General features: G+C 51.8%; 38 protein-coding genes and 1 non-coding gene across 39 annotated transcripts in view; 22 read left to right on the top strand and 17 right to left on the bottom strand.

Moving 5' to 3' along the window:
- Positions 1-804, bottom strand: part of BBK36DRAFT_1134231 (hypothetical protein) — a gene marked incomplete at both ends in the record, with an annotated part of 1,796 nt that extends 992 nt beyond the window's left edge. Inside the window, one exon of the mRNA XM_024892236.1 lies at positions 1-804. This exon is cut by the window's left edge and continues 992 nt beyond it. Within this exon, the coding sequence (XP_024752816.1) occupies positions 1-804 (804 nt within the window).
- Positions 805-1,502: 698 nt separating this feature from the next.
- Positions 1,503-2,330, top strand: BBK36DRAFT_150247 (hypothetical protein; the record flags this gene model as incomplete). Its single annotated transcript, XM_024897578.1, has 2 exons — positions 1,503-1,560; positions 1,628-2,330. Exons 1-2 carry the CDS (start codon positions 1,514-1,516, stop codon positions 2,328-2,330), a joined length of 750 nt encoding a protein of 249 aa, XP_024752815.1. The 5' UTR covers positions 1,503-1,513.
- Positions 2,331-2,895: 565 nt separating this feature from the next.
- BBK36DRAFT_1110074 (GLE1-domain-containing protein) lies at positions 2,896-4,558 on the bottom strand (the record flags this gene model as incomplete). Its single annotated transcript, XM_024889541.1, has 3 exons — positions 2,896-3,672; positions 3,728-4,018; positions 4,097-4,558. 3 exons carry the CDS (start codon positions 4,556-4,558, stop codon positions 2,896-2,898), a joined length of 1,530 nt encoding a protein of 509 aa, XP_024752814.1.
- A 4,086-nt stretch (positions 4,559-8,644) lies between these two features.
- Positions 8,645-12,021, top strand: BBK36DRAFT_1110401 (RNB-domain-containing protein; the record flags this gene model as incomplete). The annotated part of the gene is made up of 2 exons (XM_024889585.1): positions 8,645-11,895; positions 11,982-12,021. 2 exons carry the CDS (start codon positions 8,645-8,647, stop codon positions 12,019-12,021), a joined length of 3,291 nt encoding a protein of 1,096 aa, XP_024752813.1.
- A 2,064-nt stretch (positions 12,022-14,085) lies between these two features.
- BBK36DRAFT_1110235 (hypothetical protein) lies at positions 14,086-15,096 on the top strand (the record flags this gene model as incomplete). The annotated part of the gene is made up of 2 exons (XM_024889557.1): positions 14,086-14,252; positions 14,313-15,096. 2 exons carry the CDS (start codon positions 14,086-14,088, stop codon positions 15,094-15,096), a joined length of 951 nt encoding a protein of 316 aa, XP_024752812.1.
- A 5,201-nt stretch (positions 15,097-20,297) lies between these two features.
- On the top strand, positions 20,298-21,714 carry BBK36DRAFT_1134229 (Clavaminate synthase-like protein; the record flags this gene model as incomplete). Its single annotated transcript, XM_024892235.1, has 5 exons — positions 20,298-20,458; positions 20,542-20,655; positions 20,733-20,749; positions 20,820-20,970; positions 21,055-21,714. Coding segments are annotated over 5 exons (1,040 nt in total), but the record flags the coding sequence as incomplete, so codon positions are not given.
- A 21-nt stretch (positions 21,715-21,735) lies between these two features.
- Positions 21,736-25,122, bottom strand: BBK36DRAFT_1110405 (hypothetical protein; the record flags this gene model as incomplete). The annotated part of the gene is made up of 5 exons (XM_024889586.1): positions 21,736-22,281; positions 22,450-23,697; positions 23,959-24,052; positions 24,109-24,725; positions 24,787-25,122. The coding sequence occupies 5 exons, from the start codon at positions 25,120-25,122 to the stop codon at positions 21,736-21,738; spliced, it is 2,841 nt and encodes a 946-aa protein (XP_024752810.1).
- Positions 25,123-25,154: 32 nt separating this feature from the next.
- On the top strand, positions 25,155-26,003 carry BBK36DRAFT_1137917 (hypothetical protein; the record flags this gene model as incomplete). The annotated part of the gene is made up of 2 exons (XM_024893205.1): positions 25,155-25,280; positions 25,392-26,003. 2 exons carry the CDS (start codon positions 25,155-25,157, stop codon positions 26,001-26,003), a joined length of 738 nt encoding a protein of 245 aa, XP_024752809.1.
- An 887-nt stretch (positions 26,004-26,890) lies between these two features.
- On the top strand, positions 26,891-29,283 carry BBK36DRAFT_1134228 (hypothetical protein). Its single transcript, XM_024892234.1, has 3 exons — positions 26,891-28,677; positions 28,751-28,952; positions 29,100-29,283. The coding sequence occupies exons 1-2, from the start codon at positions 27,320-27,322 to the stop codon at positions 28,923-28,925; spliced, it is 1,533 nt and encodes a 510-aa protein (XP_024752808.1). The 5' UTR covers positions 26,891-27,319; the 3' UTR covers positions 28,926-28,952; positions 29,100-29,283.
- A 359-nt stretch (positions 29,284-29,642) lies between these two features.
- Positions 29,643-30,566, bottom strand: BBK36DRAFT_1165746 (UPF0029-domain-containing protein; the record flags this gene model as incomplete). Its single annotated transcript, XM_024894815.1, has 1 exon — positions 29,643-30,566. One exon carries the CDS (start codon positions 30,564-30,566, stop codon positions 29,643-29,645), a length of 924 nt encoding a protein of 307 aa, XP_024752807.1.
- Positions 30,567-31,025: 459 nt separating this feature from the next.
- BBK36DRAFT_1187274 (vacuolar ATP synthase catalytic subunit A (V-ATPase 67 kDa subunit)) lies at positions 31,026-33,191 on the bottom strand (the record flags this gene model as incomplete). The annotated part of the gene is made up of 6 exons (XM_024896530.1): positions 31,026-31,082; positions 31,150-32,714; positions 32,809-32,893; positions 32,954-33,002; positions 33,062-33,083; positions 33,143-33,191. The coding sequence occupies 6 exons, from the start codon at positions 33,189-33,191 to the stop codon at positions 31,026-31,028; spliced, it is 1,827 nt and encodes a 608-aa protein (XP_024752806.1).
- Positions 33,192-34,709: 1,518 nt separating this feature from the next.
- BBK36DRAFT_16879 (sphingomyelin phosphodiesterase) lies at positions 34,710-36,918 on the bottom strand (the record flags this gene model as incomplete). The annotated part of the gene is made up of 5 exons (XM_024897810.1): positions 34,710-35,866; positions 35,947-36,155; positions 36,229-36,533; positions 36,589-36,675; positions 36,733-36,918. 5 exons carry the CDS (start codon positions 36,916-36,918, stop codon positions 34,710-34,712), a joined length of 1,944 nt encoding a protein of 647 aa, XP_024752805.1.
- A 1,395-nt stretch (positions 36,919-38,313) lies between these two features.
- On the bottom strand, positions 38,314-40,707 carry BBK36DRAFT_1187268 (Pet127-domain-containing protein; the record flags this gene model as incomplete). The annotated part of the gene is made up of 2 exons (XM_024896529.1): positions 38,314-38,697; positions 39,256-40,707. 2 exons carry the CDS (start codon positions 40,705-40,707, stop codon positions 38,314-38,316), a joined length of 1,836 nt encoding a protein of 611 aa, XP_024752804.1.
- Positions 40,708-41,573: 866 nt separating this feature from the next.
- BBK36DRAFT_1165742 (hypothetical protein) lies at positions 41,574-44,366 on the top strand (the record flags this gene model as incomplete). Its single annotated transcript, XM_024894814.1, has 3 exons — positions 41,574-41,669; positions 41,771-42,481; positions 42,543-44,366. The coding sequence occupies 3 exons, from the start codon at positions 41,574-41,576 to the stop codon at positions 44,364-44,366; spliced, it is 2,631 nt and encodes an 876-aa protein (XP_024752803.1).
- Positions 44,367-45,773: 1,407 nt separating this feature from the next.
- Positions 45,774-47,336, top strand: BBK36DRAFT_1111252 (alpha/beta-hydrolase; the record flags this gene model as incomplete). The annotated part of the gene is made up of 3 exons (XM_024889688.1): positions 45,774-45,845; positions 45,947-46,077; positions 46,148-47,336. The coding sequence occupies 3 exons, from the start codon at positions 45,774-45,776 to the stop codon at positions 47,334-47,336; spliced, it is 1,392 nt and encodes a 463-aa protein (XP_024752802.1).
- A 651-nt stretch (positions 47,337-47,987) lies between these two features.
- Positions 47,988-51,764, top strand: BBK36DRAFT_1134225 (exocyst complex component). The gene is made up of 3 exons (XM_024892233.1): positions 47,988-50,568; positions 50,639-51,352; positions 51,680-51,764. The coding sequence occupies exons 1-2, from the start codon at positions 48,041-48,043 to the stop codon at positions 51,291-51,293; spliced, it is 3,183 nt and encodes a 1,060-aa protein (XP_024752801.1). The 5' UTR covers positions 47,988-48,040; the 3' UTR covers positions 51,294-51,352; positions 51,680-51,764.
- Positions 51,681-52,172, bottom strand: BBK36DRAFT_1144 (hypothetical protein; the record flags this gene model as incomplete). Its single annotated transcript, XM_024893641.1, has 4 exons — positions 51,681-51,764; positions 51,845-51,975; positions 52,048-52,060; positions 52,134-52,172. 4 exons carry the CDS (start codon positions 52,170-52,172, stop codon positions 51,681-51,683), a joined length of 267 nt encoding a protein of 88 aa, XP_024752800.1.
- A 313-nt stretch (positions 52,173-52,485) lies between these two features.
- On the top strand, positions 52,486-53,271 carry BBK36DRAFT_1131735 (ribosomal protein L38). Its single transcript, XM_024892011.1, has 4 exons — positions 52,486-52,638; positions 52,714-52,747; positions 52,922-53,050; positions 53,201-53,271. The coding sequence occupies exons 1-4, from the start codon at positions 52,609-52,611 to the stop codon at positions 53,233-53,235; spliced, it is 228 nt and encodes a 75-aa protein (XP_024752799.1). The 5' UTR covers positions 52,486-52,608; the 3' UTR covers positions 53,236-53,271.
- A 376-nt stretch (positions 53,272-53,647) lies between these two features.
- On the bottom strand, positions 53,648-54,289 carry BBK36DRAFT_1137909 (hypothetical protein; the record flags this gene model as incomplete). Its single annotated transcript, XM_024893204.1, has 1 exon — positions 53,648-54,289. The coding sequence occupies one exon, from the start codon at positions 54,287-54,289 to the stop codon at positions 53,648-53,650; it is 642 nt and encodes a 213-aa protein (XP_024752798.1).
- A 2,778-nt stretch (positions 54,290-57,067) lies between these two features.
- BBK36DRAFT_1109912 (mevalonate kinase) lies at positions 57,068-58,633 on the top strand (the record flags this gene model as incomplete). The annotated part of the gene is made up of 2 exons (XM_024889527.1): positions 57,068-57,265; positions 57,338-58,633. The coding sequence occupies 2 exons, from the start codon at positions 57,068-57,070 to the stop codon at positions 58,631-58,633; spliced, it is 1,494 nt and encodes a 497-aa protein (XP_024752797.1).
- A 360-nt stretch (positions 58,634-58,993) lies between these two features.
- On the bottom strand, positions 58,994-60,798 carry BBK36DRAFT_1134223 (alpha subunit of hypothetical CAAX farnesyltransferase). The gene is made up of 3 exons (XM_024892232.1): positions 60,725-60,798; positions 59,973-60,593; positions 58,994-59,884 (listed from the first exon to the last, which is right to left on the bottom strand). Exons 1-3 carry the CDS (start codon positions 60,774-60,776, stop codon positions 59,010-59,012), a joined length of 1,548 nt encoding a protein of 515 aa, XP_024752796.1. The 5' UTR covers positions 60,777-60,798; the 3' UTR covers positions 58,994-59,009.
- Positions 60,799-61,440: 642 nt separating this feature from the next.
- On the bottom strand, positions 61,441-62,022 carry BBK36DRAFT_63581 (hypothetical protein; the record flags this gene model as incomplete). The annotated part of the gene is made up of 2 exons (XM_024898405.1): positions 61,441-61,904; positions 61,977-62,022. The coding sequence occupies 2 exons, from the start codon at positions 62,020-62,022 to the stop codon at positions 61,441-61,443; spliced, it is 510 nt and encodes a 169-aa protein (XP_024752795.1).
- Positions 62,023-62,317: 295 nt separating this feature from the next.
- On the top strand, positions 62,318-64,438 carry BBK36DRAFT_1187238 (hypothetical protein; the record flags this gene model as incomplete). The annotated part of the gene is made up of 3 exons (XM_024896528.1): positions 62,318-62,513; positions 62,575-63,881; positions 63,956-64,438. 3 exons carry the CDS (start codon positions 62,318-62,320, stop codon positions 64,436-64,438), a joined length of 1,986 nt encoding a protein of 661 aa, XP_024752794.1.
- Positions 64,439-64,840: 402 nt separating this feature from the next.
- On the top strand, positions 64,841-65,781 carry BBK36DRAFT_1156046 (hypothetical protein; the record flags this gene model as incomplete). Its single annotated transcript, XM_024893890.1, has 3 exons — positions 64,841-64,862; positions 64,928-65,007; positions 65,107-65,781. 3 exons carry the CDS (start codon positions 64,841-64,843, stop codon positions 65,779-65,781), a joined length of 777 nt encoding a protein of 258 aa, XP_024752793.1.
- A 501-nt stretch (positions 65,782-66,282) lies between these two features.
- Positions 66,283-66,787, top strand: BBK36DRAFT_150161 (hypothetical protein). Its single transcript, XM_024897576.1, has 2 exons — positions 66,283-66,357; positions 66,445-66,787. The coding sequence occupies exons 1-2, from the start codon at positions 66,293-66,295 to the stop codon at positions 66,779-66,781; spliced, it is 402 nt and encodes a 133-aa protein (XP_024752792.1). The 5' UTR covers positions 66,283-66,292; the 3' UTR covers positions 66,782-66,787.
- A 290-nt stretch (positions 66,788-67,077) lies between these two features.
- BBK36DRAFT_1111544 (glycoside hydrolase family 3 protein) lies at positions 67,078-69,897 on the bottom strand (the record flags this gene model as incomplete). The annotated part of the gene is made up of 4 exons (XM_024889713.1): positions 67,078-68,949; positions 69,027-69,115; positions 69,190-69,617; positions 69,842-69,897. The coding sequence occupies 4 exons, from the start codon at positions 69,895-69,897 to the stop codon at positions 67,078-67,080; spliced, it is 2,445 nt and encodes an 814-aa protein (XP_024752791.1).
- A 4,794-nt stretch (positions 69,898-74,691) lies between these two features.
- Positions 74,692-75,831, top strand: BBK36DRAFT_1156043 (alpha/beta-hydrolase; the record flags this gene model as incomplete). Its single annotated transcript, XM_024893889.1, has 3 exons — positions 74,692-74,764; positions 74,826-74,994; positions 75,066-75,831. The coding sequence occupies 3 exons, from the start codon at positions 74,692-74,694 to the stop codon at positions 75,829-75,831; spliced, it is 1,008 nt and encodes a 335-aa protein (XP_024752790.1).
- A 429-nt stretch (positions 75,832-76,260) lies between these two features.
- Positions 76,261-78,155, bottom strand: BBK36DRAFT_1134218 (hypothetical protein; the record flags this gene model as incomplete). Its single annotated transcript, XM_024892231.1, has 8 exons — positions 76,261-76,272; positions 76,303-76,435; positions 76,466-76,485; positions 76,528-76,740; positions 76,783-76,865; positions 76,896-77,007; positions 77,050-77,921; positions 78,125-78,155. 8 exons carry the CDS (start codon positions 78,153-78,155, stop codon positions 76,261-76,263), a joined length of 1,476 nt encoding a protein of 491 aa, XP_024752789.1.
- A 974-nt stretch (positions 78,156-79,129) lies between these two features.
- On the top strand, positions 79,130-82,365 carry BBK36DRAFT_150150 (hypothetical protein; the record flags this gene model as incomplete). Its single annotated transcript, XM_024897575.1, has 4 exons — positions 79,130-79,184; positions 79,419-80,251; positions 80,360-82,077; positions 82,137-82,365. 4 exons carry the CDS (start codon positions 79,130-79,132, stop codon positions 82,363-82,365), a joined length of 2,835 nt encoding a protein of 944 aa, XP_024752788.1.
- A 627-nt stretch (positions 82,366-82,992) lies between these two features.
- Positions 82,993-84,878, bottom strand: BBK36DRAFT_1134216 (ornithine decarboxylase-like protein). Its single transcript, XM_024892230.1, has 2 exons — positions 84,514-84,878; positions 82,993-84,460 (listed from the first exon to the last, which is right to left on the bottom strand). Exon 2 carries the CDS (start codon positions 84,418-84,420, stop codon positions 83,080-83,082), a length of 1,341 nt encoding a protein of 446 aa, XP_024752787.1. The 5' UTR covers positions 84,421-84,460; positions 84,514-84,878; the 3' UTR covers positions 82,993-83,079.
- A 4,742-nt stretch (positions 84,879-89,620) lies between these two features.
- BBK36DRAFT_1156039 (hypothetical protein) lies at positions 89,621-100,783 on the bottom strand (the record flags this gene model as incomplete). The annotated part of the gene is made up of 3 exons (XM_024893888.1): positions 89,621-89,630; positions 97,715-100,441; positions 100,497-100,783. The coding sequence occupies 3 exons, from the start codon at positions 100,781-100,783 to the stop codon at positions 89,621-89,623; spliced, it is 3,024 nt and encodes a 1,007-aa protein (XP_024752786.1).
- Positions 100,784-101,229: 446 nt separating this feature from the next.
- Positions 101,230-103,706, top strand: BBK36DRAFT_1134214 (hypothetical protein). The gene is made up of 5 exons (XM_024892229.1): positions 101,230-101,850; positions 101,948-102,219; positions 102,285-102,433; positions 102,509-102,752; positions 102,817-103,706. Exons 1-5 carry the CDS (start codon positions 101,661-101,663, stop codon positions 103,309-103,311), a joined length of 1,350 nt encoding a protein of 449 aa, XP_024752785.1. The 5' UTR covers positions 101,230-101,660; the 3' UTR covers positions 103,312-103,706.
- Positions 103,707-104,467: 761 nt separating this feature from the next.
- BBK36DRAFT_1132878 (metallopeptidase) lies at positions 104,468-106,180 on the top strand (the record flags this gene model as incomplete). The annotated part of the gene is made up of 3 exons (XM_024892046.1): positions 104,468-104,575; positions 104,743-105,672; positions 105,749-106,180. The coding sequence occupies exons 1-3, from the start codon at positions 104,561-104,563 to the stop codon at positions 106,178-106,180; spliced, it is 1,377 nt and encodes a 458-aa protein (XP_024752784.1). The 5' UTR covers positions 104,468-104,560.
- A 226-nt stretch (positions 106,181-106,406) lies between these two features.
- Positions 106,407-109,656, bottom strand: BBK36DRAFT_1111356 (hypothetical protein; the record flags this gene model as incomplete). Its single annotated transcript, XM_024889698.1, has 2 exons — positions 106,407-106,607; positions 106,681-109,656. 2 exons carry the CDS (start codon positions 109,654-109,656, stop codon positions 106,407-106,409), a joined length of 3,177 nt encoding a protein of 1,058 aa, XP_024752783.1.
- Positions 109,657-111,151: 1,495 nt separating this feature from the next.
- BBK36DRAFT_1187199 (hypothetical protein) lies at positions 111,152-114,025 on the top strand (the record flags this gene model as incomplete). Its single annotated transcript, XM_024896527.1, has 5 exons — positions 111,152-111,310; positions 111,379-111,697; positions 111,752-111,931; positions 112,028-113,219; positions 113,285-114,025. The coding sequence occupies 5 exons, from the start codon at positions 111,152-111,154 to the stop codon at positions 114,009-114,011; spliced, it is 2,577 nt and encodes an 858-aa protein (XP_024752782.1). The 3' UTR covers positions 114,012-114,025.
- Positions 114,026-114,209: 184 nt separating this feature from the next.
- Positions 114,210-114,295, top strand: BBK36DRAFT_t38. Its single transcript has one exon. It is a non-coding gene; the product is annotated as a tRNA-Ala (tRNA).
- A 4,979-nt stretch (positions 114,296-119,274) lies between these two features.
- Positions 119,275-119,965, top strand: BBK36DRAFT_16858 (hypothetical protein; the record flags this gene model as incomplete). Its single annotated transcript, XM_024897806.1, has 3 exons — positions 119,275-119,642; positions 119,743-119,872; positions 119,924-119,965. 3 exons carry the CDS (start codon positions 119,275-119,277, stop codon positions 119,963-119,965), a joined length of 540 nt encoding a protein of 179 aa, XP_024752781.1.
- A 1,187-nt stretch (positions 119,966-121,152) lies between these two features.
- Positions 121,153-122,087, bottom strand: BBK36DRAFT_16857 (hypothetical protein; the record flags this gene model as incomplete). Its single annotated transcript, XM_024897804.1, has 2 exons — positions 121,153-121,385; positions 121,520-122,087. The coding sequence occupies 2 exons, from the start codon at positions 122,085-122,087 to the stop codon at positions 121,153-121,155; spliced, it is 801 nt and encodes a 266-aa protein (XP_024752780.1).
- Positions 122,088-125,950: 3,863 nt separating this feature from the next.
- On the top strand, positions 125,951-126,685 carry BBK36DRAFT_150122 (hypothetical protein; the record flags this gene model as incomplete). Its single annotated transcript, XM_024897574.1, has 2 exons — positions 125,951-126,118; positions 126,323-126,685. 2 exons carry the CDS (start codon positions 125,951-125,953, stop codon positions 126,683-126,685), a joined length of 531 nt encoding a protein of 176 aa, XP_024752779.1.
- Between the last annotated feature and the right edge of the window lie 6,174 nt (positions 126,686-132,859).

Below are 132,859 nucleotides of genomic sequence, written 5' to 3'. Positions count from 1 at the left end.
CAACGTATTCGGCGTCCTGTATGTTCATTGGCTGGAACTCAAAGTCTTCCGTCCCCTCGACCTGCTTGATAGCTGCCTGTATGGCGTCCTTGTCCTTTTGCATCTCTGGGCTGAGCGTCTCCAAGGCCTTGTTCCACATCTTCTTGTTCCTCTTCATCTTGGGCCGGATCGCCAGCTTCGACGTCAGGTCGTACACCTTGGCGGCCGTGACATTGTGATCCCTGCCCTCCACGGCCACAACGTGCCGGTTATATGGCTCGCTGGCGAGGGCCCTGCCGAGATAATTCTGGCCGCTGCCAAAGTCCACAAAGTGAGATATCTCGCTTCCCGTCCGCCGATATATGTCCTCGGAGAGAGCGTCGACGTAGTCTGCAAAATTGACAACCTCGTGGATTTTCTTGGGCTTCATCCCTACAGAGACGGTTCTTGGTAAAACCGGCAGTTTCTGCTGCCGTGGTGTGAAATCTCTCCTTAGAGAGAACCTCCTCAGAGCTTTGGCGTACTCAATCAGGCTCTCCGGCGGCGGCTCTTGGCCCTCTTCGAAGCTCAGGGCATCCAGGTCATCTCTCAGGAAGAGGTCGAGCGTCTTCATGATGTCGTACGACAATAGGAACCCTTTCCATTCGTCTGGCAGTGCTGAGTGGAATATGCCCGGATCAGAGGTGAAGAAGTCGAGGATGTGGACGCCTCCGCAAAGGATCTGGAATATGTCCGTGTTCCGCGCGAATTCCAAGAGGGCCTCGATGTACTGCTCCGGCGTGGAAAACTCTTCGCTGCATGGCAGCGGACGAGAGGGTGTCATGACTGGTCCTTCAAATAGATGCCGGGCTCTTACCCTGCATATGACTAGATGAGATCCTGAATAAATGAGAGAAATAGTATGATGAAACCTCGAGTGCCCTTTCTCCTTTTTTGAGGTTTGTATCTTGTATCTGACGTGCCTAAAGCGCTTGAAGTGTCGACTTTGAGATAATCTGCGTAAGAGAAAAAGAGAATCGTTTAGAGAAGGAAGAAAAAAAAAAAAAAAATATTGACTCCAGAGGGGGGAGTTTTGAAGCACAGCTGGTCTATGCTGCAATATCTCAAAGCATAAGCAATCTTATTTTTCAAAGACTTTCGAGATCGACCATATAAAGCATCATATGCTGCTCGACATGAGTTCTTACTGGGCCGCTGATAATCGAAGTTGATTTTTAAGACCTGGACGGGTTGATGCAATTGGCGAAGTGACAACTCTCGGTAGCTCACCGAGGGTACGTACCGCCACTAGCTTAGCTCACCTTAGCCACACCTTGTTTGGCTGTCGCAACATTGGCAATGCAACGTCATCCTTCAATTCCGCGACTCCAAGCAGTCAAGCGAACTTGGTGAAAGCGAACCAAGCCTGCGATTCTTTCTTTTCAAGAATCTTGTCTTTTTCTATCACTCAGTTCTGTTCTGCACTTCTCGCGCGATTCGATCCCCCGTCTGGCGCACCGAGTCTCGAGCTCATGCGTCCTGAACCGGCTTCAGGATGATGTCCTCAACCAACGAGGAGGACCCCTTCCTCCAGGTCCAACAGTACGCCCGCCTTCCCCAAATCCACATAGAATCTACCTTTGCTAACCCACCCCTTACTCCCATGTAGAGATGTCCTCAGCCAAATCTCCTCCATACGGCCCCTCTTCGCGTCCTACCTCCGCATCCGCTCCCTCGCCTCGTCCTCCACCTCGCCCGAACTCACATCCGCCCGCACCGAGCTCGAGAGCGCGCTCTCCTCCCTAGCCGAGGACCTGGCCGACCTCGTCGCCTCCGTCCAGGCCATCGAGTCCAACCCTTCCCAGTTCGGCATCTCCGACCATGAGGCCTCCCGCCGGAAGCGCCTCGTCCAGGAAGTCGGCGCCGAGATCCAGGACATGCGCGAGGAGCTCAACAAGAACATCAGCAAGGCGGCGGGCGGCGGCGGCGGGGGGAATGGCGACCTGCCGGACCCGAGCTCGTTTGCGATCGGGGAGGGCGGCGGCGGCGACGGGGGGGATGCGTATACGGAGTTTGAGCAGCAGCAGCAGGTGGAGATGATGCAGGAGCAGGATAGACACCTCGATGGGGTGTTCCATACGGTGGGCAACTTGCGCCGCCAGGCGGACGACATGGGCAGGGAGCTGGAAGAACAGAACGAGATGCTGGAGGTGGTGGACGATTTGGCGGACCGGGTAGGGAATCGCCTGCAGACCGGCATGGCGAAGCTGCAGTACGTGATGCGCAAGAACGAGGACCGGCTGAGCAGCTGCTGTATCGCGGTTCTGATCTTCGTTTTGATTCTATTGCTGGTCCTTTTGTTGATCCTGTAATGCAGAGGGGGTGGGCGCCTGTTCTTGCGAGTTTATTGTGCTTTTTTCTTCTAATGTTTGATGCCTGGGCAATAGTCTCTACGGAGAGTTGAAAAAAGGAAGAGGTCTAATGGGCGAAAGAATTGGGATCAGGAGTTTTTGGCGAGATGGGTTATGCCGATACATCGGTTGATGCGGTTACTACATGCCTTTATAGCAATGATTCAGATATCTACGGCGCAGAATAATGCCAGATAGAACAAGAGTAACCGGGCTTGTCCTTTTCATCTATGATGCCCACAGCTTAGAAACACACATTTCCATCGTCCTATAGCGCCTTCAATGCAGCATAACCAAAGGACCCCAAGGGTCCATCATATATCTCTGTATATATATCAGATGAATCGACGTTGCCAATTATTCCCCCCCCTCCCAAACGCCATTGCTTCAATGTATAAGACGAATACATTGTATCCTTCATGTCTTTATCCCTCACTCGAAAAGCTATATGGAAGTGGCAAACAGAGCAAAAAAAAAAAAAAAAAAAAGGAAAGAAAGAGGAAAAAAAGATATAAAAAGAAACCTTTCAGGTCAAAACAAGTCCTTCATTGCGTAGCAGCTCTACCATGGCCACCAATGAATGTGCTGCGGCTGCATTCGCCGGTGCTTTCTTGGGAAACTCGAGCAAGGCGAGGCGCAGTGCGGCAATGGCTGCGTTTCCGTAAAAGTTCAGGAACCGCTGCTCGTGACCTTCAATCATGGCTCTCAGCACTACATATTGCGTGTTTGAAGTCTCGTTGGGGGATGAGTTGACGATGCCGGCCAACGCCTTCCAGTAGTTGGTTGGCGGATATGGATTCGCCTTGGATGTCTTGCTGAAGTCGCGAAGAGAAATCGATGCGAAACCGGCGCCGAGACCCGTCATCCGGTCGTTGTGAGTCTGCTCAGTGACGTATCCGGGGCCATCCTTTTTCCATCCTATGGCTAGTCTGCCCCTTTCCGTTCTGTCACTTCCTCTCAGCCCAAACAAGACCGGGCAGACGACTCGAAATTTGGCCATGAGGATGTCAATCAGCGATTCACCGCGCCACAGGAAATCCTTCTGGGAGAATATATGGGCGGTGAAGACGCCGATTGGATCCGCGGCTTTGGGATTCGCACTGCACTCGTTGATGAACTGGTTGATGATGCCCTTGGCACAGATGTTCAAAAGGTAGATGAAGAGAGAAGGCAGCGTGGCGTCGTTATGTGCTGCGCCTTCAGCCGGCTGCCTTTGCCCCACGACAAACCGGCTCACTTCGATGGGAGCACTGGGAACTTTGCCGTCGAGTGCCTCTTTCAACGCCATCGTGATTTTGGCAATCTGCAATGTGTGTCAGTATAACAGTCATGTTCATCAAGTTTCGTCATGTCCTTACGGGCTGTGCGTTGGCGCCTTTCCCAGCTGTAAGCTGTCCGATAGACACCCGGATTTCTCTTCGATAGGTTCCCATCTTGCCCTTCAAGGGCGACCCAGGGACTTTTGCTTCAGCCTGCAGCACCTGTCGCAGCTTCTTCAACTCCTTATGGATTTCAAGATATCGATCCGCGAGGGCGTTCTTCTGGGCCGATGCAGTAGGAGGCGCTGGGCTTCGGGCGATGGCCGTCTGAATGGCTGGAGCAGCCTGCGCTGTCGGCGCGCGGTTCTCGAGTTTTGGCGCGCTGTCTGCCTGAGCGGTAGGTGCAAAGAGACCGCCCGCGGCTGGTTTAGTCTGCCCTCCTAGGAAGCCATTTGTCTGAGGGGCAACTGCATTCGATGTCGGCTGTTGCTTTGTTTCGAAAGGGTTCTGCGGTTTGGGTTCTGGAGCCTTTGCAGGCTCTGCTTGTTTTGCAGGCTCGGGTTGTTGAACTGGAGCTGGCTCGACCTTCTTGGGCGGTTCTGGCACTGGCTCGGGAGGGAGTTTTGGCACCGTCTTGGCCTTGAGCTCTCGAAGCCTTCTCTCTTCTTCGACCAAGGCAGCCTCTGCTCGCAGTCTTTCCTGCTCCTTGCGTTCCAAATCGATGATTCGCTGGTGCTCTTCTCGAAGCTCGTGGAGTTCATATACCCGGATGGCCGCTTCTCTAACGCGCTTGTGCTCTGCCTGAGCGGCGGCGAGAGCACTCTGGTGGCTCAGCTCATTGTTCCGGCTTTCGACGAGAAACCGGGAAAGGAGGCCGTTCTCGGGACTCGAAAGCAGTTGGTTCCTCGTCGGAGGGGAGGAATTGGTCATGTTCTCGAGGAGGGTGGTGATATAAGCAGTCGCTATGGCGATGGCATCTGCGACTGTGGACTCGTGGGGATGTCGACCTCGCAGAAGGAATAATAACAAGGAAGGAGCGTGATGAATGAAGAGTAAAGAGCTTCAATCGCTCGTCGCGCGAGACTCTTGACAAATAAGAAAAAGAATATTGCCTGGCCAATGCCAGTCGGTCGATAAATGATTGCCAAATCACTGTTTTGATCTCTCCAAGATTTAAGCCTTGTAGTCTATTATCTTTGGGTCTGCCCGTGAAAGAAATGCCAAGGTACGTACCGGCCGTGGTTGGTCAGGCAAGTCGATTGATGACGCGCCGGTCACGGTGAAATGTATTCCCGGTGAATACCGTACCGGCAGTGTACCAGTTCCGGTACCTGCACCTTAGTACCTTGTATTTCGAGCTTGCCGATTCTCGAGCTAAAGAAGCCTTTGGGCCAGGGTGGTAATGAAGGGCTGGGATCTACGATTGACGCTTCGTCTCATCTCGTCTACTACTATTGTAAGTACTGGGATGCATTTGCGAGGCATGGATGCTTCGGTTAGCTGTTGACTCCAGACGGTCAAACGGTTTGGCGATAGGGTGATATCATAGCTCATACAGAGCACCGAGGAAGAGCACTGCAAGTTGCAGTTGGCATACGAGATCTTCCTCGTCCCCAACACCAAGACCTCGTCACTCACATCAAGTCACTGGTGACGTGGCTCTGTCCTATTCGACTCCCTTTTCGTAATGTATGTCTCTTGGAAGATGAGATGACAAAGCGTCAATGGCACCTAGGTTACAGCTGTTATTATGGGGTGGGAGCTTGTCTTAGTTTCCGGTGGGAATCATGGCTTCGTTCTGCCCCAGCAACAAGATCAAGGGCGCACTAAACGCTTTAGCCTTGCGGTGCTTCGTACATGCTTAGAATGGCAGATAAAGGAGTCCGAATTCAAACACGTTGCTTCTGTGAATGCCTGATGGAATAAGTCCGACGGTTCTGTACATGTATGGTCGTACTGCCTTAGCCGTGCTAGGCACATGCAGTGAGTGTGTCTGTTGCAGAGCCGGTACATCAATGTAAAGAGGACCAGGTCGCAGCCTGTTGTAAAATGGGCATGTAAGCCACTCGATTTGGTCATGCAATTGACCCCCCGGCATTGGCGGTGCCAGGGGACTTGAGCTCTTGATCCATGTTACCCCATACTCTTGTCTCTGCTGGGATGATGTCGTTGATCGCCTTGAAGACATTGTGGCACAGCAAACGGCTTGGCTGTCAGCACGAGGGAAGGGTGAAGCGACTGTTGGGGAAATACATACGGGCCCTTTCAGGAATTTATACATAGCTCACGATGCTGGCGAAGGGGGTCGATCCAATGGTTGATGCTGCACGAGTTGGTACAATCAGGTACAGACAGACTACCGCAGCGAAACGGGCCTGACTGGTGGACACGATATCATTAGCATCTGGGGCTCGTATTGATGAGGGTTGGGCGATAGCGGTTTAGTGGAAGCGTCAGGGGCAAGTAGCAGCAGCAGAGCTCGTTGCTCCAATGCTTGGGACGTCCACTGACTGGCCCTTGTGCCGAGCCGGACAAGCAAGCTTCCTCAGCAGCTGCACAGAAGCGAAAAGGGCGACTGCTAATGCCGAGTGGTCCAGCCTAGAGCATGCGATACATGTGCAGGCGAGCTGTCTGGCGCTGCAAAGAATCCGAGACTACCGTGGATCATGATATCGCAGGTTTCCGCGGCGTCGTGTGACGACGTGATGGGTTAGAAGAGCGGGACAGGAGCGCTACGGCTGCGGCGCCAGCAGCCCCAAGCAGGGGGGGCCAACAAGGCTCGAATGTTGAGTTGTGATGAGCGCAGGTTTGATATTGGCCCAGTGCTATGTGTGCCTGTAGTATGCGCTTGTCCCTGTCAATGTCCGCCCAGGCGGCCTGGAGAGGGCTTGTTGACGCGATGGCAGTCAGTGGCGGCCTCGTATCCGTGCGAGGGACTGACTCTGACCCTGGGTGCCATGCCTGTCGTGCCCTGGGCCTGTCCTGTGCCTGCGATATCCAGCGAGGTCGTCAACCTCGACTTGGACGAGACGAGGCCATGAGCAAAGAACCGGACATGTCTGGGAACACCATCTAGTGATGCCGTCGGAAAGCCAGTTGGATCTCTTCGTGCTGATGGTCAAAAGGATCTCGACGAGCGAAATTGGCCAATTGGCAGCGTGAATCACGCTCTGTCGCCAGCAATGGCTGCCTTGCAGCTCCATTGATTGAATCGGCGTCCAAGTACCTGAGCCTTGGTACCTGAGAGATGACATGTCCCGCCCGGTGCAGCCCGGTGTCCAATCCAGCCGGTGCCCTGAATTGAGGTCGGCAACCATTCAATGCTTCGAGCTAGGCGCTGCAGCGGACGCCGTGGATGAATCAAGGGCCCGCGAACAGGTGCGGCGACTGAATTGAGGCATCAACAGCCGCGACTGGCCTCAAGGGGGCCCGGGCTGAAGCTGGTTCGCCGCAGCGGTCGCAGCCGCGCCGAGGTGGCCAGTGGCGTGCGCCAGCGAGCTGCTAGCGAGTGGAGGATCGAGAGCGTCACTGCACCCCCCCCCATATTTTCGCCCCCGGGCGGTAGCTCTACCTGTACGTCCCCAGCCCAGAGCGTGGCCGGTCTCTATCCTCCCTCCATCCTCACTCCCGCACAGCGCCGTTACCAGGAGCTGGACTTCCCATCCGCATCCATCCTCACCTTCTCTTCTCCTCTGATTGTTTCCCCTCCGCTTCTGCTCTGCATTGCACCGTCAGCCCGACTCCTTCCTTTCCAACGCTCCTTGGCTCTGTCGAGCTCGCTTGAATCCACTGCATCGACCCTCCTTTGGCAAAATCTGTCCTGTCCACGGGGGCCTGCCTGTCTCTTAGAGCCGAATCTTGACGACGACCACAGAACCACGACCACAACAACGTCCCAACATCCCACAGCCTTCTCCCACGGCCATTCCATCGCCAAACACCTCCTCCAGCATCGCTCACCACCAGCCCGCACCCGACGTGCACCTTTCCGCTGCCCTTTGCTTCCGCCATGGACCAGCAACAGCAGCCGCCGCAAGCTGGCCAGCATCCCGCTGGCGGCGTTCATGGGCCAACTGGACGCAGGCTGCACATTGCGCATCGCAGGAGCCCGTCCGAACTCACGCCGCTCATGAGCATGTTTGCCAATCCAGGAAGTAAGTCGTCTTTTCTTTCATCTTCTTCATCTCTTCTATTTGGCCCTGCGAGCAGGCTTTTTTTCTCGCTTCTTCTTGCTTTGTGGCGGCTGCCCTTGTCGCCGCAAGCTCTAGGCGCGGGGCAACCGCGTTGCCAAATCCACAGCCCTTCCCCCCCTGCATCCACCACATCAAGACCGCAAACCATCCAGATCAAGAGAATTGCCGAGTCTGGGACAATGACGACTAATCGAGTCTGTGTGCCGCAGTGGAACAACTTGCTATCCAGCAGCAGATCGAGCTCCTGCAACAGCAGCAGCAGCAGATCCAGGCCACCCAGCAGCAATATGTTAACATGGGCATGATGCCTCCGGGCCAAGCCATCGGACCCGGCGGTCCATTCAATCCTTTGCAGCCCATGGGCAATGCTTTCCAGTTCCCTAACCAGATCCCACAACAAAACATTTCGCTGGGTCCCCCGACTCAGCCCCTCTCACATCGCCGTAATCAGTCGGCTCTGCCCAACATGGGCATGGGTCCGCCACCCGCGCCATCCTCAGGAGCTTCCGGATCTACCTTTGGGAACTTCGAGGCCCCGGCGAGCCACGGGCGCGAGAACGCTGGTTCCAGAGGCGGCCGTGGAGGTGGTGCCGGTGGCGGCCACCAACGACGACACTCCTTGGCCCTGGCCGATGCCAAGAAGGCTGCTGAGCTCGCTCAGCAGAAGCGAACGACTTCCGGATTCCAATTCCCCGCTGCTGGCTCTCCGGCATCTGACAAGCCAGAGGAGGAGAACCAGCCTGCCTCGCAGCCGAGCCTCGAAGTCCCCGCATCGCAAGGATCTGCCCGTGGCGGACGCGGTGGACATGGCCGCAGCCAGAGCATGGCTGCCAACGGACGCGGCGGCCTGCGCAGCAGCGCCTTCAACACCGCTCCTGAGAGTGGTAACGACTTCCAGCGCCGCGGTCCCGGCCACGCTCGTACGGGATCTAGGAACTACGAGGGCAACTGGCGCACCCAAGGCCAAACTCAGGACCAACCCAGCAACGTTGGCCAGAACCAGGGCTTCCAGCCCGGCCACCGTCCCCGCGGCTCCGTCAACCAGTCCATGTCCGCTATCGGTGGCTTTCAGTATAACCCCAGCCAGGCTCCGGTCCTTCCACTTGCTGGCCAGATGATGATGCCCCAGATGTACAATCAGCAGCTCAACCATATGCAGATCAGCCAGCTTCAGGCTTTGCAAGCTGCCCAGATGAACTCTCAACAGTTCCAGGGCCTTCAGGGCTCCCAACACGCTGGACAGCTGGGTGGCCAGCAACAGCAGCAGCAGCGAAAGACGCTCTTCACCCCCTATCTCCCGCAGGCTACTCTTCCCGCCTTGCTTGGGGATGGCCAGCTTGTGTCGGGTATCCTCCGAGTCAACAAGAAGAATCGCAGTGATGCTTATGTCACGACTCTCGATGGCCTCTTGGATGCCGACATCTTCATTTGCGGTAGCAAAGACCGTAACCGCGCCCTTGAGGGTGATTTGGTCGCCGTTGAGCTCCTGGATGTCGACGAAGTATGGGGCCAGAAGCGCGAGAAGGAAGAGAAGAAGAAGCGAAAGGACATCACCGACACTCGCTCCGGCTCCATCAACCAAGGCAGCCAGGCCCCTGGCCAAGCCGATGAGAACAACCCTCCCGATGGAGCCATTCGCCGCCGTGGCAGTCTCCGCCAGCGTCCCACGCAGAAGAAGAACGACGACGTCGAAGTCGAGGGCCAGAGCCTGCTCCTTGTCGAGGAAGAAGAGATCAACGATGAACAGAAGCCTCTGTATGCCGGCCACGTTGTTGCCGTTATTGAGCGTGTGGCAGGCCAGATGTTTTCAGGTACTCTGGGCTTGCTTCGACCCAGTAGCCAGGCTACCAAGGAGAAGCAGGAAGCCGAAAGAGCTGCCCGAGAAGGTGGCAATTCCCGTGGGAATGACAGTCGCCAGCAGGACAAGCCCAAGATTGTTTGGTTCAAGCCTACTGACAAGCGCGTCCCCCTGATTGCCATCCCCACGGAGCAAGCTCCCCGAGACTTTGTTGAGAAGCACCAGGACTATGCCGATCGCATCTTTGTTGCATGCATCAAGAGATGGCCCATCACGTCGCTTCATCCCTTTGGTACGCTTGTAGAGCAGTTGGGTCGTATGGGTGACCTTAAGGTGGAGACCGATGCGCTGCTTCGCGACAACAACTTCGGTTCCGACGAGTTCTCCGACGCTGTTTTGCGCAGTGTCGGCCTCCAGGATTGGTCGCTCGCCCAAGAGGACGAGGCGGCCATTGCCTCGCGCCGCGACTACCGCGATGAAAAGGTCTTCACCATCGACTTCAACGGCAGTGCCGAACTCGGAAATGCGGTTCACGTCACTTCCCGACCCGATGGCAAGATTGATATTGGTATCCACGTTCCGGATGTCACGCATTTTGTCAAGCCCAACTCTCTCGTGGACCGAGAGGCCAAGAAGCGTGGTACCGCCGTCCACCTCATCAACCGATTCTGCCCTCTGCTGCCTCCCAAGCTGTCTGGGGAGGTTTGCTCTCTCGTGCCAGGCGAGGAGCGTCTGACCGTCAGTGTCGTTTTCACCGTGAACCCTGTCAACGGCGCCGTTGCCGAAGGCGATGCCTGGGTGGGCAAGAGCATCATCAAATCCACCGGCAAGGTGTCGCTGGCCGATATTGACAAGGCCCTGACTGACGCTTCCACCTATGACAATGCGGCCGTTCCGGTCAACACCATCCAGATCCTGCAGGCTGTCGCCCAGAAATTCCGGGAAGCTCGCCTGGGTGCCGGCAGCGAGCCCATCGCCCCTCTCCGCTTATTGAAGCAGCTGGATGACGAGAACCACCAAGTGCAGCACAACATCTTTGATTCTACGGAGGCCCTGGAGCTTGTCGAAGAGCTCATGCACAAGGCAAACAGCTATGTGGCCCAGCGTCTGGCAGAAGGCTTACCTGACAAGGCTCTGCTGCGTCGCCAGGCCGCTCCCAACCCACGACGCCTGCAGACGTTTGTCGAGCGCATGACAGCCCTTGGATACGACATCGATGCCTCTGGAAGCGGGGCACTCCAGAACAGCCTTTTCAAGGTCGAAGATGCCGATCTGCGCAAGGGCATGGAGACGGTTCTTCTCAAGTCTATGCAGCGAGCCAAGTACTTCATTGCCGGCAAGACTCCCAAGGTCGTGTGGCCTCACTACACGCTCAACCTGCCGCTGTACACACACTTTACGTACCCTACCCGCCGATATGCTGATATCATTGTCCATCGACAGCTGGAAGCTGTTCTTTCCGAGGGCAAGATTGAATTTGCCGACGATATGGAGAACCTCGTTAAGACTGTCGAGCTCTGCAACACCAAGAAGGACTCGGCGCAGAACGCGCAAGAGCAGAGCATCCACATTGAATCCTGCCGCACCATGGACAAGAAGCGACAGGAGGTCAATGGTGATCTCATTGCTGAGGGCATTGTCCTCTGCGTGTACGAGTCGGCTTTCGACGTACTGATTCCCGAGTGGGGCTTCGAGAAGAGGGTCCATTGCGATCAGCTACCGCTGAAGAAGGCAGAGTTCAGAAAGGAGAAGCGTGTTCTGGAGCTTTACTGGGAGAAGGGCGTTCCCAGCTCCGCGTATGTGCCTGAGGATGAGAGGCCCAAGGCTGCGGCCTCCATGAGAATGTCCAATGCGCTGGCCGCTGCTCGACAGGCAGAAGAGGCCGAGCGGGTGAAGAAGGAGAGGGAGGAGGCCGCTCGCAAGCAGACCGTCACCGGTACCATCTCCACGGACGATGTCGACGCCCTGTTTGATGATGACGAGGACGATACTTCGGACGTGACCGAAGCCATGGCGGGAGCATCGCTGGCTGAGCGACCCACGCAGAGTGTGCCGGGATCGCCAGCACGCTCAGCTTCCAATGCCGGAACACTGCACCGGACCCGATCCGATTCCAAGGTCCCCATCGCAGAGGCCGTGGAGACACGATTGACGAACAAGGAGAAGTACCTCAAGCTGTTCACTCTACGCGAGGAGGGTGGAGACTACATCCAAGACGTGACTGAGATGACCCGGGTTCCCATCATTCTCAAGACGGACCTTACCAAGAGCCCACCGTAAGTAGTCTCCTGGTGACTTTTGAAGCCCCCTCCCATATCGTATTTTGAAAGACCAGTTTTGCTAACGTGAAGACATCAAATAGTTGCCTTACCATTCGGTCTCTCAACCCCTATGCGTTGTAGAGTGGATGGACTTGACGGTGGAAATGCGAGCGAAGAAGATGCAGATGGCAGATTGATATACCCAGGGGATGGGTTCACGCTATCGAGTAGGTTTGTCTACTATAGCAGCGATGCGATGTATATATATCTCTATATATATTATCGGGCACAAAGGAAGGCTTAAGGCAGCATGGAAGTAATGGTTCCGAAGGCGATGCATCTGATGTTGCGGAAGCCAAAGAAGGACAGGAAAAGCACACTGATGTAATTGAGACAAGAGAGCGAATCGAGCAGGAGGTGGAGCAGAATGAGATATGATTGATATATGCCGTTAGTGGAAAGAGAGAGGTGAAGCAATGAGCATTCCATTTACATAAGGTACCCCTGCCCCCGTACTCTGACATACCCGAGCGGATCTTGCACCTCAAAGATGTGACGGATGAGCGCGTCGACTGTGATGTGATGCCGAGTGAAGGTCCGGTTGGGGCCAGTTCCGAGACAGTTGAAACATTTGACGGGAAACTGGCCTTGCCGGCCGTGGTTGGAAACAGTTGAAGCTGGTGCTACAGGTCTAACTAGGTAGGCAGGCATGGGGGGCAGCCGGTGAAGATGCTTTGTCACTCTGTGAGACAGGAGCAGGGGCTGGGCAGCAGGGTGGCCTTGTCATTTGGTGAAGAAGATGGGCTATGAGCAGGTATTGCTGAAGTTGAAGTCAGCCTCTATCTGATACCACACCGTCCTTTGTCTTATCACTTGATCTGGATCTCTACGAAGCAATAGGCCCTTCATACCTTCCCAACGGAACGGAGCGTGGAACCCCCGAGAAAGGTGACTTATATGAGTAAGGCAGTCTAGGCATGAGGAACACAGAGATGCTCCGGTTTCCGTACCTTCCTTTGATACTGACCAATGTATTACGGAGTATTGCTGCCACAAGAGCAGCTCCTGATTAATAAGGCGTCAACTTGGTGCTTCTCACCATCGCATAAAGCACAGATCCAGGAAGCATCCTCCAACAGACTCACTACCTACAAACAGCCATCGGAAGTGCAAGTGTTCACCTGCAGTCAAAGGTTGCCTCAACACTACGAGAGGCCGCCTCCTCCCTCCTCGACCAGCTTCACTCACGATAGCAAAGAGAAAAACGCGCGCACGGCCTGAGTCGCGGAACGCTCTGCAACCCGCCGCCAGCCATCGTGCGACATGAGCATCCCTCCCACGGCCAAGACGCACGCGCTAACGAGGGCCCAGATGTGATCCGTCTCCTCCAGCTCACAGAGCAGAAAAGAAGATAGAAATTAAAGTTAAAACGAACCTGGCTTGCAGCCGCCCCTCTGCCAGGCGGAAGAGATTGGCTCCGGGGACGCTGCTTTTGCGCGTTGTGTCAGATTCGTTTCGGACTCTGGACGGGGGGTTGAGCTAGTTCAGCTAGACCCTGTCGGGGGAGCAGATCTGGGGGCAATAGCTTGGGATGAGCTTCGCTTCTTGCAGCTTCCGGGCCCTTGATCTGTCTCCTCTTCTGCCCTGTTGCTTGTTGTCTAACTAGGGGAAAGGTGTGAGGCGCTTGAGGCCCGGATCCGTCCATCTGGGGGTCTTTTTCTCGACGTACTGAAGCGAAGAAACGGATCCTCATGGAGCCGCCATGGCCGTTTTGTCCCACGTTGCGGTGGCCCCTGGGGGCTTATTATCTTTCACTTATACCGACTTGGGCAATCCTCCATTGGCCGGACCATACATTCAACCTCACTGACACCCAGCTGGCTCTGGGATATAAGATCGTGGAAACGCGCTGTTTGGAAACTGGCCTTCCCTTCTCCTCTGGATCTCCATCGTTGCGCTCCGATCCGTCTCTCCTTCACTTTCTTTCATCTCCTGGGTTGTCAAAAAGCCGCTGGCCTGCTTTTGCTGGTATACCCTTCGTTTGTTCCATTCTATTCGCTTGACTCGATCCTTGACTATACCACTTTCCATTCGTTTCAATCCTTTTCGTGTTATTCTTCCGCACGGCTGGACCACTTGGTTTGACACCTGACGAGACCGAATTCAAAGGAGACAACCGAAAGAGACGAAGAAACAATAGTCAAGATGCCTTCCTTCAAAGCTGCTGTTGTTTCCCTGCTGGCTGCTACTGCTGCTGCTCTTCCCTCAGTGCCCAAGTTCACTGAACGACAGCTGGAGTACCATGCCGTTGCCAAGAGGCAGAATGCTGCTGCGGCGGCGCTGGGTCTCGGTGACTTTGATATCCTTCAATTGTAAGCTCTCCCTACAGTTTCAACTCCAAAGGCCAACAAGTAAACTTACACCGTTCGCAGCGCCCTGACCCTGGAGAACCTCGAAGAGTCCTTCTACCGCGAGGGCTTCGCCAAGTTTCCCGCTTCCGAGTTCACTGCTCTTGGCCTGAGCGACAAGCAGATCCAGGATCTCCAGAACATTGGCTTCACCGAGGGCGAGCACGTCATCCTTCTCCAGTCCTCGCTCGCGCAGAACGGCGTCAAGCCCGTCCAGCGTTGCACTTACGACTTTGGCTTCACCACTGCCGCGGCCATGGTCCAGACTGCCGCCATTCTCGAGAACGTCGGCATCTCAGCCTACCTGGGCGCCGCCCCTCTGCTGGCCTCCCCGGCCATCCTCGGCGTTGCCGGCTCGATCCTTACCATCGAGGCTCGCCACCAGAGCTCCATCCGCGTCTTCAGCGGCGAAAAGGCCGTGCCCCAGGCCTTTGACGCTCCCCTCGGCCCCAAGGCCGTCTTCTCCCTCGCCGCGCCCTTTATCAAGTCCTGCCCCAGCGGCTCCGACCTCAAGCTCACCGCTTTCCCCGCCCTCAGTTTAGCCAACCCCAGCGATCCCACCACCGTCAACTCCGTCGTGAAGCTGCAGTCTGACGCCGCCGCCGGCGCCAAGTTCTGCGCCTTCACCTCTGGCGGCGTCACTCCGGGAGGCACCATGTTCACGCCCTTCACCGCGGCCGACGGCTGCACCATCCCCGAGGGTGTCGCTGGCATTACGTATCTGTCTCTTTCCAGCGCCGCCCCCCTGACGGGTGCTCTGACTGATGACATTACCCTTGCCGGTCCTATCGCCATCACTGTGTCATAGAAAGAAATATGAATATCGTTGGGGTCGGGACAAGTAGATGTCGGGCAGTTGTGTTTTTTATTCGGGAGTACCATGAATCGGAAAGATGAGGAAAGTTTCGAGTCAACTCTTTATTTAATATATCCCAATTTTCATCTTCTTCACAAACATTGTTTGCCCATGACACTTCGTTTAACTGGAAGAACAGAACGAAAAACATGTCCACAGTACCGACCGCTATGCGTGCCCATGAGATGAACTCTCCGGGTGGAAAGCTCCATTCCAGCAATGTATGATGTTTTAAGATGAATCTACGAATATCTACCCTGGTCATTTTACACACAGAGTGCATTCACGCAATACATAACCTCTCGTCTACCTCTAAACTATCCAGGCTAGTCCCGAGACCGAACCTAGATCTCATCTCATCCAAGGTGGGGGGCCCCCTCGGAAGCCCAGAGATGAAACATCCGTGGCACTGACTTTCTTCTCTCCAAATCCATTCTTGAGCTACTTGAACTCCCTAGCCACTGCAGGAATTGAGATTTTCTTCTTCTTATTTTCCTCTTTTTCTTGCTATATATACGTACGGTGTGCCGAGGAACATTGATAAGCTGAGGTCCGAGAAAGCCTTGGGACTGACGAAAAGCCCCCGAAAGGCCATCAATGACCTTCCGTTCCAACAAACAACCTCATGACCGTCTCCAGGGTTGCGTCAGATACCACAAAGAGCCACCTGACACGTAAACTCCTTGGAAACTTGCCATGCAAGCTGGTTTGTTTGCACACACACTCTCTCATCCTTTAAACCTTCGCCCTTCGGAGACTTCCAACCCCAACCTCCCACCCCAACAGCTGCGTCTCCCATCTGCTGCCCTCCAGTCCACAAGGGACATACCCATCAGCCATGAGTAAAATAACTTTTGAATACCTGCCCTCCCTCCTCCCTCCCAGAGACTTTTCTTTACACAACCCGCCCTCAAATCGAGACATGAACGAACTGCGAGCGTCGTTCAGAAAGTATTAGTAGTTTCCTTGTCCCATCGAATCCCCCAAGAATACCTTCAACTCTATGGTGTAAACCGTTTGTGGATGATTGTGGATATGTAACGCGGTGTAGGGTGGTATCTAAAGAAGCTATCCATAATATTGTAAACTCCTTTTTCAGATTCTGTTTTTCTTGTTAAATTTGTTCGTTGCTTCCGCCGGGTTGTGAAGCTCATGACATGGCGTCTTAAAATGGTCGGGCATTGATGTAGTCTTGGGCTTTTGTCCAGGCAGCCTTCTCCTTTGCCGGTAGTGAGTTCCCATTCAGCGTCTGCACGCCCTGGTTGAGGGCGCTGACAAAGTCGATGGCTATGCGCAAGTCTTCTGGGAGTGCCTCTGACAAGGGGACAAAGGTGCTTGGGAATGTCTGCAGTCGAGCGGCTCGCGCTTCTTTGGTATCTTCGGGGTCGTCTTCATCAAAAAATGTCAAGGCGGCAATGCCCAGTCCAATGTGCGGCTCCTGCGAGAAAGGTAGCCTGGACACAGTCAGCCATCACATACCGTTGAGAGTCAAGAAGAGGGAGTCATACTTTTGGCTGATTTCCAGCTGGTCGTTCCTTTCGCGCTCACACTGTCCGTACATGAACATGGATGCAACAATTGCCTCAATCAAATCTCGATCAGCCTCGCGCACCGTGGTAGACAGTGCGCGGAAGCCCAGGAGGCTCTTGTTCAGAGGACCGGTGTATCCAAACACCTGGTGCCTCAGCCTGAGCAACGAGGCACATTGGCTAATGAGGATGACGCTGGCCTTGTCCTCGTCGGTTCCCTTGCGGGGCATACCGGGTGCACCCTCACGATACTTGCCGCTCAAAAGTCCGAATCGCAGCAACTCAAACGCCAACAGAGCAGCCTCGTCGATACCCGGTACTGTTTCGTCCATGGCGTCCCTGATGGCAATGAGAGTCGTTGCCAAGGCATTGCCCCAGTTGGTCAGCTTGTGAGAATCGTCGACATAGCCCCTGAGGTGGAGGAACCGCCAGATGGCGACTGATACCACCATGTCAGTGCTGTCGATGCCGCGGATCGGCTTTCCTCTGCAGATAGTCTTCTCCACGAAGTCCTGTTTTGCCAGCGCAAGAACCTCTAGGTATATGGGACCGGCAAAGTCGGCAGGGAAGAATCGGCGCAGATCCTGTTCTTTGACATCCCAGGTTCCCACTATTTGCGAGGGCGGCGGTTGGGCAGAGCGGTGATTCAGGGTGTACGAGTACTTGGGATCGAACCAGACCTTCATGGTGATGTCCTTGTGGCCTATTCCTCGGTGCACCCTCGGAATAACAAGACCAAATGTCTGCTCTTTGATCGGAAGAATTTGACTCGTCACCAGCTTCTTGTACTCATCCGAGGCGTTACCATCCAGAGTCGGGAAAACGATGATCTGACCGTGCGTTATACTGTTCAGGATACGAGCCCCGATAAGCCCCGTGTTGAGGTAGTGAAACAGTTCTGCGGGCATCTGGAGGCCAAGGTACTCGTGGTTGTCCTTCGTGAGACGGTCAAAGTCGTTAACCTTGACTTCGCCACTTTCGCTGATGTAGATGAAATGATGGGCTGCCATTCTGGCCTTGCGATACTTGTCCAGCCAGTTGGGGTCCTGCGCCTGCAAGATGTCGTTGAAGGATGCGCAGGCGTTAACCACGGCTTTCTCCGACGTCCGAAGGATGTTTACGGCATCCATAATGGTAAACGGATTCGGATACATCGCTGTGTCCTGTAGCGGCGGGAATGGAGGGAGAAACGAGGTGCCCGTCATGAGCATGGCGTCGACAAACATGGGCTCGCTAACCCCGAGCACGCGCATGACCTTCTTCTTGGAGACAGCAGTCACTGTTCCGGCGTTGAAGTCGATGTTTCGAATGACGGAGTCTTGGATGGGGTACAGAAGCAGCTCCTGGGGACCCATGACACCAGCGCACTGGTCCGAGTTGATCATCTCGAAGTAGGCAAGCTTTTCAATTGTTAGATATCATTGTACACTTTACAAGGGAATTTGTGTAAGCGAACCTGAGCGCAAGCGTTGTACGGGGGCACCAAGAAGTGCAAACCCCTTTCTTTCAAGATGCTCTGGAGAAGCGGATACAAATTCTGGATCAGATAGGCACCTATTGACAGCTTGATTAGTGAATCTGTCCCTGGCGCGCCAAACGCAAGGCGAAGACCCAGAAATGGGGGACATACCAGGATTGGCTCCAAAGGCAGCGACGGCCTGTTCAGCCTCCGTCTGCGAATAGAGTCCCCATGCCTCATCCGTCTTCTGGTTCGCGGCTCTACCGCGCCTGAGAGTGATATCGTCCTGTCCCACGATAGACTGGCCGTTGAAGATGAAAAAGGGGGTGATTCGAAACTTGTCCCAGAGGTCAAGATTCTGGCGAATATGGACCTGAATGCCTGTCAGGCCGCCAAGTGCGGGAAGCAGGGGCTCGTGAGCAGGCTCGGTATCCAGAAGGAGGCTCAAGTAGTACGAGGCATCGACGGCGATGGAGCAATCTTCGAGCTCGGCAATTTCATGTGTGCTAATCGGCAGGCAATCAGTAACGTTCGCTAATTGACGGAAGAATGCTCACGTACTTTGCCTGGCTATTGATCCAGGAATCCTCCACAAGGACTGTGACAAGAGTTAGCTTGGGGTGCTACGAAAACTCTCTATCAGCAGTAAACTTGGCACGAGCATGGGCATGTGACTCTGGCCGCAGCAACCTCCCGAGGGAAGCATTGAACGATGCCAAAGGTTAGCCCAAGCTGCCAATTGGGCCGGCGAGCAGCCTCAAAGAGGAAAACGGCCATGGAGCCTCGGCTGTAGTCCCCCAGCGAGGCCTATATTGGCGCTCCAAAGAGTGGCAGGCCAGATCGAGACCCATGGCATGTGGCGCAACAGCAGTCACGCGCAGGCGGCGAGAGTGTTTTGCTGGGCTTGAGAGTGGCTCTGCAGAGGTTAAGAGGGACTCACAAGGCATCTTGAACAAGCCTCCTCGCAGCAAACGGGTGTATGGCTATCGGTTGTGGTATGCGACTCGGAGCGGCGGGGGAGGATGTGCTGTTTTGAAACGAGGCTGAAAACCCGCGGCTGTCAAACGGACAGAAACTAGGGTAACGAAGCAACCTCTGGAAACGTGCGGTGGAATTGCGAGGAATGATCGGGTGTCGTCGACAGGCTCTCGAGTATGGCCAGAGGACGAATTCGAGAACGGAGCGGTTTTGTCGTTTACCAGTGCGCAACCGGAGTTGGAAGAGGAAGAAACGAGGAAACCCAAACAAGGATCGTTGGCGAAAAAGCAAGCAGGACACCGACGACGAAAGGCTACGGTAACGCTTGGCCACAGCAGGCTTTCCCCTTTTCCCGCGTCGAGGCAAACAGAGACAGGCGGACAGAGAGGCAGTGAGACGGACAGACGACAAAACGTCCCCAGCAGCCGCGCCCGAGAAGGAGTCGATGGAAGAGTTGGAGATTCAGCCCTGCGTGAGGGAAAGCAGAGCTGGTTCCAGGAGGAATCGGAAGCGAGTCAATCAGGTCAGGTACGGCAACGAGTACAGTGTCGGAGTGGCTGTTGCACGGTGGCGCTGCACAGGTAAGCGCCCACTGTTTCGGTCTGGCTGGGACTGTTTTGGGGGCGCTTTCCCCCCTGATCCACAGTGCCTGTGGCGCCTCATATGGGGTCTGCGCTGTGGCTGGGTAACACCTCGGCGGTGGCTTCATAATACTGAATGGAAAGCAAATGGCAGAGGAGCGGAGAGACTACTGAGGGACAAGGTGGGTTTGAAAAGGATCTGAAGGAGAAAAGGGAGCTATATTCTCCAATTCGACGTCTCCATCATGTCCGTCCATCTTTGGATCCTCTACGTCCTCAGAATGAAGAACAAGACCACAGCATGCCGCCCTCCAGGCCCAGCAGCCACAAAGCCTGAAGCTACAGGGGAGCTCTCCAGCTAGCGGGAAGCCCCGAAGCTCAGGGCTGTCGACCCCGCTACAGCACGGCCGTCATTCCACGCTGATGGCGGGGTCCGACTTTATCGCAGCGATCCATCCATGTACCTCTGATTGTGTGAGATTATAGCATCAACCTCATCTCAACCCTACGACACCATCTATCTATTCAAGTCCTTGTCCGTTCCAATTCTCAATCCAGTAACATTTCCAGGTGGCCTCGTAAAAAAAAAAAAGAAGAAAATAGAAGCCATGGCCGTTACGGCAGACATCCCCCTCATCGACATAGCAGGAGACCAGGACGCCGTGGCCCAGCAGCTCGTCGACGCCGCTCACGAGCACGGCTTCATCTACATCAGAAACCTCGGAGCCGACATTTCTGCCGACAGCATCGATGGAGCCTTTGCACTGGTACGGCTTCTTACGCCTCTGAGTCGGGTATATACATGTAGATACTCTCACTAACCATTCTCTCTTAATCACTGATAATGTAGTCCAAGAAGCTGTTCGATGCTCCCCTCGCTGAAAAGCAGGCGTGCACCATTCAGACGAACAACCGCGGTTGGTCTGGCATGCACTCGGAGACTCTAGATCCTAAACATCAAAAGGTAATCTTTACCAACCCTAGGTGTTCACATCCGTGGAGAGAGTGGTTGGCTGACGGTATCATGCTTCATCTCACCAGGTCGGAGACTTCAAAGAGTGAGCTCAACCTTATTCCTGTCCCTGAGCGGATGTAAATCCAAAAAGGCTGATACTCATAATGGTAAAGAGCTTTTAACTTTGGCGAGTTCATCGACGGAAAGGCCCAACAGCCTCTCCCTCCCACCATTGCCGGCGACGAGCCTCAAATCAGCGCCTTCGCGGACTCTTGTCATAAACTCTGCAAGAAGCTGCTACACCTCCTTGGAATAGGCCTCGGTGTGAGTCACTCCAGTCACCTTCACTAGGAGTCTTCATTCCGCTCTTCTTCAGACTATACTTGACTCAAGACTGATAAGCCTTAGGTCGGTGACTTCTTCTCCTCGGCACACAGCACAAACGGCGAATCCAGCTCCATCCTACGCTTCCTCCGCTACCCACCCCCCGAGCAAACCTCCCGCTCCAGCGAAGACGTCCGCGCCGGCGCCCACTCCGACTACGGCTCCATCACCTTACTCTTCCGCCTCAAAGGCCAAGCAGGCCTAGAACTGCAAAAGAAGGACGGCTCCTGGGCTCCCGTCCCAGTCTGCCCGCCAGGCTCGGAGAACGATCCCAGCCCCCCCATCCTGATCAACATTGGCGACTTGCTGTCGTATTGGACAAACGGGCTTTTCAGGAGCACCGTCCATCGGGTGGTCTTCCCTTCGGAGGATGGAAGGAGCAAGGTTGAGGGCGAGACGAGCGCGGGGCCGCGGTACTCGATTGCTTTCTTTTGTCATCCTCGGGGGTCGGTGCCCTTGGAGCCGGTGCCGAGTGACAGGGTGAGGAATTATGTTCCGGATGAGAGCGCGCCGAATGAGAATCCTTATGCGGAGAGGAAGGTTATGACGGCGAATGAGCATCTGTTTATGAGATTGAAGGCGAGCTACGGAACCTTGTATGATGAGAAGAAGGATGCGTAAGCGCCAAATGTAGTAATTGTTATTTAGAAGTTGGATATCTATAATAAACGCCAAATGTATGATTGCTGTAGTCGAGATATGGCCTCATATCAACCCAGAATACCAACGCCGCCAGGGATCATGAAACCCATCGTAATATTTCTTCGTAGTCTCTGCGTCCTCAAAGATGGCGAGGTGGTTCAGAACTCGCCAATCAAAAACACTTATCCATTCCCGTCTCTCTTCCGGGATGCTTTCGCGAACGTCTTCCAGTCTCGAAAGCAAAGCCTTTGTCTCTGACACTTTCTCTACCGTATCGACAAACAGAATCTTGTTACGACCTGTCTGGCTGTCTGGCAATGGAGGATTATCGGTTGCCTCGTTTCTAATCCAAGCTTCGGCGTCTCTAATAATATTCGACAGCCCATGGGCCCGGAATAGGGGCTCGACATCCTTGAGATCCGAAAAGTAATTTGGAAGTAAAACAAGGCGATCGGCTAGCTGGCATTCGATGCCAGCATACCGACATTGAGCTTTCGGTTCTTGGGATGTCTGATTTGAATGCTTGTCTTGGGCATCGCTTTTGCGCTGCCCACGATTAGTACAGGGTGAAGGTGGGATATCATTGTCGCTGTCCGTCTCGTCTTCACTCTCGCTATCAGGTATGATAATAGCACTATCCTGTAGTGGCGGAAGAGAAGATGATGACCCCAGCGGTTGATCAGCAGGAAGCTCGTGCCTTGCAGGATCCACCTTTTGCTTCGGATTACTCGCAGGCTCAGGGGAGATACCCGAATTTTCGTCATCGGGAACACAGACGGCGACAGCTGGCGATGATGCTTGGAGCTGCTGCGTAGAATTACCGTCAATTTCCCGCAGGGGACGCCGTTTGGGCGACTCGGACTCGAGCTCGCCACTCAGTAACGATGGTTTTAACTCATTATCACCGGTAGCCTTGCGGGATTTCTTCGACGGAGGGAACAGAGCCGCTGAAAAAGCAGTCCGTTTTTGCTTATGATTATCAGGCAGACCGGTTTTCGAGATTTTTGTGGTAGGAGATGGCTGTGAAGCAGCCAATTTATGAGGCGGTGGTGCCATGGCATCTGCTGAGTCGACCGAGCGTTCCAGAGGGCCGTCATCAAGGTGTCTAATCAGGGGCTGGGAGCCTGAAGAGTTGTAAGAGGCCCGTCTCGGGGACGGCGTTGGCATGGTCGTTGCTGTCAACTGCGTAGCAGCGTCAACGCCCAGTCCCCTCGGGTCAGCCTGCTCCAGCCTGGCAATCCACGCCAGGTTCTCCTGGCTGTCTTCTACGTCGGGGGCGGATGTAGCGCCATCTGCAATCTTCTGTAGCTCGTCAAAAGACAGCACATCAGAGAAATCCCGGTCGAAGTGAATCTTGGCAACGGACGGAAACCGCAAGGTCCACCAGTTGGTGCTCCACGCCCTTTCAAAGCTGAAGCATCGCATATCGAAAACGGGTGGACTCGTGAACGCCATGGTCATTGGTATTGGCTGGGCTCCGGCGGCGTGCTTCACCTTGGTTTCGACGTTTTCCTCCACCGGCACCGAGTTTGGATTCGCATAGAGCATGAATGATTTGAGCATGGTCTCGTTGAGCTCAACGACGTTGACGGCAGTAAACTCCGGGATGGCGTTCCATCGCTTTACCTCCTCCCTGTTGTCAATGCAGCCAACATAGAAGTGCGTCCACTTGAGGTTGTCGATGCTGTACGACCTCGCCTTGGCCGCATTGAATCCAGCGCCGACTACGGCGAAATCGCCGACCTCGCCAAAGCGGCCAATGTAGTCCTTCTTGAGCTTGATGCAGCGATTTGTAAACGGCTCCGCGGGATTATCAAAGTTGAAATAGGGCTGGTCTGCCTTTAGAACCAACCCTTCGCCCCTTTCCCTAATAACTTTGGCGAATGCATTTCGCAACGCCGAAGCTGCCATGGGATGATTGGTGCTAATGAGTTGTCGCTGTACGAGTTCAGCCTGACCCTTGTCGCAGTGAACGATCTTTTCCAGAAGTTTGAGTCTTTCAGAGTGCCGAGCATTCAATAGTGACTGGCCGTCGAGAAGTAGAATATCGTAGTATACGATCATTAAGTGTTCGTAGGACCTCGGACTTATCATGTTAGGACGCTCTTCCACTGGACATCGCAGCTGCAAGCAGGGACTTACGGCGAATCCTGCTCTGTATTCATGAATCGACCACGGCGGGCGACGTGTTTTCGAATATGATGGAAAGGCAGGATTTTCTTTTCCTGCAAGCACCATGTTAGCTATCTGAAATTCGCATTCACATCGTTTGCTCCCATAGCTCACCAATTCGCTGTATACCGCCAGTTCACCTTCCAGTATGCACTCTGTCTTGACATGAGATCCGGGCGTCCCTATTGCCAATGACTTGATGATGGCCCTGTCTCAATAATCAGTCTCCTTGTGCTTGAAGGCAGTGTCTTCTAGGGGATTTACCCGATCAACCTGTCTCTGTCTTCGGTGCTGTCTTTACCGCTCTTGGAGAAGATTTGAATACCGCGTCTGCCCTTGCTAACATCAACATGAATCTGGCAGTATTCTCCATCCACCTTTGCTTCAACGCTCATCAGGCCCTTGCACATCTGGAGGCAATGCTTTATGCTGCGAGCCTTGTGCCACTGCTGTCGCCCTACCTTTACTGACAACTTCGGCTTGACAGCGGAAAGAGATTTTCGGTCAGCATATGGCATGCCAGGTCGTAGAGAGGGCGTTTCTTTCTTGAGCCGCTGCAGAGTGTCGATAGCGGTGGTGAAATCTTCGCGAACTTTCAGAATCAAAGGCAACATGGGATCAAACGAACGGTAAAGCCCAAATTCATCGAAGACGAGAGGCTGGAAGTCCTTGAGAACTAGCCGTGTGAGCCACTTGGCTTCTTTCGCAGTAAGGCGCCTATATAATGCTTCTAAGCCATCACGGCCAGGCGATTCGGCAGGGCTGGAGTCTGCAATTCGTTTTGATGGCGAGCTCCATTTTATCTTCGCCGCAACGGAATGCAGGATCTCGTCGATTACTTCAACAGTGACCCGAAGTCTTTCTGGAAGAGCTGGATTCGGCTAGAGATGGATCAGATGCCAGTCCCCTTTGTCAAGCCTACTGAGATATGAGGAAGCTTACAGTGACAGTCAAGATACGCTCTACGCAATCGGCAAGATCCAGATCCAGGCCGGGTTGTTTATAAAGGGCGAGTTCCCTGAGTCGAGAAGCGCCAAGCATCAAGCCGCGTCCGATGATCTTCTCCAGACTGTTTGCCTGTATGCAGTACACCCTGTCCGTCCTCTTTTCGGGCAGCAGTGTGGACAGTAACGCCGCAAGGTCGGTGTCTGGCGCATTTATACGGCTGCGATGCTGAGAGCACCAGGCAGTGACAGCTTTGGCACTGGGCTTGCGAGCTATTGCTAGGGCGTAAGATGCGTCTAACAAGTCGCAGGCCAGAGAGAACGGCAGCGGCATATCGTCGTGATGTCGACGAGTGACATGTCACAATGTCCTCTGATGACTCGCGCACAACCGGCGAAGCAACCGATAGGACGATCGGGGAATTCGGTAGGAGAGCCAGCTGCTGCTACAACCTCAGCTCCCCTGTCGGGCGAGGCTGGATCGGCAAGGCTGTAAGACAAGTTCATCGGCTCATAAACATAGGAGATGCCCCTGTTCAACGAGAGAAGATGCTCGTGATCATGCCTGCATCTGGAAAAGCAGGGCTTGTGGCAGCGCGATAGGACACCAGCTGCCGAGCGAGCGAGAGGGTGTGCGAGATCCCCACCAACGTGGAGGAGACAGGCCAGAGGCGTGACAAGGATCTCGAGGCACGCGACGCGAGACTCACGGGAAGTCACATGAACGGCCTGCACGTGAGACGGGCTGCAGCCCTCCGAAGCTCTGGGGAGAGCAGGCTGTGGAGAAGGCGAAAGCTTGTTCGAGGCGCGGGACCAGCGAAAAGATACAAGTCACAAAGCCAAGAGAAAGACGGGCATGATCGTGATAATCTCGAAGTTTATTGCAGGAGAGGCAGGGAAATGCATGCGAAACACGGCAGCGCCGCCTGTCCAGGTTGGCGAGAGACTGCGCGGAGATTGGAGGCTGTTTCCATGGCAGGCGCAGTACAAATTGCCTGTTATGCGGCCATCGAGCGGCGAGCAGGCGTCTCGTACCTGTACCGAGCATGGAGCTTGCACGAGCAGCACCCGCCAGCGAACGGGAGCGTCATCGCGGGTACTGCTACTCCGAGGTGCTACCGGCGATATGGCCACCCATCAGGTGTTTTGGTTCCAAGGTTGTCAACAGCCGGCGAGGGCCAGAGCACGAGTACTACAGGCCAGCCCAACCACTAAACGTCGAAGCTTAGCGGGCATGATGGTGAGCTTACCCGCTAACGCCCAGTGGCACAAGCGCTACATGTACAAGCACCACGGCTGCGCCCCCACTCGCCAGCCCCTGAGAGCAACAACTTGAAGTCGATCCACTGCAGATGCAGCACTTTGGGCGGGTTTGGCGGCTTCGGGTTCCAGCGTGCAAGTCAGTTGACGCCTCCGCAAGGGAGCCCAAATGTCTGACCTTGGGCGAGTACAAGTACGACTATGTATGCATCCGAGCGGCTATATGGAACTTTGAGGAAGAGATCCAGTATTAACAAGGACGACTTGAGCATCATCTGCAGCCTCTTTTCCTGTGAACTACATACCACGATCTGTGTCACCGTGATACCCAATAGATCCAACGTGCACCTCAGCCACGGTCTCACAGACGCATCTCCGACAAGGCTCAACTCCCACCAGGGTTGCGACGCTCTGCGGTTCCGCTTCTCGCCAACGAATCTCGCCTGATCTTTTGTTGAGACGCAGCTCTGGTCCCTCCTCTTGAGCGAGGAGAGGAGAAGCGGATCTCTGGGAGCAGCGTCATCAGCAAGGGAACAGGAAACCCCCTCACCTCTCTCGGGCCTCCAGAACGCCGCCAGCCCGCCAGCGAATCCATCACCTGTTCGCCCTTTTGTCGACCTGCATACGAGGACCTGTGTTTACATACACACGATTCCTCTGTTTACTTCATATATCGCCCACCGCCTCATCTGCTGGGACCCGACTAGAGCCACCAGCACACGCCAGCCTAGCTCCAGAAAGCTCCAGCACCGCCGTCTGTTGACGAAAAAGGCTCCCGTCCACGAAAACCCCCTGTCGCGTCCCCGGGCTTCTTCTGGGTAAGGCGACCCCGGCTGCTCTCTGGCCGTCCAATAGACGGGCCTGTGCTGAAACGAAACGGCACCCACAAAGCCCAGTCCTCGCATCTGCCCCCAAGGACTGGACAAGGCCTGGCCAGGGCTCCGCAGCCGGTGCTATTATGAGAGCGGGAGCGTCCGATTTTCCTTCTCCTTATCAGCATCGGCTTGCCCATGAGCGGCCTGCATCTTGGAATCTGCATCGTCGACCGCAGCGCCCGCCCTCTCCTCGATGAATATCAGCTGCTAAGCCAGGACCACCACAGAGCGCTCCTTGTCCGAGTAGCGGTCGTCTTCGTTCACTATCGGTGCCTCAGTGCCCCAGCCACTCATTTCGACACCCGCCGTCCCGTTGATGGCAGCCATTCCCTCCCTCTGCTCCAAGTAGTCGCCCTATCCTTACGAGCCCGCATCCACCTGCCGACGTATCTTGTTATGGCCTCGCAGCAGCAGCACGAGATCCGCCTTCGCTCGTCTGCGGCCGGCAGCCCTGTGCCCGAGGCCAGGTCCTCCGCACGCGCCAGGACGGCCACCTTCGCTTCCTCCTCCTCCTCCCCTGGCATCTCACGATCGCACAGTGCGTCCAGCACCTCGTCCGCCTTTGACGACTCGGCACGCGCAATGCCTCCACCGCCTCTCCCCCGGAGCGACTCTTTCACGCGAGGCCGCTCCCGCGCTTCCCCTTCCGTCTCCCGCCACAAGAACCGCCTCTCGCTTACGCTGCCGGTCGCCCTGCCGCTGGGTGACGGCCCAAGGCTGGCCGACTCGCCGGCCATCATGACGGCGTCCGCCATCACCGCATCGTCGGTCCCTCAGACGCCATTGGAGACTCCTGCCAGCATGGCAACCTCTCCTTCGAATGCAAACGAATTCATCATAGCAATTGCGGCTCAGGAGCGGCGAGTCTTGGAACTGAAGGAAGAGCTCGCACAGGCCGAGACGGAATTGGCACGGCTGAAGAAGCAATGGGCATCCGAGGAGGTCTACCGCAAGCGGAGCGACAGCTACCGAAGCGATCCCTTTGGCAGCTCGCAGGCCGGCATCGACGATGATGCATTGGTAGCGTCACGACGCAGCGTCGAATTGGACCGCCGGAAGCACATTCTCCAGGGCCAGACCACTCCGGCACAGGCCCGCCGCAAGGTTATCCGTGGCGGACATGCCCGCACGCTCTCCCTGCTCTCTCCCGTACGGACGGAGAGCGTCTTCTCCCTTAACGAAGCCACACAAGCAGATCCGATCACGCTCCCATCCGCGGAACAGAGAATGGCCCAGCTCACCGACCCAACCCTATCGAAGCGTTCCTCCTGGCAGCCGCGGTCACAGCAGAGCGTCGCATCCGTTGTTGGCGTCCCTTCCATCGTCGAAGACTTTAAGCTAGGATTCCGCGCCTTCGTGGAGGACATTCGCCAGATCACCGTTGGAGACGAACCGGTTACTGGCCAGCCGCAGAGGACCATGTCGACTGCCATCGCCAATGCTCGTGAGCAGGATACGAGTAAGCCGAACCATGCCACCATCCACACTAGGACCAGCAGTAATGAAGGTTCCAGTACGGCCGCGTCGACCACATCCCAAGCTAACAGAACCCCCGAGCTGAAGCCAAAGACTGGGACTGGGAGAGGGAAAAACTACTCTTGGACACCGCTTGGTTTCGACTCTGTTGACGACTCTGACTGGCTCAACTGGGATTCGCCCGTCTCCACCAAGTCTGCCCGCTGGAGTGGTTCTACCGTTAATAGCAGTGGCATTGATGACATTCCCGAGAAGGAGGACGAGGAGGATGCCAAACCGTAAGGATGCCGAGCTTCACCTCGAAATTTTGCGGGAATGGATTGGCTAATGATTAGTTTTGCTATCGTCTAGGGCGAGGAAAGCCGATGCATCTATTCTTTCTCCGGCGCTTGAAGATTTACTTCCTAGCGTGGTTCATCATCTATCCCCACGGAACCTCAAGAAGACGGCCACCAACCTGATGGACGAGTGGGAAAAGTCGCTGGTGGCTCCCGAGTCCCGGAACAACAAGGAGACGACCGCCTAGAGCAGGCTCATTACGCGGCTCCGTTTTCGTTCCTATTATTTTACCATATAAGTGCTTGCACCAAGCTCACCAAGCATGTGCAAACGTCCCAGCAAGGGGGCACGCGATATACAACAATGAAGATGTTTCTTCATGAACGATTGGCACGAGCGATGAGCGGCCACAAAGATTCGGTACATCTTACGACCATAGTTTGCGACGAGTTGGATGAGAAAAGAAACAAAGACATCAAAGAGATGGTACCGCAAGTTGTTATAGAGATTGTCTAGGAAGCATGCCTGTTTTGACCTTTGATGGATTTTTACTTGCCTTTCGCTTTTACTTTTCTTCTCCGCAAAAAGCTGGCATATCTGGTCTTGTTCTAGATGAGGATTGTCGGGATCACGATGGCAATGAAACATGACGATTATGAGAGAGAGAGAATACTCGCAGATATGTAGAATGAAAGAATTCAACATACACCCTCTCTTACCCTCCATGGTGATATCTTCTGTGGACAATGAACTTCTAGATGAGGGACAAGCAGATGTGATGTAGGATCATACGTCCGGTTTCCATTGCCAAAGGGAGAAGTAATAAAGCCAACTCCTCATCTATCCAATGCCGCCATACAAAATGAAATATCACAACTTGAAGCTGATCCCACCACCTACAACACGATATATACCCACAGCCCCCTATTCACTCTTCTTCATCCTCATCACCATCTCCCATCCCTCACTTCCCCTTCTTCCCCCCCTTATCATCCTTCTTGTCCCTCCCCTCCCCCAACCCAGCCCTCACAAGCCCATCCCTCGCAACGCCATTAATCAACGCAAACCTCCTCGGCCCCAGCTTCACTCCGCCGTACCACCGACTCACCACAACCATGACATCCCACGCCTCCATCAGCTGCAGCAGATGCAACAGCCTCGACCCGGCCGCGTCCTCCCCGTCGTCGTCGCAATCAGAGTAGCTCGTCGCCCCGGCGCCGCGGATCCTCCACGCGCTGATGTTGTGCGTCGCCGCCCGGACCCGACGGTCCGACCAGAGCAGGTGCTGCAGGAAGAGCTTCGCCTGCGTCGGCGAAGAGACGCGCGCCACGTGCGCCACAAAGGTCGACTTGTTCTCCACGACCACGTCCGACACGGTCCACGGGGGAGGCTCCATGGAGGCGAAATCGATCTGCTCGGCGGCGGCGGCGCTGGTGAGCGTCCTCCTCTCGCCTCGAGTCGCATTCACCCCTTCTTCACCACCACCACCACCATCCTCTTCATGTTGTTCTTCCTGTTGCTGCTGAAGTACTAAATTCTCCCGCTCCTTCTCCTCCTCAATCCTCCTCACAAACTCCTCCACCGCATCAAACAAGCACACGGCGCCCGGCTGGAACACCGTCCCCAGGGCCTCCCGGAACAAGCCCAGGTCCCGCGCTCCGGCGCCCTTCTTGCCCCCCGAGCTGTGCTGCGTGCCCAGCACCGTCGGCGGCTCCGCCGGGTACGAGTTGGGGAACTGCAGCCTCAGTGACGAGGCTTCTTCGCCGGGCAGCTGGAGGATGTACGTCGTCGATGAGGAGGATGCGTCTTGGTCCTCGGAGGGGCAGAGGCAGCCCTCGCCGTAGATGGAGTTGAGAGCTTCAACCTCATCGCGGAGGTCTTCGGACATTGTCTCAGTTAGATTAAGAGGCGTTGAACTGAGTGCTCTTCCATTTGTTCTTGAAGCCGGCCGCACTCACCAATCATGAGCTGGGCTGACATCCGTCTAACAAGCCAGTGGTTGGTTCTATGGATGATTTTCACACAGTACAGTCAGTCATCATCTCCGCCAGCCGCACGGTATGCCTGTATGCTCAAAGATTACATTCATCACATACGATCAAGGCACATTCGGATACGTCCATGGAGTGAATCGGTAATAGATTGTTTAAAGGATAAAAGAGAAGCACAAACTTTGGCATCAGGCCAGTACAAGATTAGGCGGCGCCTCACAGTCTCCCCGCCGTCTTCTACCCTCCTGCATTTCCGACTTGTATAGCATTACTCCAGGCCCAAACTGCACCAAACATTTATACGCGCAACATCTACAAAACAATGGGGAGGGGGGAAAACACACTGAGACGTCCTTTTACTCGTCTGCGACTGATGCAAACTTGTCCAGCATCTCATGTTGAATAGCCTCGTACTGCAGTGACAATGTTAGCCATCAACGGAAAACGTCTCTGAGGTTTGGAGCAAGTATCAGCACATACCTTCTTGACAATCACGTCCTCGCCATCGGTGGGCACCTCAAACTTCAGCTGACGCAACTTGGTCTGCAGGTCGCTTGTTGACTCGCGGACCTTTGCCCAGCTCTGGCCCTGAGCAATGGCCTTCTGCGCCTCGTCGTAGAAGCCAATCATGAGCTTCATCATCCACTCCGTCTTCCAGAGGGGGCAGAACTGGTCGTAGTCGGAGTAACCGTTCTGCTGCAGGAAATCTTCCTTGACGAGGGCGGCAATATCGAGCGTGATCTTGTCGTTGTCCGACAGGGCGCTCTTGCCGACGAGCTGCACGACCTGGTCCAGCTCCTCCGAGTCGGAAATCAACTGCTTGATGCGCTCGCGTAGCCTGGGGAAATCGGGGTTGTTCTGCTCGTACCACTTGTCGAGGGCATTGTTGTACTTGCTGTACGAGACGCTAGTGTTGATTGAAGGGAAGTGCTTTCGCTGAGCGAGCTTCTTGTCCAGACCCCAGAAGACCTGGACAATGTTGAGGGTGGAGGTGGTGACAGGGTCGGAAAAGTCACCACCGGGAGGGCTGACGGCACCGACGATGCTGACACTGCCGCTTCGCTCGGGCGATCCCAGAGTCTGGGCTCGGCCGGCTCGCTCGTAGAAGGAAGCGAGCTTGGCACCCAGGTAGGCGGGGAAACCCTGATCAGCAGGCATTTCTCCCAGACGACCAGAGATTTCACGCAGGGCCTCGGCCCATCGAGAGGATGAATCAGCCATCATGGCGACATTGAGACCCTGGTCGCGGAAGTATTCGGCCACCGTAATGCCCGTGTAGATGGAGGCCTCACGAGCAGCGACGGGCATGTTGGAGGTGTTGGCGATGAGGCAGGTTCGCTTCATGATGGGTTCCTTGCGGCCGTCGACGTCAATGGTGAGCTCGGGGAAGTCCTTCAAGACTTCGGCCATTTCGTTACCGCGCTCGCCGCAGCCAACGTAGACGATGATGTCGCTGTTGGAGAACTTGGACACGGACTGACTGATGACAGTCTTGCCGCAGCCGAAAGCACCGGGGATGGCAACGGTACCACCCTGGACACTGGGGAAGAGAGCATCCAGAACTCGCTGGCCGACAACAAAGGGCTGGTCGGCGGTCAAACGCTCGGAGGTGGGACGGGGAACTCGGACGGGCCAGCTCTGCATCATGGGGTACTCCGTCTTCTTGCCGTCAAACTCAACCTCGAGAATCTTTTCGACCACAGTGTACTCGCCCTTGGGGGCAATCCTGGTGATGACACCTCGAGCTCGGGGAGAGAACAAGATCTTGTGGACCGACAAGAAAGAGTTCTCAAACACATGTCCCCAGACATCGCCGCCGGAGATGTGGTCGCCAACCTTGAGCTGAGGGGTGAACTCCCACTTCTTTTCTCGGTCGAGGGCCGGGACGGCGACACCGCGAGGGATATAGATGGACTTTGCCATCTTGGAGATGCTTTCTAGTGGTCGCTGGATACCGTCGTAGATGCTGTTGAGCAGACCGGGGCCCAGCTCGACGGACAAGGGCTTGCCCGTCCGCGCAACAGGATCGCCGACCTTGACACCGGCTATGGGAGCTCGTCAGTATGGATTCTTATCGCGTTCGTATTGGACTTGGTGCGTGGGGAGGATAAGTTAATAAAAAGAAGCTCGTCGCCATACCGGTTTCCTCGTAGACCTGAATGGTTGCTTGGTCGCCATTGATTCGAATAACCTCACCGACGAGGTTGTCGTGACCAACTTTGACCTTTGAATTCAGTTAGCTCGCCGGAGCGGGATCGCGTGGCTGAATGAAGTTGCTCCTTACCAGCTCGTACATGGCAACACCAATCATGTCCTCGGCGACAATGACGGGACTGCAGTCTGGTTAGCCAAGTCGGATCATTGTGATGTCGAGTCTGTCGAGGTAGCCAACCCTGAGATGGAGTAGATCTTGCCTGCGCAAGCTTGTCAGCAACTCTGCACCTCTATTTCCCGCTCGGCATCGCATCCTTACCATAGTGAATGGCATCGCCATCTGACTGTGTCGTCTTCTGTGACGCCATACAGGTCAGCTTCGTGAGTGGTTGACGTAGCGGGGCATCAGCCTCGTCGTCTCTTCCCAGCTGGCCAACAGCTGCGGCTCAACGGTCTATGACAGCACCTGAGCCCGAGCCTGGTGACGGCGCTGAGGAGCCGGTGGGCAAGGGAATTGAGGGGGGCACGTACAGAAGGCATCGTGGGCGATTGGGGAGGAGAGGCGTCGTCGTCGTCGTGCTCTGTATCGGCAGAGGCAGGAGATGCGTCGGGGGATGAGGGAGGAGGAGAGACAGATGCAGATGCAGGTGGAGAGTCGGACAGAGGAAGCTCGACAGCAGTTGGAGGCAACAGCACAGGGCTCGGGGGTGGAGGCGATGATGTAGCGCTGCCAGTCCCACCAGCCCGGGCGAGCCCGCTAACAGACCCAAAACTGGCCCCCGAGGCGGCGGTGCCTCCAGCGGACGCAGCGGCGCCGTTAGCAGCTGGAGGGCCTGTGGCAGCACCCGCAGGCCGCTGCAGGACAGGGGACCGGACGCTGTCCTCGCTGTCGCTGTCGCTGTCGCTGCTGGCCTCGCCGTCACTGGAGCCCTTGATGCTGCCCTCGCGGATCAGGTCCAGCAGAGAAGGCCGCGCCTTGAGCCGTGGCTGCAGTCCCAGCATGCGGGCGTGATGCAGGCAAACATCCGAGGAGATGGCCAACGACAGATGCGTGGCTGGGTCTGGGGGGGCAGCGGTCCCAACAGGAGAAGAATGAGTGACGAATGCTGAGAGCTGGGACTTTAATGGATGGAGAAAGATGGGAATGGCCTCGGATTTCAAGTTGGACTGGGCATGGTGAATTGAGTGCCAGGTGCGGTACTGGTACATCTACAGCTGCCAGACAGCCAGGCGATTCATAGGGAGCTGCCCCGGTGGACCAGGTAGAGGTACCAGACGCCGTCATTAGCAGGACTCGGGCCATGTAACATCGCAATACAACTGAAGCTGCTTAGATTGTGCCTTTAACTGAAAACAAAGCCACAATGGACGCGCATTTGCCGCATGGAGCTCGACTGATCTCTACTGGCAAGGCTTCCAGGTGATAATTGGGCAATTGGAAATGTAATTGCCTCTACCAGAACCGAATTGGAGTGCTGCAAGTTAGGCAGGCATTGCTTGATTAAAGGTACGTGCAGAAGACGCAGTCGGTCGGTTCACCTAATACTTCCGAGTCGTCTTCCAATTCCTTTCGAATCAGCGGCCTCCATTATTAGACTCCGGCTTCAAGGTCATCGTACGCTTTCTAATTCGCTGATCCTTGGACAGAACTCGCTTTCACACTCTAAGATGCCCAGGTACAACGACTAATCAGCAATCCAGGTTCACGAAATAATCATCAATCCAGCAGATTCAACGACTAATCAGTATTTCAGCTTCAACGACTAATCAGTAACACGGAGGCATTACATGTATATACATGTACGAACAACACACAGTTGAGCGGATGGATGTACGCAAACTCTTGTACACTCAGGCACAGTCATCCGAAGACGAATCCTTCGTCATCACTGAGTCGCATCCCTGGCCTTCAGCTCATTAAACCTGCCCTCCAGCTCGTCCAACAAGTCCTTCCTTACGGCCAACGAGCTGAGCATCTTCATCCCCGCCGACATGCCGCACTCGTGGTTGTGCTCTCGGTGGCCATCATGGCCGTGGCCACGCAGCTCATCCGACCTCTTGCTCAGGTGAAGACCAGGCGAAACAACCACGCAGTTGTTCTCGCTGCGCGCCGCCCTCAGCTTGCAGAGCTCCTGCGTCTTGCAGTCGCCGGTGCACGGCTCGACGTCCCAGCCGCGGCTCTTGAGCGAGATGTACGTGTCGAACACGTCCTGGCTTGACTCGAACAGGGCCGTCACGTTGTGCCAGAACGCAGGCGTCAGTTCGGCGCTCGGATCGGTCACGGGAGGGTTCAGCTTGGCGCCGTACGTCTCCTTGGCGGAGTAGGACTTCTTCCACACGGGGCCAGTCGTCTGGAAGGCGGCGTCGTCCATGTCGGCAATGTAGGTCGTGGTGTCGAGAACGGCAAACGTCTCCGGGTCGACGTCGTAGACGCGGAACGAGGGCATGCCCGAGGTGGGCGTCAGCGAGGGACAGATGTACGACGTCATGACGGCGTGGGAAGCGTCTCGGCTGTTGTAGTCGGAGTAGCTGATCTCAAAGTGGTCGACGTGCGTGTGGCCGAAGAACATGGCGGCAATGGTCGACGAGTAACGGTTCACGACCTGGTCGATGTAGTTGGAGCCTGCGTGGAAGGCGTCGCCTTCGCCAGGGGGCATGTGGCCGATGATGTAGACCCTCTCGCCCGCCTTCTCTGCGGCGCCGAGCTCGTTGACGAGCCACTGGATCTGGCCATCAGGGTCCTGCTCAACTTCCTCCTGGTACAGCCAAAAGTTCATGCGATAGTAGAAGTTGGTGTTGAGAGAGATGATTCTCAGGTTGCCGCTGGGATACCTGGTCGAATAGGCACCAATGCTTTGAATCTGGGATTCTGCCGCGACGCCCACCCAGCGCGTCCACTCGTCAGACAGCGTATCGTATACCCACTGCGAGGAGTTGCTGATGGACTTTGGAGGAAAGGCATTGGTGGGATTGGCCTCGTGGTTGCCGGCGGTACCGTAAACCAGGCCAAGGTACTGGCTCATGTGCTCGTACGCGTCCGAAACTGCAGAGAAAGGGAAAGGCATGTCAGTCGATACATGCCACACAGCTATGCAACATTTCCAAGGCAAAAGGGGGACCTACTCTCCTTCTCATTGTAGGGCTGCGAGGTGTTCCAGATGGCATGGTCAACAATATCGCCCGTGAACAGGCTGAAGGCTGCATCCGGCACAATCTCCTTGATGGCCTGATACATGCTCACTTCCAAGCTGACGGGAGTGTCGCATTTGTGGTCCCCATTAGGCCCGGCGGGCGTGGTCGAAGTGCCAGGCTCGTCAGCATCCGTATAAGGCCTTGCCATGAAGCATCGTCAGTCCCATAACATGAGTTTCTCGTCATAACTCTTTCTGTTCAGCGCCGACTCACCTGCAGCAGATGGGCTTGGTGCAGTTCGTGGTAGATCCAGTCACATAGAGGGGATCAATGTGGATGTCCGAGTACTGGACAACCTTGAGAGACTTCTTCCCACTCGGCGCAGGACGGCCAGTCTGTGGCTTGGGAGAGGGAAAGGGAATCTGCCACTGGGGAACAGCGGGCTCAGCGCAGAGTCCGAGGAATGAGCCGCAGAACAGCTGCGACGTCGTAGAGCCGAGGTCCATGTTGCGAATGGAGTTGGCAATGATGGGACCCTCGAGCGCAACGGTGCCCTCGCAAACATCATCGTCTTCGACCTAGAGACTTATTAGCCAAGACGAGATGGAAGAGAGCCTGAGTTTATGTACTGACATTTGCGAGCTTGCATATAGCAGTGGCCACATCAACGAACGCTCCGTCTCCGAAGGCGGCAAGGCCCTTGAGGAGAACAAGAATACCCTGAAGACATATCAGCATCAGCTACGTTGCGAGGTTTGATTATGAACGTATTCGAACCTGACAGGCAGAACAAGTAGCCGCATTCTTGATCTGGTTCCAGATATCATCCGCCAAGCCCCTGGCCTCGATGGCTCTCTCTATGTTCTCGATATCCCGAGGAGAGAGGCGGCCATTCTCAGGAGAGCCCGCAGCCCGAGCAACTGAGCCCAGGGCCAGGAGTGAGAGCGCCGAGCTGAGACGCATTGTCGATGATGGATGCGAGCCTCGCCCGAGTCAAGGTGACGATCTTCAGGAACCAAGAGCCTGGATCCAGAAAATCCCCGGGGGCTTCCATCGTATATATAACACGGCCACATCTCGTCCCCTCAAAAGGCTATACGGCCTATCTAGGCATAAGTTGGTATATTTAGTTAGTGCCTGCATATATGTAGCATTGCAACGTCAAGACAGCCGAGAGCAGAACTTGTCCGCCCGACAGTACGAACATTACATCTAGAGTCTTCACGAGCCTTTAGCTCACACGGAACCACCCCCCCTGTGCCTTGCCAAGGATGCTCCCCGGAGCGGATCACCTGCCGGACTTTCGTCTCGCTCCATCCCCAATACCACGCTGAGCGAACCCAAGACCGAGGCACCAGCCAGTCAAAAGATCAATGTCCAAAGCCAAGGCCGTCCAAGAACGCAGGGCCGAAGGGAAATGATCCAATCAGAGGCTTCGCCGTTACACATGCCGCGGGATGGACCAGCTCATTAGAGGAAGATGTTGGATTGATGCGCGGCTTTGTGCGGTTCGGCAGATCATGGAGGCGGGGAAGGCTGGCTGGCGTATGATTTGCTTGGGAGGGAGAGAGCTCGTGTTATGTGGTTGGTTCAACGACGATCCGATGCATGCGTTGCGATCCGCAGAATCGCTTGCATGAACAATGAGCTACCTATATAGATATGCGTTTCATGTTGAGAAGATCATCTACACAACCGCAAATGTCAGAATTACCTTCAGTCCATCATTACACATCATATTTCGTTCGTTCAAAACGCACCGTCAAATGACTTTCACCTCGAGGTTTCACGCCGCAGTACGAGCCAAGGACAGCAAGAAATACCACCGCCGACGGCTCACGTTCCAGCCAAGCCCAAGCCCAGCCCCCCTTGCTCGCAAAATCGTACCTTAGGTTCTCCTCCTTGGCAGCCTCGGTCAACCAACTGAGCAGACGGCACATAAGTCCCCAATACTGCCTGGAAATACATGTACGTGAGGGGGGAAGTGGCCGAGCAGGCATAGATCAATTTCCTGCCATGTGAAAGGCTTGGCTTGCTTGGGTGTTGCAGCACCGACTTTTCCTCGGATGGAGATGGTCGAGTTTGGTGCATCGACTTTTGCATTTTTGTTCTCGTAATAGTATCCTGCCTGTTCCTGTTATTGATGTCTTGCTTTCTCATAATAATACATACAAAAATTGGCCGCCCCTCAACCCGTTGATTCCCTCCCCGTTATCCGACTAATATCACAATACATCTAACTCCCTAACTTCTAACGCGAGACTTGACCGGCCATTCAAAGAAGCCTTATACAACATCCATATCATACACAAGAGCAACTCTCTGCCCACTGACAATGAAACTGTGATCGTGGATCCATCATTTGTTTTCCTCGCCGTCGTTGGCAGGCTTGAAGGCATCTGGAGGATGAGAGTCTCGCTCCCAAGCAACATGCACCGGCTCGCCTTCTTCCTGCTGTGTACGAAGCTCTCTATACCGCTCTCCCTTCTTGGCCAATGCTGGTAGCTTCCCCTGGAACATCTTGTACCAATCCCATCCTTCGGAAGACTGCGGTGCAAGCACCTTTCTCCGCCGCTGCTTGATCTTGGTGTAAATCTTCCGCGCCCTCTTCTCAGGCAGCTCGGTGATGGCGTATTCAACCGCCCAATCAAAATCGTCCTCCTGGTTAATGGTAGGCCGCTCGACGTATTCGCCATTCACCTGGTTGCGAATCGTGACGTACATGCCCAGTAGCTCACGATCCTGTTGCCCGGACTCGTCAGCATCGCCCTCGCCTTCCTCCTCTTCATCGGCAAGCTCGTCTTCATTCGACTCTTCGTCCGCAGCTGGCGTCCTTCCTCTCGTGTCGCTGACTTTTGTGTCGGGTTGCTGAGACTCCACGGCAAGATCAGCAAACATGCGTTGGAACGTCTTCAGGTTGCGAGCCCTGCTATCAATTCCCTCCGTGGCCCTCAAGATCAAATCTGCTAAAGAAGCACGCTCCGTCTCTGACGCGTCTCCGGCAGCGCCATGCTCTGAGCTTTGCTTTTCGTCGGCCATTGATTCCTCCTCATCACCGAGGTCGTCCTCTGCGTCGCTCTTAGCGGCTTGCTTTGTAGCCTGGCTTGACTCGTCTGATCTGTCCCGCAATTCTTTAATCTTTGAAGTGTGTGCTGTGAGCGACGCCACCATAGCATCCAGGGATTGTTCGATTTCCAGTTCCGTCTTGTTGTTGAGAAGCCCGCTCTGCTCAAGAGCCTCCTGGACAGCCTCTCGGACCGAGCCTATTCCCAAAGACTCGTCTTCTACTGTTTCTTCGACCTTTAACATCATGACGTTCCAGGCGGCTTCATTAGGAGAGTCCATGGGGGAAGTTTCGTCAGAGAGCTCCTTTGCCTCTTCATCGGACTGCTGTGATTCGACTTGCGCCATCCCGTCGGTGTCTTCCGAGTCTTCTTGGTTTTCGGTCTCGCGAAGGGAAAGAAGTTCGCGCTCCAGTTCTTCAACCGACGATTTGCCAGCTTCTTGAGTATCCATCATTTCTTCCTCCGTCACCGGCTCCACAAAGAAGTATGTCAGGGGCACCTTGGTTGGCCGTGTCTCGACGTGCAGACGCAGTGTCCGCCCTGGATACTTTTTTGTTGCCTTGTCCATGAGCTCGTTCAACAGCTTGATGCTTGTCTTGAACTCTTGATCACCGAGCCGACGGTCGGATGTTCCGTGGAGAGCCACATCCATTTCCTCCAAGCTGATGTACTGGAAGCCGAATATTCGCTGCGTGTTATGATAGGCGACAAAGATGCCATCCATACGGCCCATTCGCACCTGCAGAGAGTATTTCAGGAACACGGTTCTGATCATGTCGTAGTACTCTCGCTCAAATGATTCCCACTGGCCGAATCTTTTCCGGATTTCGTAACCAGCTCCTTTTTCGTATCCCCGGACGTCCATCCTAACGGCGACTACCGCTCTCGTCTTCAGGTCAAACATGCCGGAGCCAGGTAGCCGAGGATCGTAGGCGTCCAACTGGGATCGCATCATGAAGTCTCCCAGAGTCGTGTAGTGAAAAGAGTCCTGCGCATTTCTCTCTTCGTCTGACAGCTCGTGGGATTTTGATCTCCGATACTTTTCAAAGTCATCCTTTGGCAGGGTCAGGAGCTTTTCCATCGACTTTCCCAATAAGCTCAGAATATTTTCCGTGTCGTACTCTTTGTCGGAATCAAACGCGTAGGTGCCATCCTTGAAGTGTGCAAAAGCAGCAGCAGGGCCACGGGTTAAGGCAGTGAAGTTGTATGACTCAGGCTCTATTGACCGCGACAAGAAGGCGAAATTAGGCTTCCTCCAGGCTGAGAGGAGGTAATGGAAATGGGATAAAATCGAAGTCATGCTGGATGTTGAGCCGCAGTACTTCATCCCATGTGTCGCGCTGAGCTGTCTCAGTTTGACGTCCTTGGATGATGTAACATATCTCCTGAGGGCGTCAAAGTCAAATTCCTTCACGGGCATGATGGAGGCCAGGTAAGGGTCGAAGTTGTACACGCGGGATCTGGCATCCTGCATGTGATAGACTCCCGGGTTGAACAGCACCCGATCCAGGTGATGGCAGAGCTGCGGTACCGGCACCAAGGAGTCCTCTTCAACCGGACATAACTGGAGATGCTGAGGTCTTATGGTCTTCACATTCAAACCTCGTTTGAGCCCCCTTGCTCGTTTTCCCTTTCCAAGCTGTCCAGCTAGAGACGCCTTTTCAGCAACCGAGGGCGCTGGTGCCATCGGCTTCTCTGCGTCACGCTTCGTGACATCCACATCCTCCTCTTCAGCTTCAAATTCGGCAGCTTTTCTTGTCCTCTTTTTCAGAGCCGGCGATTGAAGGCGAGACTTTAGGGAGGTCCATATCCCCGCAGACAGCGGCGCCCCTGCAGTCTGGAATTGTCCTGTGTGCTGCTGCGCTTCTTCATCCTGGCGATCCAGAGTAGGCTTTCCAGGTTTTCCGGGTTTCTTAGGTTCCGCGGGCGTATCCTTTGGCGACTTTTTTCTAATTGGGTTGATGGGAGCCTTTTCCTTTGCTTTCAGTTCGCGCCGACGCTTTGTGCGCGGCGGCTTCTTCCCTGGCTTACCATCGAGGACTTGTTGGGTAGTTGTGAAGCTTCTCAGGCCAATGCTGGCAAGAGGCTGCTGCTGGCGAATGGCCCGCAGAGTAGCTGACTGAGCCAGCGGTCTGGCACGGAGAAATGGGTGAAGCATCTCGGAATTTGTGACAATGTGCCCTCAAGGGAGCAACACGGACGTGGCCTATTCGTTCAGTTCCAAAGTGACGGACATCCTTGCAGTGACCCTGGCGTATCGAGTGCTGCTGGTGTTGGAATGGGATTCACATGCTGCACGAACAAAGCACCAGGGCAGCTCGACTTTCATCATTGAAACTTTTCTTATCGATAAGACATGCAAAGGTGCATGATAACCGGCAATACCGCGGGACAGGGATGGCCTGCGCCACACGTGATCCGCCCTGCAGTTCATGGGCAGGGCAGCTGATGACGAACTCCCCTGCGAAGCTTCATCGTGGATCTCCAGAAGCTCCAGTCGGCTTTGGTACGTCATCTCAAACAGTCAGCAGGGCGACGCCTTGTGCTGCAGAAATGGGTGCCAGCGACTCCAAAATCGGCTTCAAGCAGGGCATCTTCAAGCTGTCAGAGGAGCGCAACATTGCGGCGCGCGACCCTTACTGGACCTCGGTACGTGGTGCTCTTGATTCCCGATCCCACATGCCGCCAGAGTGCGAACGGCGATGCGGGTGCGGGTGCTGGTGCTGGTGCTGATGCTGATGGGATCCTAGTTCTGGGAGCTTCCTGAGTCGTCCGAGGATGTGTTCAGCCTCTTTTCGCCAAACGACATCCGCCGAACCCGTGACAATGCCCTAGAGAACATCGAGACGTTGATTCAAGCCCTGATATCGCGAATCCTTGGTTTACGTCATCATCCGTCCTTTCCAGATCCCGAACAAGCTCCAGAACGAGACATCCTCAACTGCATCAGAGTCCTGACCCGAATATTGCCATATCTCTATGAGAAAGAGAGCCTAGGAGCTTGGGAAGAACGGTTCTTGTGGACTCCGCGAAAGGGAAAGGGCCGATCGCCTACCAAGAACGAAGTCTTGTTCGATGAAGCCCAAGAGGGGAAGGAACAGCCCCAACCCGCAGCGGATGTCCAAGAGACATTGAAGCCTCTGGCAGAAGAATTGATAGACACGTTGATTGATCTCCTATTCTTCTCCGGCTTCACTCTCCCTCGTCAGCCGGATGGCCAGTCCAAAGTCACATATGCCATATGGCAGAGCGGGGTTGGATGCAATACCGCCGTGGCGACGACGAAAGAATTCGAAAGCAACAGATGCGAAATCCTCAGGCTCCTCATGACCCTTGCTGGTCAAAGCATGTACATGACCGCTGGAGTGCTGCCGCAAAGAGGGGTGCGGACTCTGACTTATCTCTGCACGTCGTCCGACAAACAGGTCGTGCTCTCGGTATTGTGCTCTCTTCTAAACACTGTGAGTACCCTCGGGTTATCCCTCCTCTGCCAGAGATCCTTACCTGACTGCCATCTCCTAGACGTTAAAGTACAATCCAGCCAGCTGGCGCGTGCCATACAACAATTTGGTATTCAGAGACACCAAGCAGGTTCTTGTCACTTACTCTATACACTTTCTATTAGCGATGCTCATATACCCTATACCCGAAGATGCAACCTCGTCGTCGCACAAGAACTTTTTCCGTCATTTTCTCGGTCGGATCCATCGCCCGCAAGATTTCCAGTTCATAGTCGATGGGATGACCCGCATTCTCAACCAGCCGCTTCAAGAGAAGACTTCATACATTCCCGGCGCTCAGTCTTCCTCGAATCTTGCCCCGGAGGTCTTGATGCTTTTCTGGGAGCTGATTCAGTGCAACAAACGGTTTCGATCCTTCATCATCGATACAGACAGGGCACATGATTTCGTTGTGCTATCTCTGTTTTACGCTCTGGAATACAGAAACGAGCCGTCTAAGCAGGGGGTTGTGCGCATGTGCGCATTTCTCCTACAGACGTTGAGCGTTGAAGTGAGCTTTGGCTCTCACCTGAACAAGAGATTCGAAGGACAAGAGAGCCTGCCTGCAAGCATCAGGATCAGCGGATTTAGGGGTACCTATGCCGACTTCCTTCTGCACTCTATATACACCTTGATTACCACGAGTCAGGGGAACTTCGCGCCGGTCTATCCCGCGCTTCTAGCGGTCATCAACAACATAGCGCCACACGTCGAAGGCCTGAGTGCCACAACCAGCGCTCAGCTCATGCATCTGTTTTCCTTGATGGCATCCCCATCCTTTCTGCTTGCCAACGAGACAAACCATGTCCTTCTACAGTCTCTTCTGGAGTCACTCAACTCAATTCTTGAAAACAAATACCGCCAAAATCCAGAGCTGATAATGGCCATTCTGAAAAACAAGAAGCGAATAGAGGCACTTCGATCATTCACATTGGAAAGCGGGCAAGAGGAAATTGAAAAGATCAACAGGAGAAGAAAAGAGTTCGGAAACCACTCAGGGCTGTTCGATGACGGGTCTCGACGGAGCTCGGCTGATAGCGTACGGAGCCCAACGAATGCTCTGTCCCGCAGCCAGTCCTTGGATGAACCCCCGGGGGACAGCGCATTTGCCGTTGGAGACGACGAAGATGACGACAGCGATGAAGAGCCTCAGGCAACGCCGGCCGCATCGACGGGTAGCGAAAATCCGTCGCAAGCGTCCTCTGTGACCAATGTCGAAGATGCAGTGCCTGTGCAGCTGCGAGGAATGTCGGAGAAGGCCCGTGGAAAGATGCCGGCCAATATCCAGTCCTTCTCCAGGCAGAACAGTTCAACAAGCCTTGGCGCATACTCGACCAGCAATGCGGCGTTCGGAGGCAGCTTCGAACCCACAGCCCCCTGGATCGAGAGTTGGCTGCCGGAGTTGCCTCTGCACACAATGTTGACCATCATTCAGCAGGCAACAGCCGTTCTCCCACGACACGCATTGGCCCGAGAAGCCCTGCCGGACACGCTGCGTCGGATTCAGAAGATTGAATTCATCGGCCTCGAGCCATCGCCCATACGAGTTCACTCCTTTGAATGGTCGTCGCTGGCACTCGGGTGGTACGAGTCCCTGCTCTGGGGCGTCATCTTCGCCAGCGAAATGCAGATTGCAAAGGGCACCATGGGCATATGGAACGGAACTGCCATCAAGCTCTTTCGCGTCCAGGAGACGGCACCGGCAGGCCCCACACTGACCTCACCCAGAGGGGCTGTGGATGCCGTTGGAAGCAATATTGTTTCACGAATCGGCCAGATAAATCTTCGCGGCGCGTCGGCACCCTTGGCACCCTCGAACTCTGCACCAAGCAGGGGGGGTTCATGATGGTACTACGTAGTACCACCTGTACTACCACAACGCTCCGGCGATACTGCGCATGGACGGAGCAAGAAGAGGCCAAGAACAGGCAAAAGCGCCATGTGCAGTAGCCTGCTGTGATATGGGTCAAACGATTGATATGGCATTACGAACTTTTCTACAGCTGGCGGGTACCATGGCAATTCCCGTCCCGCTCCCGTACGCACCGCTACCGGTAACAGCCCAGCCAACTTCCGAAACTCTCAGCACCCCTGAATGCCCGAGTATGTATGTACCTTGAAGTTACACATCCCTGTGTGTGTGTGTGTGTGTGTCTGTCTGTCTGTCCACAGACATTGGTGACCAAGATGAGCGCAGCACACCACACCGGTTTGACAACCTTTGTAATAGCACTCATTCTTCCATCAGTGCGGCCCTCGTTACCCAATCAGATAACCCGACGTGGCTAGAGAGGCCTCAGCAACGAGGCAGCAAATCACAGCGACGTTGAAAACAGGGAGAGAGCTATGTACAATGACATTCGCGGTATAGGTGCACAGATGGCACCGATGGGCACCAAGACTCTACGACTGGGCTGGATGTTGGGCTGCATATCTGTCGTGGCTGGAGCGAACCATTGCCATGGATATACTGTACTAATGATATGCGAGCACACACGTATTTAGACCGAGACAACGTCAGCGATTCTATACTTTATCTAATATACTGTATTTAATGGTTTTACGTCGGCAGCACTGACTGAATTAACAAGCCGCGGTATAAGACGGCTGGGCCTTGGATGACGCTCACCGACACCAGTATGCGGATGCACTGTAGCATTGCGGTGGATGGTTTGCTTCGTATCCGGTACATGCACATACATACTAACATCTTTACTCCGTACCATGCAAGAGGATCCATCTGTGACGGATGATATCAGCGTACATATGTCAGATGTAGGCACGCGCATGGTTGTGTCCGCACAGCCACTGAGGAGGACTGGCTCCGGGCAGCTGAGTCGCGCTCTCCACGACGGGCGGAAGCGCGGCCAGCACGAGCCACAGTTGAGGCCCGCCAAGCCAGCCCGCTGGAGGCTGATGCTGCGGTGCCCGTAGATTACGAACTAGAGCGCTAGAGGCACGCTAGGCGCTAGCCGCCGCTTTTCCAAGGACTGCCACGATGATTGCGGCGAACCTGAGCCAGAGCTGCCCTTAATAACAAAGCAGTCTGGAAGCGTCCCGTCGTGATTCTTCCGCCTTCTTCCCTCTCACAAACACCAAACACCATTCACGCGCCGTCTCCCGCGCCCGAGTGCTCCCGTCGCTGCACGTGTCATTGCTGCGATGAAATCTGGCTTCCACTGACGCCATCGACGTGCAACGAAGCCCATCGTCCGTACCTCTTGAAAATCAGTGACCTACGTATTCGCCAACCATGGCTCAGTCTACTGAGCAGCCGGCAAGCGCTGCGGCGGCTGACGGGGAGATTCGAGAGTACAAGATCCACGTAAGTGCGCGACGACCTCCTCTGTATTCTCCCTCTTTTTTTTTTAACAGCAAACAAGCATAAAGACGCGGCGCAGCTAATCAAGATGTCATGTGCAAAAGGCCTCGACCAAGTACCTTGAATTGACGCGGCAGAAGCTCGAGCTGGCCCGGCTGCCGCGCGAGATTCCCGACGCGAACTCGACGTCGTGGTGGAATCCCAAGCCGGCCCTGGAGCCGCTGATCGACTATTGGTAAGTCGTAGGCATCTTCCTCCGCCCTCGTCTGTTCTACATGATGGCAAGGCCACTAATTCAAACACAGGCTTGAGAAGTTCTTCTGGAAAGAGCATGAGAGGGAGATCAACCAGTCCGTCCCGCAGTTCAAGATCAGCTTCCAGACCTCTGCCACGGAAGCCCCTACAAGGATACACTTCATCCACGCCCGGTCGCGGCATGCCAATGCCGTGCCTCTGCTCCTGATACCGCCATTCCCCTTTACCAATCTCTCCTTCCGCCACATTACCGAAACCTTTACGGATCCCAGCGATGCGACCGTCGACCAGCCCTTCCACCTTGTCATGCCATCGCTTCCCGGCCTGGGCTTCAGCGATTCTCTACCGGACAACATGCCCGTCATCCCCAAGACATCCGAGATGCTTGATACCCTCATGAAGCGACTTGGGTACGAGCACTATATCGCGAGCAGCTCTGGATCAGTCGTTTCGCCAGAAGGCGGAGTCGACTGGAAGATCATCAACCTCCTGGCTGCTACTTACCCAGATTCATGCCTCGGCGTCCATTTGATATCGCCGCCGTTGAAAGCACCAAAGGCGCTAAAGTCACCCGTCGAATGGATGAAATTGACGTTGGCAAAGACGCTGCAAACGTCCATTTTTGGTTATACAAAGGAGGACATTGTGACTCTCCAAAAGAACGAGCGAGAAAGAGCCGAGAAGACACCTTTTTCGAACATCCTCGCGCTGGGGCCGTTCGCTGCCGGTGCATACGACCCTAACACGCTGGCTTACGCGCTCTGCGACTCTCCAACGGGGCTGCTCGTGTTTTTCTTGGCCCTGTTCAGGGAATTGGATTCCGATAAAGAGTACACTTCCTTAGAACTCGTCACGACAACCAAGCTGACGTGGCTTCCGGGGCCAGAGGGCACACTCAGATTGCTGGCAGACAGTTACCTTTCGGGAGATGATCTGGGCCTTAAACCTTCACGGAAACCCAAAGCATCCATTACAGTGTTTGTGGCGGACGATGAGGCGGGACAAAGTGCTTCTAATTCAGCTCAGCAGAGCGCTCCCTCAGCATCGGCCAAGCCGTATGCGTGCCCCAGCTGGGGCAAGCAGCACTATGATGTCGTCTGGACTGGCCGGGTCCGTGGCAAGCAGGGGTTGTTGGCTTGGGAACGACCACAGGTGATTGCAGAGGGCGCAAGAAACCTCGCCAAGGCATTGATTGCCGTGGACAAGAGGCTCCAGGCGCCTGTGAACGGAGCGGCTTAGCTGGATGGCTGTTGGAGCAAAAAGGATCTGTTTTTGAGACTTCTATGTAATTATTTCCCAGTTGATCTGGTCATTATTTGTTTCGAGTAATCAGGTAGTTGGTTGTTTCACTATACGTTGGAGACGTTGATACCACATTTCGAGACATTGAATCTGATGTCGCCGGATGCACGTGAAGATGCTTTGATTTCCAGTGAGGCATCCAGCCCTCTACCGCAGCAGCAAAAGCATGCAAATTCAAGCAGCCACGTATCAAAAAACTGTCGTTTCTAATAAGAAAACGTCTTGGTGCAACCTTGGAATTTGAACCTACTACTATTGCAAAGTCATATACTCTTGGTTGACCCTCGAGTGACAAAGTGAGCAGTCAGTTTCGAAGCTTTGGCGGGGTTTCACGGCTTACAAGTACTAGACTCGAAGCCTGTAGCTGCGAGCTGGTCTGTGCGTGCTCTGCTGCAGACCCCCAGGCCAAACCTCAGGGTCAACCTCCAGCCAACAGCTTCCAGACTCTTGGACTCGACATCATCATACCGCCCTGCAGCTCGCCCGCTCTTCTCCCTACATGGTCCAGGGCAAAGCACGAGACATCGACACCGAGCAGCTGCACGAACCCAAGCTCCGGCCGCGCCAATTCCTCCGCCCACCGCACACGACGACGATGCTCGCTGGTGCCCCCCTCTGGTGACACTCAACTCGACGGCACCATGTCCAACGGCTACGGCAGCTCGAAGCGCGGCGGCGACGGATACGGCAACTTCGGGAGGCCGACCGACGACTACGATCCGTATGGCGACAGCAACTACCGAGGCGAGCGATACAATGCCCAGGCCGCTGCGCCGCACAGCCTCCGCAACATGCCCTCGCGACCGCGCGTCCAGGAGACGAGCGCCGAGAGGCAGATAGCCCAGGTGCTGGACCACATCAAGAGCGAGTGGCCGTCCATGTGCCGGGAGGACTGCGTGCCCGTCCAGCTGGCGCTGCAGCTGCTGGACAACAGCTCGGTCGGCCGCGCGCACGACTACCGCAAGTTCCAGACGACGCACAAGTATCTCCAGGAGTCGCTGAAGAACATTGTGCACGAGCACCACCAGGGGTTCAACAGCTCCATAGGCACGTTCCACAAGATCCAGAGCAGCATCCAGGTCTCGCAGAAGCGAGTTCGCGCTCTCAAGGAGTCTCTGGCGCAGGCCAAGACGAGCCTGTGCGCGACGGATCCAGGGCTGAAGATTCTCTCCGAGGAGTCCAAGGAGTACGACGAGCTGCTGCAGACGCTCAACGAACTGGACGATCTTCGGGCCGTCCCCGATCAACTGGAGGCCCGTATATCCGAGAAGCGCTTTCTGACGGCCGTCGAGGTGCTGCAGACTGCGTTGCGGAAACTGAGGAAGCCCGAACTGGATAATATCGGTGCCCTGAGCGATCTGCGAAGCTACCTCGCCAACCAGGAAACCGTTCTGATGGATATCCTGGTGGAAGAACTGCACGAACATCTCTACCTGAAGTCGCCGTACTGTCAGCAAAGGTGGTCAAGTTTGGCCAAGAACCGAGGCGGAATGAACGAGAGCAACCACCACCACCACCACCACAACGACACAAACCAACCCATTACCCCTTTCTACCTAATATTAGACTCGATGGATTTTGAGAGGCCGGTGCTGGAGGATCCCATGAAGAACCCAGAGGCGGACACATTCTACTACGTGACCCTGCTAGTTGAAGCATTGAACAAGCTCGGCAGGCTGCAGAACGCTGTAGAAACTTTGAAGCAAAGGCTGCCCGTCGAGCTGTTTGGTGTCGTTAACGAGACCATTAACGAGGTTGAACAGCGACACCCGACTTCGTTTCGCTCCGCTGTTGGGAAGCTGGATGGTGTGCAGATATACAGTGCCAGAGAGCTTCAGATGCGAGCAGATGTCATTTACGACCTGCTGTGGACGCTCTATGGCAAGTTCGAGGCCATTGGAGAAGGTCATCGTGTCTTCCACGAGTCCATCAAGGCGCTCATCCGCCGTGAGGGCTCTGGCAATAACATTGCCCTGCTCGGCAGCTTCAAGGAGCTATGGCACCTTTACCAGAACGAGATCCGCTCTCTTTTGCACAACTACGTCACGACAGATGCCGACGTTTACCAGTTTGATTCCCCCACGCCGGGAGCGGGCGCCGGCGGCAAAGACGGCATGCGAGAGCACCTATTCAAGTTTTCGGAGACCGACACCAAGTCCACGGAGGTGACTGCGGAGTTTGATGCACTGGAGAGCATTATTCAGGCTACGGTTCCCGGTTTGACAAGTGGCTCCCGAAAACAGGGCTCCGAGAACAAGAGGAACAGGGCCACGGCTGACGATGTCGGCTCCAGGAGAAGTGCCGGCTACGGTGCGAATCGACAGGCACAGGGCTCCTACAAGTCATTGGTCGAGCCGAGCGTTTTCAACATGAGTCTTCTCCTACCACCGACGCTCATCTTCCTGCAGCGGCTGAAGACCATCGTGCCCCCTGGTTCTGATCTCGCCACGAGCACACTCACCACATTCCTCGACAACTTCCTGGTCAATGTCTTCCAGCCGCAACTGGACGAGACGCTGGGGAAACTGTGCGATGCCGTCTTTGGCGAGGCCGACTCGTTCTTGCAGGATCCCGACTGGAATCAATGCTCTCAACGGCCCATATTCAAGGGAGCCACCGCCTTCTTCCAGGTTGTCACGGCGTTTTGTCGAATGCTGGGCACCATTCCTCCGGACCAGGCTCTGAGCTCTCTCATTGTGACGCAAATGATGCGCTACTACGACCGCTGTTTCAGCTGGTTTCAATCACTCGTGACTAAGAGACACGACCAGCCTGCTGACTCGACCAATCTGCGAGCATCCGCGCGCTTTTCGGTGCAGTCTAGCGAGGTAAACGAGGTCGCACAGAAGCTGTGGGCTTTGGAGGAACTGGATAGCGCGTTGATGAGGAGAGAGGTGCAGCTTCTGATCCAGAAGACGAACAGCCAGCGGCTGGAGGCAAACGACGTTATCCAGGATCGAGACACAATCTCGGCATTGTGCCTCTTATACACCAGCATGAGGTGGCTGGCTGCCAAGATTCAGAGCTTAAAATACATTACGGCGCAAGACACGGATTCGTCACGGCAGCATCTCCCACGCCAGTCAAGCCAACGGTGGACGCTGAGTGACCCGAGTAAGACTTCAGGGCAAAACTCAGTACAGCTTCCACTTACGGCAGAGACGGCTCAGTAAGTTCCCCTTCTGAGACTTTGGCATGTCTCTTTTTTTCCCCTTGCTAACCGTTTGTTTCCCTCACAGAACGTTTGACACCATCGTGTCGTCCTTTGAAGAGCTGGCTGCTACAGCTCTGCTAACCTTGCACATGGAAGTGCGCTGTCGCATCATCTACTCGTTGCGCAACACCCTATCGCCAGACTCGGCTCCGTATGTTCTGGAGCAGGATGTGAGAGAGCCCGATCCGCAAATCATCAGTCTGAACCAGGAGCTGGTTCTCCTGGACGAGACCATTGTGGAGTTTTTGAGAGAAAAGGAGATTGTCTTCATACGGACCGGGCTGGGCATCCTGATCAACAATTTCCTAGTCCAGAACGCCCGCTTGGCCTCTCCCATGAACGACAAGGGATGTCATCGCATGCAGCTCAACATTCTTGTCCTCCAGCAGAACCTCAAGAATATCGAGGACGGAGTGGACCTGGCAAAGGCGACGAGCTACTTCCAGCTGTTTGAGAGAGGCCCTGACGCGATTGTCGAGAAGGCGCGAGAGTACAAGGACAGGCACGGCATGGGGACGCTGGCGATTGATCTCAACAGCTTTTCGTACGACGAGCTCAGGGCTCTGGTGGAGCTTTGTTACAGCGAGCAGCTGGCGAATCCGGAGAGGGGCATTACGGCGGCTGCGAGGAGGCAGATGGATAATAAGTTTGCGAAGCTGAGCGAGTTCAAGTGGGAATAAATGGGTTTGTTGCATTGGAAGGCGTATTGGGAGTTGACAGGGTGATTACGAGGAAGATGAGGGGTGGCGACTGTTGGGCTTGTTTACCAGCAATAAAAGAGGATAATTTGTGTGCATCTGAATCTTCAGTCATTCTTTGTCATGGTGAGAGCAGAGAAAAGCCTTATGAGGGCCGGCATCTTTCTATGAGCATGTAGGGCATGGGGTTGTGTAAAAATACTATTAGCAAAAGGCGATTTCTTTGTTAGAAAAGGGCGATCCTTCATGAACTCATTATCGATTCAAATGCGTTGCAACTGAGTGAGCCTGATGAACTATAACCAAACCAACAACAACAATGACGATAACAATAAAAAGACTCGGGTCCTATCATAAAACTGACAAGCTTCATGTCCTCGGATGCCTCATATTCGCCAGCACCCGCGCAAGCAACTCCTCCCGGGTATCACGCTTATTCGGAAAGAGGTTCCTCTAGAAGCACAGGCACCAGAAGTCAGTCATGAAACATCGGCACGTTGAATCGTATTCTTAAGATGCATCAAAGAACTGACCGCTTTCAACCATCTCCGCAACTCGTCTCTGGTCCACGTCTCGGGGTCTCCTTTGGGGTCGTCCTGGGCGGGAAACATGTCGCCCCCGAAGATGGACCACGCTGCGGCTGCGACTACGACGCCTCCAAAGGCTTTGTTTTTGTGGAATGATGTTTAGTATATAATCAGCCTTGTAGTGTGAGACAGGTGTGCGTTATATATACCGAGCAGCACGTTCTGGGGCATGTGTGTTGTTAGTTGATCTGGATGGTTGTCAGGGTGCGCCTGGGTGACTCTGGGGTGGGCTTACCTTGGACTTCATGGCGCTGTCTAGGGCGGTGTTGGGCATCTTGAGAGAAGCAACGCCCTAAATATGGTGAATGTTGATACTAAGAGGGAAAAGCAACGATGGATCAACAATGTTTGATGATGGTATATATCAAGTGGCCACTGTGCAGTGACGAGAGGTGTTCTCTCGCCTTCATACAAAGGCAAAGCCACTTATACGTACGCAGTCCATGACGAACCAACGCCCGCACCAGCGCCACATCCCACCAGCCACAACACAACTTTCCAAGCTTGCTGTGGCTTGCCCGGCTTGTTCTTTGTGTCTCGCAATTGGGATGGTCCGTGCGTCGCCCGCCCCGCGAAGCTGGAGCGCACAAAAACAATTTGTCCCGGAAAAAAATCCACCATTATCTCGAATCTGAATTTCGTACCCTCTCCGTCGTCCTGTCCTTAAACTCATTTTCCCCGTCTCACCGAGTCGATCAAATACCGCCAAAATGCCCAAGGAGGTCGCTGACATCAAGAAGGTGAGGCAGTTTGCTCTATACGGATTATACACGAGCTTTTGAACTGGGCATTGCTAACGATTCTCTTGTGCACAGTTCATCGAGATCTGCCGTCGGAAGGACGCTTCCTGTATGTGTATAGTCGAACGCAGCTAGCCGAAGGGCTGCCAACTCCCCCTTTCTTCCCCCATTTCTTCGGCGAGATTTCGAGAAAAGAGAAAGCGAGAGAGAGGATGAGGAGATGGGAATGAGAGACTGAGCAAAGAGGGGAATTGAAGTCGACTAACGTTGGGAAACTATGCAGCCGCGCGGATCAAGAAGAACAAGAAGGCCCACAACATCAAGTTCAAGGTCCGATGCCAGAAGAACCTCTACACTCTGGTGCTCAAGGACAATGACAAGGCCGAGAAGTTGAAGCAGAGCCTTCCTCCCAGTATGTCATACCGAGAAGCCCCCACGATTCCCGATTACATGCCCTCTTGTCGAGAGACACGAGAGAGAGAGAGACAGGAGAGAGAGAGAGACAGGAGAGAGAGAGAGACAGGAGAGAGACGGAAAGCTAACAAGACGTTGTTCTTAACAGACCTGCAAATCGCCGAGGTCCCCAGGAAGAACTAAGGAATTTGCATTGGTAAACAAAATCGGAAAATAGGGAACAAGGTCGTTCTTCGGTACAGGAAACAGAAAAACTGCCTAGTGCTGGCCAGTTGATTCTTTGCCAAGGACATGTCCTATTGAGGCGATGCCGGAAAGGGTCGAATTATAGATATATTTTCTCCATGTTTGTTCTTTTTCCAGCATTTGTTTTTATGCCATGACTGAGAGATACAAATAGTGTGGGAAAGTCCAAACAAAAAATAAGATACCTAGCATCGCAGGCCGGCGTTTTCTCTGCCAACTTTGCGTGAATCTTTCTCTTCCAATAAAAACAGAAAAGGGTATTTCCTTCGCTCGTTGAAAATCTCAAATCCTCGATCCTCGGTGTTTCTTTCCTCGAGAAAGGGGGGAGGGGGGGGGGGCTAGCTCCCTTTCACACGACGTGTCTGAAGCGGCGATGATCCTTCTTGAGGGCCAGATCCGCCAAGCCCTCCAGTCGTTTCCTCGGGACATCGCCCGTCCAAAAGACGATGAGATCCTCCTTGTCCTCCTCGCCAGGCGGCTTCTCAATCCTCCAGCCCGCCCAAATGCTCTTCTCCAGCCCCTCGGCCCGCAGCTCATCCTCCAGCGCCCGGTACCTCTTCTGCAGCGCCTCCCGCTGCTCGGCCGCGACGGTGATGCGACACACGTCAAAGACGTCGCTGCTGTCCTTGTGCTGGAACGCCTCCCGCATCTGCGCCCGCGCGCCCGCGGGCTCCATGTGGAACAGCAGCACGGAGTCGCAGCCCGGCGCGGCGAACTCGCTCAGGCTGCCGTTGGCCGTCCGGTTCTCGGGGCTCTGGATCCACTCGCCGTGCGCCTCGACCGAGTCCCAGGGCGCGGTGATGAGCAGCGTCGACTGGTCCGCGGCGTCGGTGTACATGCTGCTGAGGTTGGCGCCGGGGGCCAGGTTGCACGGCTGGTTGCGGCGGGCCCAGTTGTCTTGGATCTCCTGGCAGGTCATGAGCGTCTCGAGGAACTCGAGGGCGTCGTAGTTGGGCCGGAGCTTGATGATGGCGAACTCGGTGACGGGCATTGTTTGGGGGGTGGTTGTGATACGAAAGGGGGGGCGCTGAGGGGAATGGGCGATTGTTTCTTCTTCTGCTTCTTCCTATTTTTTCTGGTCTGTTGAATATGGATTATAGGTCTGGAAAGACGCAGCCGTTTACTGCGGATGCTATGATGTACTGAGGGATGTATCTGGATTAGGCAGGCCTGTGGTGACGATGACTCTCCGCGGACTTAATAACCTGTGGTTTGCGTAGGATGGTGGTTACCTAGAAGCATCACCAGCCAATTTCCAACCAGGCCCTCACACTTTACTTATAAAACGCCCGAAGAACCACAAGGAAAAGCCACAGACGACCCAAGTCCCATCAAACAAAAGAAAACGTGACCTTGGTCGGAAGTACGCGTCGCACCGAATCGACAAATCACGGGGAACATACCTATTCCTCACAATTTTGGATGCGAATAGTAGTGTTATCGTAGTAGTTCCCTTGAGGCTGGAGGGGGGGGTTGTCGTCATCGCCCCGCGCATCGCTTGTCGATGGAACCGGAAGGGAGGCCGCGCAGTGACAGGATGGCGGTGGCATTGCGGGCATCGTTCGACTTTCTGCGGTTTAGGGTTTTAGGCTTTTGGAGATGGTCGGGGGTGGCGCTGGTTGGAATTGGGGAGAAAGGGTTGAAGGGTGGGGGGAGAGCTGAGATGGAGGCTTGGCAGGGACTTGGGGAAGATGAGGTTCGGGGGGTTTGTCATGGGTTGTTTGTTATTGGACGTTGCAAGCATGTTGCTACGAAGGTTGCTACGAAGGATACATGATGGATGGCTTGGGGGGTCCTGAGTTGTTGTGTGTCATCTGAGAGCTATCGCTGATGGTTCTGCTCCGGGAGACGACGGATCAACTCCCGGAGACGATGGATCAAAAAGGGCGTTATTAGAGTGCTTATAAGTCGTCGGCCTGTCTTGTTCGAGTCCTCGCGTTCTCGACTGGCACCCAGGAGCATACCTTGATACCGACGATGCTGCTGCAGACCGAGTGTCCACATTGTACCTCGGTGAGCATATGTTCTGTGGTGGCACTCGAGAGAGGTTTGTCACTGCTGCCGCATCATGACGAGACACGATTGACACTTGGTGCAACATATTGTCACGAGCAAAGAAGGTCCGAAATGGGAGGCGCAAATCCTGCCGCTGGGCAGCCATCGTGTCTACAAGCCTGGTCACAAATGCTTTTATGTGAAGTTGTCTGGTTAACTCATCTGAGGATCCAACATGGACGTGATGAGCTGAGACACCCCGTCAATGGAGAGATGATCTACCTGATGCTATCGTCTAGGCCGAGGCGCATAGACGCAGAAACTGTTGATGCGAGGATGCTTGACTTGGGACGGAAAGCTAGTATATCGGTCACACTGATGGTTCTGGCCTTGTTGAGCAGATGCCGTTCAGACAGACGAGAGTCGCGGAGATGGGGAATCGTTTGGGCATCAGGCTGGGGTGGAGGTGCATTTGCATTGCGGATAGACTCGGATTCGAGGCCGATAATCGTAGCTTGTTCTACTTGTACGGTAGGATGATTCAAAGAAAGAGAGATGAGTGTAAGATGACAAGAGCAAGCACACCGAGTGTACATCTTAGTCTGTTATCAACTTGAAGTAAGGTCAATATGGGCCTTATCACCATCATTCTCTTCCAGTCCTTTCATCTTGGCAAGATGCGCTGCTTGCATCACCCCAAATTCCCCCAAAGCCGAAACACGACTGAAATCCTGCGACAGCGAGCCAATACGAATACGCAGCGGCATCCCGCACTCGACTGTTGGCAACCCGAACCCACTCCCTCTAGCAAGCAAAAGTCGGTGCCAAACCAGCCAATTGGTTCCCACCCAACTGGTAATACGTCTCTTCCAATTGGCGCCTCGTCGTTATTGTCACCCACCGGCCATCCTCATCGGGTCGTTTGCTGCTCAAGTTGTACTGACATGTACAAAGCCCGCTGAGCGGTGCCTTTGGGCCTAGTCGCGGCCGGCTAATGCAGGCTCGCGGTTTGCGGCATCGTGGCAGCAACCAAGACGGACGGACCTCGTACGCGCATTCGTGTAAGACGCCCACCTCCATCGGCGAGGTGTACTCATAAGTACCTACCTACTGTACTGCAGCACAGACTTGACAGGTTTCTTCTCGCGCTGGACATCTTGTCATCGCCTGCTCTCACAGAATGGATGTATAAGGTAGGTAATATTCCTCTTGTTCAATAGTTACCTAGATCGCACCTCTGTCAATTGGGAACAACTACCTCTTGTATTACTGCTCTGGACAGATTGTGGAAAAGGTCTGGAAGTTCGGGGGGACCAACCCCAAAGTACCAAGTGCGCAGGGTCCTTCTCCTTGCACTCATTTGGCAAGGCCAACTCGCGCTAGCTCCCGCTGGTTGAGCAGCACCAGCACTGTCCGCACTGTAGTCGGTACATCTCCAAGACATCCCACGATTGCTCCAACGTTGGGTTGGACAAAGCCTCTTTATCGCCCACCTCCTTTCTCCCACCACGAACCTCGAGCCTCGAATTGTTGGCAGCTGTCCAGGTCACCTGTCGCGCCCACTCCAGTACGCAATCCGTACGACGACTGCTCCTGCGCGACAGAGGACAGATACGGTCAAACCCCCAGCATTCTGCCCCCCCTGGCTGCTACCTATCCTTGCCAACATAACCTCCAAACGACCCCTCTGCCCCTCGTCTCGTGGGCGGATAGCCAGGTCACCACTCGAGCCCGCCGTCTTTCCAGTCCTCAACGGCTGCCAAACGAAGCCCAGATGTCTGACGGCACAGACGCCCCCAATGTCTCCTTCGACGAGGCCAAGCCGTCCGTCAATGGCGGCGGACAGTCTCTGCTTGGGCACCAGCGCAACATGTCGCTTCGTCGGCCGTCTGCCCCCATGGCGCCGGCCTTTATGGTGTCTGCGCCAGGCAAGGTGATTGTCTTTGGAGAGCACTCAGTTGTCTACGGAAAGGTGCGTATAATGTCATAATTGAAATACGAGTGTTCAATGGCTAATTGGTCTCTTTGCGCTCCCCTTATATAGGCTGCCATCGCTGCCGCCATCTCCCTACGATCATACCTCCACGTCACAACGCTCTCGAAGTCGAAACACACCGTCTCGCTTCGCTTCCCCGACATCGACCTCACACATACCTGGGACATTGACAGTCTCCCGTGGGCAGCGTTCCACCATCCAGACAAGAAGAAGTCGTATTACTCCTTGGTCACATCGCTCGACGAGGAGCTGCTGGCCGCCCTGCAGCCACACATTGACGAGGTCTCCGCGGATAGGCCTGAAGATATTCGGAAAGTCCACCGCAGCTCCGCCACCGCATTCCTCTACCTCTTCCTTTCCCTGGGATCGCCGCGCTTCCCAGGATGCCTCTACACCCTGCGCTCCACAATCCCCATCTCCGCTGGCCTGGGCAGCAGCGCTTCTATATCTGTCTGCTTGGCCGCCTCCCTCCTCCTCCAGCTGCGGACGCTCTCCGGTCCCCATCCCGATCAGCCTTCGGAAGAGGCTCGCCTCCAGGTCGAGCGCATCAACCGCTGGGCCTTTGTGTCCGAGATGTGCATCCACGGAAATCCTTCGGGAGTCGATAACACGGTGGCAACACAGGGCAAAGCCGTGGTATTCCAGCGAACAGACTACAGCAAGCCACCGTCAGTCCGCCCGCTATGGGACTTCCCCGAGCTGCCCCTGCTTCTCGTGGACACAAAACAGGCCAAGTCCACGGCGCACGAAGTGGCCAAGGTTGGGAAGCTGAACAAGACGCATCCCAAGCTCGTCGGCACCATTCTCGACGCCATGCACAACGTTACCGATGCCGCCTCGGAGCTTATCGAAGCCAAGGACTTTGATCCCAAGGAGGAGGAGAGCCTGCGCAAGATTGGCGAGCTCATGACTATCAACCACGGCCTGCTAAACTCGCTGGGTGTGTCTCACCCCAGGCTGGAGCGAGTCCGCGAACTGGTGGATCACGAGGGCATCGGATGGACCAAGCTCACGGGCGCCGGCGGCGGCGGCTGCTCCATCACGCTGCTGAGGCCAAACGTGCCAAAGGAGAAGCTCGCCAAGCTGGACAGCCAGTTCGAGGCCGAAGGCTATCAAAAGTTCAGCACCACTCTCGGCGGCGACGGCGTGGGCGTCCTGTGGCCGGCTGTACTGAAGAACGGGCTTGACGAAGACGAAGACGGCATGGAGATTGACGTGGACTTGTTTCTCAACGCACAGGGAACCGAGGGTGTCGAACGGCTCGTCGGCGTCCACGGCGACGGCGGCGAGAGAGAAGGCTGGAAATTTTGGCGAGTGGAAAGCGAGCAGTCGGGCCATCTATGACCAGCTAGTGTTCGATGCAGACGGACGTGAGCGTCTGGCTTGTGAAGGGCGGCGAGGGAAGAGACAATGTGACTGAGTCTGGCGTTCGGTATCAATGGCGACAGGGGCAATCAACATAGCATGCGGTTTTTGGGGCATTCAGAGCGAAAGGGAGGGGGAAAGGGTTTTCAAGCATCGGCTTCTACTTCTACGCATGAGCACTTGGTCGCTTGTTAGGCGTTTAAGGAACCGTTTTCGCTTTATGATATGATAAGCCTAATAATGAAATCATTGCTGATAGAACGAGGTGAACTTGAGGAGAGTGAGCATTTTCACATTTGGAAGAAAACAGCCATACATATAGACAACAAGATCAGAATGGCCACGCTATGCTACTCTACTTTAGCTCTGCCATTCGGTACTTCCAGTATCCCTCTCGCACAGGATCCCACTTCTCCGCCAGCCGCTGCAGACACAGCCTGGCCTTGTCCACGTCCCCTTGCTTGTGGTACACTTCGGACATGAGGTCCAGGGCATGCGAGCTCCTGACACTCTCGCCCTCGCCCCCCAGATCCGAAAAGAACTGCGACGCGAACTCGGCCACCGTCTCGAGGCCGCGTCCGCCCTTGACCAGCACGCCGCGCAGGTAATGCCACGCAGACTGGTTCTGGGGCGCGAGCGCAATCTTCTCCTTTGCGTACGCCGCCTCCCTGTCGACGACGGCGGCGGGGACCCTGGGGTCGGGCTCCGTGGGGGCGCAGCCCGGCGTCGAGACGGCCGGGTCCGAGAAGACGATGAAGAAGCGGTGCGACCAGGCCGAGTTGTTGCGCAGGTCGTCCTCGATCATGCTCTGCGTGGTGGCGAGCTCAAAGGGGCTCCAGTAGCCGAGCTTGGTGACGAGGTACTGCCTGTACGACCAGACGTGGTAGTTCTTGGTGTCCTCGGCGAGGATGCGGGAGATGAAGTCGGTCTCGGACTTTGCAAACTGCCGGGCGGCCTCGGGGTCGGCGGCGGAAAGCGTCGCGGCGTGGTGGTGGTCGAGGAGGAGCTGGCGGTGGTGCCAGATCTGGTAGTTCTTGAGGTTGTCCAGGGCGACGCCGTTGAGCCACTGGATCTCGTCCAGGACGGGCAGCCCGAGGGCGGAGACGATCTTGAAGCGGTACAGCCAGACGGTGTAGTGGGCTGGGTTCATGGCGATGACGCGCTCGGTGAGGCGCAGGCAGCGGGGGGAGTATTCCTCTGCGGCCATGACGGCGCGGAGGTACGATACGGCTGTTTTGATTTTTTTTTCTTCGGTCAGGAAACAGCTCTTCACTCGGTAATGCATGGGGCTTCTATAGGAAAAGTGTTTTTCACATACCCTCGGCGTATTCGTCTGGATAGGCAATCCTGGCCAGCGCATCCTCGGGCTCCGTCTGAGGAATGGGAGCGACATCATCCCACTCGGGGTCGCTCGCCAGCGGCCCCGGGATCTCTCCGTACAGCTCCCTCTTGAGCTCCGCCATCTCTTTCCGCCTCTTCCTTTCCTCGTCAATGTCCTCCTGGGAAGGAATCTCCTCGCCGCCTTTGCTACTACGGGCAGCAGCAGCAGCCTCTCTCTTGGTCAGGAACTGGCGGTGCAGCACGTCGAGCGCCGTCAGCCTCGCCTGGGTCAGCGTCCGCTTCTTGAGCTCGTCGAGGCGGTACGTGCCGACGTCGCGGCCGTGCTTGTCCTGGCCCCAGCGGTAGCCGTCCTTGAGCCGGCGGCAGGGCAGCCCTTCCTTGGCGACGTGCTTCCAGTACTCGCGGTCCGTCTTGTTGGACAGCGACACGAGGCGGTTGGCCACGGGCAGGACCAGGTTGGCGTGCGCGTACGTCTTCCTCTCGGCCGCCGTCAGGCCTGGGAAGCCGACCTCTTCGAAGCGCTTCTCGACCGGGTTCGTCTGGTAGAAGCGCTGCTTGGACCGCTCGGCGACGGTCTCGGGGGGTGCTTCTGGGGTAGCTGCAGAGAACACAGAAACGGTGCAAGTTAGAACAGGTGGTTTCTTTTGTTCTTTTTTTCCTTTTCTTCGTTTCCTTTCTTTTGCAAAAGTTTTCTTCTGACCTTTAGCGGCACATTTTAAATATTCTTACCTTTGGAGTCGGGAGTGGCAGCCTTTGCAGCGGCCTTGGCCTTGGGCGGCATGTTGGATGCTGGAGATGTGAATGGCGGGGCGTGTTTTTGCGGAGGAGCTGGTGGAATATTGAAGCTGAGGTCCGTTGTGCCCACCAACAGGCTGCAATTTGTCCCCCGCCATTGGCTTAGTCCGGCTGATTGCTTCTGAGAACAATGGGAACAACAATCAGAAGCACGAGGCGCTCGACTTTGCATTGATTGGGCGCTTTTCATTACATTGTGAATTTGAGATTGATTGAATCTTTGATCTAGTGTTGCTTTCTTTCAGCTGTGGATGTCCATCGACGCATCCCTCGGCTTAGATGCAGCCAAGAGTTGGGAGTCTTGTTGCTTGCTCGAGTCTCGAGACTATCAAACTTTCCACCTTGGGTGCAACAAGCTTGTGAGTTTCTCTTTACACCCAACCAGCCATACTATCGTGTCCTTTTCCATTGGCCGCTTGCAAGTATGTGAAGCCTGCGTCGGACTGGTCAATCCGTTCTTGTGTGTCGAGTTGCCAAGGCAGAGAGAGGCTGGTCCGGCGAATCGCACTCGGAAAGTCAAGCATGGCACGAACGAGAGATCCTTGGAACCTTCACCTGACTGTCTGCTGCATTGGCCTCGTCGTATCGGTATGTTTTTGGTGTATAGGGTATCATTCGACATTGCAGTATAGAAAAGGTGTGTGCGTCAATCAGAGAGCGCGAAAGTTTTGAGACATGATGAGCCACCTCTTGAGCCCCCTCGCCGGATTCCTCGCCATGGCGTCCCAGTTGGGCACCAGCACAAACGTCTCGTTGAACATCTTCTGCGGCGCGTCCCGCCCCTTGCCGAACCGGACCTTGCCCATCGTGGTGACGACGATGCTCATCTTGCGCCCGCTCTTCTCGTTCTTGTCGCTCTCGTAGACATTGTCGGGGGCGCCGTACTGGAACGAAGGGTTGATGATGTGCGTGTCGAGCGACTCGATCTCGTACAGCACGTTGTCGCCCTGCGTCTCGAGGAGCCTGGCGTACTCGGCCGGCGTGGGGACCACGGAGCCGTTGATGGAGATGTCGGCCGGGATGGAGTAGCGGGTGGACGAGTTGATGTAGAAGGTGTCGAGCTTAGTGCGGCTGTTGATTGCCTGGTAATAGCTGCTCACAAAGTTCTCGGCAGCTATTTTTTTCCACGTTCAAGTTAGCGATGCAAGCCTCACGCGATATGTGTGTAGATGCCAAGTCCACGCGCCTTCGCTGGAAGCTCTCACTTCCGTGTCCGCGTCTGGCAGTGTCATGATGCCTCTGTCTCTGGCAGCATCGGTGCCGCTTCTGGTCTCACTGCTGATGCTTCCTCGTTGACTTTTCCGCTGGAAAGGGGCGGAAGAGCAACAAACAACTGGAAGTTATGGCTCCGTCCTTGTTGTGACGCGAAGAGAAAAGTTGCCGCCTTTCTTCCCATGACGTGCAGAATGCCCCGCATATCGCACAGTTATCGTGGTAGCCAATTCGTACTATCAGCACTGTATCAGGCAATTTCACGATCCCATCTCCAGCATCTCAACTCCGAACGCAAAGCTTCGTCACAAAACGATGCTCTCTCTCAGACCGCGGGCTCTTTCCGGGCTGCGGCAAGCTCAGCCACGGCTGGCTCTGCCGTCCGGCTGGATCTGCCCTGGCTGCAGAACGGGCTTCGCTGCTGTGCGACGCTGGAACAGCTCTCAGACGCCTGCGGGGTCCAGCGAGAAGCCGTATTATATCACGACACCCATCTTCTATGTCAATGCTGGTAATTCCATCTCCTGCAGTGTTTTTCTTTGGGCGGAGCGGCTGACATTTGGCCCAAAAAGCTCCCCACATTGGCCATCTTTATACCATGGTCCTGGCGGACGTGATCAAGCGATGGCAGCAAATCAAAGGCAAGGAAGCCTACTTGTGTACGGGAACGGATGAGCACGGCATGAAGATCCAGAGGGCTGCCAGCAAGCATGGCATGGAGCCAAAGGAGTTCTGTGACGGCAACTCGATCAAGTTTCGAGAACTGGCGGCCGCGGCCAACATCTCAAACGACTTCTTCATCCGGACCACTGACCAGGAGCACAAGGACGCTGTATCGCAGTTCTGGTTACATCTCAAGCATGCGACGCCTGAGAGCTTGGGGCTGTATAAAGGCGTCCACGAAGGATGGTACTGCGTTAGTGATGAGTGCTTCTATCCTGAAGACCTGGTGCGGCCCAGTATCGCGCCTCAGACCGGAAGGAAGATCATGGTCAGCACGGAGACGGACAACGAAGTGGAGTGGGTAAAGGAAGAGACGTGGTTCTTTCCTTTGACAAGGTACAAGGACGCTTTGCTGAGTCTCTATGATGAGAACCCTGGGTGGATCAAGCCGGCTCATCGAATGGCAGAGGCGAGAGACTGGATCGAGAACCACCTCGAAGACCTGTCCGTCACCAGGCCCGCCTCCAGGCTCAACTGGGGCATACCGGACCCTGAGGATCCCAACCAGACCATCTATGTCTGGGTAGATGCTCTCATCAACTACATTACCAAGGCCGGGTACGGTAGCAAGTGGCACTCGGCCAAGGAAGACATGGGCCTGTGGCCGGCCGATCTCCAGGTCATCGGAAAGGATATCCTGCGTTTCCATACAATCTACTGGCCGGCCTTGCTCATTGCCCTTGGCCTGCCTGTTTCGAAAGGGTTCCTCTGTCACAATCACTGGACCATGTCCAACCGCAAAATGTCCAAGTCGCTGGGCAACGTTGTCAACCCCTTTTTCGCCATCCAGCGATGGGGCATTGACCCCCTGCGATACTTCCTCATGCGCAACGCCAGTCTGAACAAGGATATGAGTTACTCCAACCAGCTGATTGGTGTCGTCTACGTGAAGGAGCTCCAGGCAAACATTGGCAATCTCTTTTACAGAATTGCGAAGCCAAAGGCAGCCCTCAGGTGGTCGACTCTCGAAGCCGTGACTGCCTATCGCAATGGAGAGTTCAGCGCCTGGGCTGAAACCCATGATGCAGACGATGTCGATGCGACTTACTTTAGCCTGGAAGGCTACTTGGCTGAGAGCCCCGTGGCTATCTGCAGAGAAATGGACGACTACAACACGAGTGGCGCGATCCGGGAGATTTTCGAGCTGCTGAGAGAGGTATGCATATGCCATGGCTCGATATACTCACCTTACCTCATATGGGCTTTGTATGCTAACTCGCGATGCATTAGACGAACCGCTACGTCACAGACGCCAAGCCTTGGGACATTGTCAAGCGTCAAGACGCAGAATCCCGCACGCTGCTGAACTGGGTCATCTTCAACTGCGCAGAAGCCCTGCGCATCGCCGGCATCCTCCTTCAGCCCATCATGCCCACCAAGGCATCAGAATTGCTCGATGCCTTGGGTGTTCGGCCTGATAGACGCACCGTCGAGTTTGCAGCCAAGGGGAAAGATGCCGATTACGGTACCGAGTCCAAGCCAGTCGAGCCAGCGCCCCGGATGAGCAAATGGGACACCATCTTCCCACCAACACCGAGTGCAGAGCTGTCGGACGACGAGCTTACAGAACACTTGCGGGTGGCTCTGCTGGACAAGACGAGGAACAAGATGAACCAGATGGCCGAGCTGCTGGCCATGGAGGCGCGGATGGGCGAGGAGGCGGTTGCTAAATTCTTGGCAGATGCGCATGCAGCCAAGACCGGACGTCAGTGAAGAAGAGCATGGGGGTTTGTCGGGGCTTCATATGGGTAGCGTGCTGGGCTTGTACGAAGTAGGAATATTTGTACGATATGGATGGACGAGATAAAGGGGCCGGTTCAAACAAGGTCGCCACTTTGCAGCATGTCATTTCAAAAGCATAATCATAGATGAAACACCGCGCTCATCGAATGAAGCATAATCAAAATGTCTGTGAGTCAAAAGAGGATAGATTGCGTTGTGCAATGGGTGGTTGACAGCAAACCCGTTGTAAGTTGTAAGTCAAACTCGTCACTTTTTTAGTCGGGCAAATGCGCTTAGCCCACCCAACACCCCCATTTTCCCTCTTCCAACTCAAGCAACCCTCAATCATATAAGCCAAACCCCCCATGCGCAGAGCGAAAACTGGCTCCAAAGATGAAAGTCAACGAGAAAATCGGTATGAACAAAAGATTCTTTACTACTCTGCTTCTCTTTCCCTCTTTGCTAATCACATGGGGACAGCCATCTCAACGAGCAAAGCCTTGCTGGTGCCGTATGAAGCCCACCATGTGCTCACCTACCACGACTGGATGCAAGATCCGGTACCAGCCGCCCCTTTCTCTCCCTCCCTCCCTCCCTCTCTCTCTTCTGTCCTGCTTATTTGCTTACAGTGTAAAAATGGTTAACATACAAAAAAACAGGCCATACAGGAGGCAACCGCCTCAGAGCCAATGACGCTGGAAGAAGAATTCGAGAACCAGCTGTCGTGGCGGACGTCGCATGACAAACTGACGTTTATCGTCTGTGAGCCGTTATCAAACGGAGAGAGCGTCGTCACGGCTCAAGGCGACGATGCGCCGGAGAAGATGAGAGGCGACATTAACTTCTTTCTATATCTGGATGACAATGACGATGAGGAGGGGGAGGAGGAGGAAGTTGCTGCTGCTGGAGCGAGGGGAGAGAGCAGCAACACGATACGATTGAGAGGTGAAGTAGACGTCATGATAGCAAGGACGCAGCACCGCGGAAAAGGCCTTGGGGAAGCCGCCGTGCGGTCGATGTTGGGCTATATACGGCGGCACCTGTCAGACGTGCTCGACGAGTACGCAAAGGGAGAGGGGCTGCTGCTGCTGGATGGCGGCAAGGCGGCGGCAGCAGCAGCAAAGGTGCAGCTGGTTGGGTTGATGGCCAAGATCAAGGAGGACAATGCGGGAAGCAGGGCGCTGTTCGGGAAGCTGGGCTTCAGGCAGGAAGGGGAGGCGAATTACTTTGGAGAGGTGAAGATGGTGATGGGGTGGGGGGAGGGGGCTGGAGCTGGAGCTGGAGCTGGGATCGAGGAGGGGTTGGGGTATCGGGAGTTGGAGTATGTGATGTGAATTTTTTGTTTTGATTTTTTCTGGTGTAGATTCTTTGTGATGGCTTGTGGTGGTTGATGTGTGGGATAGAGTCATTTGTGGAGGCTGTTTTTTTTTCTACCTTGCCTTGCCTTTCTATTTCCTTCTTGGGTGCTACTGACAAGTAAATAGATCCTGAATATTCATGGCCAGACGTTTCAACTCTTTCGCAATGTCAAGTCTAAGCTGAGCCATTCTGCATCATCACAGACACAGACACAATCTCTCGCATCCTCGGTCAACAGCCTCACACAAGTACCAGTAGCCTCGTCCCCACAACTTTACCCCTCCAGCCAATCCGAAGCCCCCAAAAATTCAACACCAAACAACCAACAACTCAACTCTCAACTCTCAAACCTCCCAAACCACCTAGACTACCTACCATCACAGCTTTCCAACCGGCCCAATTCCGCCCACCCGGCACTCTCTCTCCTCCCCCAACAGCGGCACGACAATCAACGCAAAAAGTGTCGCCGCCTCCTTTCTTTCCACAATGAACTCCATCATCCGCCTCGCGCGGCCTCTCCTCGCCCCGCGCATCGCGCCCCTCTCCCAACGGTAAACCATTCATCCTCCCCCTCCTCTACTCAACCCTCAAACCTCCCAATCGCAATCGCTAACAATTGCTTTTTTTTCGCCCTCCAGGACATATACATGCCTCTCCCCCCTCCGCCCAACCCTATCCCCAACCTTCCGACCCTCCACCACCGCCAGCACATCCTTCACTCCCGCATCATCATCACCATCATCAGAAGTCTCAGCAGCAGCAGCAGCTGACGTCGTCCCCGTCGCAACGGCCGTCTCCGCGCACCCCGCCCTTCTGGGCATGCAGCTGCGCTTTGGCCCCCGCAACACCATGAACGGCCACACGAGGCTCGTGCAGAAGCGCAGGCACGGCTGGCTCAAGAGGACGAGGAGTAAGACGGGGAGGAGGATCTTGCAGAGGAGGAAGCTCAAGGGGAGGAGACACGTTGCGTGGTAGAGGGAAGGGAAGGGGAAGGGAAGGGGAGTTGCTCGGAAATTTTGGGAGTGGGCGGAGGAATATTACGTTTTTGTGAGGACGAAATATGTGTGGTGATGGGTATGGATCTTGGGAGCGGGAATGGGATGTATATCAAAAGGCAAAGCGCATCTACTAGATATAGAGAGCTGCATTGCAATGTACTATTACTTGTCAGACATAGGGCTCAATCACGACAATTGGGAACAATCAAGTCCAACATAAAAAGGCTAGTCATTTCAAGAAAGGCACATGCTATACTAAGCTAAATCACACATCTACACCGGCCCAACGACACCCGTCTCACATTGCAAAGTATCGGCATGACATACAATACTCAGCGAATCGCTGGCATCCCCAATCCATATCTTATATCCTCCATCAACCGCGGGGACCTTCCAATCCTGCGCCACCACGTCCCACACACTGACGTCCTTGCGTGTAAGCGTCAGCGTCACAGTCGTCGTCTCCCCTGGCTTCAGCTCCTTTGTCTTTTCAAAGTCACGGAGCTGGACAATGGGCGTATCGTAGTCGATATCGTCCGGAAATTGGAGATACGCCTGCACGGATGCCTTGCCAGCGAAGTCATCGCCCGTGTTCTGCACCGTCACCGTGAGGTTGTACGCAACGTCCCAGAGCGTAGGATTGCCTCCTTCGCCGCCGCCAGCACGAGCGCCGGGCTTCTGGGTGGTGGAATAGCCGTCGGGGTACGGATACTTGCCCGTCTCACCATCAAGAACGGCTTGGTTGGCGTCACCCTGCGACAGCCAGGAGTATATGTAGCGGGGGATTGTGTTGAAGCCCGAAGGCGCGACGGCTTCGCTCGCAGATGGAATGGACTGCGCAAAGCTGGGGACATTGCTCTTGGCCGCGCGAGCCGGAGGGTATGTGCTTAGCTGGGTGACCTTTTTGATCGATGCTGCCTTGAAGGTGAAGTTTGTGTAGCTCAGGCCGTGACCAAAGGCGTAGCGAGGCTTAGTCTTGTTCTTGTTGAGCCAGCGGTAGTCAATGTACAGACCCTCCGTGTATGTGTCTTGCGGCTGGTTGAGAAACTCCGAGTCAATGAGCGTGGTGACGCTACTGGGCAGGTCGTCCTCCTCTTTCGTGATGGAGTAAGGCAAGTGTCCGCACGGCGAGGTGTGTCCAAAGAGGATATTTGTAAGTGACTTTCCAGCTTCCTGGCCGGGCAGGTGTGCAATGAGCACAGCCTTGACGGATGGCAGGTCGATCCACTTCTCGAGAATCAGGGGGCCGACGGTATGTATCACGACGACGACGTTGCTGAACTTGCTAGCGGCATCTTGCACCAGCTCGTCGCCGTTGTGCCATGCGTATAAGCCAGATTTGTCGCGGTCGCCGTGGTTGCCTTCCACGGTGTAAGTGTTCTCGCCCGAGTCCGAGTTGATGAAGACGATGGCGACATCGCTGTCTGATACATCGCCGACAGAAGGGAACTTGTCCGTGTTGTAAAAGGTGACATTGTCTGCCTCGGCTGTAATAGCTGAGATGGGATCGTCCAAATACGGGTAATCAACCGTACCAGATCCCCATCCTTGGCCCAGAGTTCCCTTGTTACAGTTGCGATCTGTGCATGAATTGATGCCCTTTGGGTTTTTCTGCGCGTCAGTGCCGAAAACTTTGAGGTGCTGCGATGGCGATAGAGGAAGGATGCCGCCGTCGTTCTTCAACAAGGTAATAGCCTCCTGAGAAATCTGGCGAGCAATAACGTCGTGGTCGGCTCGGACCGGAACAAACTCGTTCGTGACTCCAAACGGCGACAAGGGCAACGCAGCAGGATACAGCGGGTTGACTGCAGAACGGGAGTTGGTGTCGAAATTCGTCGCGGGGTATCCCTTGTCCTGGCCCATCTTGTACCATGCAGCCGCTATTCGTGTAGCCGCGTCGTTGATGCGATCCATGGGAACGGAACCGTTGAGAGCGGACCGAGTGAGCTCATACATCCAGTATGAGCCGCCAAAGAAGGGGATCTGAACGTCGCCAGGCATGTCCATATCCAGGCCGGCAATGGCAGAAGCGACACCGGACATGTGAGCGAGCCAATCGGTCATGATGAAGCCCTGAAAGCCCATCTCGTCCTTGAGGAGGGCATTCATGAGGTAGGGGTGCTGAGAGCACGCAGTACCGTTCACCTGGGTGGTGATAAGAAGTATTAGTAGTCTCGAAACCTTCTTATAGGCTTTGTGCCACTCGACTCGGATTCACTTACAGCATTGTATGCCATCATGACGGCGCCAACACCCGCTCGAATGCCCTCAGCGAATGGCCAAGCATAGAGTTCATGCAGCGTCCTATCATCTATTCCCCCGACAAGTCTTGTTAGCATCTCACCCGACTCCGTTATTCCCAATACCGCCGGAGACAACACCTACCAATGTTTGAGCTGTATGCATATTGAAAGGGGTTGTACATGCGGTACATCTCCTGCTCGTTGCCAAGAAAGTGCTTGATAGTCGCAATGACCCCCTGCTCCTGAACGCCCTTGATCGTCTCTCTTGCACCGACGGCTTGAAGCACAGGATCAGCACCAAAGCCCTCCCAGTTGCGGCCGCCCTTTGGCTTGCGGCCTATTGGTCCAACCGTTGGTCCCAGCCAGACGTTGACGCCCTTGCCGCGATTCTCCTTTCCAATGGCCACACCGCGCTGGTACATGAGCGCCTTGTCGAATGTTGCGCCGACGGTGATTCCGTCAGGGAACGCCGTTACATTGTCCGCATGTCGGACGCCCGCAGGGCTGTCGTTGAGACACAGCTGGGGGAAGGAGACTCGGAGAGCAGAGCCTGAGTTACCGGCACAACGTCTAATCAGAGTTAGCTTTCATCTCGAACTAGGTTTCTTATTCCAGCATATGGTGTACGAGACCAGTTTGCCGGAGTTATGACAAAGACCATCCATCACTCGAAGAGGCTTCAGTCTGTGCTTTTGCAAGTCTCCAGATTTAACTCACCCTGTTCCACTAGTCAGCATACAAGTACTCGCTCATTCACAGTCTGCAACTGCCTCTCATCTTGACGAAGCCAACACTCACCCATGTAGATACCCGTTCCTGCGGTGATATTCGTCTTCTCTGCCAGAGTCATAGAGTCGACCAGAGCCTTGGCCTTGGTATAACTCTCTCGCCAGTCGTCCACCCATCCACCGTACGGCGCAGGATAATACGGCGGCACATAGTAACCATCCGGGACCCAGGCTTGGGCCGCGGCTGCTGCTGCTATCTGCGCATTTGCCGACGCAGCAGTAGGTCCGGCACTCCCCAGTGCAGCCAAGCCGGATAAGACACACGTCACGGTAGACAACCTGACGCTGTCGGAAAACGAGGGCATAGTGCCAATTATCCAGAGCATAAACAAACAACAGAGCGTGGCTGATGCGTATGTAGAGATTTTAGAAGCGGACGCCCGTGGTCTCGCGTGCTCCAAAGAAGCATGGTAGTAGTACTTTGCAGTCAAAGGTCAGCTCCTTTCCAAGTGGATGGGACGAACGATGGAGACGACGTCGAGTATATACCTTGAATCGCTTCCCCATCTTGATGAACCCTGTTGAGCCCCGATGCCCAAGGGAGTAGGAACTCATCATGCATGAGGACCACGCACGCCAGCCTCGTGTTCGCGGTGAGACATCAGCGACCCCCCTCCTGCTGGCCCAGCCAAGCCAAGTTCCAAGGGAGAGGGCCGTGGCAAAGAGACTGGCCCATTTTCCGGTTGTTTTTCTTGCTTCTCTTCGTACAGATAGACCAATGCTGCCTTTGTCTGTGCTTCACGCCCACAGTGGCTCATGGACGGCAGTCAATCACTACTCCATCCGTACTGTGCATTGTATCGTCCCAAAGACGGGCATTATACCAGCAAGCCGTGTAGACACTCGGACAGCAGAGAGGCCCCGGTTGGAGAAGTGCAGAAACCAACAAGGCCAATCAGGCGCAGGCATCCCCTCTCTTTTGTTCCCCATGCTTCATCTGCTGTTCTCTGCATTTTCCAAGCCAAGAGCCGAAACGCTTGCAATGTGGTTGCACTTGCACCATGTCCTGCCCGCAGAAGCTGCTCGTCGCATCAACAAGAAGGCGGCCATGAAGTCAGACGGACGATCCCACGTCACCGCCTCCAGCTGGCAGATGCACGAATGGGCCGCCAGCCCAGAATTGGGAACGTCACCATTGCGCTTTCGGGCTCGCGCATTCGGGCATCAAGCATCGGCCTCGGTGCAATGTCTCGAAAAGGCCACCGCGGTGGAGCGGCGCTTGAATTTCTCTGCGTTGTTGTCCAAGCGTATTGACTGTATGTACGCAGTAGTGGCGGGGATATCCGGCATGGCGGCGACAATGGCAGCGAGCGGCAACAATAGCAGAGCATGTAGATACGAACCAGGGTCGAGAAGGAGGCAGGCTAGAGAAGCAGATCAATGGCGTGGCTTGGCGTAGAAACACACGCATCGCGTGGAGCAGCGCCACAGGGTGAAGCTGAATAGGTCAACTGCTTTTCGAGGCTCGTCGGACACATTGAAGGCTTAGTCATGTGGCATGACGAGGAATGATGGACAACTCCAGGAGGGTGACGCTCGGCTCGGGTCAATCGATCTAGAACTCTTCTGGTCATATTATGGAGGAGGATGGCCCATCGTTAGCGTCCTGCATGGCGATGGGAATGTTGTGCAAGCAGCAATAGTTTGCTTGATCCGAGGAAGAAGAGGACGATGGTGGGTGCCATCAGATATAACCTGAATGCAACGATGGAAGACCCCGCGTGATGGCTTTCCTTTGGTGGCTGCTGGCTGTTGATTCTCTGCAACTCGCGATTCGATACTCCATGTCGATGGGAACACTCGCATCTCACCAGATCAGAAGCGATGTGTGATGGTGAGATCTAGGTAGATGCTTCATGTTTGACGATGAGCTCGATATGGGGGACGTAACAAGGATAATCCGGCAGTACGTGCATGTACCTCCCGAGTCGTACTCGTACATCGTCTTCATCATGTACTGCTACAGCTTGGAGTCGTACAGCCAACCAGGCCTACCCTAGAAGGGCACAGGACAACGCCTGCGATTGAGTCTCCAACTCTCTCCTGTAAATATTTTCCGCTTCTAGCTGCTGTTAGCAGCTAGTTAGGGGGGCAGGGATATTTGCAGGGCCCCTACACCAAAGCCTTCTTAGGGCCTAACAAGCCCTTAACACACACACACAGAAGGGAACTTTGAGAGCTTCATACCTTCTGTTCAATCCAACCAAATCAATCAACAACAACGCCGTGATATGCGCCGGCCTCAAGCTGTGTTGCGCGCCGGCTTCTAGCTGTGATACGCGCCGGCTTTGGCTGCGTTGCGCGCCGGCTCTTTCCTTCCTTCCAGCCGCGCTGACGACCCAATTCCAGCCGCGCTGACGACCTCCTTCCTTCGGCTCACGACACTACGATGCCTCAATAACGCTGCTGCAAAGCCCGACCGACCAAAATGCAGATATGGAACGGCAGAACCGGGCCAAAGGGGTAGCCGCAATCAGGACCCCCCTCAACCCTTGCCAACCGATCAATACCATCCAGCCTGACGACGGGTTTTTACGACATCATCGGTATCACGAGGACTCGGAGGGTGCTGTGGCGTTATTTTGGTTATCGGTCATCTACGCTAGGTTTTTTTTCACCCTCATAAAATAGCCGCAGAGGGTTTTTCCTAGATATTTCCTTGCGTCAAGCCTACGTGCCTTGAATGGTCTTGTATCTATTAGATATAGCTAGCTCGGGCCGTCCACATTGCTCCTTAAGGAGATTTAGGCCTTACGGCCACGGACGTTAATATCAAACAAACAAACAAACAAACAAGCGATTGAGTCTCTAGATGCAGACTTGGCCACTGATACATAGGCTGAATGATAAGAAACCATAAGTAGAGGCCTCATCAACTCCTAGTTCGACTGCGGGTCGATTACCAAACAGATAAAGTGCGTCTTCATACAGCCGTCTTGGTCTGGTCTTTCTTCCGCAGCATGATAGCGGCAAGCCCGCTCTGAATCGTCTCAATTGCCGCAGCTTAACTGCATACTTCTTGATACTCCTTGGGAAATCTGTGAGTGGCCACATGATTCTATCTCACCCAATGCTTGGCGGGATGTCTTTCCCAGTCTTTCAAGCTGCCTCCTAAGCGCTGGTGGAGGAGTCGCTGCAACGCTAGAGCCATTTCTCGTGAGCTGCAGATTTGGAGGCATTGCCCGAGATCGGCTGGTCCTACTGTCCCCTGCAACTCCTAAATGTCGCCAGGACAAAAAGCTCGTAGAGAGACGTTGTGGAGTTGGCGAAAGCCGTGTTCGAGCGAAAGAGAGCGAGGCAATGCGTAGAGAAAAAGCCATCAAGCCAGATTTTGTAGCGAGCCGATTCAGCTTGTTCGAAGCCACCCTCTGCATCAATCGCAGCATATCGATGATACTAAGGGAGATATACTCCCAGATCACATGCAATTTCTCATCTCGCAGTAGAAGAATAATTGAAAGAGTACATAGAGAGCCGATGAAACATATCACGCAAATCCGTTTATCAAGACGGGCGTGTACGTTCGTTCGCCAATCGCCGCTCTCCCACGACCCTGAGCAGCAAATCCCTCCCGTTTGCCGATCGAGCCGTCAATACCACCTGCTAGCATTGGCACGTCCGTTGAAGATCACCGGAATCAAGAAGTCATTTGATCGGAATAAAATCCGACGGGCAGGACTATTCCGAGAAACAAAATTGAATGTTTCAGAGAACTTAGTAGTGAGACGGCATGGGAGTCAGCGATGTTGTGCGTGGTTGTCGAAGCGTCGAGTTGACTTACACGGAGATGCTGCGCAAAGCCTCCCGCGACGGGTCTATATCGACTCTGCATATGACTTTGCACGGCCTTTGCTCTTCAATTCTCTCGTGCTTCTCTTCTCAGTTTGTTCCATCACCCTCTAGAGTGCCATTGACCATGAAACCATCCACAAAGGTCCGAGTCTAGCAACTCTACCTGCCATATCGATCACCGAAAGCCTATCTCCCGCGTCCCCTGTCAACTTCAACTTGTCAAATGTCAGATCCTTGAGGCACATCCCCCACGCCAATTCACATTATGTAAGTCATCTCAACAGGGCGCTCTGGCCGTCTCTCCCGATCTGTGGTTACTTTCCCACGAGTGAAAAGTAGCGAGGAATCCGCAAGCAGCCAATCGTCTTTCACAAACGCCATCCGAGTTTCCTATTCCGCAACAATCTCCTCCTCTCCTCTACACAAATCCCGCCGAGAATTTTCATCGAGTCACAACCAACTCGGATCCAACTTCCTTTCCCGCCACGGAGAGGCCTGTCCGGTTTCTATTTTGGGGCGTCGGCTCCGCTGCCCGAGTTTCTACCTGAGTCGCGTTCATGCACGGAAATCTAAGCCACCACCCGCAAAACAGAAGGAAGAAAACAACCACATGGGAGCCCTCACACATGAAGTAGGGCGGGGTAAAACGGGTAACAAAGACAGACGGGAGATTTCGCGTGCCGCAGCATGAGACGCTTTGCTTCATGAAACTTCCGAAAGCTGCCTGTTGCCCTCATGGTATGGTATGGGAAGGTAGGAGGAGGTAGGTTGCATCAAGGGGTGGCCGGGCTGTCCGAGTCTGTGTGCTGTCTCACAATCGTGAGGCGGAAAACTCGTTGCGCGAAATAAATATATAAAGACCGATGGACGAACGTAAATTGCAAGACTGGTGATCCTTTTCCTGGAGATACTGCAAGCGGTCCTGGTGGCGTTCCTGTCGTTCCTGTCGTAGCTCTTGTGAGTCTGTGTATAGTTCAGCTGTTCGCCGAGCCTCAACACCAGCTCCATCAATTTATGATACCCTTTTCCTTCTGTTTCTTTGTACATATACTGTTTTCCTCAAAATGAAGTTCTGGCAACTTCTCTCCCTCGCCGCTGTTGTAGCTGGCAGCCCAGTGTCAACCCTCACAGCTCGACGTAAGTCTCCTCCTCTGCCCCCCTTATTCCACCATAACTCGTTTGCTAACGCCTTACAAAGAGGATGGCGAAAGCTTCACAGCTACCCAAGCAGATCTCACCAACTTTGAATTCTTTGTCCAGTATGCTGGAGCCGCCTACTGTAACACCGAGACGCCCGCCGGACAGCCAGTCGCCTGCGCCAACAATACTTGTCCCGCCGTAGCAGCAACCGTCATCAACTCCTTCGAGTAAGCCCCCCTCCCATTACATACTTGACTGTAATCTAAAAAAATGGAACTAACCATGTGCCTTCTTGTAGAGGCTCTGAGACCGGCATCGGGGGCTTTGTCGCCGTTGATCCCGCCCACCAGCAAATCATCCTCGCCGTCCGCGGCAGCAAGAACATCCGCAACTTCATCGCCGACATCGAATTCGCCTTTGAAGACTGCGACTTCGCCCCGGGCTGCGAGGTCCACGACGGCTTCCAAAAGGCCTGGAACGAGATCGCCGACGCCGCCACCGCCGCCGTCACCCAGGCCGCCGCCGCCAACCCGGCCTTTGGCATCGTCGCCACCGGACACTCCCTGGGCGGCGCCGTCGCCACGCTCGCGGCCACGGTCCTGCGCACCCAGGGCTTCCCCGTTGACGTCTACACGTACGGATCGCCCCGCGTGGGCAACGACGTGTATGCCAACTTCGTCACGAGCCAGCCCGGCGGCGAGTTCCGCGTTACGCACGTCGACGACCCCGTGCCTCGGCTGCCCCCCCTTCTCCTCGAGTACCGCCACGTCTCGCCCGAGTTTTGGCTCTCTACTGGCGACGGCGACACCGTCTCCTATACTGTCGCCGATATTGAAGTCTGCACTGGCATTGACAACGCGGATTGCAACGCCAGCACCGACGGCGTCGATCTCACTGCTCATTCCTTTTACTTTGAAAAGGTCTCGGCCTGCGCGCCCTCTGGGCTGCAGTTTAAGCGTGACGATAACTCCACCGCCTCCGACGACATTGACCAGGCTACCATTGATAGGCTTGTGAGATGGAGTCATGAGGACCAAGCTTTGGTTGCTTCTGGGAAAGCATAAGAGATGCAGAAGGTGTATACCTCATGTTTTGCAAGGCGTTATTGTATCGGCTTTGGTAGGTACTCTCGGGAACAGAAAGCCACAAAGTGACAAAGATAAAACAAGGAGGATGATAATAGGGTTGTAAAGATTTGCTTGAAAAAACCTACTGGGCTGAATCACATACATATCAGCCTGATAACAGATGAGTTTAGTAATTCACAAAAGAGTTACATACGTACCATCGTTATGAGCCAAGGGACTGTCATGAAAATGCTTGGGAGACGACTCGTCATTCTGTCTGCTGCACGCAGTGATTAAATCTTGTATTATCTGCTTTTCATTACTTCAGAAGAAGTCGCATGATCTATCTGAAATGAGACTTAATTCATCATAGCCCGCTTGCCCAGCGCCGCATTCAAATCGTAAGAGGAGAAGAAGACATGAGACTCAGTGAGTGCCCTCAGTTATCATGCCCTGGGCATTCGGTACACCGATTAGGATCACGCCTCGTGGCACTCTGACCTCCTTGACCTTCATGCAGCCAAAGACGTTGACCTCCTTGATGTTCGGGCAGGCTCGGAATATGCACCCGAGGATAAAGTCCGTAACCTCTTCGCAGAAGCTAATCTCGAGATGTCGCAGCTCCGGATACTGCTTCGTTTCACCGAAGGCCTCTTCAAAGGCTTCGCGGGAAATGTTTCGGCAAGCATGCACATTGACATGTCGTAACATACGCCCGGAGTGGTTCATCAGCGCCTTGAAGCCCTCACTGCAGAGCCCAATATTCTTGGGGTTCTCCCGCGGATGAGCAGCATCCAACTGCCGGCACTTTTGAAAGTCCACAAATTCTAATGGCAGGTTTTCCCAGTTGGTGAAGAGTTGAGCAAAGCCGTTGTCTGTCATCACTTCGCTTTCCGTGATGCGAAGCTTGGCTAATGAACGGCAGTGATTGTGAATAGCCTCCAGGACACTGTCGTCGGCATCCGGTACCCTCTTGAAAGACAAGGTCCTGAGATCTTTTCCAATCTGGGTTATACAAGATTTGAGAGCTTCTGGAGAAAGGTCATGTAGGAGCTGCAGACTGAGATGCCGAAGGCTCGAAAGTTGTCCAATCGCAGTGACTCCTGCATCTGTGACCTTTTGATTGTGGCAAACCTTTAGGCGAGTCAGCTGTGGGCAGCATTCTTTCAAAAGCTGGAGAGTTTCGTCTCCGAAATGCCTATCCGTGAAGTAAACTTGTAGTTCCTTCAATGATTTGCCCTTGGCAGCGAGAAACTCGTGCCATTTTTCTTCGCTTAAGAGATTTGCACCATGCAGGTAGAAACTCTCAAGTCGAATATCTCTCGAGAGCAAGTAGTCCATGACCTCGTCTTTGAACTGGACCGCACACCGAACCTTGAATTTCTTCAAGTTTGACGCTACCTGAAGAATGTTGATGAATTCTTGGTGACCCAACTTTGCGCCGTCGTAGATGTGTAGGACTTCGGTGGATGGCTGCATGAACAAGGGCAAGGTATCTGGCTTCAACAGACGCCGCTTGGAGAATATCCGAGCAATCTTGTCGATAAGATGTTCCGGCAGATCACCCAAGCTTTCTGCCAGATCCACGTTCTTTGCTAATGTCTGAACGCAAAGGGTAGCAAGACTTTTCGTGCCGACGTCTCCATCAAGCATGCGACTCTGGATGGTGCGCCGCGAGCCCACGCCGCCGGTCTGTTTCCGGGGTTTCTTCGTAGTAGGCTGTCCCTCTCGCTCTTTGGCTACTTGGCGTCCACAGGGAGCGCACAGCAGGCCTCCGTCAGGTCCAGCCACGGAATAAGGTGTAACGGTAAAGCGTTTTCCGCATATTTCGCAATTCTCCATTTGGCCAGGAAGCGGCGCCCGCCTCTCCTCGAAGATGGCCAGAGCTATGTCGTCGTCGTCATCATCATCGTCGGCCATCTTTTTGCGCTTCTTGAAGGCCTTGCTTGCCTTGATCTTGTCTAAAGCCGCGGTGTTGCGACTTCTTGTCGTCCGGCTCGATGAGCTTGCCTCCACCGTGACCGAGACGGTCTCAACGGTTTCAACAACTTCAGCAGCATTGTTTTCCTCGGTCGTTTCGCCCTGGCCTGCTTGTTGTCTTCGTCGGTCCGCCTCGATTCGGATCTGAGCAGCAGAGATATTGTGCGACTAGGGATGGTGTCAGCGAAAGTAACGTTAGTGATAGACATGCGATTGAGACATACCGCAAGGAAGTCAGTCAAGGCAGATTGACTGGAAGAATACTATCAGCTTGGACCAGCCCAATGATCCATGACATCGCTCTACTTACGGCCCAGTAATGTTACGACTCGGCCGCCCATTCTGATTTTCTTCAATTCGGCGCGAGCGAGTCCTGATCAGAGAAGTTGGTCAGCCATTACTTCAAGGTACTGATGCAGGGATTGGGCCAAAGTTGGGAGACAAACATGGTGAAGACGTGGCGCCCAGGCGATTCTCCCGTGTCTGAACGCAGAATTTGGCGATGGTAGCAGGCGCAGGATTCTTGCGCTCTACCTCGGACAATGAAAATTTCTCTCTTCTTGCAGAGCGGCGAAGAGAAGGAAGGCGTGCAGCAGGTCGTTCTTTGCGCCCGTTCTTTCGCCCAGTGCCGAATGATTCAGGCGTGTCGCCACTGTCACGGTGATAACACGGTGTCACGTGAGCGGAAGCTGAGCTCATTTTTCAATTGATACTGTCTAAATTCACCGCGGCTCTAGGTAACGCAATCTGCACTTCAAGTGCCTGTACAGTGCGCATACAGTCTCAATTCGCCCATTAAAACGCCCCTTATCGTCGCACGTGCTTTCGCGTAAAGTGGCAAGCGCGTCCTGCTGCCGCAGTAGACACTGTGAATTGGCATGGCCGCTATCACTTTAGGTAGTCACGGCTGATGGGAGGCGAGTTGCTGCCAACTTTTCATCCAGTCACCTCAGCCCGATCTTTTTTCTTCTGTTCGTCTGTTTTCTTCCCCCTTCACCAGACTGAAGCGACGAGGATCGGCTTCATCTCCCGCTGTTCGGTGTCCAAGGCTGCGAGACCGGTGGTCGTTCATCCGACAGTCACTTGAAGCCTCTCCCAGCGCTGTGAGTCTGTAAGCAAGCCCGAGGCTTACATATCAGGCTGGTGAACCGCTTCCCATCTGCAGCCCAATTCTCGTCCTTCGTTCCCGTCGGGGCCAAAGCCACCTTTCTCTCTTTGCGGGTTCACTGCAAGCGATCCCTTATTCTCTCATTCTCATCCGATTTGTGCCCTCTCAACGCCTTTCATCTGGCATCCCCGCGGGTGAAGCATCACAATGCCTCGTCGCCCCTCTTTGAAGGCCTCGGCCACCCCTGGACCAAAGACTTCCGGTATGATACAATTCGAGATTTGCCACCACGACCACATAATTGTTCATCTCTAACAGACCATAGCTCCTGAGAGTGGCCCCAGCAGCGCAACTGGCCGCTTGACCCGCGCCAGGTCTGCGAGAAACTCTGGCGTCTCTTCTGCGGCAGATGAACTGTCTATACCACCACCAGCGATCAAGGCGTCGCTGACAAGACCTCTCCGCGGTCGACTATCTGATGCATTCCTTGCGCAAGACGATGATAGTCTGACTACGGAGTCCGCTTCTTCGGCCCCTACGCCATTTGGACTGACTTCGGAAAGCGGTTACTCCACGCCTGGAACTAGTAAACTCCCGAGCCCTGCTGAAGGAGCTACCGCGACTGATAAAAAGACCCGTTCTTCCCTGGAAGTACGCATTCCTGCAAAGAGCAGGCTGCAAGGACCAGATGGGGATGAGCGAGCATTGCGGCGCAGCATCTATTCACTGAACTCAACTGCTAAGAGCAAGAGAGTGACGGAGATTGGAGACTCTGAGGAGGAAGACGATGACTTCCCGGAGAATTCTCGCGATGCCAAGGTCGCTCGCCGGTTGCAAAACGAAGAGTACCATGCAGCCAACCTCAGATCTCGTCGCTCCGATGCTACTGATACACCATCGTCAGTCTCGGCTAAATCTTTGGGGAAACGGCCCAGATCTCTCCTTAACCCCTCTACCCGTCGCGGGCCACCAACAAAGAAGAGCAGAGTCATCCCCGATTCTGATGACGACGTTGACATGGACGCTGAAATTGCTGCCGGTCTTGCACTAAGCGATGATGATTCAGATGGCGACGAATTTATGTTAGACGAGGACCTTAAGAACGACGATGAACAGGAAATAGCGGCTTCAAGTGACGATGACTTCCCACCGCTTCGACGGCAAAAGAAGTCGCCTGCTAAAAAGCGCGCCGCAGCTACTCGACCGTCTGCCGATGCTCCAACAGCCACCACAGCTGATTCCGAGCCCAGACGACGTCCGCCTCCAGTTTGGGACGATGATGATGACTTCTGGGGTCCTCTAAACCCTTACAGCTCGAGCTCTGACTCGGTTAGTGACCTTGATGAGATCGAGGCTGTTCGCCTATATCTGCCACTTCCTGATCATTTGCGGGAAGCTGCAGCCAGGCGCCGTGCATACAGACGAGGCAAAAGCGAGAGCCGTGCTACCAAGGAACGGAATCGTCTCGAAAAGCATCATCCAGAGCTCACTACCATGTGGAAAGACTTGGAAAGTATGCCCGTGATGAAGGCTGGCAAGATCGACCAACCAGCGAGCATCTCAAGGCAGCTCAAGCCGTTCCAGCTCGAAGGTGTTGCTTGGATGAAGGCAATGGAGAAAATGGAGTGGAAAGGAGGACTTTTGGGCGATGAAATGGGCCTCGGCAAGACTATCCAAGCAGTCTCCCTCATCATGTCCGATTATCCAGCGAAGCAACCCACCCTGGTCCTCGTCCCCCCTGTCGCTCTTATGCAATGGCAATCGGAGATCAAATCCTACACAGATGGCACTCTCAAGACCTTTGTATTCCACGGCACTAACCAGAAGGCCAAAAACATCACTGTCAAAGAACTCAAGAAATACGACGTGATCATGATGTCCTACAACAGCCTCGAGTCCATGTATCGAAAGCAGGAAAAGGGCTTCAAACGCAAAGACGGCATCTACAAGGAGAAGAGTGTCATTCATGCCATCACTTTCCATCGCGCCATCCTCGACGAAGCACACTGTATCAAGACGAGGACTACAATGACCGCCAAAGCCTGCTTCGCGCTCAAGACAGAATATCGTTGGTGCTTGAGCGGTACACCTCTGCAGAACCGAATCGGAGAGCTCTTTTCTCTGGTGAGGTTCCTCAACATCAAGCCCTTTGCATCATATCTCTGCAAGCAATGTCCTTGCTCGACGCTCGAGTGGTCTATGGACGAGAACAGTCGCTGTTCCGACTGTGGGCATGCAGGCATGCAACATGTATCCGTCTTCAACCAAGAGCTTCTCAACCCTATCCAGAAGTTTGGTAACCTGGGTCCTGGCAGAGAAGCCTTCAAGAAGTTGCGATTGATGACAGATCGCATCATGCTGCGGCGTCTCAAGAAAGACCACACCAACTCCATGGAACTTCCCGTGAAGGAGGTGCATGTCGACCGTCAGTTCTTTGGAGAAGAAGAGAACGACTTTGCCAACAGCATCATGACCAACGGACAGCGCAAGTTCGATACCTACGTTGCGCAGGGCGTTCTCTTGAACAATTATGCCAACATCTTTGGTCTCATCATGCAAATGAGACAGGTTGCCGACCATCCCGATCTGATTTTGAAGAAGAACGCCGAAGGAGGGCAAAACATATTGGTCTGTTGCATCTGTGATGAACCAGCAGAGGACACCATCAAGAGTCGTTGCAAGCATGACTTTTGCAGGGCGTGCGTCTCCAGCTATATCAAATCGACAGATGAGCCAGACTGCCCACGATGCCACATCGGCCTGGTCATTGACCTTGAGCAACCAGAAATTGAGCAAGACGAAGCCTTGGTCAAGAAATCTTCCATTGTCAATCGCATCAAGATGGAGAACTGGACCTCCTCGTCTAAAATCGAGCTTCTGGTTCACGAACTTCACAAACTGCGTTCGGACAATGCCACACACAAGTCCATCATCTTCTCCCAGTTTACCACGATGCTGCAGCTGATCGAATGGCGACTTCGGAGAGCTGGAATCACCACTGTCATGCTCGACGGTAGCATGACCCCCGCGCAGCGGCAAGCATCAATTGAGCACTTCATGAACAACATTGACGTGGAATGCTTTCTGGTTTCGCTCAAGGCTGGCGGTGTTGCACTCAACCTCACTGAGGCATCACGAGTATTCATTGTAGACCCGTAAGTAAACTTCTTCCCAGTCACTATACTTGTATGTTTGGCTAACATTGCATTGCCAGTTGGTGGAACCCGGCGGCTGAGTGGCAGTCTGCTGATCGCTGCCATCGCATTGGACAGACACGACCATGCATCATCACGCGCCTCTGCATCGAAGACTCTGTCGAAAGCCGAATGGTGCTGATTCAGGAGAAGAAAACAAGCATGATCCACTCGACCGTCAATGCCGATGATAAGGCGATGGACACCTTGAGTCCTGAAGACATGCAATTCCTTTTCCGCGGTTCATAGACGCGGTTAGAATCTTTGCTCTCGGCGTAGAGGTGGCCGACCGGCATTGACATGGTCAATTGGTCACGGAACGCACCGTTGTGAAAGTATATGTCGGTCATCATTTTCAAAGGGAAAGGCGTTGGAGGTTTAACGTTCACGTTGTCTGATATTGTAAGAATTTTGGTACGGTCGCTAGTGTAGACGGCTACCGACACACTACTAGTGTTGATGATATATGAAAAAGAACCTTGCTTTGCTTCACTTCATTGTTGGCATCGGCATGTTCCGAGCTTTCTGGCCATGCGGCAGGAGGTCCATGGTGACACGTTGGAGCGATCAAAGCTCGATTCCATCTACAGTGAAAGCTCGAAGCCTATCAATCTTTGATGAAGCCGCCAAGGGTGAGTTCAAAGGGGATATCAGGCAGAAGGGACCATCAAGGTGAGTGACGCAAATGGAAACGGCAGACAAGAAAGGCACAATGCATCTTTACGCGAACTCGAAATCGTGTGCAAACACGTCTTTTCAAATCGTCTATCTACACTCGAGAATCTTCTCTCGTCATGATAAATAACTTGTTATAATACAGGCCGCAAGTGATTGTGGCCTCTAAGCCTGTGGTCAAAAAGACCAATGCCAAGAAAGTAATCCGCTCCCACCATTCCATCTCTCCTTTTTTTTGTTGTTCAGGTACATGCAAAGGGCATGTGTCGACGTGACACATTGTACCATCTAGAGGTCCAAGAGAGCCTTGGCGCCAGACTCACTGTAGACGTAGATGGTGTCGTGGGCGTTGGGGAACCCATTGAACTGGGTGGCGGAGCACTTGGTGTAGGCTCCCATGTTCTCAAAGTAGAGCCAGTCGCCAACGTCGAGGATGCGGTTGAAGCGAGTGCTCTGGCTAATGAGATCGATGCCATCGCAGGTGGGACCCCAGATGGAGTACTCGATGCCCTCGTCACCCGGGGCCGGCTCGGCGGCGTAGGTGTTGTAGAGGGTCTGGCCACCGGCGTGGAGGATCTTGGCAACGGGGTGCTGGTGGTCGAACATGATGCTCGAGAAGTTGCCGTAGACGCCGTCGTTGATGTAAGCCATGTAGCTGGTGGTCTTGGCCGCGGGATCGTCGACGGTGCGGCGAGCGATGATGTTGCAGGCAATGGTGAAGGCGGTGGCCACGTAGAAGCGGCCGGGCTCAGCAATGATGTCAACGCCGCAGCCGGAGGGGAAGTACTCGGCCAGGGCGTCGTCGAGAACGCCAGCCATGGTCTCAAAGGTCTCCCCGCAGAAGCCACCGCCGACATCGAGGACGCGCAGATGGAAACCATAGGTGAGGGCCTGCTGGAAGACGGTGTGCGCGTCGACGACGGCCTTGCGGAAGGCTGCGGGATCGGAGGCGCCGGATCCCACGTGGAAGCTCACACCGACAACGTTGAGTCCCAGCTCCTTGGCAAGGGCAAGGAGGCTCTCGGTAGTGTCCATGGGGGCGCCAAACTTCATGCTGAGGCGGCACAAGCTGGAGGTGTCGTCGGTCATGATGCGGAGGAAGAGCTCGGCGCCAGGGAAGAGCTTGGCGATCTTGTGGAGCTCATCAGCGTTGTCAAAGGTCATCTGCTTGACACCAACCGACTTGACGTAGCGGACATAGGAGTTGGTCTTGCAGGGTTGGGCGTAGATGATGTGGTCGGGGCTGACACCGAGGCCCAGGACCTGTTCAATCTCTCCCTTGGAGGCGCAGTCAAAGCCGGTGCCGAGTGCAGCAAGGAGCTGGAGCACCTTGGGATCGGGGTTGCACTTGACGGCGTAGAAGGGCTTGACGCGGGGCAGGTTCTTCTTCCAGCGGAGGTGCTGGCGGTAAACCTCGCCGAGGTCTGCGACGAAGAAGGTGTCTTCTTCACCGGGATCGCAGAGCTCATGGTTGACGGCCCCCACACGCTGGTGGAAGGCCTCACCGATCAGTTGCTTCGGATCAACAGCAACATTGTTCTGAAGAGCACCCAGATACTGGGGCTTCTTCTTCACAACGTGATTATGGAAGACATTTTGGACGTAGTTGTCGAGGACAGCTGTTGCCATAACCATATCCCAGGAGGTTGACGGGGGGGACGTTGACTCTGTGGGATGAAGAGAAAAAGTAGTTCGAAGGGATCAGGTCCGAAGCTGTTTTCCGAAGAAACGAGGAACTGTGCAGCTAAATAGCCAAGCGGTTGTTAGGGTGGTCGAAAGCGATAGCAGACTGTTCCCTCAGTGATCTGGCGAGGCCTCCTCGACTCTTCCTCGGCGAGAGGAAGAACCGCAGAACTCCTCCTATGCGGCAGCTGATGGGTGTCGTCCAACGACGGAGGCGGTGTCTGGTGACGAGGCGGCACGTCGAAGAGCAAGAAGTCGTCGAGGCGCTTAGAGTGACCAAGCGGCGGGAGGAGGGATGGTGTTGATGATGTGAGGGGGCTTGCGCGCGCAGAAATCTTTGTCAGTCACGGCCTGGGGAGCCGTGATGAGAGAGGATGAGTGCCTTTGTGGAGACCAAAGGCACCGTAGGGGGGTATCGGTGAGAGGAGAAGATTGGGAGTTCTATAGAGGCGGAGAGAAGCCTGTTAGCTTGATGGCTCGTCAAGAATTCCACGCAATTTATGTGCTTGGCTGAGCTTGTCGCATCACAGCCATTCCGTCCCGCCGACACCGATCCTGAGAGCCGACAATCGAGATCCGCAGTCGGCGAGCCTAGACTCGACTGACGAAGGGAGTCATCCGGAGTGTCTGTGGCGGTGACACTCGCCTCGCCTCGCAATGCCAGGAGGCGCTCGTGAGGACACGCAGCTGGAAAAGGAGTCGCGCAGAGGAAAAAAAAGCAAGGCAAAACAAGCACCTACCTAGAAACCTGAGATTCTAGAACCGGCGACGGCAGTAGCGAGAGCACCGAGACACGAGCCTGTGAGTTGCGATTTGCAGAAGCGAAGAATAAAAAGGAGGATGCGGTCGAAAAGTTGTGGTTGTTGACGAGGGGTCGAGCTTAGGTTTTATCCCGTCAGTGTCCCATAAGAAAAAAAGTTTTATACCAAGAAGCGCAAGGAATATTACCTCTTACTGCAGCCCAGCCCGGGTACGTACCTGCGTGTACTGTAGCGGGAACCGGGAACGGCTTGGTGCCGCCCACAATTTGGGCGAAATTTTGCTCTTTCTTAGTGGCAGCTGGGGGCGGGATTGAGCGGGTGCTGGGCCAATGGGGAGGGAGCTTGGACAGCCAGCAGCGAGTCGTGGATTTGCGAGCATCTACACGTATTTGACGCAACAGAGCTGCAGCTGTGTGATACGAGTATTCAACTTTCAGAAGTTGCATTAGAGGAGTGTCGTGTACGAGATGCGGAGTGACTGACTACGTGTACTATCTCAGCTCAACTGACTGGTGCCACAGCCTTATTGGTATCACCGGACGTAATACCAGGTACAGCCATCGGGCGCTGTTGATGCGCAGGCACCAACTGGCAGCCCTGGCATCAATGGAGACGATCGCCTCCAAGCTTCCCCTGTCGATGCCTGGACTCCATTCTTTTCAGCGCAACATGGAATCGAGTCGTCATCTGTGCCCAAAACCTCCGGCACCTTTTCCCCGTCATTAATATGCCACTACTAGTACTTCTGTAGCTCAAGCTGATACCTGACCTTATTACTACTCGTACATTGATATCCTACCGAAACAAAATGATGCCATTGATAAGGTAGGTATCACTGTCGGTTCTTCTAAAAGCCCAATGGAAACAGCTGCTGTCTTCCTTGTACCTTGTACCGCGGGCTGCCTCCAGAAGATGCCCGCTTCTCTGCCCTTCCACTCAACACCATCCTCTAATAATACAACTCGTCAACTGCGTCTATTTTTTTTTCTCTTCTCCTCCTTCCCCGATAAGCCAGTAGCGGAAGTAAACAACCAAAACAAATAAAGAACAGATACACATAAACCCTATCCAACATAGGTACACTTCCCCCCCCCCCTACCAGCACCCCTCACGCGACCACGGTACCAATCTGGACATGTAAACAGAGATTCGCGACGACGGAAGAGTCATTCTCTTCCCACGAGGGCCAAGAAGAAGCTTCTGCCATGCCGCCGCCACAAGGGCCTTTGGAGCAAAGGAGAGAAAAAAAAAAGGCAAAGTTCAATGGGTAGAAACTGTAGGTATATTGGGAAAATAGCATGTGATTTGATTGGCTGGGTTTCGCTCAAACTTTGCCTCTCTGCCTTCTGTTCCCCGAGCTTCATGCAAGGGAACTTGCAAGCCTTTTTCTCGTTGCTTTTGCTTGCCACCGCTGATTTATCCCTTGTATCTTGATGTACTAATGTAAGGTAGGTAAAATCTACCAGAACATTCAATTGCCTGAAGTTGCGTATGCGAGCCCACGTAATCCGAGTACCAATACGTATAGTAATACCACGACGCCATGATGTCTTGTTGTCTTGGAACCCCAGGTAGGTCGGGAGGCAGATCAAAGCATAACCACGCCGTTTCACAAAAGGCAACGCCCCAATCCTCTCTATCCAAGCCTCCAAACAGATCAATATCTACAAGGCTTCTTCAGCCTACCTAAACATTAAAGCGGTATTATCACTGTGCCCTACAGTATTTCGTAGCCAAGTCAAACCAATCGTCATTCTCCACCAAAAGTGCTGTCTATCCCCCCCTCTATACCCAGTTATCAAGCCCCTGACCCTATGAATTGTGTTCCGCATCTAAGTGCTAGTGATAAAACGCAAGCAATACATATATGAGGCCCGTATTATATACTAGGGGGGTCTTAAAAATGACCTGCGTTTCCTAACCTAGCTCTACTAGGTTAAGGGGGATGCTAAATAGTAAAAAGACTATTAATTTATAAAAAAATTAAATATATAATTTATAGTATAGTCTTTATAAAAATAAAGGTATTTTAGTTTAAATTAATAAATTTAGTATTTTTATAATAAGGTATTATAAAATTATCTATTAAGATAAAAAAAAATATAGCAATGCGCTTTATAACTAGAAGCTATTATTAACGCCCTTACTAGCGCCTTTATTAATGCCTTTGCTAGCGCCCTTATTAATAGGCTTAATCTTAATACTAAATTTAACCTTAAGGAGATTAAAGCTATACTTTACTATAATCTCTATACTATTAGCTTTATAAGAAAGCTCCTTTTAACTTAAAGCCTGTCTTTTAACTTTTAAGATTATAAAGTTAATAGCTTTTTTAATAATCTTCTTATTATAGTTCTTTTAGTAAGGCTATAGTATTAGTAGCGCTTAGCTTTTATAAAAATAGCCTTAAAAATAAAGTGTTATAACAGCGCCTATAAGATATATAAATACACTAGGCTATAAGGGCTTAGCCCTGCCTTTACCCCCTTTCCTTTTAATATATAAGGGCTTTTGCCTACCTTCTAGTAGTATACCTTAAGTAAGAGTTAATATACTTTTTAATACCTACTTAATAACTACTTTATAATAATTCTCTTACTTCTCTTACTATTACTTAAGTAAAAAAAAGCTAAATTACTATATTTACTTACTGCTTATAGTATAGTGTTTTTATTATAACTTTTATATAAATTATGCCTAAAATAACCTTAATTACTTAATAATAAGGTAATACTATAAGTATAGTAATATAAAATATCCTTATACTTAAAAGTAATACCTTAAGCTTAAAACCTGCTTATAAAAATATACTAACTAAGATTAAAAAAAAGACTAGAATATAATAGCTTTAAAAGACTGCCTAGGCTATCTTAAACTGCATTTAGTAGCTAAAGTAATTAATTACTTTTTATAAAAAGGAATAAGAGTTACTTTATGCCTTAGCCTTAGTAATTAATAGCCTTTTAAATTATTATATACTTTTTTATAATTTTTTATTAAGTTTAAATAAAGAAATAAAAGTTAAGTATATTTAATAACTTTAGGTTAAAGCTAACTTTTAAATATATAATAAATAGCTAAGTAATTTATAATAAGCCTTTAATAAAGCCTTTTAAAAATACTATAAGAATAATAAAAAGATCTTTTTTATACTAAATAATATAAATAGTAAATACTATATATATTAAAAATAATACCTTAATAAAAAAAAAGTAAAGGCTATTAATTTTAAGTATAATTAAAATAAGTTTAAGAAATAAAATAATATTCTTTTAAAAGACACTACTTATTAAGACTTTTTTTATATTTTACTATTTAATAATACTTATTAATAAAATAACTAGTTTTTAAAAGAGTTTTATATCTATCTTAACTTTTTTAAAAAACAGTTCTTAATTTAAAATAAAAAGCAGTAAGCCTTTAACTTTTATATTAAGCTTTATTTTAAATTATAAACTTATATTAAGATATATTATAAAAATATCCCTATTATTAAAAAAAAGATAGTTTCTTTAACTAACTATTTTTAAAACTTCTTAAAGCTTAATTATAAAAAAAAATAAAAAGACTAATAAAATAATAATATAACCTTAATAAACTTAAAATAATACTATTTTAATTATACTATATATCTTTAGCTATATAATAAAAATAAAGTAAACCTTAATTATACCTTTATTAATAATAACTAAAACCTTTTTAAAAAAGGCTTAAAATGCTTTATTTATAAAAGCCTTATATATTTTACTAAGCAGTGCTTATAATAAGATAAAAGAAAGTTAAAAAACTAAAAGTAGTTAAGGTAATTACTTATACCTTAATTACTTTTATAAAGTTATAAATAAAATAATAATTTTAAATATTAATAAAGATATAAAAATTAAACCTTATTAATACTTATATAATTTTAAATTATAATATAATTATAAACCTTATTAATATTACTTTTACTTAGGCTTAAAGACTATAATAAATACTTATTAATTACCTTCTTATACTAATTAATATTATAAAGTTAAGCCTTTTTAATTATAAAGTATAAAAAGTTCTTTTTTATATTATAAATATATAAAGTATTATTTATAAATTTATATAAATATATATTATTATTAATAAAGACTTAAGAATAAAAGAAAACCTTATTTTATTAAAAATGCTTATAGTAGTTAATAAATATATTAATATATTATAAATTAAAAAGTAGTAGTTTAAAATTATAAAAGAATAGGTTTAAAAGATCTAGCTTTAAAAATTACTTTAAGCTATAAAAAAAAATATCCTTATTTTTATAATAACCTTTTAAAAATATAAGATTAATATTAAAAGAGAATTAGTTATAAAAAATAACTTAATAATACTTAATATCTTTAAAAAATTAAAGGGCTTTAAGAATATCTTTAATAATAAGTAATTTAATACTTTTCTTACTTATAAAGTAATTAAGTATAAGATTCCTTTACTTTTAAGCACTACTCTCTTTTATAATAGTATTTATCCCCTTTCTTTTTAAAAGCTTTAAGTATTATAAAAGTATTTAAATAAGAATTTAAAGGCTAGCTATATATAACCTTTATAAAGTCTTACTAAAGCCTTAATCCTCTTTATCCTTAAAAAAGATAAATCCTTTTAGCTATATATAGACTATTAAGGTCTTAATATTATTATTAAAAAGAATTATTACCTTTTACCTTTTATTTTAAAACTGCTTAATTAATATAATAAGGTATAATTCTTTTTTAAAATTAATATATAAGATATATATTATTATATTTATATAAAAAAAGAAAAAGAATAAAAAATAGCTTTTTATATATAATATAGCTATTATAAATTCCTTATAATACTTATAAAACTTATAAATACTTTTATTACTTTTTAATACTATATATATAATATATTAAAAAGACTAGTAAATACTATTTATATAATTTACTTAAATAATATTTTTATTTTTTTTAAAATTAAGAAAGAGTATATAAAGTATATTTAATAAGTGCTTAAAAGGCTTTAAAATATATAGCTATATACTAAAGCTTTTAAATACTCTTTTTATAAGAAATAAATAAAATTCTTAAGCTTTATTTTATTTATAAAAAGGATTATTATAAACTTAAAGTAAGTTAAGTTAATTTAAACCTAGCTTAAGCTATAAAGCTATTATAAGATCTAGGTCTTTTTAAGGTTTTATAACTTTTACTATTAGTTTATTTAAGGTTATTTAAATATAGCCTAACTCTTAACCTTTTTATTAAAGGGCAGTAAGAATAAGAAGAAGCTAGAGAATTTAATATTAAACCTTAAAAAAAAGGCTGTATTTCTTTAACTATAAGATAAGTTTAATAAAGTACCTTTATTATAATACTTTAACTTTAAGTAGTTAATATATATTAAGACTAATATATTAAAGTATATAATAGCTAGTATTTTATCTTAACTTAATAATAAAAAATAATACTATTTAATAGCCTTTTAATTTTAAAAGTTTATATTAATAAAATAAAACTATAATACCTTAAATTAAGAGATATTTACTATTATAAAGTTTTTTAAATATTAGTAATACTATATTAAAAAAGTACTAAATTTAGTAAAAGTATTATTAAATTATAATAACCTTTAGTCTTTTATAAAAAAGCTAAAGCTAAATAAATATTAAGTATAGTAATATATAAAGTTAATGCTATTTTACTTTATAATTAAGCATTATATAAGGAAAAGTAACCTTATAAATATATTTTTAAAATAAGTAAATTATTATAAAAAATCCCTTTTAAATACTAATTTACTTTTTAATTTAATAAGGTAATTATAAGTATATAATAAAAAGCCTTTATAAAAAAAAACCCTTAAATAAAAGACTAGTTTAAACTTAACTTAAAGTCTTATTTTATAATAATAATAAAAGTTTATATTTAGTTTATAATAATAGCTATTTAAGATAAGACTTAAACTAATAAAAATATAAAAGAAAAGGTTATAAACTTATTTAAACTAGCTAACTAGGCTAAGGTAATAGTTAATTATAAGTAACTTGCTTTTTTATAAAATATAATATATATTAAAAAGGTATATAGTATAAGAGTTATTAATAACTTACTAGCCTAAATTAAAAAGGTATAAAAATAAAATATAAAAGTAAAAAAGCATATTATATAAATCTTAAAAAAAAAGCTATATAAAAGTAATAAATACTAGAATATAAACTAAAAGATATTATAATTTAAAAGACTAATATATATTCTTAAAGATATATTACTTTATAAAAAACTCTTAAAGCTATATTATAATAATCTACTAGCAGGCGATTTTAATAAAGAGTAAATATTAACCCTTTTTAAATAAAAATTCTAATAGTATAAAATAAATTAAAAGGTCTAGGCTTATATTAAGAAATATTAGATTTATTAAAGGAATGTAATTTATAAGCATTAGCCTTATAATAAGCTTAAATCCTTATTAATTTCTAACTGCCTTTAAAAGGAAGTTAGTATAAACTTTATTATAAGTCTTTTAATAGTAATATATAAAAGAGAAGAGATTAATATAATTTTAGTAATTATAAACTAATTCTTAAAATATATACTTTTTTTTTTTATATTTATTATAATTAATACTATATAACTAGTTAAACTTTTTTATAAAAAAGTAAAGCTTTAGTATAAACTAGTTAAAGGAATTATATTAAATAAAGGAAGTGTTTTTATAAGTAAATTCTAGTTAAAATTATACTTTTACTTAAAGATTTATTAATAACTTTTTACTACTTTTTACTTATAAATTAATAAATAAACTAAAAGAATAAACTAGGTATTAAAATATTATTTATAATACTTTATAAAAACCTAATAAATAACCTAGCTAAATCTCTTTTAAAATATATAGTAAGTATATAATAATACTAAGAATATAATAACTAAGATAAGCCTATATAAGGCAGTATTTAAATATAATATAGATTTTTATATAAATATTAAGGATAATATTATAAAAAAGAAGGTACTAAATATATAAGTAAAAGTAAAAAGACTTATATAGCTTTATTAATAATTAAAAATCTAATAGTAAATTATAATAAAAAGAATAGTAATTTAGTATAATAAAAAGTATTAAAAGCTAACCTTAAAAAAAAGGGATTTAGTTAAATTATTAATAAAAAACCTTAAGCTAAAAGGAGAGAAAAAGAAGCTAATACTTAAGTTTATTAAACCTTTTTAAATTCTAAAGAAAATTAAAACCTAGGCATATTAGTTAGCTTTATTAAAATAATATAACTATATTTATAATATATTTTATATAAGCCTTTTAAAGCTATAAATAAAAAACCTTTAAAAAGATAAGAAGACTTTATTAATACCTCCTTTTAAAAAGGATAATAAAGAATAAGAAGTTAAAGAGGTTTTTAATAATAAAGTTATTTATAATAAACTCTACTACTTAGTTAAGTAAAAAGAGTAGCTTTTAAAATATAATTAATAAGTAGTTAAAAAAGATATAAGAAATACTATAAGGCTTATTAAAAAGTATCAGTAAGCTAAGATAAAAGTTAAATAAAAAATAAAAAAGTTATAAGTAAAAGATTAATAAAAACCCTAATAATAAAAATACTTAATAAAAAAGTAATATAATATAAAATTCCTATTTTTTATTATTAATTACTTAAGGTAATTTTAAAAATAACTACCTTAAAAATATATAAAAATACCTATAATATCCTTTTAATAACTAATTAGTACTAGTCCTAGGCCTTAATAAGCTAGTTTAAAAGTAAGGCTTATTAAATAAGGAAAAGTAATAGCTCTTTTATATTATTTATAATCTTATATTAGCCTTTATATATAGCTAATAATACTACTTACTAGCCTATATAATATTTATTAATAAAGAGTAAGTAAGGTTATATATTATATTATTATATATCTTAAGCTTTTTAAATATAATTAGTAAATTCCTTATTAAATTCTTAAAAGGCATTAGCTTAATAATATCTTTATAAATTTATAAAAAACTTACCTTATTTTAATAATATAATAAAAAATAAGTAAATTAGTAAAATAAAAAGGTTTTATATTTAGCTATAAGTAAGTAATAAGCAGTATAAATATTCTTATTAATTTTACTATTTATAAGACTATAGTTAAAGCAGTACTAGGTCTTAATACTATTAAAAGTAATATATAAATTATAGCTTAAGTATATAATAGCTTTATAATTTATTTTTAAAAAAAGGAGTTTTACTTTAAAATTCTTATTCTTATTCTTTTTAAAATTAGCTACTTTATTATATTAAACTAAAAGATAATATAGAATTTTAATATAATTAAGTATATTTTTAACTAGTATAATAGCTAGCTTATACTTTTTAAGCTTTATACTAGATATATTTATAAAAGGTTTAAAAAACTTATAAATAATAAAAAGCATTTACCTAGTTATAATAATAATAATAAATAAAGTTAGCTAAATTAAAAATATATTTAATAAATTTCTTATTATTATATATAAGCAGTTTTATAGCTAGGTCTTTACTATAGTCTTTAATAATAGCTTAAAAGCATTTTATATATTATAAGTAATTAATACTAAAAGGCTTTATATACTTTTAATATACCTTAATCTTATATAACTGCTTATTAATAGCCTTTATAATATATATTTAGTAAATAACTGCCTTTAATACTTAAATATACTTTTTATAATAAGTAAGGGTATTTTTAAAAGTAAAAGAGATACTATTTTTATTACTAGCTTTATTAATAGTATTATCTTATTAAAATATAAAGGTAAAAGCACTTATTTTAGCTAAATATATACTAAGTTAGCTAGGTTTAAAATAATAAGGAAAGTCTTATATTACCTTTATACTTAGTAAAAATATTATATACTTCTCCTATTTTATAAAGCTACTTATAAAGCAGATTATTTAAAAGATACTATTAGTTAAGCAGGTTAATTAGCAAGCTATATTATCTTATAAAAGGCTAAGGAAAGTATTAAAAGAAAGGTATAAAAGTATTATTAAAAAAAGGGTATAAAAAAAAGATATAAGAAATTTAAAAAATATAAGACTAAATAATAATATATATAATAATAAAGAAAAAATAGATTTTTATTAAGCTATTATATATATAAGGCTTATATATATTACTAGAGTTATTTATAAAAAGTTATATTATAGATTTATTAAAGAGAAAAAGTTATTTTAGTAATAAAGATACTGCTTTAAAAGGGGAGGATAATTATTATAATAGTGCCTGTAAGATATATAAGTATGCTAGGCTATAAAGGCTTAGCCCTGCCTTTACCCCCTTTCCTTTTAATATATAAGGGCTTTTACTTGCCTTTTAATAGCATACCTTAAGTAAGAGTTAATATACTTTTTAATACTTACTTAATAACTACTTTATAATATAAAGCTTATAATAAAAGTAATAATAATAGGAAATTTACTTATTATTATTTAGTAATATATAATAGTCTGCCTTTAATTAATATTATATAGCTAGGAAGGAGGTTATTTATAAGGTATAGGATTATAATACTAGCTTATAGTAGTAATCTAACCTTTTTTAACTAATAATAAAGGAAAGGAACTTTATTATAAGCTTTTTTATTATAAATTTATACTACCTCTTTTTTTTATACTGCCTGTTTATTATAATTATTTTTAATAAGCTAAATTCTAGTATTATTAATAAATAAAAAGCTAAATTTTACTATAATTAATATCCCTTAAAAAAGGCTTAATCTCTTAATATTCTTTTCTTTTAAACTTTTTATTTTAGCTATTACTATTATATTATTTAATATAAAAGTATATAAGGCCTTTTTAGCTTTTTTAAAAATATAAGATATAAAAGGAGTTAATAGTACTTTTAAAATAATAAATACCTTAAGCTAATACTAAATATATTTATAATACTAATTAATTATATAAATATAAAGGTTTAATATTAAGGCAGTCTTTTAATTAAAGTATAATACTACTAATATCTGCAGTATTATAGCCTTACTCTTTTTCTTTTCTTTTTAATAAGATAAGGCTTAGTTTAATAAAGCTTTTAATAAGCTTTTTAATAAGCTTTTTAATAAGCTTTTTAATAAGCTTTTTAATAATAATAGCTATAATAAGCCTAAGGCACTATTAGGATTAATATAGCTAGTAATATCTTACTTACTAATAGTTTTTATTAAGGAAGAGAGGGTATTTTAAAGCTAGTTTAAGATAATTACTAAGTTATATAAGAAAAGACCTATTTTCTTTTATACTAAGAGTATTATATATTTTTTAAATATTTAATTATAAATTTCTTAAAGATAATAAAAGAAGTTAGTTTTCTTAAAGTTTATAATACTATTAATAACTTTATAATATAAGATTTCTTAATACTAATACTTATAAAATTAAAAAGCACTAATATTAAAAGGTTAAAAATAATAAGTAAGATATAATAATAAAGAGAAGAGCTTAATCTTATACTACTTTATAAAATAAATAAACTTATTAATATAGTAATTTTTATATTTATTTATAAATAAGACTTTTATTTCCTTAAGGTCTTAAGGCTTTATATATTTCTTAAAGTATTAAAGCTATTTTAAAGCTATAATATTTATAATATAGCCTTTTAGACTTATAGCTAAAATTATACTACTTTTAAGGCTATTTTTAAATTATTTTTTAAAAAGCTAGACTTTAAAAAAGATTATAAATAAAAGAATAATATAGCTATTAGCTAAGATTACTTTTATAATAGTTATAAAAATAGTATTATAAGAATTAGTTAAAGTTAGGTTCTTAATTAAGATAAAAGTCTATAAGAGGATTTTAATAAAAAAATAGCTTATTATAAAGCTAGTTTTATTAAAATTCTATATATTTCTCTTCTTAACCTTATATTTTATTAAAAAATTATACTAGGTATAATAAAAAGACTTAACTATACTTTAGTTTTATATAGCCTTATATTTAGTATTATAAGATATTAATTTATAAATATAAAAGTGTCTTTTTATATAGTATATAAATCTCTTTACTTAAGAGTATAAAATAATTATAGTCTTGCCTTTAGCTATAAGAATTATATTAGTATAATACTAAAAAGCATAAAGTTAAATATAATACCCTTAAGTAATATAGTAATATACTTAAATAAAAATCTCTCTTTTTTTTTTTTATTATAATAATATATAGTTACTGCTATTAAAAGACTTTAAATAATATTCTTAAATTTAATTATAAACTTAAAAATAAAGAACTTTAAGGGCTTAGGCTGCTAATATAATAAACTTATAATAGCCCTTTTAATATAGCTTAGCTATTATAATAGTTTAGCGCTTAAGATTCTTAGTATTATATTACTAAAAGATAGGCCTGCTAATATTAAGATTAATTTATTATAATATAGTAAAATTAGCAGCTTTTAAAAAATCTATTATTATAAAAATAATTAAAAATAATAAAAGTTTAATAGTATTATTAAAAAAAGAAAATAAGGCTTATATATAGGCATTATTATAATTATAAAATTAAGCGTATTAGTATTATATATAAAGTGTGTTTTCTTACTTTATTATAACTTTAGTAAAATAACTTTTTAAATTAAAAGAGATATAAATTTAAACTAAAGTACCTTTATTTTTATAAAGACTATACTATAAATTATATATCTAATTTTTTTATAAATTAATAGTCTTTTTACTATTTAGCGTCCCCCCTGACCTAGTAGAGCTAGGTTAGGAAACGCAGGTTGTTTTTAAGACCCCCCTAGTAGTGGTAATATAAGGAGAAGCACCTCCGGGCAAACAAGCCTCTATTAACAAAGACTACTAGTATAACAAATACCTCACATGCGCTACTCAACACAGCCCCCCTTCCCCATCACTCACCTCCAGACAACATATCAGTCAATACTATCTACTACTTCTTTGCAAATGTGCTCAGCTCTTTAGTCCAGGAACCCAAAGCTCAGGGGCTCTGGCTCTGATAGAACGACCTGCTACTCCCATCTCATTCACGTCACTCCACGTCCGACTCTCTGTTTCCCCTCTCTTCGAGGAAGATCCAGTGCTTGTTGCTTGCGCAACGCAGCACGGGCCCGAAGTGCGAGTTGCAGAGACATAAGGCCGTCAAGCGTACATGAGTGATGGCGTGCGTGATTTTGCTCTTGCGTTGCTCTGTGATCTCCATGCCATGGGGGAAAGTGAGTCGGTCGAAACCGGACTCGGCAAGAAGATGTATCGTACCTGAACGCGTCTGTGCAGCAAAATAAAGAAGAAGAGAAAATGAAGGAAAAAAGAAAATACCCCAGTCCGATCAATGTACCCTCGGGAGAGAGAAGAAATCTTTCTATGTATAATGTACATCTTGTGTCGTAAATACATCCATATCATCACAACGTACCTATGCCGTAGCCCTGCTATTGACGCCCGTTTTCCCCATTGTACTCGTACACTTTGGTGTGCTAGGCCTGCCGCCTTACTCCTGAGAGCCGTTGACGTTCATCTCATGGACGGTCCAGGTTCCGTCAACCCAGCCCTGCTTTTCTCCCAAAAAGGTTGTGCGCTCCTCTCCCCTTTCGATAGCATCAACAAGGTACTTTTGTGCCACGTCTCTGACTTGGTCTTTCGTCACGTCCAACAACTGCTCTCTCTTCCTCTGCTTCATCTCCTCTGTGATACCGGACAAGAACCTCGCCATGCCCTCTTGGTTCACCGACTTCGGAGCGTCGACTCCCTGGAAAACGGAAATCTTGGCTTCCTCCAGGTCGCGATCGCTCCATTGCTTCTCCACTGCCCACCGGCCAGCATTGCGCATGATGCCCAGCGTGTTTTGTGGGTTAGGGTCGCGATACGAATAGAATCCAAAGAGGCCATCCAGGGCCTTTGAATAAGCTCCACCGCCATACGCACCACCCTTCTCTCGAATTTCGTGGTGAAGGTGCTTATGTGTTAACAGCTGTGCAAGAATCTGCAGCGGCGCACCTTCGGGTGACGTATAGGATGTTGTGGAGACAGAGAGGCCTCCGTAGTAGACTTGATATGGCAGAGGGAAGAAGGCCTTGCTATCTTTCGGGAGGGGTGACGGGCTGGTGTGCGGCATCCCTGATGCCTCTCGAGGCAGCGCCCCCGTAAAGCTCTTCAGCGAGTTCAGGTTCTCTTCCACGTGCTCGGTGCCGCACGTAAGGGCAGTGCGCATCTTGCCTCGGGTCAGGGCGAACTCTTGGATCCGCTTGAGCTTGCCAATGACATCCTCCAGCTGATCGGATTCAGGCCTGCTCGTCAACGAGGTGACCAGCTTAACCTGTGATAAGCCAGCCACCTGCTGCCGTAGCCAAGCGCTGCGGGTCAGGCTCGACTCGGCGTGACCCATCGCAAATCGATGTCCGGATGAGGCGATGTCGTTGACAACACCGTCGGCTGAAGCTTGCAGCAGCTGTCGAATCCGTAGCGAGGCCTCCGGGCTGTCGAAGTCGGTCTCCTGCACCAACTTGCGCAGAATGTCGTACATGACCGGTACGTTCCTGTCAAGTGCCATGCCAGTAAAGATAATGCCTTCGCTCGACTGCGTAAAGTCCGTGGGCGAAGCCGTGGAATGATAGCCGACAGAAACGCCGCCCGTCTTGAGCTTGATGAGATCCTCGAGCTGCTCCATCGTCATGTCTCTTGTGCCAAGACGCATAATGCTGTCCGTAAACAGGGGAATAAGCTCTCGAAGATCATCGGGCAGACCTTCCAGCGTGTTGATGGCGCGGAAGTAAGTGAGGCCATTGGTCGGCGCCTCTCGCCATTGGATCGGGATACCATCCGCAAATTCGTCTCGCACTACCGTCGGCTCGATTGATCTCGGAATGTCCTTGACATGGACAGTTGGCAGGCAGCTCAGGTCTTCGGTATTCGTCTTGTTTTGCTCCACCAGCAGGTCCTGCTCCTGCTTCTCGAACTGCAGGCGAGCAGCCTCCTCGTCACCGGCCTTCTTCACGGCGTCCTGGATTTTGGAAGATAGTCGCGCCTGTTCCTCAGCAATCAGATCCTCGCCGAAAGTTGCTGACGGTGCCATAGTGAAAGTCAAGGTGTTGTCGTTGAGCAGGTATTTGTCCATCAGGCCTTCAAGGTAACCGCCCTCGGCCATCTTGGCCTGGAAACCAGCAATGGTGTCATTCCAGGCCAATTGGTTGAAGGGATCGCTGCCATTAAACCACTTCGGCTTCAGTCTGTTGAGCATAGAATAACCAAAGTTGGCCGTCTTGTGCTTGAGGGAAAGCTCCAGCTGGTGCAGCGTGCCATCAATCTTGCCCTGGTCGAAGCCTTTATCCCTCACTTCGCGCAGGATCTCTTGAATCTTGCCCTTGACCTTGGGAACATCGGACTCTTGAACGCCAGTGAGGCCGATTGAGAAGATGCCACGCTTCGCATAGCTGTCGTAGCCTGCGTTGGGGCTCCAGTCGGCGCCCATGCCAGCCTCAATCAAGCCACGGTACAACGGCGAACCGTAGCCATCCATCAACAGTGTAGAAAGCAGTGATACGGAGAACGACTCCACTACATCCGTAGTGTCACCTGTTATCCAAGACACTGACGTCTTGTATTGTCGGTCCGGAGCAACCAATGGATCCAACGGCCCATGGAGGGTGACTTCCTTGGGGCCATTCAGCTCGATGGGCAAGTGGATGACCTTGTCCTTGGCAATCTTCTCAAATGCCTGAAGCCTGGCGTCAACCTCTCGCAGGTGGTCGGCCAGAGGCATGTCTCCGTAGGTGAACAGCTTGGCGTTGCTCGGATGGTAGTTTTCAGCATGGAAGTTCTTGAGTTGCTCGTAGGTAAGGTCCGTGATTTTCTGAGGATCGCCGCCAGAGTTGTTGATATCGGGGAAGATGTGATCGTGAAATCGAATGTAGTAAAGGTATCCTGCATCCGACATCTGCCCCTTCATCTCGTTGTACACGACGCCCTTGAAAACGAGCCTTTTGCCCTCTGCGTCTTCAGCCGATGGATTCTCGGGTCCAATTCGCCACCCTTCCTGGAGAAAGTCGGATTGCTTTAACAAGGGATGAAGTGTGGCGTCGAGGTACACGGACATGAGGTTCTTGAAGTCCTGCTCGTTCGTGGTTGCGAAGGGATAAAAGGTATGATCTGAAGCCGTCATTGCATTCATGAAGTTGGAGAGCGTCCGAGGGAGCATCTTGAAGAATGGGTCGCGAATAGGATACCTAAGATGTTGTCAGTCAGTCTATATCTCGGCGACTGCTGGAAGGGCATCCGTACTTCTCGCTGCCGCAAAGAGTGGTATGCTCCAGAATGTGGGGAACGCCGGTATCATCGGGGGGATTCGTCTTGAAGCCGATGGAGAAGACATTGTTGGTGTCATCACGCGCAATATGCAGATAGTCGGCGCCGGTCTTGTCGTGCTGCAGCTGCAGTGCCGTCAACTCCAGCTCCGGGACGTGCTTTGCTCGGATGAGGGTGAAGCCATGCAGCTTGGACCCGGGCTTCGGATACAGCGCGAGATCCGTGACGGTCTTGCGAGCCGTATTGGCTGCGTTGCGCAACATGGTGAGAGCGACAACGATCGATCGATCTATAAGAGAGGGGGGAGAAGAAAGAGAAAGACTCTAATTATACATGAGAGCTGCGCAGAATCTAGTATCAACTCATGCAAGTTCAAGAGAGAGAGAGAAAGGGGGAGAGAGAGAGAGAGAGAGAGACAAAAACAGCAGAAGAAAACGCGAATTGATGGATGACGAGGACCGTGATACTCCCGAGTTGCTCTGCCTGTCCCTCGAGAAAATTCCCGGGTCGCAGCCCGCCACCAGCCGCTGCTTAGTCAGGGCGGCCAGTGATGTCTTCGCCAAGGTCTTCCGGCCACTCGGCTGCTACTAGATAGTGCACTAACAACCCCACCATATTGGCTGCTGACCTAATCCCTGAGGCACTAACAAATTGCAACCTGCACGCCGCATCATCGCACTATTAGAATTCTACGAATTACCACCCGCCTGGTCACGCCTCCAGACCTACGCATACTTTTCATCGACGGGCTGCGGCGAGTCCAGGCACCTCAGGATCGCAACGACGCCTCACCCCGTCCGGCCCGGCCCTCAATTCGCGACCCGGCGCCGTCTCGTAAGCACCAGCATCGCCTACTGCATTGTCCAGCACCCCGGCCAGCCGCCCAGACGGACGGCGAACGATTTTGACGACCATTCCCGCTCGACTTCCCGCCGAAGCCGTTGCCCGCCAGAGTCTGCAGGCCGAACGCCGCTTAGCACCCCATATCGATTCATTGCAGCTATATCGAGGACGTACGGGCGAGTCCGTCGTTGGACGAGCGCTCCACCGTGTACCCGTGATTCATCCGTCAATGTGATCTGGCCCTTGATGCGACTCGTGCCCTACCGACACTCTCCGCCTTGACGCACCTCTGGAGCCATGCCAGCAACCCACGTGGAGGCGGCCTTGACGAATGGCCACGAATCGCATGTTCACGCATCGCCCGCTGGAAAGAAAGCCAAGGGAAAGCGAGGGATGGATTCGACCGAAGCTTCGCGCCTGCTCCAGGCACGCATCTCGCAGCTGGAGCAGGATGCTGCTGGAGAGAAAGACCAAGAGATGGAAATAGGTGCGTTCAAAGTCAATTTCGCGATGAGGGGACCGCTCGAGCCAGCTGCGCCATCTACGACGTCCGAGGTGGATGAATGCTCATATGTGTGTCACAGAAAGAGAGGTCAAGCGCGCCAATCGAGATCTTTTGCAGCAAGTATCGAAGATGGACGATATGCAGAAGATCGAACACCTCATGAAGCGCTCCAGCGAACTGCTAGCCGACATGCGACGCCTGGAAAGGGAAAACCAGAAAAACAAGAAACGCGGAGACGCCCTACAGAAAGAGCGAGATGCAAGCCGTACGGAACTCAGCAAGACGGTAGGGCTCAAGGAGAAGCTTGAAAAGTTGTGCCGAGAATTACAGAGGGACAACAACAAGATGAAGGTCAGCCCAACAAATCAGCCGTATGAGACCTTGGTCTGACGTGTCCACTGACTTTGGGGTCCTAGAATGAGAATAAAGAACTCCAAAGCACACAGAAGCGGAATAATACGGCATGGGACGAAAAGTTTGCGAGCTTATTATCCAAATTGGAAGGGTACCAGGAAGAAAAAGACACCCCGAAGAAACAAGTGGTCGATATGGAGATGGACGAACTGTATGCCTGCCCGCTCCCCCGCACATCGCTTTTCAATACTTCCTACGAGAGTACGGCGTCTGACCAAATTACTAGGTTCCGAGTCCGCTTCAAGTCCTTTATCGAACAGTACGAGCTGCGCGAACTTCACTTCCATTCTCTTATGAGGACGAAGGAATTGGAGGTCCAGTACCACCTGTCTCGCCACGACAGGGAAAAGAAGAATGCCGAGGCAGAAGCGACCAAAGCGCGCCACCTACAAGCCCAAGTTCACGCCTTCACCAAGACGGAAACGGAGCTGAGGAACCAGCTCAATGTTTACGTGGACAAGTTTAAGCAGGTATGTGATGCGGTGTGCACACCGATGCGTTTGGTAATCCATCTCCTAACGCTTAAGTGCATAGGTAGAGGACACATTAAACAACAGCAACGACCTGTTTCTCTCTTTCCGAAAAGAGATGGAGGATATGTCGAAGAAGGGCAAGCGCTTAGAGAAGGAGAACGAGGCGCTCAAGAGACAAAAGGAGGCGACCACGGCCAACATTATCCACATGGCGGAAGAGCGGCAAGAGTGGAAGAGGAAAATCGAGGCCGCGGAGAAGAAGAACGAGAAGCTCATGAGTATCATCCAGCAGATGCAACAACAAGGGCGCAAAGTTCCTCCTGCCGCCGCCAGCACAGTGGAGGCGTGCTATCCGGAGAGCCAAGGGGCGGCAGTGGTCGAGGGCCAGGCCGAGGGCCAAGGCGAGGACAGCGAATACTCGGACGAGGAGGGTGAGGAAGAAGGACTTAGCGAGTTCGACGACGACACCGAGGAGGAGCCTCAGCCGAGCGAGCAGAGCGCCCCAGTACCATACGGTCCGGAACGCCCGCCTCAGCCAGCTACGAATGGGCATTAGGAATACGCTCTTGAGTGTCTGGCTACGGGCGCGCCTCCGGAGGCGATACAAAGGGAGTTCAGGCTGGAGCACGTGCCGCTGGATCAGACGCTGCCACGGCTGCTGGAGCTGCTGAAAGACGAACCATGTCTGCCCATACTGCTTAACATGTGTCTAGATAGGGTTCTGCCTCCCGGGCTTACTCGGCCGGACTTTGTCCAGGTGCCCCCAGACGAACGCACCCCAATCTTCTGGGAGCTGGTCAAACGCATAAGGCGCAACAACCGAGCTTGATGCGTCGCAACGGGCGTGGCCTCTTGTCTGGCAGCGATGATATAGCGCATCCCAGTGTATGTTTGTTTAATAGTGTAGCTATATTCCTTGACGCTGTCTTACCTAGTATCATATTGATTTTTCCTTCAGCGACTCTTCTGGACCTCGGGGCTGGGCCGTTGCTAGGAGTGAGGACACGGCCGTTGCCCCGTCGCGTGCTCCAGCCGTCTAAGTATTACTTGTCGTGATAGTCATGCTTGGACACCTTGTGGACCACGACTTAGTAAGAAAAGAGACCTACATACCTAGTAGTAGGAGAGGGTTTCTGTCTCTCGACCCAAACACATTGCCCTAACAACTCGAAAACGCCTAGCATGGAGAGTCGTAATTGAGGTATGTACTGCGCAGGTACCGGCTGCTGCTGCGGTGGGGGAGAGGGCAGAAGCAGCAGCAGGGAGGGGTACGAGGCAGTACCTCGCCGGCACATTTCAAGGTACCTTATCGGGGCACGTAACAGAGGGCGGTGCCTCATCTCGTAGCGCAGACGCCAACCTTGGGACGGCCTTAAAGCAACCGCTGCAGTGACGTCCAACAGGCGCTGACACGCCGACTATGCTGTAAATGATATCGACCTGATCTTGCAGTAAGAAAACACCTTTTTTGACGAGTCAGAATCGTCATTCGAGGTACTTTTTTGCAGCAGGCCTCTGGTGGCAAGAACTTGGAAGCTTGGGTAAGGTACCTACTATCTACATATGTATGTACCTTTTCCAGGGCATTATTACCGGGGAGCCTTCCGAGCCGCTCTGGGGAATGCATTATTAGCTCAGCAACGCGGTGCCTTGCCTTTAGCTGACACCCTGGCCTCCCACTCTGGTAGTAGTATTACTACTACATTCATTGGAGAAGGCTGATTCTTCATCCATCTTCAGCCTCTACACTCAGTAACGGTCCGATTGAGCTGTTGATGTCCTGAAGGCATCAGAATACAGCCATCATGGACTTCCTACAGGTAAGCTGCTACGATGATGCCATTGGCATTGGTTGAGCATCTCGCAGCTGCGTCCATCTACTATTTCCCATCTCCCCTTCCGATATAAGCAACACCAAAGATTCCCTGAGCTGCCATCCATCTCTACTGTACAGCCTGAAGCTAATCATGCATCTCCTCCCCCGCAGCGCCTGTCGCAGTTCCTCGACCGCCCGCTGTTCCCATGGAAGCGCCTCATCCTGGGCTTCTCCGTGGGCCAGTTCCTCTTCGAGTCCGTCCTCACCTTCCGCCAGTACCGTGTCCTCCAGTCGCCCAAGCCGCCCGCCGTCCTCGCCAAGGAAGTCTCCCAGGAGACGTTTGACAAGTCGCAAGCCTACGGCCGCGCCAAGGCCCAGTTCTCCGTCGTCAGCGGCCTCTGGGGCCAGGTTGCCAACTTCGCCTTCATCCAGCTCGACGTCATGCCCAAGCTCTGGTCCTGGACCGGCGACCTGCTGCTCAAGTACGCGCCCGCGCGCTTCACGGGCGAGATCTCGCACTCCATCGCCTTCGTCTTCGCCTTCATGCTCATCCAGCAGGGGCTCAGCCTGCCCACCCGCATCTACAGCACCTTTGTCCTGGAAGAAAAGTTTGGCTTCAACAAGCAGACGCCCGGCCTCTTCGTCTCCGACATGGTCAAGACCAACCTGCTCACGGCCGTCCTCATGCCCCCGATCCTCGCCGGCTTCCTCAAGATCATCCAGAAGACGGGCTCGCAGTTCGTCTTCTACACATGGGTCTTCACTGCCGGCATCCAGCTTCTCATGACTACCCTCTACCCCACCTTCATCCAGCCCCTCTTCAACAAGCTCTCCCCCCTCGAGGACGGCGAGCTCAAGACCAAGGTCAACGAGCTGGCGGCCCGCTTCAAGTTCCCCCTGCACGAGCTGTATGTCATTGATGGTAGCAAGCGCAGCGCTCACTCCAACGCCTTCTTCTACGGCCTCCCCTGGAAGAAGCACATTGTCATCTACGATACCCTCTTGGAAAAGTCTGAGCCGGAGGAGGTCCTTGCTATCCTGGCTCACGAGCTCGGCCACTGGAAACTGGGTCACACTACCAGCCTCTTTGGCATCTCTCAGGTACGATTTCGCTTTCCCACTTCCCTCTCCGTAAAATGTCCGCTGAACAACTGCCACTGACCTCACCACTGCTCAGGCCCACCTGCTCTACATCTTCAGCCTCTTCTCCGTCTTCATCAACAACCGCTCCCTGTACTCCTCGTTCGGCTTCCACAACGAGCGCCCCATCATCATCGGCTTCCTCCTCTTCTCCGACGCCCTGTCTCCCATGGACACCGTCATCCAGTTCCTCCTGCACATCGTCTCCCGCACCTTCGAGTTCCAGGCCGACGCCTTCGCCAACAGCCTGGGCATGCGCGCCGAGCTGGCCACGTCGCTCATCAAGCTGCACGTGCAGAACCTCAGCTCCATGGACGCCGACTGGATGTACGCGAGCTACCACTTCTCGCACCCTCATCTTTCGGAGCGCCTCAAGGCCCTCGATTGGAAGGGCGAGCAGGCTGTTACCAGCGAGAAGGACAAGGAGCAGGAGGGCGTCGTCAAGGCCAGTGGGCGCGACGAGTTGTGAAGATGATGTACAAGGATAAAGAAAGAGCGCAGTTCTTGTTCTTCAACGAAACAAACTTTAGAGTGAATAAGACATGAATTGTGAAACGATTAGATTCCTTTACGTGCAAATGTGATTCTTACCATATCGCAACATGGTTTAGTTGCCTATGTTACTCTCTATATAAACCTTACGTGTCTCCTTACTACACTACCTATGGGTGACCGAGCTGGAACATTGTGTCCACCTAGTCCTCGTCGTCATCATCCTCGTCCTCTTCGCTTCCCTCTTCATCGTCATATTCATCCTCGTCCTCATCCTCGTCATCTTCGTCTTCATCTTCTTCCTCGTCATCATCGCCGGCATCCAGACCGTAGTCATCGTGGAAGTGGCTCAGTTCATGGGTCTGGACCTTGTAGCCCACCCCCTTGAACGCAGTCTCCATGCCCTACAAGGGAAATGTCAGCACGTCACACGAGAATTGCAGAATGAAAAAGGGTTGGAAGTAAGGGGATGCATACCTCCTGCATAGTCTTAGCGCACGTAATCACCACATTGCTCTTCCCCGGCTCGAAGCAAGGCATGATGTAGTCCTTGAGCGCCTGTCGGATCTCGTCCTCGGTGACCTCTCGCACGCGCTTCAGAATCACCTTGCTCCAGTCCTTGGGCAGCTCCTTGAAGACGCTCTGGACAAAGTTCTGCTGCGCGGCGCTGGGCATGGTGGACTGTTCGTCTGCGAACGAGACCACAATCTGGCTGATGGTGCCCTCGAGGAGGTGCTTGTCGATGGGCACCTCCGCGTTGGCGATTTTCTGGATGGCGTCCCGCGAGGCGATGATTGCCTTGGAGGCGTCTGGGGAGCGGTACACCTTGTAGGAGATGACGCCGCTCTCGATGTTGCGCGAGAAGAAGGTTCCGTAGGCGTAGCCGGCGCCCCGAACGGCATTCCACAGAGGTCCCTCCACAGTCTCGAGGTATCCGATGGCCACCATGATGGCGGGCAGCATGGGATCAGAAAACGAATAGAGACCAGCGGCGGTGCTCACGGAGAAGGAGCTGTCGAGAGCCGTCATTGGGATGATGGTGGCACCGACGGAGCCGGGTGCCTTTCCTTCGGCGTTCAGAAGACTGGATGGCTTGGGGATAGGCGCCATGGGCCCGTTTTGCGACTTGAGTGCCGTGGAGAGCGGATCCCAGGTAGCGATGGGGTTGGGGAGCTTTTCCAAGTTGGCCGTGACGAGGACTCTTACATTCTCAAAGGTGAAGAGGGAGTTGCGGATATCTTGGAACCATTGCACGACCTGGTCCGGATTCTTCTTGAGGAGCTTCTTGAGACGCTTCAAGTACACTGCCTTGACGAGAACTCGCCGAGCAACCGAAAGGGAAGAGCGTTCCAGGTGTACGGCGGTGTCAACTTCAGTGGACATGCTGCGCCCATCGCGCTTCGATTCGGGGATGTCGGCCAGGGCTTTCATAACAGCGGCCTTGATTCGGATGGGGTCAAAGACGGAGTCGAACATCATAGTACGAAGCCAGTTCACGGCTGCATCATACTTGTCTGGCTCCGCCTGGAATTGAATCATGTACCCTTCGCCGTCACCAAGCTGGCGGGAACTTCCAATATCGTAGCCGACGCTGTCTCTCTCGAGCTCCATGACGACCTGCTCAAAGTTGATCTGCTGTCCATCTCGCACGATGTGCGTGTTGAAGAAGTTGTCGCTGAAGATTGACAAGAGGGGCTTCAAGTGGACGGGAACCTGAGACGTGCCAACATGCAGGGTGATGTGGACAAAGTTTGTGGGGACGTCTTCGAATTGTATGAAAAGAGGCCGCTTGCCATCAGAGGCGGCATTGATGAGCTTCTGGGCACGCCCGGCGCCCAGACCAACAGACTTGGCATTACCGGAGCGAGCAGTATCGGATTCGATGAAGTGAATCGACTCTGTGCCAGGAACCGCCCAGCGATCGATAACATCCGGTGGGATGGGCGCATCGTTCTTCTTCTTGGCCTCCTCGAGCTTTTGCGCTAGCTTCTTCAGCCCCTCTGGCCCAAGTTTCTCCTTGCGCTCGGCGATGCGAGCTTCATGGTCCTTCTTCAACTTGAGAGCGAGCTCCAGAGACGGTTTACCCAAGACGGAGATGTGGTGGGCATCAGCCATCCAGTTACGCATAAACTCTCGCCACTCCTCATCCGACCACTTCTCAAGGACCTCGTACTCCGCCAAGGTTTCCAGTTCCCTGAGCGTTGAGCCATCACGCTTGCCGAACAGGTAGTCGGTTATGATGTTGGTAGCGTAGAAAGACTCCGACGTCTCGGCATGATACTTGACCTGCCGCTTCTCTCTTCGGATGCATTCTCTCATGTAATCCATATCCAGGGGCTTTGACACGACATCCTTGAGGACTTCGAAAAGACGCTTCTCCACAAATTCCAGCTTTTCAGTCGCCACGCCGGTAGGCTGCAGCCAAATGAGCGAGTTCGGTCTGGACTCCCACCAGTACGAAACAGAGCTGGCAAGCTCCTCCCGTTCCACAAGGGTATTCTCCAACACGGAAACAGACGATCCACAAAGATAGGTCAGAAGGATGTTGAGAGCCGATGTAGCAAGAACGTCGCTGCAGTGAGGGCCGAAAAATCCAATGAGAATTTCACCCACGGATTCGTCTTCCTCCGGAAATTCTTCCGTCGTGACAATGGTCTCTTGAAGCAGAGGCGGCTGGGCCGAGTCTACCCAAGGCCTCTTGAAAGGAGTGTCGAGAGAAGGGATATCGTCCTTGATGCTCTCTTCAAACGAATCCAGGATTTCCAGAAGATTCTCATGATCCGCCTCGCCGACAATGACAACACACAAGTTGCGCGGCTGGTACATGTCCCGATGGAATTGGCGAATGCGTTCAGGGGTGAGGACTCGCAGCGCTTCCGTCTTGCCACCCGTTTCGTACCGGAACCCGACGTTTTCCGGGTAGAAGAGTCGGCGAGCCGTTAGGTCCATGCGTTCGGCGCTGCGGTTCTCTGTACCCTGCATCTCCGAGTACACGACGCCTGCATCATTGCCCTCGCCATCAATGTGCCAGACCTCGGTGACAACGGCCTCATCGGTAATCGTAGGAAGAATCACATGCTCCAGGTAGACGGGAAGGATCTGGGCAAAACCCTCCCAGCCCGCCGTCTCAAGAGTATAAGCTGTATGATCGGTGGCAGTCCAGGCATTCGTACCGGAGTATGCGCGGGACGACAGCTTGTCCAAAAGACCTTTCCACCGGTAAGATTTGGAGCCCATGAAAACCAGATGCTCGAGCGTATGGGGGGCTCCGGAATCGTCAAAGATTTCAGTAGCTAGGGTGAAGTAGCCATTGATCTTTGGTCCCTTGCGGTCAGCAACTACCACCTGCATGCCACTCCTTTCGGAGACATATTGGGTGATTGTGCAGGGCGCATAATCGGTCTTGAAGGTTTGCACCTTGCGGAAGCTGGGCTTTAGCTTTTGAGAAGGCATATTGAAGTCTTGCGGGTAAAGACGCCCCTTCCAGCCAGACCTATATCAGAGTTAGTCTGTATACCAAAGAAAGAAACAAGCAAGGCAACTGAACGATTTCGGCAGAGCAGCGAGACTAGACAGAGAAATCAATGCGCAAGAATACGTGGCACAAGCCAGGCCGAGCCCCAGTCACTGACATCCATATTGATGCCTTGTGAGGAAGCAGATCAAAGCCACATGGGGTAATGTTTCGAAGAGGAGGTGTAAGCAAGCGGTTGTTTTGTCCGCATGGACCGCTGAGAGAGTGGGTGGCTATGAAAAGAACCAACCTCAGCAGGCAGCTTTCCAACAAGGCGTAGACAGAAGTCGGGCCATGATTGCTGATGGACAGGACGTACAAGCCAGCGCTGAGGACCGCGACAAGGAGCGGCAGGATCTTGCTTGTAAGCCTGGCTGAGAGCATCGACCAGTATCTCCTGCCTGGCTGTGTCCTGCAGAAGTCGAATGTGATTTCTGCTTCTGGACTCTGACAAGGGACGTACAGGGGGGTAGATGTGGTGGAGGAGACAGAGGGGATGGAGGGAATACAGGAGACAGACTCAACAGGCTGTGTAGGCTCCAGAGGCTCCAGAGAGACACAAGGCGGAGCAACTCACCAAACACAACGGCCGAGTACGGAGACACAGAGCAAGCTGCTCTCTCTCTGGCCAAGACTGAACGCTCTCAACAGCGTCTTTTGAAGGGTTGGTGTTTGCGCTCAGTCTACCCCGCTGGTCAGCCAAGAGAAGACGGCAAAGGGACGAGAGGAAGACCCTGCGTCTGCTTGTCCGAGAGGGGCAGCGATTGCTTATGGAGGGGCTCGAGCACTGACCTGGGGTTTAAATACCTATTGTACCTTTGCCGGCTGTCGCGCCCTGGCTAGTCGCAGAGGAAGTCGGGCGAAGGATCTCCAGCAGGGGAACAATATCAAAGTACGTACCGCCGAAGTGTTTGTTCCAAGTCGTCAAAAGGTGGTGGGGCAGGATGGACGAAAGAAGCAGGCAGTTGATCCGTAGGTACTCGTCCAGTGTGCACCTTGGTGGCTTCACTTCAGTGGGTTTAGCAGTCCTTCGCAGCGCGAGGTGGGATGAAGCTGCGCCACATCATGAGGGGTTTCAATCGCCATTACGAGTTACCTTATGTTGTATGGTACATAAGCCTCAGCACGTGTGGCGCAACACATGCCAGCTGCAGTGAGAGCTGCAATCGATACGTACCTTTGCTTGTGAAAGCGAGCTCAAATGCCAGCAAACACCATCCAAGCAAAGCCCAGACATATTACCGTCCGATTTGCGCAAATCGACGCGCCTCAACCCCAACTTACATGTTCCCTGTCCTGCGATGCGAGCGAGTTTCTTGTGCGCCGTTGATGCCATTTCCCACGCCTTGCCCTGACCTTTCCTCACACCCAGGCAAGAGATTGCTTGCGCGCCACCGAAACGACAGCTAGCAAACGTCATCGAGAACCACCAAGATGGCGACCGCAGCCGAGTCGCAACAGCTCAGCAACGCCATCCTGTCGTTTGCATTGGAAGGGAGCTTCCCTGAAGATGCTACCGCGCTGCAGTCGGTCTCGGAGACTGATCTGAACCCGACAATTGAGGCCCTGAGCAAGGCCAAGGCGGATATCGAGGTACATGAATCGTCACTGCAGGCGTCGCTGGCATTGCAACGTGTTCTGACTGAACCTGCCTAATCTAGGCCGAGATACACACCATAAACGAAGAGACCAAGGACGATATCAGCTCGTGGATGAGAAACGCAAAGGTTCTGCAGGAGGACATCATCCGATCCAAGACCATCGCCAATGACATCATCCGTCAGTCCGAGGAACCTGAGGTGACCGGAGAAGCGGTCCTGGATGCAGAAGAGAAGGCCGAGTTTCTTAATCGAGAGGTCCAGTACAGCCAGCAGATTCATGGTGTCTTGAGGCGGATCCAGCAAGTCAACCAGCTCCTCGTCCAAGTCGAGCAGGCAAGCAGAGAAAGGCGTGTTGTCGACTCTCTGCAGCTGCTGGAGCGTGCGTATTCCCCATTCGTGCCGTTTATTGCTGACTGAGGCTGACCTCGAAAAGGATCATGGAAAGCTCTTGACGATGTGGGCATCAGCAAAACCACCCGGGTAATGAAGCTCTTGGACTTGAGGGCCTTTGAGTTAAAGTCCGATATACACCAAGTCTTCAACCACGTGTGGAAGACTCTGGTGCAAGTCGACACAGAGTCGGGAAAGGTTGCCATCTACAATTCGCGACAAGGTTTGTGGACGTAAATGTTTGCACTTCTTTACGACGCTTGCTGATTCTGATAAGATGAGAAAATGAACCTGAGCGATGCCGTGATTGGGCTGAAAGCTTACAAGGAGGTTGATGAGAGAATGGAGCAGCTGTGGCACAACCTGGATGCAGCAGTAGTGTCGCCGCGCATGGATGCTACAAGATCAAACATACCCGGCATCAGGGTGGAGGGAGATGTGCTGGAGCTTGCGGGGTCCTCTGACGGCTCGGCCGAATCCTTGCTATCAGATCTCGAACAGATTCTGACTTTTGTCGCTCAGAAGCTGCCAGCCGATCTATTGCGGCCACTGGCTGATGTCATGATGGGCGACATTATATCCAAGCTTACCAAGGGGTGGCTCAACCCTGCCGTTCCTTCGGGACTCAAGGACTTGGATACATTCCAAGCTCTGGTGTCCAAGATGAAGGGGTTTTGCGACACTTTGCAGCATAACGGATTCCCTGGCCTCGAGCAGATCCAGGACTGGGCCACCAAGGCGCCTACAATATGGCTTGAAAAAAGCAGAGAGACGGCACTCGATAGCGTCCGAGTCAAGCTTGCCGGTGGGATTGGGGAATCGAAACGTGTCGAAAAGATTGAGAGGCAGATGGTTTCCATAGCCGAGGGCAAAGAACTATCGAGAACTGGGGCCGGAGCTGTTGCAGACTCAAACGACTGGGGAGACGACTGGGGAGAGGCATGGGACGATGAAAAGGCAGGGGATGACCAAGAGCAAGCGTCGCAGGTGGAAGGACACGAGGACAATCACGTTGAAGACGACGACGGCGCTGCAGATGCTTGGGGGTGGGATGACAACGATGATGCGGCCAAGGATGCAGACGAGAAACCGGAGGAAACGAAGCCAGAGGCTAACGAACCTGCCGACGCCCCGGATGAGGACGATGGAGCTGATGCATGGGGTTGGGGCGATGACGGCGACGGTCCCGAAGAAGAGGCCCAAGCAGAGCCTGCACCCGCTCAGGCCCCTGCGCCAGTAGCTCCGGCAGCCAAAGCGAAGTCGGGCAAGGCCAAGGAAGAGACGAGGGAGTTGGTTTTCAAAGAGACTTACAGCATTTCGTCGATGCCCGAGCCTGTGCTCGAACTGATATTCTCGATCCTGGAAGACGGAGCCGCGTTGACAAAGGACGGGAACGAGTACAGTCTGTTAGCAGCGACGGCACCTGGCCTCTTCAGCTTGCCTACCTTTGTCTTGGCTCTGTTCCGAGCCATCTCGCCTCACTACTACTCGTCTGACGCTGGAGGCAACATGTAAGTTTGGCAGCACGATGATTCCCACACCGCAAGCTCAACCGTGATACTGACATGACCTTCAGGTTCCTATATAACGACGCCATGTATCTGTCCGAGAAGCTGTCCGACTTTTCCATGGCTTGGAAGCAACGGGAAGACCTGACACCCCGTGCGCGAAGCATGCTCCGTATCGACAATGATGTCCGGACGCTCAAAAGTTTTGCCAACCGCAGCTATTCCAACGAAATGAGTCTTCAAAAGACAATTCTACAAGACCTCCTCGGAGGGTCACAGAGCCTGGCACAGCAAGACGATAAGGAGTCGTCCATAGAAGCCGGAACAGCACGTATCCGGAGCGTGGCCGCGACATGGGATCCCATCCTGAGGAGATCTGTCTGGTCTCAGGCTGTCGGGTCTCTTGCGGACTCGCTCGCGTCACGGCTGATATCAGACGTGCTGGAGATGCCGTCGATTGGACAAGATGAAGCATACAGCATTGCCCAGCTCATCGCTTCGGCAACCGAGCTGGATGATCTATTCCTCCCCAGCAAACTCGCCGGCACGGCCCCGGTGCCGGATGAATTGCCAACGACGGCTCAGTATGCGCCGAGCTGGCTGCGTCTCAAGTACCTCGGCGAGGTGCTGCAGAGCAACCTCAACGAAGTCAAGTTTTTGTGGTGCGAGAGCGAGCTCAGCTTGTACTTTACCGTCGACGAGGTCATTGATCTGATACACGCCAGCTTTGAGGACAATGCGAGAACCAGGGAGACGATCAAGGAGATTAAAGCCAAACAGCCGCTGGCTAGATGAGGCTTGTTGATGAATACAATGACTATACGATGATGAAATCTGGTGTACACGGCGCTCTCTATGTTCTGTTCCTTTGAAGTATGTATGTTGTGATATCCCTTTCTCATCAGCAGTCGCACGATAATACTCTGCACCAAGTTGAATTTTGGCGATGGCTTCATGAGCTTCTTGTCCGCAGTCGACAGCAACGCACGACATGGGCGGATGGTTTAGTGGTATAATTTTCCCTTAGCATCATGCAAATTACCTGGGAAAGGTCCGGGGTTCGATTCCCCGTTCGTCCAGCGTTTGTCTTTTTCTCTTTTTGCCCTTCCTTTTTCTGTACTTGGGGTGTGGCAGCTTTTTGCCACCTAATTTCACTAGGAAGCCCAATTCTTGACTACGAAACTCTTGAAACTCCCCTCCAGGATATTCTTCTCTCTTCGGAAGAGCCGATTTACCCCTTTTTCCAAGTTGTTTCTTTCTCTTCTTTCTTTTCAATTTTTTTTTTTTTTTTCCTTCTTAAATCTGCCAAGGCAGCCGGAACCATGCCAAGGTACAGCAAGCCCAGCTAAATTATCCCCTAGAAAAAAAGAAAAAAGCAACCCCCAATTGCATTGATACATACCCGGAAGCCAAAAACATCTGACAACCAGCCAGCCCCATTCTGCGTCAATCAGTTCGCATATTCGAATCAAAAACGTTTCCAAATCGATCAAAAAAATCGTTCGATATTTTCTTTCCCGCCATGACTCGTTTCCCTGCAGCGGCCGACGGTGGGCGTGGAAAGTAATTCATCTGGCGTATGTACCTTTTAAGGTGTTGTTGCTTATAACTTATACACAACTTCCAGGTTTTATTGGCGTTCTAGAAGATAAGGGGGTGCGTGTAAAATAAAATGCCTGCTTGAAGCTATTCTTCTACACCAAACGTTGGAAATCATATTCATTGGATTGACCTTTTGCATCGCCTGTATCTATACACTGGAGCCCCGAGATGATCATTTGTCTACGTACCGTCGGTCCATCTCTATCAGGGTTAGATTTCACATATACTGTTGCCTCAAGTACCTCTTTGTGAATGAATGAATGAACAAAACGTATGAATCCCTTTCCTACAACAGAAATGGCAGCCCAAATTCAGCCAGAAACGAAATAGATTGGCATCCATATTCTCACCGCCCAGAAAAAAAGAACAAAACAAACATCATCACTCATCCTCCGTCAACTCTTATATTCTCTGTCCACATGCAATCCATCTTCCATCACCTCGACATTCTGCTTCAAACACCCATGCACAAGCATCGCCGCAGCAGCAGCATCGTAATCAACATCATCATAATCAGCAGCAGCAGCAGAGGCATCATCAATCAGTCTTCAGCCCCGTCCGCTTCCCAAAACCCCCCCTCCTGACTCACATCCTCCCCCCCAGCTGGCCCTTCTCCGAGTCAGTCCAGCCAAAACACAGAAACAAATTCAACAAAGACCGAAAAAGATGGAAATGAGAATTGTCAGCTCAGCTCGGCTCGGCTCAGCCTGTTTTCGTCCTTGCCTCTTTTTTCTACGTTTATAGTATACACATACGATCCTCCACTCCCCCCTTGTTCACCAGCATAAAAATGCACCCCCCCTTGCCGGTAATTAATCTGGCAGGACGAATCCCTCCTCATGCGTTGGCAAGTTGCAGGCATCTATGGAGAATCAGGAGGGACCCCGATGAGTCCGAAAACAAAAAACACCATTACCAGGAATAATGAGCAGCAGAGGATTACTCATGTACCAACAAAACAAAACAGCACGGTATTTGTATCATTCATGCTCTCGAAAAAGCAACATGCTCCCCGGTCTCATGCTCGTGCAGTAGCGCCGCAGCCATCATCAGCCTTGCAACGACACGTCAGCCTTCCGGATGCCGCTCCCAGGGATCATGAGCAGACTAGCAAGGAACAACAAGGCAGAAAGGCTGTCTAAACCTACGGAAATCCTCCGTATAAAGTGCTCAAGACACCGATCGGCATGGGAACCTACGTTCAGAAGGGGGCTAACGAAGCATCAGAAGCACGGCTTTTACCTCATGAGTACAAGGCCATAGTGCCCCATGGACTCTGCTCCTCCCCATGCTGCTTCTATTTTTACAGCTGATCCTCTCTCTGCCTGATATGATGGCAGCGTCTTGGCTGATGCAACTGGGCGGCGTGATATGTGAGCATCTCCAGCCTTGCTGTGACCTATCACCAAGGCCATATCCACCGCCCTTTTCTTAGCCAGCAGCCCGGGACCAAGGGCAGCAGACGGCTAGGCTCGCTTGAGCCTAGTTCTTGCGCTGGCCGTGTTCAGGCAATGCAAAGCCTTGCCCGTTGTGGTTTGTTCGTGAAATAGATCTACAATCAAGATTGTGGTTCCTGGTGCCGTGCCGCGAACGCCGCTGACGGCCCGGCCGGGCTATGCTAAAGCTTACTCGCACTGCGTGCTTTGCTTTGGCGGCTTACTCAACTCGACGTCGTCTCGTCTTCAGCGTGCTGCCTTTGCTATCACTCTCGGACAAGCAGGCGGGAGACGCCGGCCAGGCACCAGGCACAAAGCACCCTGCTTGCCGGGGGGGCCCAGCAAAAGAGCACCACGAGAGCACCACAGGCACTGGACATGGAGGGCATGGGCGGCATGCCATTTCCCCAGATTTTCGCTCCCGGCCCCCTTGGGAGCGTCCACAAAAATCCCTAAGGGTGGGAGGGACGCGGCAGCACCCTTCTCTCAAACAAGGTATTTCGTACTTCGTACGCCCGTTACTGCTCCGGTCGAGGTAGCAGTACTTCTGCCTACACGAGCAGCGCAGCGCGCGCATGAAGCAATAGTCGTCTTTTCCAATGCACACGCCTCCCCCGTCTCGAGGGTGTCATGTAGAGTACCAAGTATTTGGTCGTACTTGTAGCTCGTGCCGTTGGCTATGTACTTGGAGAGCCCACCATAATACCAGTAGCAGCACCACCCCTGTTAGCTGGGCTGGAAAGGAGGCCGAATTGGAGCCAAGGGGTGGTCAAAGTTGCCAGCCATGGGATCAGCAGGGATTCCGTGTCCCAACCTGTTGGAATTAGGGGACAAAAAAAAGAAAAAGGAATGAAATGAAAAACGGTAAATAGAAAAAAAGAAAGAAAATAATCAGCGACCAGGGGGGTGAGGGGAGGAATAACCAACCTTCGATAATGGAACGCCTGCCCATCCACGCCGGGATCAGGATTGCGAGGCTGCCGAAGCTGCCGCAGCCCCAATGAGAGAGCTCGCCCTGCATATTCACCACCACTGCCGAGGAGGGTCTGCCCGGTTCCATCATCCCAGACCAGTGAAATGTCTCTCCTTTCGGTCAGTTATGTATGCTCCAAGCCAGCCTTGGGCCACTCAATCGTGATCCAACCAGGAAGCCGGATCCTTCCTCTGTCCGAAAGTCCACCAGCAGAGTACGGCGGAGTTCGTAATGAAGTCCCGTACCTGTTCACGCAAGTCAGCGAGAGAGGTGATAGTTGACTCAGGGTCTCGCAGAGTGGGCCGGCCGTCAACCTGGTCCCTTGGTGGCACACGGGACGGGACGAGACGAGGTCCAGCTATTACGAGGAGTCATATTCCGTACTTGCGTACTTGAATACGGCAAGACAGCGGCCACGCAAGTCGCACAGAGTTGTGAAGCCAACGCCAGAGAAAACCAGCAGTCGCCACGGAGCCAGCTCCGATCGACTGGGCGACACCGGACTCGCTTGGCAGAATCTGCAAACATCAGGGTAACACACCCTCTGTACCCTGCACTCTGCGCTCTGCACTCTGCACTCCGTCCTTGTATGTCCTGACATGACAGCGTGTGCGTTGCAATCGCCGCGTGCAGCCGCGATGCGTCCATGCACGGGCTCTTTGCAACCCGACCATCTTGTGCAGTCCGTCCAAGCAGGCGGCGAGCTCAGACAAGCGCTCTCATGCGTGCGATAGCTCATACGCGAGCGCTGCTCCTTGTGCCCAGCGGTGCTGCCTCAGCGCCCCGAGCCCGCTTCCTTTTCGTCCTCCTGCGCAAGAATTCGCTCGTTACGAAGCAGACAGTGGTCCATCGCATGCAGAGCAAGCGATCACGCCGTCGATCGCTGTCGCCGCTCACCTCAGCAGTCAACATCTCTCTTCCTGGAGGAGCGGCGCAGGCAGGCAGCACCGAAAGAACGACTCCAACATCGCATCGTCCAAGAGCATATACATAAGTTTGCCCGCCTATCATCGCAGACAACTGACTGCTCGCTGGGGACATACGCGTGAGCATCGGCACGTCAGCTCTCGTCTGCATCGGATGGCCAACGCATGCACATGCAGTCAGCGTGCGAGGCAATCCGTTCACGCCGCCATTGCGCTGGGCACCTGATGGACGGTTCGACCGCTTTTCACCTTTCGGCGGCAGGATAGAATAGTGTCCGATAGCTCAGGTGGCCCGCCAGCAAGCGGACGAGGTCGCGACGAGATGCCTTGTGGGCACCAGGGATCAGCGTTGCTCCTCGTATGAGTACAAGAGGCCGCCATGGACCCGCCATGTCTTCTTCGGTGAACCCCTTCCACTCGTCTCGCCGCGTGCATGACGCCTTGCGCGCAGCGGCATGTGCCCGTTGGCAGCGGGCAACTCAGCCGACGAACCCTGAAACCGGCCAACGGGGGGATGCATAGCCAGCTTCAGTTACGGTATCGCTTGGCCCCGTGCATCGACCCGCCCTGCATGCTGGCAAAAGGCGACAGCTCATGGTCCTGGGGGCAGTCTGCTCCCTCCATCCAAGGAAGCGTTTGCGTCACTCCAGTGCTGAGTCCCCTACATCTGCCTAACTCGGTTCTTCAGGCGGAGTCGTGCTTTGAATACCTGTATGTCTCGCCAATGCCTCCATCGCTTAGTATATGGCAACGGTTGACAGGACTGCTTTGAGAGCCCAGCATCACACTGCAGCAAGGCTCCTTTCTGCCGCTCGATATGCAGGCAGGGTAGCAATAGTCCACCCCGGCAGGCATGTTGGATGGAGTTTCGCCTCGCAATGTGCGTGTCTTCGTCCACGGCAAGAACAAACGACGAAGAAGACAGAGGAGTCCCCCTCTCCGATGTCCAATATGGGTTGTCGATACCCAGCTGAGGTTGCCCAGCACCGTGGAATCACAGACATCAACTGCCTCAGCATCACGCAAGTGGGCAGTAGCTGCAGAATTAGCTCAGACATGACCCTACAAAGCATTGCGAAGGGGTCGTGAAAAGTGACCAGTCGTTGTTTGTGAACACAACCATGGTGGTGGACACAGGCCCTTCGGCGAAGAAGAGACGGCCCGAGCGAGCGGCAGAAAGACACCGTCGACACCTTTCAGCTGCTTATTCCAATAGAACCGCACTGGAGGCCCGACCCGTTCGCCACTATCGACGCTCAAAGCACATCCGTGGGCGAATGGCGCCAGCTTGGGACACACGCATTCAACCGCATTCGTGGACCGATCTTGTTCAGCCGCCGTATTGCTGCGCCGTGATCATCGTTCGGCACGACTTGCCTTTTGGAAATCAGCAGGTTGCCAATGGCATGCTGCACTGCACTGCACTGCATCAAAGGCGCGTCACGTACAAGTATGAGTGGCCAGTAGAGAGAGATCCATTCTACCCCTTGTACGCTGTATCTCGCTCATCCGCCTGCGTAGACGGCTACGGACGGTGCTTGACTGCGCGAAGTTGGGATGCTCAGTGTGAGTATTGTAAGCCTTTCCAGAGGTAGCTTGTCCGTTGCGATGCCCGTGGTTTTGGAAGCCATTCTGCCTCCATCGAAGCCCTGCCTGCCTGCCTGCCTGCCTGCCGGCAGCCTGAGCCAGCAGTATAGAAGAGGCGCAAGGCTGCAGAACGTACGTTCGCCCAAGTATAAGTATTAATGCCCGGCATGAATATGAATATAGGACTCCGTAATGCTCGAATGCAAACCGAACAAAGGGAAATAGAGTCTTGCTCCTCAGCATAGGGGGGCGAATTGGTCTGATCCAGATCTCGCGTTTGGCGTTTGGTTGGTCGTTGGAAGAAGGAAACGTGACCAAAGTCTTCATCCATAAACAGCATCTGTCGTCACAGATAAATCAGGCAGTTGTCTTCAGTACTTCGTACTTCCAGGTTCGTACACATGATGTACCGCGTGAATAAGGGTACTTCGGGCCGTAACCATTTCTACGGATAAGGTGCCCCGTCAGGCTGGACCAAGTTGCCTGGCGATTGCCGGAGACGAGGGTCCCGTGTTCCCAGCTCACATCGCCAGGGTCAGGGTCTCCCTGCTGGGCGGCAGCTGGGAGCTGAAGGAGAAATGGTGTGCTCCTATCAGCATCCAGGGGTACAAAACAAGGTACCAGGAAGGTATCATGGCCAAGGAACCGGTAGGAGCACTTTGCCAATGCCAAAGCCTGGAATCCTGCAACATCTCAAACATTGCCTTGTCCTCAAAGGCGAGTGGTTTTCGTTATGCGGCTCAGCTGAGCGGTTCGCGGTCGCGGTGCGACCCCCGTGAGACCCGGGTCGCGTGATAAGGCGTTGATGGCGCCATACGGAGTAGATGGCAGCTCGTTATTCCAGATATCAGAGCATCTTGTGTCCCCACCAGCGCTGACTTCACCGGACCAATCCCTCTGCTCTCTCCTCGTCCCGAATAATGTTGTAAGACAGACTCATAGCACTCTGCACCGAGTGCTCCGCCAAAGCTGGGCCAGCCCGGGCCAAGAAGCTCCTATGCATGTAACAGGCCAGCCAGCCACGGAGCGTTCTTGAAGGAGAAAAAGGCGGCCACTTGCAGGTCAGCCTCACTCAAACGCAGTCCACGGCTGGCAAAGAGGGGGGAGGACGCGCCAGTAACATCATGCCCAGCAACACTGCTGCTGCTGCTGCTGCTCCTGTCAAGTGACGGAAACGGCCGTGCGTCCGTACACGCGCGGGCTTATGGGCGTTGGTTGGCCGCTGGCTACTGGCTGACAGCAGTGCTGTTCGTTTTCATTCGACGATGCTGATGCGACGGAGTGAAACCGACGTATAAGGAAAGATGATTTGTGAGATGACGAGGGGGGAAACCCTCCAACTTCCCAGTGTCCTCAAGGTCGTTGGTATGAGTGTGCGGGCTGTCGAGCTGAAGCAGGTTTAGTAGCCGCTCTCAGCCCTGCAACGGCAAAACGCTGCCCGTCACGACGTTGCCATATTCGGCAGCCGGACAAACAGAAGGATGAGAGGCCGCAGACAGACCAAACCCAGAGGTATCTGGTGCGTTCGTCTGCTTACTCTCACTGCATATTATCTGGTCAGAAGATCGAGATGCAGCGGCCCAGAAACGCGGTTGGGGCGCCAGGATCGTGATTGTACCGGTGGCCGGCGGCGACGGTTGACGTTCTCCAAGTCTCGTAGAGGCAGAATATGGCGCCAAAATAGTAGCATCGTCACATCTGCCCCCCTCGGCCTGCCCAAAGGGGGGAAATAGCTCAGTCCACAACGCCTACGCATCCGGTCATACAGATGCCTCATACCTCCAAGTCCATTGTCCGTTGGCCATTGCATATTGCATGTTGCCCACGGACCACTGGCCACTGCCTGCCAGCATCCTTGCCAGACACCCAAGACCACAGTTTGGACGGTAGCGCATCCTCCGAACCGTTCCTCTTTGCTAGTGCTCCTGGGAGTATCAAAAGATGGCAATGCTTGAGGAGATAATACAAGCATGGCGGCTAAGTAGTGTGAGAGACTGGGCACCAGCCAGGGCGCAACTCGGGGTAAGCCCACACGTCCCGAGCCGCCAATTGCGAAAGAGAAAAATTCTAGAAGATTGATCTCCAGCTGGCCGGGACACCCTCCATCACACCCCTTCTTGCCGCTCTGCCCCTTCTTCCCCGCGGCGTTCTCTTGATCGCCAGTAGAGCCGAAGAGGAGAAGGTAAAAGGCACATGTGGTCCGTTGCCTGCCAATGGCTCTCCCCAAACCAAGATGGATGGCCGTGACTGGCTGCCAATGGTGACACGACGCGGCAGTGGCGTGCGGAGACTGCGTGGTGTGCGTGCGAGCCCATGCATGGCTGGGCTGCATGATACTCGTCCTCATGCTGGGTGGTGTGGAGAAGGCGACCAGCAAAGAGGTAGATGCCCTGGAAACCAGACGGCGGAACAATTCAACCTCCAATGCAGGCAGCATAGACTATCTGCACGAGGTACGAGTAGGATTCAGAGGAGTTCACCTTCACCAACCTGCTGAGCCTGACAAGTGCGCGTCGTCCCCCACATTGCTTCATAAAACGCCCCGTACTTCATGGCAAGATGGGGTTCCTGTGGTTGCTGTCGTGGCAGCCGTTCGTGCGTCTCTAGCACCTCTCAAACCCCAGCCAGTTCGTCATTCGGCAGCTCATCTGCTGCATGTCAGTCAGACTGGTCGATGAATCCTTATGTTGCCCGACATCAGAGGCGTCACTATGCCCTCATCATGGCATCCGCCGTCACAATTCATACCACCCCTTTCTGGCAAATCGGCTCGGCTATATTTGCTCGATCTCTCCACCATTCTGGCATCTGCAAACTCACGAGTACATGTCCAACGTATGTCCTGAGCTCCGTACTTGAAGGTTGTTGGAGACGGCAGCGATAGCAGGTACCGCAAGTTTCCATTGCTGCATCCCATCCTCTCCGAGCTGTTCTCGGAATCATTTCTCCCGTACATCTGTCGGGGACAGGGAGTTTATCTGACAGGCCACCCTCTTGGCACAATTGCCAGTTGTACCAACCGCCTGGAAACCCGACCAGACGGAACTTCTGTCACTGGTGATGGGACTGGAAACAAGACGGCCTTTCCAAGAGTCCCGGATGCCTTGTCTGCAGCGCACGCTCTGCACCTAATACAGAACAAAGTCGCATTTAGAGGTTGTATGGCCTTTGATCAGCTCTCTATCCCCGAGACGATCGCGGTCAACCTCGCCTTATCTCTTGAGGTTCTGCACCCAATACTCGCCACTTCCATGGCTTGTTTGTCCAGAGAGAACCCAAAAGAAGCAGGGAGTTGCCATGGGACAACCCTTGCCAGAAACGATAGTCAGCCTGCGAAGATGGGGCGGAAATGGGGATGAAAAGACCGCGGATAAGAGCCCGAGAGCCTGCCCGCTAGTAGTGTCTCCATTCATCCAGATCTGCATACGCAACGAGGGCCGATGATACTCCAAGGCATGTAGTACTCGTATGTATACCTACACGTATTCCAGATATGGCGCCTACTACCCCCTAGTTGGCTTCAGAAGTAGACCTGGTCTCCTATGCGATCTCCTGGCTCCGTCCTTTATACCGGGTATATGCCGCGACGAATGAAATGTTCATCTGGGGCGGCGGCCTGATTGACAGACCGACATGCCTGAGGACGTATCCCTAGCAAGCTTCTTTCCAATAGCGACAAAAGTAGCCGGAGATACCTGGAATGTATCTTTTCCTCCATGAATTTTGCTCGGTTCATCTGCAAGAGTTGCTCGATGGGTGCATATGCTGCAAGGGAAGTACAGCTAGCCCTTGATCTAATGCATTGTTCTCTGCAAAGCCGAAACTCGTGACCTGCTTTCTGCAAGACCTGGCGCAGGCAACATCGCATGTCGAACAGGACGGTAATATGTAGCTTGGTGTAACCAACACGCAAAGGGAAAGATGGCACACCCGTACAAATGCATGTTTGTTGTTCAGGAGACATGAGTTGCGATGAACATTTGTGATGGTCGGAAAGACCCTGTCAATCGGGCGAATACATGAATGCCTGCGCAATGGTACGAACACATCCTGATCGATGCAAGGTGGCCCAAAGTGAGCGGCGCGCGAGTTCTTGAGATCAGCTGGATCCCCTCCTCTCCCCAGCGCGGACGAAGAAGCACCTGCCAGAGGGCATTGTTACCCGTACTTTCTGCCGTGTAACTGTCTCGGCGCGTGCAATTGGGGCCGAGTCGCACCCGAAATCCTCCGTAGCAGATGACAATCAGTGCAGTGAGGCCACCAAGAGTGAGCCACGACAGCATCTCCTGAGAGCATGAGACCGACCCGAACCCACACCCCTTCGTTCCCGCGAGTGCCGCCAGCAACACAGCTCCACGCTCCCAAATCGCGTAATGACCCTTGCAACCCGGCCAGGGTCGTGGCAACACAAACACAAGCTCTTATCGGCAGATAAGGTATGATTGAAGACGATCCGACGCAGGTGATGGGCCTCGGCAAGGTCAGTCTCAAGCCTCCCCCGCATCAATCCCGCCCAAATGGATGAGGCGTCTTCAGGGAGCAAGCGATCCAACCGCCTCGCACAGCCAGCTCACTCAGCAACCACCCAGCCACGCCAGGGACCGCAGGCTGAGGCTTCGCCGCTACTTAGCACAGACTTGTACATAGCAGTGGCCGTAGGCTGATAGACGCCATGCGGTCTTGCAGGCGTACATATATGCCAGTCCAATGTCGACGGAGGCAATTCTGCGCGAAGTAGCCAGTCGCTTGAGCTAGCTATCCATCCTCAAGGGCCTTTGCGCAAACGGCAGTATGTGGTGGACAATGAGTCAACGGCATGGCTGTAAGGTTGCGTACAGTCTCCTCCAGGAGGCCGGAGCGTTTGCAGCGAGGAGCAGCAGGAGAGTATCCAATTTGACCCGTTGTCCATACAAGAAGTCGACTGGTCAGTATCCCGTATATGCACCAGTGGGACTTGAAATGCGTGCGAAGTGATAAACCCTCTGGCGGAGTTTCGGGTATGGAGACGCATAATTGAACATCATTTCTGAAGCCACGGTGGTCGCAAGTATGCGTGTACTTGTGCATTTTGAAGGCGGGTGGGATCCAGTAATGAATGCGGGAGGTGTGTTGCAACGGCGCGGATGCTCTGCATCGGACGTGGCAGGGGATAGGATTACGCCGCTAGCTTTCATGTATGTTTGCCAACGTGAGGCTGAATCCATGGTCCTTTTGTCTCAGCTGTTGGCAAGCCAAGCTTGTGGGAAATTCGTGTGGCTCGTACCTCGTAGCCGTAGAAGCGAGATTCGGGCTTATTCACTAATAAGTTGGGGGACTCTGCGGCGGCGGATGGCATCCATTGCATCTGCAATGTCGACCGGGTCGGCCATTTGCGTCACACTCTGGTGGCAGGAGTTGAGTGGTATCCTCGCAGAGGCGTCACTCTCTGTGCTTCTTGTTGCCTCTTTTTTGCCTGTTCCTTCTCTCATGTGTGTATGTATAGGCGTGTCTGGACACGTATTCATTGTAATGGAACGAATAACGCATTCGCATCATGGCCTTCGGGCGCTTCAGCCCTGACATGGAATGAACGATATCTGCTGACTGAATTTCTGTGTTGAGGTGACAGGCGCCGCTGAGAAGGACTCAGCGAAATCAGATGAGCTTCTCAAGGTGTCCAAGTAATGAGGAGGTAAATCTCCCTTGCTTCTCTTGTTGCCTGGCTATGTCGACCTAGACTGAATTGAGATATATCCGACGCAGCCGGGCCAAGACAGAGCGGAGAGCACATGTTGATTTGCTGTCGTTTCAGTTGTAACCTCTTGGCAGCATGTTTTGATCATAAATCGCTAGGCACTCTGTGCCAATACGATCAGCTCAAGAGCCAAGACGGCAAAAGGAAGCGACCGAAAGGGAATAAGAGGGGTCTGTTGGAAATGGCAGACCCTTGTATTTTGTAAGTCGGGTAGAGTACTTCGTAGTATTATGGACCAGAAAACTGTGAAGGAGTGCGAGATGATGAGGTTCTTCTCGCACAAACAGGTGAAGGCGTGCGTCTTTGCCTTTATTTTCCCCCTCGTGGCTGCATAGGTACTGGGTAGTTTTGCCATTGAAAAAGAAAGCAAGGCGGGCAAGCAAAAGGCATGAACAGGGTTGGAGGTTCAAATGAATGGACTCTGAGTAGGTAATAAACCGTCTGGGATTCCCACCTTTGTCGTTACTTTGCCCACCATGACTGTGTATGGTCTTCTCCTGTCTGCTTCGGGGCATACCGAAGTACTTTGGCCGCCGTCGTTGTGTTTCTTCCAGTCAGGCGTGACTGACAACAGAGAATTCAGTTCTTCAGCATTCAAAGGACGCAAGAACAAGAGACAAAGTGGCTTGATCATGACCACCCAGGTGAGGTTCAGAAACGGTACTGATGGGATACTGACAGTCCGTTGTTAAGCAGGGTTAAGATGAGCCAGCGCTTTGTGTCGTACAAATAAGTACAGTAAGTGCGGTGCGGTCAGTAGTGTGGTGCGTGGGTGAACCTCGAGCTCCGGACCCGGAGATGATGGCTCTGGTCGCTTTACGTCACAAGTAAGGTCTGAGAACCAATAGCATCGCCAAAGCTGCTTGGCAGTTCGGGTAATATCTCCTCTGGGGTCGAGCCTGGCCTTTGTCGAGGGCAGCGGTACCCGATGGGCTGCCTCAAATGACGAGAACAGCAATAGCGGCGCAGCAGCCCAGGTACCAGGGGAAGACCATCCCCTGATACAGATCCCCGGCTGGCGAGGCATGATTCAAGAAGAGAGTCTGAAGCATAGCTCCGTAGACTTCAGATCTGCTTGGGCGCGACAAGTCGTCTTCAAGCCGTGGCTTCTGAAGCAGATCCCCAGTTGGGCTAGTAAGGCTGCGCATTGGCACAAGGAAAAGGCGGCAGCCGATTGGGCGGCTTCAGGGTTAAGGACGTCATGGTACTAGATTGGCGGCATGAAACGGCAACCCTACGGCGGCAGCCCGTGGCCCAGCCCGTCGGTTTGAGGCAACCTCCGCCTGTGTCTTGTGGCCCGTCTCCCATGTCGATTTGTGCATGACAGCACTCGTACGGTAGGGGCCCTATCGCTTGAGCTGGCGATATCGATGGTTGGCTCGACGTCCCGACTCCGGTGAGCAAAGGCAGACAGACTGAAGCACCTGAGGGAAAACGTGCGCTCGCCATACTCCATACACCGCATCCGATAGGCGCTGTCTCGAAAGGTGAATTGCGCGACTCTCTCGGAGCCTTGCGTCTCGTCCGACCGGGTACTCTGGCCTGTCGTGCCGCCAAGTCTGGTGCGGAAGCTGGACCTCGATCTTCGGTGGCCTCATGACGCGATGTGCCGGTCTTTAAAAGTCGGTGAAATTCGAGGCGTCTGTCTTGCCATCGATGACTCTTATGAGGATAGACGGAAGACCCCGCAGTTGGGCGTGCATGGGTGTCTGAGGCCTTCGTCCGCCCGAAGCGCTGCACTAAATCCCACGATGCTCGCTGAGCCGGAGTGAGAGAGGCAGGTCACGGTCAGAGCATTGTTTGCTGGCGAGACATCAGGCCCGGTTGGGAGGCATTGGGCTTGTCCATTGCTTCCGTTGTACGGGCCTGAGGCATTGAACATGCAATAGGATGCACCCACTAGAGACCTCCAGATTGTCTGTAGGCATACAATGATCCCTCGTAGTCGCCGTGGGCTTGCAGGGGAAGGGATCCAATGGGGAAGAAGAGGGAAGAGGGAAACCGAGAGGATCCCGTCGTTTGATGCTCCTGCCAACGAGAATCAGCATGCGCGATGCTACTGCACGGCTTCCGCAAGTAGAACCGTATCCCGCGCCCCATTGGGAACCAACCTCATTCTCGGTGACTCTGCAATAAAGTGAACTAGCCGTTGCTGATTCCGGCAGGCTTGGTGGTCACTCAATGGTCGACGGCGTAATATCTGGACGGCTCAGGTGACGCTCTTGACCGCTCTGCGGCATGGATTGCGGCTCGCTAATGCATCTTCGTACAGGGCCGATGGGTGATGGATTGACTGGATGAGCAGCATGCGCTTCACAAGGCTGCAGAGGCCAGACCAGGCTAGGCCGGCAGGTGCAGGCATGTGTCGCGCTCGATTAGTATTCTGCGTTGCTTCGTCGTTCGTGGTCGTGGGAAGCCAGGATGTAGTGTGAACAAGCAGTGGTGGTGCTTTCTGCCGGCCAGAGATTGAATACGAGCAGCGCCTTAGCGCCCTTGCTCTTGGCACCCGGCACATTCCTCCAGGCCCTGTTCCTGACCTCAATCTGACCTCTCCAGGGCTTCTCCCGCCCGCCATCAGGGCAGCAACTCTTTCCAGCGGGGACGAGACAGCCCAGGTGCCTGTTTGGCTCAACCACCAGTGACGCCATTCTGCCTTTGGCTTGACGGATGAAAAGTGAGGTGCGCGATACGAGTACGTACATACGTACTTGTCCATATCACTGGCCTCGCACCGCATGCGTCAAACGATACGCGCGTGGTCGTACAAGTAATCAGATGCAGCAAGCGTCCAATAAAAGGCGAGATACGGATCAGAGGTCGCAGCGGCTCTTGTGCCCTTGCTTGATATGACAGCTTCTGGATGGACTGTTAGATACACCCCCAGACGAGACCAGGCCAGGCCAGGCCAGGCCAGACCAGACCGCCGGAGACTCGACGGAAGGGCTGTGTGTGGTGCTGGCTCCGTCAGGTCCAAGGGCCATTCCGTCTGGGCTCCTCTTTGCAATTTTTTCTTCTTCTTTCCTTTCAAAACCCTTGTTCTGTGGGCTGGAATTGGAGGGGACAAGAGAAGAGAAGGACAACCAAAATAAAGGGAAAAAATAAGCAAGCGATGATCTCATCGTTCCCGCAGGTTGACGCCTTAACTGCGGAAGCCCTATCAGTTGCGCTGCTGCTTTAATTAGTAGCAAGACATTCCGAAGCCGCCATTTGTGGCAGCTTGTCTGAGCATCACGGAGACCACGTACAGGTAGCCAAGCTGCACATATGATGCCACTTAGATCAATGACACTGGACGCGATGCATCTCAGCCACCCAAGCATACCAACCGAGTTCCCTCTGCCTGTGTCAGAGCTTTTCCAAATACTGGAACGAAGCACAGCTTCCATGTTAAGCATGCCGATACCTGTGTAACTACCCTTACATTAGCACCAAATGCCAATGCAGGTCGTACGTACGGGTGCTTGCGCCTCGTGCCGTCGTCCCAGAGGTCCCGTCGCCAATAAACCATCAACTGCGTACAAACCTCGAAGCATCTCTGTCTGCTGCACTTGCACCAATACGATGCCTTGGATGCTACTTTGGGAGCCCCCCGAATCACGTCTCGGCTGCATGCATCTCCGGAAGAGTGCCCCGTGGCAACTGGTCCCGGTGCCATGTCCCCCCAAAAGCCTCATCCCCTTTCAGGTACGCCGTACAGACACATTCGTAGAAAACTTCAGCTTGACGTGCCTGTCCCGCACTATTCATGTATCGAACGCATACGGCGAGGAGCGATTGGGTCGAGGGGGTGTGTCCTGTGGGATTCTCTTGCGCCAAACCGCGGGATGCCAGAGTCAGCAGCTGGGTTGCCCAGTCAAAAAAGGGCCGCTTCATGCATCCTACATGGACGTCCTCGTAGACCGCAGAGCTAATATCGTAGAGGTCAGAGCCAGACTGCAGAGCGTGCTCACCGGCGCACACAAGGGCCTTGGGTGTCTTGCTAGCCGGGCCGCATGCTGGCTTCGAATGGCGTCGACGGCGCGCGGGGGCATCTCATCTGCAGCGCGGCCTTGTGGTGTAACGGCATGTTAGTGTGTACAGGAGTCATGGAAGGACAAGGTAAGAAGGTAGTATGTAGGTGGTATTGGGTAGCCAACAGAGGTGAGACAGAAGTTATCGCATCAGCCCAGAAGGTACAGACAGTCGTCATCCACCCTCGACCTCGACCTCGACCTCGTCCTCGTCGTACCGTAATATCTCCTGCAAGGTCTGTACAGTAGGTATGTAGGGCCAGGTCAGGCAAAATCAGGTCAGTCAATGGATTTGTGCTAGTAATCCTCGATGCGCGGCGCTACGTGCCAGGCCGCACCGGTCTCTCACTGCCTGGAGCACGACGTCGAGGCAAACGCATCACGCACATGGAATTTCGTACTTGTGGAGGAGCGTATCCCACGACTGGCCTCTCCGACTGGCCCAAATGCTCGCCGCTGCTGATGAGGCATCCATTCGGGGGCTAGGGCTTGGATGGCGGGGAAGCCCAGGCGGCCATTCGGCTCATAGGCAGTCTTGGCAGTGAAGCCTGGCCAGCATCACTTGATCAAGCACGAATGGAGTCGTCTCTGCCATCTCCCCAGAAGCAGCAGCAGCAGCAGATAGGATAGCTCCCATGCCCTTCCCGCGTCCTGTTGGCTCTGCCCGCTGGGTTCCGGCGCCTAGCCAGACCAGACCTTCGTATCCGCAGCCTCAGATTAGCACTACTCGTGCACCAAGGCCGGAACGGTCGTAGTAGCTGTCAGCTGTAGCATCACAACCAGTTCGTGCCCCTCTTCTCGCACTTGAAAGGTTTTCTTCCTTTCCATTTTTTCCAGAAGTGGTCTTCGCGGGCCTCACTTCATCATGCACCGCAGAGGGTTCCCGCAGGCAGACCAGCACCAAGGAGCGCCAAGGGCCAAGGGCCGAACTTGCTCATCGCGCCGATCTCTGCAGTCTCGTTGTCTGTCGTTTCATCTTCATGGGGGTGCACAGCGGCGCTTACGGGCAGAGAGGGAGAAACGGTCTGTCCCACCGCTGTCATTCGCTCTGACATGCACAACGTGATCACTGGGCAATGAGAGGGATCAGCACCTTAAAACCACAGGCGTTTGTCTTCCATGCGGGACGAGTCCAAGCTTCGTACAAAGTACCCGTACGAACGACTCGAGACGACAGAGCAAGTGCCCTCTCCGGAAATGTCCGAGGCCTGAAACTGTGTCTTGCTTGTTCGCGAGTGACGAATAGTGGCATGTATGGCGGTGATGCATGGTGAGAGCGAGGCTCCCATGGCCCGAGTCCGTGATCCGGTGTGCATCTTGACCTGTCCGGGGGGTTAGAGGGGGGGGAAGCTTAAACCCCAACGCTTCGACTTGCCGCCATCGCTGGGTGTTGTCCTGACGTGGCAGCATAAACAGTGATCAGCTGCGCCAACAAAGAGCGGCACGGAGCCAATGAAGCATCATCTCGTTGAAGCTGTTACTGAAGCACAGCCGAGGATCATCATCATGAGGAGCGGGATTGGGGCCCGAGCAGCCGTGAAAGTGACGAGTAGGAGGCGAAAGGGTTGACAGGTTGCACGGACATGGTTTAAAAGGAAACCAAAGCTACTATCAGAGTAGTAGACACACGGCCAAGGCAGGTGGCACCTCACCTTTGATAGAGCTTCGAGGTGCAACTTCGCTGCCCGCTAGAAGCATAGGTAGGAGACAGAAGGAACTGCAGATGCATTCTCGCTTGATCCCAGATGGCGCACGCAATGAAGCGTGTAACTGTCAGCTACTACAGGTAACCAGCAGCAGACGATAAAGAACCGCTTGGCCGAGGGCATCTGACGTCTTTGGTGGACTCATTCCTCGACTGCTGGAACAACGCAAGGTAGTGCGTGATTCGTTGCAAATATTTCTCAACCAAAGCACGCACAAAGCACCAGCATGATGCCCGCATACCTGACTTGACGTGAAGCTAACGGCCGGCGATCGTCATTGAAACGAATGCCACCGAACGGGGACGTTTCGACGTTGGGACGGTGATCAGGAGAAGACGCCAATGTTCTAATTCCCATGTACGACCGTGGTTGAGTCCGGCTTATTCCAGATAGATTGGGTGTGTGCCAACACAGCGGCCGCCCATCACCACCAGGACCCCGGCAGATTGGCACAAGGAGCAGCGGTGCTTCCACAGAATGGGGACTCTGGTACTGCCGCAATGTTTCTTTTCTTCTTTCCGAACGTGCTGAGACTTCCATTGCCCGAGCGCCTCTTGTCACTTGCCTCTCCTCTTTTCAATAACGTCGGAACGGTGGGGAGTTGATAAGGTACATAGATTATCTTGGAAGCAGCAGGAAGAGAGTGAAAGCCGCGTGCCTACCTTGATACCTTGATAGTGCCTGCTACAGTAAGGTATGTCAGTTCGGAAGGAAGGCACCATGGCAGCTTAGTCGTGAATAGCCCCCCATGCTGGCTGGAAAGCGCGGGGGATAAGAAAAGTTAGCAGCATCCAGTTCCCGCATTGGAGAATCGCAGAGGAGGGCTGGACACATGGCGAGGTACCAGGAAACGGCCGGTACCTCAGGTACTTGCGCCGCCCAAGGTACCGGCTGCTCGTATGGGGCGGGTCTCTGCACGCACCCCCTCCCGGCCCATCCGCGTCATAACTGGCCGTCCCTGGAAATGCTCATGCCTGTCGTTGCTGGCCTAATCTCTTGGCGGGCTTGGAGCTTCTGGCTCTTTGCCTCCCTCTTGCGGTGCTGGTTCGTGCAGCTCCGCTAACGGCACGCCCTGCTCGGCGACTGCCCTTGAGCTAGGCATGAAATATGGGCTGGTCTTATTTTATCTTTTCTGATCTGATTTTCTCAGATTCTGCCGTCTTCCTTCCTCCGCCCTAGTCCGCGATGCTAACTCGTTCGTTGGAGCGAACACACAGAAAGCCTCGCTCCAGTTTCGCTTCAGACATTGTTGCTGTAACCTTAGCCTTCGGGCTTGTGCAAGCTTTCGTATTAGCGGAGCGTAGATCCCCCAGTGAGTTTGTCAACGAGCGCCGAGTTGTGGCGCTCTGTGGTTGCAAAGTGTGTTATGAAGACTTACCTTTTTCTTTGAGAGTGACTGAAGGCAGTTGAGCAGTTGAGCTTTGAAGTGTTTGCTTTGACAGGCAGGGAGGCACATGTACGATGACTTCGTTGTCACAGTCAATGGCCCCGGGACGACTTCTCACTGGCCTCTTGGACCCGGACGCTCTGGCTCGCTGGAAATTGCAGTGCATGGATGGCAGCCGCCTCATCGTGGCCCTCTGACGTCTTGGCTTGACGTGATGGACGGACTCTGGCATCGGATTGACTGCAGTCACTCGAACCCTTGTCTCCCCTGTCTTGGACGTCC

This window comes from Trichoderma citrinoviride, assembly GCF_003025115.1.
Source record: "Trichoderma citrinoviride strain TUCIM 6016 unplaced genomic scaffold BBK36scaffold_2, whole genome shotgun sequence".
Taxonomy (NCBI): domain Eukaryota; kingdom Fungi; phylum Ascomycota; class Sordariomycetes; order Hypocreales; family Hypocreaceae; genus Trichoderma; species Trichoderma citrinoviride.
This window is presented reverse-complemented; position numbering and strand designations above follow the sequence as displayed.

Bases quoted from the DNA above. Each gene is read 5' to 3' on its own strand.
- BBK36DRAFT_1134214 (XM_024892229.1), top strand. From the start codon at position 101,661: ATGCCAGCAACCCACGTGGAGGCGGCCTTGACGAATGGCCACGAATCG. The intron at 102,220-102,284 runs GTCAGCCCAACA...TTGGGGTCCTAG, and splicing joins GGGACAACAACAAGATGAAG to AATGAGAATAAAGAACTCCA. The intron at 102,753-102,816 runs GTATGTGATGCG...TTAAGTGCATAG, and splicing joins ACGTGGACAAGTTTAAGCAG to GTAGAGGACACATTAAACAA.
- BBK36DRAFT_150161 (XM_024897576.1), top strand. From the start codon at position 66,293: ATGAACTCCATCATCCGCCTCGCGCGGCCTCTCCTCGCCCCGCGCATC. The intron at 66,358-66,444 runs GTAAACCATTCA...TTCGCCCTCCAG, and splicing joins ATCGCGCCCCTCTCCCAACG to GACATATACATGCCTCTCCC.
- BBK36DRAFT_1134225 (XM_024892233.1), top strand. From the start codon at position 48,041: ATGTCCAACGGCTACGGCAGCTCGAAGCGCGGCGGCGACGGATACGGC. The intron at 50,569-50,638 runs GTAAGTTCCCCT...TTTCCCTCACAG, and splicing joins CTTACGGCAGAGACGGCTCA to AACGTTTGACACCATCGTGT.
- BBK36DRAFT_1134228 (XM_024892234.1), top strand. From the start codon at position 27,320: ATGGCCTCGCAGCAGCAGCACGAGATCCGCCTTCGCTCGTCTGCGGCC. The intron at 28,678-28,750 runs GTAAGGATGCCG...GCTATCGTCTAG, and splicing joins GACGAGGAGGATGCCAAACC to GGCGAGGAAAGCCGATGCAT.
- BBK36DRAFT_1134216 (XM_024892230.1), bottom strand. From the start codon at position 84,420: ATGGCAACAGCTGTCCTCGACAACTACGTCCAAAATGTCTTCCATAAT.
- BBK36DRAFT_1131735 (XM_024892011.1), top strand. From the start codon at position 52,609: ATGCCCAAGGAGGTCGCTGACATCAAGAAG. The intron at 52,639-52,713 runs GTGAGGCAGTTT...TCTTGTGCACAG, and splicing joins AGGTCGCTGACATCAAGAAG to TTCATCGAGATCTGCCGTCG. The intron at 52,748-52,921 runs GTATGTGTATAG...GAAACTATGCAG, and splicing joins CCGTCGGAAGGACGCTTCCT to CCGCGCGGATCAAGAAGAAC.
- BBK36DRAFT_1134223 (XM_024892232.1), bottom strand. From the start codon at position 60,776: ATGCCGCCCAAGGCCAAGGCCGCTGCAAAGGCTGCCACTCCCGACTCC. The intron at 60,594-60,724 runs GTAAGAATATTT...TGTTCTCTGCAG, and splicing joins TGCCACTCCCGACTCCAAAG to CTACCCCAGAAGCACCCCCC. The intron at 59,885-59,972 runs GTATGTGAAAAA...AAATCAAAACAG, and splicing joins TCCAGACGAATACGCCGAGG to CCGTATCGTACCTCCGCGCC.